A 144,179-nucleotide genomic window follows, 5' to 3' on the forward strand; every position below is an offset into this window, starting at 1 on the left:
TGTCACCGTATGGTGACGTGGTGCTGGCCAAGTCCCTCAATAACTGTGTGCACGGCCGTGCCCCATGCTCTGCTCACCTCCAGCTTTCCCTTCTGAGCGTCACCAGGCTTTTGGAGGGCGCTGCCAGCACAGGGCCGGGGCAGCGTGCCTGCACGCAGGGTAAGGAGTGCTTCGGAGCCAATATTTGTGTTAAGGGATGATCAATGCTCAGGCTTATTCCAATCAGATACTATTTTGTTGTCGTTGTTGTTGTTTGTATTTTTAAACAGGAGCTATAAAATCCAGGAAACGTGGATTTATGACCTATAAATGGTTTAGTTAAAGTTACATAAGCCAGTAGGTTGTAGCTCTATTTACTCAGATGGGGCTACCATCCCAGGCACTCGCAAAGCTCATTTTGTGGCATTTCTTTCTCTGAGCTCTGCTAAAAGCACAGCGATGGGGGGCTGACAAAGGTTTCAGAAATGGGGGCTTACAGACAGGTGGGCAGCTACTGCGAGCAGACAGTACCAGCGTTCAGCCTAGCTGCAGCACATGAAAAACAAACACGTCGACCTCTGGCCCTGGTGTTTGCTTTGGATGCAAAGTTTGCTTGCTGTGAGGAATGACAAGAGAGATTTCTTTCTATTTCTATCAAAATCTTTGAAGGAGTAAATTCCCCATAGGGTTGCTGCAGGAGGAGCTGGTCCCAGGGAGGAAGTAACCCAGGGCACTGCAGCTGCTCTGCTGTGGGACCAGGCTGCTGGATGCACCAGGCTTTGCAGCATCATGGAGTCTGGGGGTTTGTTTATTTGTTTTAAAGGAGAAGTGATGAGAGCTGCCCAAGATCAGCAGAGGTGGGGCATGAGATTTGCTTAAAAAGTGTCATTTGTACAAACATGAAGGGAAACTGCAGCAGCCGGGTTGATTAACAGTCTGCTGTGCCTGTTGCCCGAACACCAACCTTCCCTGGAGGAAGGCACGTAGCACTCTTGGGCCAGTATTTGGGGATGGAGCAGCTGGAGGACGAGAAGAGCAGCATGGAAAAGCCTCTAAACCACGCCTTGCTTGAGCTGCAGGTCCTGCGCATGACAGTCAGTTACGGAGATGATCAGAGACAGTGACTTGCCACTCATGGGCAGCACAAGCCCCGGTGGTGCCACTCACCTTCCTCCACGAGCTGCAGCCCCTCCTGGGGACCTGCACCTTTCTGGAAGAGGAGCTGGTTGCAGCCTGCAGCACATCCCCTTCTGTTCACAGCTCACTTGCAGCGATTCAGCCACAGCTTTGGCCCAAAGTTGACATTTGGGGCTTTAGCGCAGGTCCAGGTTGCTATGGTGAAATGACCTTCCCAGCACCCTGAAAAGTTCAGAGATTTGGCTGAGAAACAACTCTTAAAAATGCTTGCAAAAGCCAGACAACCACTTTGCTATTTCAAGCTGACGACAGGTCGTTTTGGCAGCATGTTGGTACCCAAACGGCAGCAAAGCTGTTTCCCTGCCCCTCTTTGCAAGCCCCAAATCTTTACTTTCTCAATAAGCAGTAGCACCAGTGGGGAGCATGTGGTGCAGGTTCACTGGCCAGGCACTGCCAGGGATGTTCCCGGTGCCACCTCTCCTCATTTAGACTTTCTCTTCCCACATACAGAAAACCACAGCCCTGCAGGAGGTCCAGGACAGGCACCTCAGGCCTGGTGCTCAGCACGGGCAGCTGCCCTGCGGCCAGAGGCAGGGCTGCAGCATCTTCCCTCCCCAGGAGGAACGCAGCACGGCCACAGCCCAAAACCCAGGAGAGCACTTTTGGTAGGGAGCACCCACACAGTGCTTATTTGCAAGCTGAGTCAACCCGGCTGTAATGGTTTTGTGGATGCCACCCAACTCACCTCTCTCTTATCCCGGGGATTTTCATTATCTTTTGGGCAATTTTGACAAGAATTCAATTTTCCCTGCCCACGCACGCATCCTGCTGTTCTCTCATTGAGCACATCAATTAGCAGCCAAAAATCTCCTCAGCGCCGTGTTTCTCTGGCATTCAGCTGTAAACACCCTTCCCCACACGATTACCCACCCAAAGCAGTGCCAGCCTTCCCTGGGCATGGCCCTGAGGCCTACAGCCTGGTGCACCCGGGGTCTCCAGGATTTAATGCAGCCCATGAAGAGGCAGAGCCAAATCCTCCCTGGTTCTAGGCTTTGAGGAGGCTGGCTGGGCCTTCTCACTTGACCCCGGTTCTTGTCATCCCCCAAGGTCTCTCTGCCATCTCAGGGAGATAAACCATGACCTAAAGCAAGCAGCAGCAGCACCACATGAAGCCCCCACCTCCACACAGCCCCCAGGGCTCGGCTCTGGGAGAGGACAGAAGTTAACAGGCCTCTCACTGGATATTTACTGCAGCCAGAGGAACACCCGGAGGCTTCCCAGCTGCCTTTGCACACCAGGGAGCTCTCCCAGTTCCTGCTTTTTATTCCTGCTGGGCTACAGGCAGCTATGCCATTTTCCACAGATCCAGCCCTTTCCAGAAGGCAGAGGCTGTTTTCAAGGCCTGAAGGCCAGCAAGTTATGCCAGGCCCAGCTTGCTCTTCTCCAGGCACTTGCCACCATGACACAGGACACCAGGGCTTTTGGACTGCCCCAATGCATCACCTTTTTTTTTTTTTTTTTTAATCTTAACTTCGAAGTAAAAGTAGGCTGATCCTTGCTTTGAAGGGAGTCACCCCCAGGAGCCATGTCTGCAAGCCAGGCCACGGGGTACCACAATGATTAGAAGTTGGTGCTCTCAAAACCCACACAAAAGGCCACCACACCAGCACCCAAAGAGAGCCACAGTTCACACACACCACACTCATCCCCATGGACCCTCTGCTCCCAGCTGGGTGAAGAGGCTGCTGGCCACCACAGCACTGGTCCAGACACAGGCACGCAGTGGTGGCAGCCCCGTCCCCACCAACACGAAGGGAGAGAGGGAGGTTAAAACCCCAATCCCAGCTCTAGTGGCCCCAGAGGGAGGTTTAAACCCCAGCTCTGTTGGGCCCATGGCCACTCAGACGCAGCACTCCCAGTGCCGGCCCCTCTGCACCAAGGTGGAAGTGAAAAGCAGATGTGGAATCCAGGACGGTTTCCAACTTTTTCATTTTTTTTCCTCCTCCTTATTTAAGCCCCAGCCCTGAGCCATTAACAAAGCAGAAGCCGCTGGGCACAAACATCTCGTGCAGAGAGGGCAGCAGCAGGGGAAGGCAGTAGTCCTTCCCTTGACCACAGAAGCCACCTGCAAGCCCAAAAGCCTTGGGGCTGTGGGGTGGAGGAGGGCTGTGGTGCTTCTGTTCTTGAAGAGAGGCAAGAGGAGCACCTCCTAATTAAGCCGGGCTCATGCTTCCATAGTCTTTAAAATAGGAGAAGCGTTTTTATTCCATGCCCCAGCTGCAAGGGGCTGAAGAGGTCCCAGCACAGGGGCTCCACCACACCACAGATCAGCCGCACCCAAGGCAGAGAAATCCCCACAATACAACTTAAACCACAACCAAGGGGAAGGCAAGGGCAAGCAATTTTCTGAACCCTTTGATGATCAAACACCCCAATTCTCCTTTTCTTTGTTCGACCGCTGACACAAGATCTCCACCTTCTTAGAGGAAACCCAAAACTTGCATGTTGGCAGGCAGGCAGGGAGAAGAGCCGTACCCCAGCACGATGACTTCTCCTCCAGGTCTGCATGGAGCCTTTGAATTCTTAGAGCACCACCTTGTGTTTAAACACAACACAGGCAGTCCTGAGGGTTCTCATCCCACCTACAGGCACAAGCAGCTAACAAACAGTCCACATCACACCACTCTACAACAGTGTTTCAAAAAGCAGGGAAACAATTCTTCTCAGAATTAGGTTTGTCACTTCAATGTCTTTCAAAGAAGTTAATTGTAACCAGGAAAGATTGCTACAAGTCCTGAATCTGGAGCATGGTCCAAGGCCAAAAAGCCCCCTTCATTCACCTGCAGAAGACTTGAAGGGGCACTCCTGCCTCAGAGATGATCATAAAGTTAAATAATGTTCACAGACTGTATTGCTCAAACAGCTTTCAAACACATTACAGGATGGTGAAAGGGAAGTGATGGCAAAAAGAATGCCTCATTTTGGTTTAACATCCCATTGCAGAAAAAAAGGAAATTCACTCTCTTTCACTAAGCCTGAGGTTTAATTTCCAGCAAACAAAGTACTTTCCAATAAATAAAAAACACATTCAGGCAAACATTTTCACTTCTTTTGATTATTAACATTTTACATACTATGATTTGAAGTTGGCCGCTTCTTCTTATAGGAGACAGACCACTGAGATTTTTAAAAACTTGCTACAGAAGCTGTGTTTTTCCTGTTACCATCATGTTCATTGGTGAATAGCTGGGGCATTTATCACGGCTTAAAACTTCAGTTTCCAAATATCATTTGATAGATTGTAAACTGTGGTGCTATAGGCACTTTTTAAATGAAAAATCTGAAGAATCAAACTACTTATCCACATGCACAGCTGGGCTAGGAGAAGAAAGCTTAAACATTTGCCCAGTAAAGATTTTTCTTGATGCTTCTTCATATTTAATACACACACTCTTATGAGCACAGTGCACTGACATGCATGTGAACAGACACATCCTGAGAATAAACACTGAGGGAAATGTCAGCACATCTGTTCTGGAAAGGCAACAAGGCAAAGATCTTGCAAGAAAATTCCGGTAAATGATCAAAAAGAATCTCTGCGTATGTTAACACGAGGTCTTTGCATCCTAGAGGTAATCAAAAGCAACTTTATATAGGCTTTTCAATATGGTTTGAGAGAAGCAAGAGTACATCAGCACACACAGGCAGGGGGAACAGGCTAGGCAGCAACATGCCACCAGCACACAAGAGGACAAAATATTGTTTCACAAGGAGGGCGCCACCAGAACCCGTTATAACAAAGGTTAACCAAATATTTTCAGTGGCATGGCCAGTTCTTACAGACTCAAGATAAAGTGCTGGGACAAACAGGGGTAGAATGTGCCAGATAACCCAGGAAACAACTGAAAACCTGGTTCTAGCCATGAGCTTTGCTTCTGCAGGAGAAATCAGTCACCCAGCCCTCACTCTTCTGCCTTGTAAATATATCATTTCCTGTGCTGTGCAGTAACTAACCAACATGCTTTTGGGCTTAAATGAATTAAGCCAGTTCTTTTGTAAGGTGCCAAGAGGTTTGGAAAATAAATTCCAGTGTCAGTGGCTACCTCACCTGAGCTGCAGTTCAGTGGTTATCCATCCTCTAGTCTTAATCTATGAATCAGCAGGTTTGTAGGCTATACAGGAGATGAAGACAGCATTTAGGATCCAGTCAGTGTATGCAGTTTTTCTTCAAGTTTTTTGCTTAGGTCCAGTATGAGATACCAAGATTAGAGCAGTTGTGGGACGACTCAAATAGATTACCCGTATTTATGATAGCAATATTTAGCTGCTAGTATGATGCCTTCTGGTAGCATCAAAAGCTTTTGAAGTTAACACAAGACCACAAAGAAAACACCAATCAGATGCATGTTTCATATACATATTTATATATATTTCATGTACAAAGTTACATTCTGAACCCCATGGATTCAATAATAGAAATAAATACTGAAATAACTACACTGCTATATGAGCTTTTCTGCTCACAGAAGCCTCAAGTTTTAACAGACAGCAAGTTTAACGCTGTAGTATCCATCTTGGATTACAGAGGCAAGTAAAATTCAGCGTAAAGTGTCCAACAGACAAAACTTTCAAAAATTACAGACCATAAAATGTTTAAAATATGTTTAAAAGATTGAGAAATGTGCATCAACAAAATTAATAAAGGAAACTTAATCTTGTTAGAGGGCGGGAGAGACATTTAGTGTATAGAAAAATGCTTTGAGGTGCAACATAGGTTGTTACAATATGGCATAACCCTGTTAGAAAAAAACATTTAATTTCCCTAAAGAACTGTATTTGAGTTTACCGTGTCTTGTTTTACAGATCAGGGCCTTCACAAGACCCTGTTGAGACAGGGTCACTTACAAGAGTGCTAAATCAGGTTTAATCCTTTGGTAACTTTTATAATACTCACATGGAAATAAATATTCAGTTACACAGCATTTTAAAAGACGCACGTTCTTTAGAACAGTTAGTATAATAAAACAGATTTAACATTTGTTTGTTACTAAGGCAGCCTATGATAAAGTGTCTACGCTCTGCCAGCTCTATCTGATCCAACGCAGGAAGACCTTTACAAGAAATGGACAATGCAGCAGCTTATACAATGCATTTCACCTTTACCATGCAAACACCCTTACCCAGGCAAGTAATGTGCTGCATATTTTGTGCTCGAAATGTTTCCAAACTATTAACAAGCTGTAGCTATCAAAAGATTAGCTCCTATTTATATGATGCTTTAATCATATATGAGTGTATGCATAAACATTCTGGAGACTGATTTTTAGGGGTGTATTCTCATCTCAATGCCTGGGGCTTTCCTTGTTTTACTCACCATTCAAAGTGACCTTAAGTCAGAAGCATATAAATCCCAGTGCACTGCAATGAGAATAAGGATCCATTTAATCTACTGTACCTTAGGACAGGGGATAGTTTTTAGATGAGAAATACAGAGAAGTGCACATGCCTTTTATCTACACCAACAGTGGTACATAGTTAATCTATTATTTTCTTTAAAAACCTGTCTACTTTTGGACAGAAACAGCCGTTGCTGAAAAATCTGCTGAAGTTGGTCCACTGAGGTGACTAAAATGGCACGGTGGACCAGATACATTTGGCAAAAAAACAGGTACACACTTGCCAGATTTTACTGCTCTATTTGACAGCAGTAAAGCCATTCAAAGAAAACTGATCATTTCATTAATAATTACAAATAAAATGCTATACAAGAACCAAGGAATGGAATTGTGCGTTTGGTTGTTTGTTTTTTTTTTGAGAACACAAGAATGCGACAATCAACCAGTGAGTAAAAGCTTTGGAGACTGTGCTTTCTGAAGAAAAATGAATTTAAGATGGCAGGAGAAGCAATGAAACTGCACCACTCACAGTGAAGATTCTGCACAACTGTAAAAGTTTAGACAGCATTTTTCTTAGACGTCTAATTTCATAAGTTAATTCAGATGTGCTTCAAGTTCAGCATACATTTCTACAGGAGTTTTAAATAGGCCTCTATAAGAGCATTAAGTCAGTTTACCTTCTGTATTTGTATAATTTTTAAGAGCTCCCAGACTTCATAATTACGCCAAAGTAGTTTGAGTGACATTAAAGATGAATTTGGAAAGCAAATTATGAACAACATGCTCTCATCACTTTTGGCATTCTGAAGAGAAAAATACTACCAAGATATTAGACTTCTTTAATAAGGATTTTTTTTTTTACTACATAGTTCATGTCCTAAATACATATTTACGAGAGGAACAGCTGTGTACAAAATATGTTGCTTAAAAAGTATTTATACATATAAATCTAACCAATAGACCTGAATGGAGTTTTTCTGGTTTATCAGCTATGATATGCATTTGAAAAAGCTGCCTAAATATATATTTACACAATAGACCTCAGCTAAATGTGTTCATTTAAAAAATTAAGAAAATATATAAACACATGTTTGCCTGATAGACCAGAACTGCTCCTATTGCATAAAAATGTTTAGGCAGTTTTAAAAAAGTGTGTCTACATTTACTCCTCTGAAACTGTTCAGTTCTCTCACATATCAATTTACTAATTCTTCTGCTAATCTGAACAGAACAGTCCCAGCTTTTGGGGGGTAAATGCTGGATGTTTATTAAAACCCCTCAAACTTGTATATTCTAGCAAATAAATGAAAGAGCAAATCTAGGTTTTAAAATAGTCTGAGGAACAGAAGTCATGAAGTGTTTAACTTAGGTTTGATACTAATGTAGGAAATTCAATGTAAAAGGAAGACAGTCTTCAACTCACACTTATGGTTAAAAAAATAGACGGTGAGTAGACAGAATGTCAGCCTGATATTAGAGTCTCCTGACTTTCAACAATTTACTCAATCCTGCTAACATGGTTAAACTTCTTTTGGGTGGGACTAAATGGGAGTATGCAGCTACAAAAAATACACTTTGTACCCTATTATCTGGCACTAAAATTCCTTTACAATCTCACTTGGGCAGAATGCATTTTTCCTGTACACTCTCAGTCTTTTCTCATGCTCTACTTGAGGTCTTTAACCTTCACACATGTAGTGCCTCATGAGTTTGACCAGCTAGGCAGAGAAGATCATTCTAGTGCTTAGGACATAAGGAGTTAAGACAAGAAAAGAAAAAGAAAATGTATCCCCTGGTTCAAGAATTCTGCAATTGTTTTCAAATTTAAATCATCCTAAGGATACCCTTTGGAAACAGTCATTCACATGTATCCATGTCAGGGAAATGGGAAAACACTATGCTCAAAATTGCTGATCGAGGGCAGCAGTTCTCAAACTTTATGGTTCAACAGTGAAAACATGTTGTTTTATTTAAATATTGTCATAATTTCTATACAACCCCTTTCCCCCCACAATTTTTGATGAAAGTAACAAATTAATCTGTATACACTAGGTAAGCAAGACTTTCCAAGTTTGAAAACAAAAGCTGAAACAGTTTGCTTTAGCCCTCACTGAATATTTGGATGAGCCTTGATAATCCATCTAATTTTTTCTTTTTTAATATTCTGGGAATAACTTTGCTGTTTTACTACTCAATGCATTATACAGTGAAATGAAGCTCAGTTGAAATAAAGCCAAACTCAAGTGAGACTACCAAAGAAGTGAACTATATTAGGTTGTTGTGGTACAGTAAAACTAATGTCTCGATTGCTTACTATGGTGTGCACACCAGTTTTGAGAAAGTTCTGATTTCATTATACTGTTCCATGTAACAACGGTGCAGTAAAACAGCACAAGCTAATTCCTGTATAGTTAAAGGTATGACAGATTTGCAATATAAAGTTAAACAGCAAAGAAATGCTTCAACATCATGTAGTGAAACATGTTTCACAAAATAAAAAAACATGCAGAAGCTTTTTTTTTTTTCCTTTTTAGTTTTTAAGGTCTCCAGCTGCATCCTACAGGCTCACTCACTGCCATACATTACTTGCCACACTATCAAGTGACTCCTCTCAGCTTTGGCTACAGAAGGTTCTAGTTGCAGAGCTTCTCCAAGGAGTTCAGATTCTCCACCTTCATCACCTGAAAAACAGCAGCTTTGATTCAGACAGATAAAACCATTTTTAACACCAAGAGGAGCAAAATAAATGACATCTAGATTTACAGCTCACTACAGATAGTAGTTGCCACTTGCTCCTTTAAAGGAATATTCACAATCTTCAATATGTAAGTTACAAACTGGAAGTTTGTTGCCTAATTATTTTGAGCCTAGTATTCTGACAGTTGCATTCTGCAGACCTAGCCCCACCACAAATTAACTGGAGTTTTGTGAGTATCTCAACTCTACGTATTTCTTTACCCCTAGCTCTTTGATGCAAGAAAGAAACGGCCTAACTTGCAAACCTGCAGCATCTTTCAGGAGGAAATGGAGATGGTTATGCTACAAAGTGCACTAGCATAAACACACAAACCACAAAATGCTCTAGAAATATGGGCAGTAATTGAGCACATATAAGACAATACAACATCCATGTGTTTGATAAACAACGGTCCTTTTCTTCTTTCCTCTTGTTCTAGTTAACCTAGCTTGTCACAACACCGCACACACTGGCACACGGCATCCTTAAACCTACTCTCCTTTATAACCCTTCAAAAGAGAAAAGAGCATTTTTACAACTGCATCTAAACTTTGTGACACGAGCCAACTTGGATCAAAGGTGATCAACTAACCACTAACAAAACCGCATGTAGACAGCAATAAACATCAGTACAGAGGCAGTCTTGTGGTACAGAAGATCAGTTTAATCAGATGAAATGGGAACTTACTGACAACTTCAGGAAGGTTTCAAGTCACAATTTGGCTGGGATTCTGGTTAGACTACTTTGGAGCTCTGAGGAATCTAAACATGCAATAGACTGAACTTGCTCTTGAGCCAGCTTGCTGCACTGGTGTGGTGAGGGCTGAGTTAATGCAGCTTATACTATGCTATGCTTAAGTTCAAGTCTTTGCATCATGCCACAAGGACAGCAAAATGCACGTTTGGTATGTGGCTATACCAGCTTGTTTAGAACAAGTGCCGAGTTTTCAATACCTCACTGCAACATGGCACAGAATTGCTACGTCCTGCCTCCTACATACACTCCACCAGGGTTACTGGCAGGAACTTATTTTGCATTGGGAATAACAGCACTTGAGCTAGCCCTTTGTTTTTTTGGTTTTGGGGTGATTGGTTGTTCGTATTTTTATTGTTGTTTTGGGTGGGGGTTTCCTCCCCCTCTTTTTCCTTTTTTTTTTTTTTTTTTTTTTTGATCACTAGAAACAGATTAAAGCAAAAAGGAGTTCTAAATCAGGAGTTGGACTTCCTTTGGGGCATTTTTTCCTCAAACTCTCCAGCTGCAGATTCTAAACATTGAATTATGACACTTATTTTGTTACATTTCCCCAAAAGTTTCAACTAAAAATAAAAAGGCTTGCACAAGAGATTATTTATTGGCTAGATCATGCAAAAGTGCTGTCCAAAAAAAATAAAAATCAGTGATCAAAATAAGCAGGGCATCTAAAGATAACAGTAAACTACTCTCTCCCTCTTCCTTCAAACCAAGATTTGCTCATGTTTAAGTGTTGTTCATGTAATACTTAAATATGCAAACTGACCACAAAAGGTCATTTAACTACAGACATATTTTTCAGCAGCTTGAGAAGGAAGAGCTTAACTTTTCAAAATAAGACTGAATACATAAAAGGTAAGGTGGTACATGACTCCAAAGCAGAGTTTCAAATAAACCTTTTCAAACAGTAGTCTCTCAGATGTCATGGTTTACTGGGAGAAGAGGAAATTGAAGGTGTGTGTATATGAGAATAAAGAGGCTTCTATACACTTAGTAAACACGCACATACTGAGCAACCACAGAAATGCACTCCACAATCACAATGGAAGTTTTTATATGGCTTATGACCTTATTTAAGGCTTTTGGTATGAAATTAGAATTAATTTTAAATTCAGTATTTCTTACCCATTCTGAAGTCAATATATCCCTCTCCACCACTTATCACCAACATGGATTTTAAGGAACTCTGGTTGAAGGACTCTGGGGCTGGTTTATCACCCGTTAGCTCTGTTCCACCACTACCCTGTGGGCAAACCACCTGACCTGTATAAAAATATACAGAACACATTTTTATGCCCCATCTCACAGAATTAGACCACCTGTTAATTCGGTTGTTGGCTGACATACCTAATGCCTAATAATACACTTAACTTTGGATTCTATTATCTCTCTAACAAGCAGCAAAAAAAAAAAAAAAGCTAGCTATACTCTGCTTTCACCGCTCTCTAAAGAGATGAAGTCAGATCAGCCCAATGCAAGTCAGAATTAAGTGCCTCTTGACAGAATTCACAGCACAGGCATGCAGATCTAGAGAATGATCTAGAGAATGACATTGAAACAGACTTAAGGACTTTTTTCAGACAACCAAAATGATTCAGCACGTCAGCCCATTAAGTAAACTTGTCATTTACTTCCAGCACACCATGTATATGCAGTTGCTGAGAGGGTAATTCTACCAGCACCACAGTTCCTAGAAAACTTAAGCTTTTTCAAACAAGATTCTTTCTTCTGGGCACTACTCCCTTAGTAGTTCTTCATTCCTGCAGGATGTCAGATTCTTAAATCAGACCTTGTGTCAGCTAGCAGTTGGTCACCTTCTCAGTAGGCAAGTACTCGGTTCCCACAGTACCTTTCCCCAGACAAAACAAAAAAGTCTTTTTTTTTTTTTGGCCAGCCCCTTTTTTGCCCCACTAAACAGTACTGCATTAATGAATCAGAAAAGTCTTGCAAAAAGTATTAAGTTTGTTTCCAAGGACACGATTTCATATACTTGCTATCTTCGCCTGAACTCTAGGCTTAAGAAGCAAAGGAGGAAAGAAAAACAACTTAATTTGAGGAATAACAATAAAAGCTCACCAGGTACTGCAACAAAGAATTTAACAGCATCACGGTGCCCATGGAAGCAAAGCTGTGCATGTGCCATTGAACAATATGGTATGAAGGTTCCTGGAGTCACTTTGTCACTATTCTCATCTCCATATACACGTATTACGCTCCCTGGACGGTTTCCGGAGCCTGCTGCTGCTTTATTAGCTGTAAAAGAAGAAAAGAACTGTTTTCTACTTGAAGGAACAAATTACAGAAATGGTTATTTGTTAAGAAACCTTATGGTACCATCTAAAAGCTAAAGCCAACTTAGATAAAAATGAAACAGGAGGGCAGCAATGCCAATTCAAGACAGAGCTGGAAAGAAAAAAGATTGCATGCTTCGTTATTTTAAGTACATCAGAAAATGGAGCAGGATTCTTATTAGTCTAGCATAATCACCAAATTTTAATATCCTACTTTTGGAAAATAAATAATTTGTGAAAGTTTTATATCTTTCATAGGAAATAAGTACCTCTGAATTTGCTCTTACTGAAATATATTAATGTATATAACATAACTAAAGACACGTTCATTCCAACTAATCATAGGGTATCCCCTTGCAAGTGAAAAAACTAAAAATAGCCACCTGTGGGCATGAAGAAGCTACCATATTATAATTCTATGTCTAATTTTTACTGAGAAGTTTTAAAATGCATTAAAACAGAAAAGTACTCATGCTAGACATACAAGCCATCTCCATTCCAAAGGCTATCAGAGAAGTGAAGGAAACAGTGATTTATAACAAGACAGTAAACAATGTGGATTAATGACAAAGTTATAAGATATGGTATCACATTGGCTGGAAGAAAAACAAAGTCTGTATGAAAGTTCAGCTGCAACACAGGATGATATACTAAACTGCTGAGCAGATTGGTGGCCATTTAGCAAACATAAAACTGCTGCAATGCAGTAACTGCAAGTGGAAAAACATTTAGGAACATACAAAGGGTAAATCTATAGGGAGTGGAAAACAGCCTCAAAGTGGCTATTAGAAGCCTGAAAATAGATTTTTGTTCAGGATCTGCACTTACCCCTCAGCCCCAGTAAACGTCCCTGGTGGAGGATTACAGCTAAAGTGAGAAAGGAGGAAAGGGGAAATGGATAGGTACGACAGTAGAGGAGAAGGATTAATGAGAACCCACCATTCTTGTATTTTGGTTTTGATAAGATAGAGCTTAAAATAGCTCCTAAAACAGTAAATATCTAATTACAGAAGATTCAATATTACGTCAAAGAACAGCATCTTGTTATTAAAGTTTCAGTACAAAATGGACAACAAAAGCATTGTCACCTTCATGTGCTTTATTGCTATAGAGTTTATCATTGATTAGCAATGTTTCCCCTTTCTCTCTTTCCTTGGCAGGAAACTACCAAAGTAATATATGACTACTCTTGTTTTCAAGTGCCCTTTTGAAACAGTATCTGCAGATCTGGAAGGTGCCCTGCTAATGAGACCTAGGGAGCCGAGATATGCAATTGATTATGCACGGATGTGACCGCTGTTGAAACCCTGAATATTTATAACAAGGATTCTCAAACCCACAATCAAGCTATCCACAAATGGTTGTTCCAATTCACGAGCTACTAACAACACTGAAATTAAACCAAATAACTTTAATAGGGATTTTTTTTCCATGTCACCGCTGTTTTAAAACACACTCCTCTGGAAACATTAAATTAAGCTTGATGCAAATTAAGAGCTATAATTTATTAAAGCATGACTTAAGCTATTTCAAATTCCTTGATAGGAAACCTGTCCTTTCCTAGCAGACTCATGCAATGCAAAAAAAGACATTTATTGAATGGACAGACAATGTAATGGAACAGTATGAAAAACGCATGTATGTGCTGTTCAACAAAGCAGATACAACATGAAGACCTTTCACTGTTAAGTTACCCTAAAATCTACTCAACAGATTGCACTAATTTTGATACAAAACACAGTACAATTAAGACTACCAGTGCTACTTTTTATTTTCTGAAACTTCTGTCCATATGTTTTATTAGTCTTAGACAAGAATCGTTGTTTTGTTGTTTGCTTCAAGCAACCAATTTACAAATAAATTCTTCTGAAGCTTAACCTGTAACATTCATTTTGCCCTTGAACTGGAACATCACTTTCTCTCAGGGTTCAACTGCCCACGGCAGAGTACTTCCCCCCCATCCCCAATTAGTTTCAGTCTACGACAAGTGTTTAGGGTCTGTCTTTAAGCAGATAGATGGATCTACAGTATTGGAATTTTACCTAGAAGTTGGTGTTCTATTTAGAGAAAGCATTTAGAACTCCCAGAGCTTTAAACACGTCCTTAGAAGCAGCTGATACTAGTGCTGTTCCAGTCCTTTATACAAACTTTGTGAAGAATTCTCAAAAGCTATAGCTAAATTGTACTGCAACAAAACCAACTTGCTCAAATCAAACAGAAAACCTACGCCAGTGATCATATGGCAATCATAACATTAAATACAACACCACAGCTCTCTCTTACAAGCAATCAACTCCTACAAACACTGCTAGTACTAAGGCTTCAAGGTGCCTCTTGCATTCAAGCCAGTCCACTTCAATTTAAAGCGCAATTTTGGAGATGGGATTTTTTGCTCAGAATTGTAACCATGGACACAGATTAGGTGCTAAAACCTGAAAAATTCAGACCTGGCAGTAAAATTTTCTATCTGTTATCAAGCATCTGAATGACCTTAAAATTATTTTTGCAACTACAGCATATTGCACAGTGCTATTCATTTATATTTTACTTACTTTCTGTTAATGGAATGGAGATGATGACACCATTTCCTGTTCCTACCCATAAACGATTACAAGACACCATAAGAGCTGTGATTCTCACAAATGAGAATCCCAGTTTACCAGTACCTAAAAACAAAAAATGCTTTTCATCAAAAATTATGAGCAAGAATAATTTTACTTCCATAATATAATCTTAACTTCAACTCCCAACTCATGTTGACAAGTAATTCCCTCCCATTTCAAACAAATAAGGCAGAGGAGCACATCCAAGTTGTAAAGGTAAAATAAAAAGTTACAACATTTCTGTGAATAAAGTCATGAACCTATACAGAAAGAGATTAATGTGAACTGCGAGAAAGCACAAAAGATAAAACAACTGTACAATGCTGCACAATAAGTTATTTTGGGGCTTACAGAGCCATGGAAGCTTTTTTTTGTTGTTTTTCAAACAAAAGATGATGAGTTCAGTGTGAAATAGTTTCTTGCTTGTTAAAATAAATGGTACTGTTTCTTCAGGAAGTGAAGAAGTTTCAAAGACTATCACTAATGCTATGAGGGGATCAGAAGACAGCTGCCAAGCTAAGAGGAATGTATGCTACACTAGCCCCCCTTACACTGATGGCATAATAGTTAATTGTGAAGGATTTCCAAAGGCCTGATTACCTATATTTGTTATGTAGGTAGTCAAATTGCTCTTATATAAACTTTAATGAAAAATCAGAAGCCTTATTAGCTTCCACAGCAGTAGGAATTTGATATTTTGCACTTGTATTGGAAAAGAAACAGCATTTTCTGCAGAGAAGTACTGGGTTCTTCCCATTCAGACTAAAAGAGGCATCATTCTAGTAATAAAGAGGAAGGATTTTACTATATCTATTCATTCCTGTCCAAATACCATTTTTGTCAATAGTTCTGAGTTTCCAGGGACACTGTAGACACCTGGTAGAATCAGACTATACCAGAGACCTATTGGACAGACTTAGACTTCTACTTCCAAAATTAAGTTTTCACATCAAACAGGATTTGACTAGACTTCCACCCACCCATCTGGTTTGTTTGCAATGGGAATTGACTGGCTCATGACAGAAAATGAAAGCTCCAAACATAAAGAGGTGTAAGAATACTACAGTTTCTTATCAACTTACCTAGCATTTTGCTTACATAAGGTTCAATGTCCACATCCTGCAGATGCTGATACGTGTGCGCATGATAGAGACGCAGAGTAGAGTCCAAGCGAATAGACACCCATACCCCATCACCCACCCACGCCAGCTGTCTCACTTGGCTTTCTCTTCTTGGGTGTGCATCAAATGACTTCTACAAAAGATTGGATTTTAAATTAGAAAATGAAATAAAGAAGAGTACAAAGGACTTTTCTACTACTCAAACACTGTCAATATCAGCAATTTTCTCAAGTCATCTACTGCTCCCTGATTTGTGAGATTACTAGCAAAAACATTGCTTAGCTTAGTGACAATTACCATATGATGCTGATAAAGTAATAATAATACAGGCCAATTCCCTGCCCTAAAGCATGATCTCAAAGACATAGTTTCCTACTACATTCTTATGTAAATAACATTCCCAGCCTACTCTGATTTCCATCTGTTTTATCCAGAGGCCATTTTGTGAGGTCCTCCAGACACTGCACAAGATACATATGCCCCAAAGGTGTTTTTCTTCCTAGTTTTGTCAAGCCTTGCTCTTGCATACAAGCTCATCCCTGCAGAATACACTTTATCCACCAGCAAAACAACTCAATTCTTTATTGTATGAATTCTTTCCTTTCAGGTTTCCCACATATGTAACTTGTCACAAAGAATTTATGAATTGGGTGTTTAATATTTTCCAAAGAGCTAAGCGGTCACCCTGAAAGTCTGGTCCATATCTTAGACCAAGTACCAGAAGCTGAAGTACTAATATTGCTAAGAGCTTTCAGAAAACATAGCAGCTTCCTGTAGTTGCATACATAAAGCACTGCAGAAAACAGCTTACACACCTTACATAAACAAAACATTCCTTAACTGGTGAGAGAGTACATTCAAGATTAACACTTACAAACCTCTAAAGTGTTCAGACTCTAGAGAAGGTTAGAGGGGGGTGGAAAACATAATGAATATGTAAGTATGCATGAATGCAAAGAATGAGCTGGGAGCTAGCCTTACAAGTTCTGCAAGGATCTACAAGACATTTTCTAGTTTCTGGCCAGGTTGAAATGGAGAACTAAACTCCAAAATAATCACTTTCTACAAATAAAAGCCATCTTGTCATATGTTAAACTCTTTGAGAACAATGAAAACAACTTAAGAAAACTTAAAAATTTGTTTTAAGGAAGTAGTTGTCTGCCTATTTCTGTGATCGTGAATAAATAACTGTTCTCCAGAGTTACTCAGGAGTTTAAGCTGGAGCATGAGAAAGCATTAAAACATTTATTTGAAACACCATTTTAAACTTGCCTCTATTTTCATGGCCTTCGGTTGAACAACATAGATTTTGTTCCTGTAGCCACACCAGACTTTGTCATGTACCACTGTCATGCATCTTATAGAATGATGTGGCCGGCCCAGGTCTAAGAGGTGATAGTTTGTCAAATCCCACTGACCATCTTTAAAAACAGAAGCAAAATTAAAAAAATAGGTTCATGTAAGTTTAAAAGTTAAAAGCACAAATATCTTAAGTTTCATTTCTTAAAAGCACTGTAATAATCCGGGTAAGTCAATACAAATTTATGTCTAAGCTCTGCATTAAAGAAAGCAGCTATTAGTTGTATGAACTACCAACATCCCAACTGCTACTTTGTTTTTATATAATAAGGTTGAACCATGACTCACATTTAAAACATGTCAAAACATTTTTAAAAACAGCAAGTTACCTACTGCTAAATGCTTTACTTGGATAGGCATCAGTATATATACACATAACAAGCAACTACCCACACAACGCTAGGCACTTGCTGCTTGACTATGCTGAGCATAGAAATGTTGGCCAGTGCTTTAAGACTTCTTTAAATATGCCATAAGAGTACTTAAGAGTTAAGTACTTTAACATGTGAAAGAGCATCTGTCAGCAGACAGCCAAGTAAATTATAAAGAAATGTAACTATGTGTTGTATAGGTACAGAGGCAGAGGATGCACAGAAGGTGGTATTAACAAAAGCAGTGGGCCAGAGGCTCTCACTTCATATTCTGCATTCAACACTTCATTCACTCTGTAGTCCTTTAAGCAATAGAAAGGAACTTTCGAGTCAGAATCTGTGGTGGCAATTTCAAATAGAAGAACCTGGGTGTCTCAGAGCAAGAGGAAGAGAATAGGAGATTCCTAATTGCTACATTTAAAATTTCCCTGAACTTACACCAAGTGTTATGCTTGGTTAAAGTATTGAATATCTACATCAGACTCGAGATTGCAACTGAAAAATAAGAGTGATTTCTCAATACAATCTGCAAAATAGACATTGGGAGACCCTTTTTCAAAACACTGTTTACAAAAGGCATATTTCTTTCAAAAAGTACTATTATAACTTCTCTGTTTCAAGACCTAACAGAATGCTTACCGACTCCTCTGTGAAATATTGCTAGTGTTCCATCAGCTAGTGCAACTAATACTATTCCTTTTACATGTCTGTTAAGAGAAAGGAGGTACAAGAATATAAAGTGTTAAACTGCATTTCTAAAAACGTTTAGAATTTACTTTAAACATACATTTTAGTATACTTTTTATAGTTGCATTAGCCTGAGTGTTTTGATTTCTACAATACCGCTCAACAGAGCAGACAGTAACAGTGACTCAAAATCTAGTTCAGATAGCTTCACATACCAAGCTACAATGCTTGAAGGAAACATCAAGGATAACAACCTCTAACTGCTTTGAGTACGCAGCTACAAAGAAACTCAATATTTGAGTTACAGCATTTTCAATATATACAAGATCTCTTATTTTTCCTCACACCCTAAGCATTTTCCACTGCCCCCCCTCAAAGAATGTGTTCACTTAAGGCAGCTGACATTCCCAACAGCTAGGGAGGAAATAAAAATCTACTTCATATGTACTCGAATAAAAGTTAATTGTAATTTACATTACATTCTTTCAGGACTTACACAATACTGAGAATAGAATCTTTAAGTTTAATGGCATGAATACATTTCCTCCACTGGGCCACTGACGAATGAACATACAGGCTGCAAAGACAAATCAGGAAGGATTAAAAGGCATTAAGAAAGGTCTACCAGGCAGGAGAAAAAAACAGGTAAAACACCTATAACTGAAATCCACAATTAAAAAGAAAACAGGTTTTCACATTCCACTGAACACTGTATTAAGACTGAAAGAAAGCTATATTAGCAGGCAGAACAGTTTTTCCAGATGCCTAAAACATTACAAAGTCCCTTGTAGGCACATCTACAGTAAAAAAGGCAATATTTTCTAGCATAATATAATATCGAAAGGTAAGAACTACTAAACCATTCCTTTCACTACAAAAAGACTTTTCTATAGTTAAGTGTTATCTGCCAAAAAGAGCCTGCTAATCACTTACAAAACTTTGAGAGTTCTAATGCCCAAATGTAGCCAAGCATACAACGTTTTGCCTCTAGACAGCTTTTGCAATTAATTTTGACTTGAGACAGTTACCAGGGCCAAGAAGTACCTTTAAAATAATTTTTAAATGAATCTAAAAGATTATCATTTTCTTACCATCCGTTTTGTGTTCCAAGCCACATTGTCGGTAAAAGGCTACTCATTTTCTGTGCTTCTTCTCTCACTAGATCTTGCTCATTTGGCAATATTGCAACATCTTTATATAACTCTGAGTCAGTGCTAAAAAACACAGTTAAAATACATTGAATAAAGTGCACAGATTATTCAGAGTATAACATGGGTATTTACTTCATTGCTGTTGGCATCTACAGTTATTTGTAAGTATGTGAATGTTTAAAAAATAGTAACAGTACATAGAAGTATGTCAATCATACAAACAAACCTAATAAGAATGAATTTCTTAAAGTGGACATTTACTTATAAAAGGAAAGTTTAGGTTTCGTTCAAGCCTATTGGTCTTACTGATCTCTCCAGGGCAACGGCAGAAGAGTTGCAACATCAGAGGCAAGAGAAATACTTATAGAAAGGCTGAAACACCCTGAACTCCCAGTAATACAGTTGTGCCTGCATGCACAGGGGAAGATTTCAAACTTGCTATCATTTGAAATACTGTTTATTTTCAAGCTTCTCCACTGCTGTAATTACTCAGATTGATTATTCTCAGAAAGGAAACGTATTTGAACAACCAATTGGCCAGGAGAAAATGACGGTTTCACATCAGAACAGGAAATTTCAATAGGCATTTCTAGATCAGTGCCATCAAGTCTGTAAGAGGACTTAGTGACAAACTGGCAGACACCCACTACTGCATTCTGTAGGTGTGTGTACTCATGTCCTATGTATTTCACAGATAAAAGACTATACCACCTCATGCACGCAGAACATTTTATAACAAGACTACTTACATAAAGGTCAATATCCTCTACAAGGAAAAAGGTAGTACTTTTGTCACCTGTGATCCTGAAAACATAATATTTTTATTTTTAAATACATTTTAAGAGGTGTAAGCTTTGACTATGTACCTAGGCTGATACACTGGAGATGCCTCTGTTGTATTCTGTACTCCCAGTGGATCTGTAAAGACATGCTCTGTGTAGACTCCGGTTTGTGCAATATCAGCTGGGTCTTCTCCTGTCCCTGCATTTACTTCTGTTGCTTCTGTTGCCTCCTCTGCAGTTGGAATGTTGTCATCTGCTGAATTACTTTCAGTTGCAGTATCTGTGGAACAAAGACTTAAAGAACTGCAAGAGAATTCTGAACTGTTCAAAATAGCCAGAGTGTGATACTTAGAACATAAGTGAAGAGCTGTAACAACCAGACAATCACAATCCAAATGTCTCATCTAAAAAACCCTCCGATCAGAAACAGAGTAACCTACTGAAGTTTCAGTATCAACAAGGTGTCAAATGCACTAAGTAAATGGTTTCACTTCAATCTCTATTAAGATTTCATAGGATAAAGCAAATATCCTTATCCTTTGGAGTCATCTGTCAAGACAAGATCAGTGTTTCAATACTGGACAACTTAATAATAAGTTCTTTAGACCATGCATGAGACAGACTTCACTCAAAGGGAATTGAAAGAAGCAACTGTCTACACCCACTTGATACCACTTCCACAAAGTTTTCCGCTCCAAATATGCAACGCAAGCCAGATTTGTAAGCCATTTTCCATACAGTGCTTGTTTTTATGTCACCACCGTTTAAAGACATGCTATTATACTAAATAAACATGCACCATTTGTTCCTCAGCTGCACCTAATGGTGTTTTCCACCCCTGGGATATGTGTACAGTTTTCATACCTGACTGTTTATCTGCCATTGGTGAGCCACCATTTGCATCATGAGCTATAGGTGCTCCTGCAATACCCTCTGCAGTGCAGCCAACCACTGTTATTCCTCCAAGCAAGCTATCAGTTTCCGCAGAGCTGTTGCTAGTCATACTTCCACATAGAGATGACTTGTCCACTTGGCTGGGATCTGCTTCTTGAGACCCTTCTTCTCCTGCAGGATAGTCTGTTTCCCTTGCCCCTGAACAAGATTAAACTTGCATGTTTCTTGTGGGCAAAAAGGAGAGCCACTTTTGTACCGAATAACAAACTAATTCCACAAAACAGTGGCACTACAGCACGATTTGTAATATAGCAGACAAAAAACTTGGTACTAGTTACTGACATCTCTCTACCTTTGAGTTAATTTAGGTCAAGAGCCAATTCAAGAGTGGAACAGTATAGCAGAAATCCAATAGCTTTCCCTTTAACTAAACATTTCTTATTGCTGTGTTACAGAACTATTTTTAACACACTGATCTTCAATTTTCCCTTGCATAAGAAAAACTGAACAAGATGCGCTTAAAAAAAAGTAGGAGCTAAAATATCATAAGTCTTTACCTGGTACACTAGCAATACAAAGCACATGAGAATTGCAAACAATGAAACTGTCCAGAATATTTCCGGGTTGATTAGCATCAATAATAATAACTTTTGTAGCAGAATGTGTGCTAGTACAGATCCAAACTAGACTGGATAATTCTTCCTGATGTTTCAGCTCCTTCTGCTGGTCCTGAAGCAAAATAAAGGCATAGTAGACATGAACAACAGAAGGTAAATAAATAAGAATAGAATTATTGCTGTTGATCTTACATTATCAACTACAGAAATATACTTATCGCATGCTTATATAGATTTAATTCCATTGTAAAGTTACAGTTACTGACTTGTCCTCTATGGAGTTTGAATATTAAAGAAAAACATTTTATTCTTGTATAAAAAGAACAAAATCGCTACAACTGCACAATTATACAGCTAAAAAGTATAATGCTACAAAACAATGCTATTTACATGCCAGCTACCATGTTTGCTATCACCAGCAATTGAGATGTCCCAATGTATTTCACACCAAAGTTTTAGTGTGATTTCCATTCATTGTGTTAAGTTCATAAACTCATGAAAACTAATGTATACTTCAGCATTCTAATTTTTTCCTTCCCCTCCAAAACAGACAGTACTGGCATAAGCAGTGCATCATTTTAATGTAAAATTGCCTTGCTCCTCATTTACCAACAAGCTGACACAGAAAAAAAGGCAAAATATTTTAGTCTTTCATTTCAATATCCTAAATATCTTGGGTTGATGATTTCCTGAGAAAAATCTATTACAAAAACTGATTACCAAATATATTATTAATCTACAGATATACAGTAAAGGCGTTTAACTATAAAAACTATTCAACATCCTTTATGGTGATCTTACCTTGAGCTCTTGGTCTAGTCTATCTAAGCTACTTTGAGATCCTGTGCGCTGCTTGTTACCATCTGCATCTGTACCAGTCACATCGTTGTAAAATACGCTAGCACCAACAACAGACCCACCATCTCGCGTTTTCCCTCCTGACAGGTTTACTCCCACAGCACACCACAGCTTGAAAGAAAAATAAATATTTCACTTAAATGTTAAACTAAAGAAAAATAAAGTATGCTAATATCAAAATTATCATCTTTCTGCAGTCCACTTTAAGGAATTCATTAACATTAAAGCTATGTATATTTCCACTGAAGCTTAAGTTCTGATTCATCTGTGATTTATTACAACTTATAAAACTTGTTAAATTTATAAGCTTTACTACAGAAAATAATTAAATCTAAAGCTGAAAAAACAATCAAGCTATAGGTCATCCAAAGTACAGTCTTGTATAATACCTCCAAACATCCTACCTTCATAGAGGTATCCTTTTCATCTAAAGGTCTCAGGTAAACAGGTACAGGTAAGTTTTTCATCTTATTGTCACCTTGGCCACCATTTGCTACCTACGCAAAAAAAAAAAAAAATAATAATAATCAGAAAAACTTTCCCCTTTAAAGACATGTACAATCTTCATAATCAGTTGATTAGATTTTGTTAAACATGCTTAGTTTTGGTTTTCTTTAAAACCACAAGACGACTGACTTTTAAATGTCAAATTTGAGAAGAGCAGAAATGCTGGAATCACTCAAACAGCTGTGAAATACCACTGTTCCCTAATCTCTTAGAATTTTACAGAACAAAGTTGTTACTGTTATATTTGAAAACATAAGCATAATACCTGTTTGTACTTCTGAGGTAAACTCCAGCCAAATGCTTGTACTCTACCATCCTCTTTCTGGACATGTGCTTTCACTTGGCGATACTGTTCTCTTTTCTGCTCTCTGCGTGAGGCTAAACTGGCTTCAGTTCTACAGAAGAATCATTATTAAAAAAACCTGTTACTTAGGCTCTTCAAAATTCTGTGTCTATTGAGTTTAATGGAAGTTCCAATGACAAGATCTCTGGAAGTATCAGATTATCAAACTTTTGCAACATCACCTGTATAACACCAGGCTTCCTGTAGGCTATTTTTAAGGGACCTGGGAAATACGCAGCAAAAATCAGGAAGTCTACCGTCAGTATCTCTATTGTTAGTATTCTTAAAAAAAAAAAAAAAAAGAGTAAGTGCATGGGTTATGCACTTCTACAGGAAGCTGTGAAGTTGTAAACCAGAATTGTGTATTGCCAAAAAGATGTACATGAGAGAAAACAATACAGATAGCAGTTAGCCTAACTCATGTTGTATTTTTCTACTGAATTTCAAGTGATAGTATTCACACAGCTATTGCTTAGCTACGATGCTTGGGAATAAAAGTGTACTGAATGCTGCCTCCTGTGCCTAAATGCACTTTATGGAAGGCAGTGATATTTGCCAAACAAAACACTACTGCCAGCTACCCAGAATAATCATCCACCACTGAGTATTTCAGTTAGCACTATGTTGATTTCTTAAGTATCAACATTCACTTCAGGAGAACATTATACTTCACTTTGCAGCAATGCTGTTTATCTCAGAAGACTAAAAGAGTAATTACTTGATAGATCATATCTAGTATTATAAAACCAAAGCATCTTACTCTTCACTGAGGAATTCAAAGGCTTTAGATTTGTCACTAGGTAATTGAGATAAGGTGCTGCTTCTTTTCTTGACTGATGGAGTAATATGCGACGTTGGAGCATTGTATTTAACATTGACAGGAGGTTCTGGTTTCTTAGCTGTATTGCTAGATGAACTGAAGAGCCTGCTAAAACTGGAGTAAGAAAAAAGGAAAAGAAGAAAGATAACAGTTAAGATTTTTAATATACATCCTGACTTTCCTGTGCAGGCAAAACACTACACATGCTAGCCTTCAAGCCAGTTAAGACTAAAACTGAAGCCCAACACAGCAGCTACTGCACACTCAGAAACACTCTGAAAGAACAGACACTGATGTCAGTATTAAAAATTCTTGAAGATTTACTATCCCGTTTGTTTATTAAATTTATTGGGATCTTCATCTTGAATGAAAGTCTATAAGAAACCAATAAAATTAGCATGTGAACATCACAGCTAGAAGACAGTCTTATGATGCATATTAGTTCATGCACAGTGCATTCTAAAAGCCCCACCGACTCCTAGGGTAGGAAACAGATTAGTTATCAGCAAACCACAACATTAAGAGGATTATTTGATAAATAACTTATTGTGAATAATACCATTTCAGATTTAAAGAGCTTCAGGTTAGAAAGGAAAACTTGACAGTCAACTAGACTTCACAGAGAAAAAGGAAGCTGAAATACAGACAATCCACACAAGCTATTCAAGTTTCTATTTTCATAATAAAAAAAGAATCCATTAAAATGTTCAGAACAAGTTCTGGTGCATAGTCAGCTAGGAAAATTACAGCACTTTGGCATTTAACTTCAAAGTGCACAGCCATTCATTAAGTGATGCAGCTTACGATATATTTTGTCTTCAAGAACAGTCTTACCGAGCTGGCATGCTAGGTAACAAGAGGAGAACAATTAAGATATCTCTATCTGCCAAAAGATAATTAGCTAACATATAAAAGTGTGCCAGCTAATTGGTTAGGGTCTTTTATTCATTTTGTCCGTGAGTTGTGTTTCAATACTTACAACTGCCAAATACTTGATCTCTTCTTTTCTTGCATGGCTGGATTTTCTCTTGATGCTCTACAAGAGACGAATTTTAAATTTACTGAGTAAGCATTAATAAAAAGGAAAGGAACACAGTGTTCAATTTATTTAAAAAAAATAGGGTAACAGATAGTGAAAGTATAAAAGCCTATTTCTTCACGTTAGCATTTCTAACCAGAGCACAACATACAAATTCTCACAGGATGAAGCAACACAAACATTTACATTTATTTGCATTGCAAACAACTGGCAAGTGCTCTGCAGACAGAAAAGATAAGTCTGTATAATACTTTACAATGAAAACAGCTGGAAAGCAGAAGACTTTAAAATGCTTTTTAAGGTATTTTAATCATTGCCTTTATATTTTAAAAATATTGTTTTTCAACACATTAGTAAATAAATGATAAAGTGATTGCTCCTGAAGACACAAACAAACAGAGGAAAGACAAGAAGATTTCTACAAGAGAGAACAGCTACAAAAAAGCAAGCCATGGCTGCCTGGGAACACATATTTCTCTCTCAGACTCAAAGAGAAAATGGCTCACAGATATTAAAGACAATGACAAAAACAAATGTCACCATTGTACCTGACCAGCAGGCGGCAGCAAATGACACTTACTACTGGATATGGAACTGACTCGGGATGTGGCAAGAATTAATTGGGGCTGAGTTTTCTTTTTACATCATCCCTTCCAGACAACTCAGTGTTCAGAATGCAAATTAGACCAAACTGCATCCTTACTGGTTAATATTTAATAAACCTTGCAGTTTTCAAATTGTTCCCTCCTGATCTAACGAAGTTCTTACACAAGTTACACTCCATCTTGAAGAACTGTATTAGTACTTTGATATCTCAGCTGATAACTTGGCACACTTAAAGATTTGTGCATGCATACAGTATTTTTTTCCTGTACACCCAATTAATAGTAAGATTTCAAAGGTTTGTAATTGTTCTGAAGAATATGCATTTCTTCAAGGCATGCTTATTTTACATCACACGAAATAATACATTTTCACAAAGGTTTCATCAAAAACCCATTCTAACAAGGTAAGTTATATGCATGTAACATTAGAACAAACTTATTCAAAGACAAGTGGGGAGACAAGCAGCAGGTTGATTAAGGCCTCAGCCTACTGATCAGATCGCTCTGCAGTTGTTTTTTTTCCTTTAAAAAAAACTTGTGAAATCTAAGGAGCTCCAAAGATTTCAAGAGTCTTACCTTATCATCTCAGTCCATCGGACAGCTTCCTGAAGTTCCATCAACCTCTCTTTATACTGATTTCTTTCCATCAGAACACGAGCCATTTCAACACGAGTAAAACGCTTCCGCTGAGCGGTAGGGACATCACTCTGAACACACACACACACACACACACACAAAAAAAAATGAACAAAGAAGCACAGTACAGCATTGCAGAGTCAGCCTCTGCCTTCAGACAAAAGTCAGTTTAGGGCACAATTCCAGATTCCAAGTCACTGGGGCTTTGTAAAACTTTATTTTACCCAGTAGATTCTACCTTCACCTTCCTCTCCTCCCATCCTTTGTAATGTAGTTTAATCTAAATAAAAAGCAGTTCAAGAAGAAAGTGACATAATAACAGGCAGAGAGGAAAGAAGGAAAGCTAGAGATGGTAAGTTTACTTGTGCTCTTTAGGTCTTCTGTTTCCTTAATGTAGCGGAAGTTTTCTGCTATTACTTATTAAGCAATAAAGCTTAACTGCGCTCACTAAATACACATGGACTTCTAACATCCAATTCTGAATTATTTATACAAAATACAGATGCACACATACACCTACATCATCATCCTCTTTAGCTTTCTGTCTTGCTTCCTCTGCTTCTGCACGAGCTCTAAATACAAAATAAAAAATAGCTGCATTAGATACCACAATAATTTTTTCCTTCTTTTTCATAACCGTGGTATTTAACTTACTTTTTGAGCTCTTCTTCCAGTTCCTTATTCTTCTCTTCAAGCTTTTGCTTTGCTTGTTTTACAGCCTCCAGTTCACCTTGTAATACATCCTTCTCACAGGTCAATTCATCCACCTTTGCTATCAAATCATTCTTCACAACATTCAGTGCATTTCTACACAAACATTTAAAACACATCATTACAAGGATCGACTATGGTCTCATAGTTAAGTTAGCTTTATTCTTGAACTTGAAGATCCTCAAAATTTAAGTTTCTTACATAAAGCTACTATAAAAAGTTAGCTTTCTTCAACAGATTAAACCCTCCCACAAATCTCAAACACTAACAAAATACATTTGTACCACTGTATTTGAAAGAAGTAGAGATAACTCAGAACAGTTTGTTTACAGGTTGCATTCCTCAACAGGCCTCCAATGGATTAGATTCTACAGTTACAAGTGTGTTTCTAACAAAAGGTAGGAAGTTGATCTCATTAGGGCATAGCAATGCGTATCCTTACAGGGAAAAGTCATCTTTTGCTCACGAGGTCTTTAGTTTCTTGAGTACCCATTTAAGTTATGTATTTAGCCAGATCTACCTATAAATTAAAAATATTTATATGCCACCAATACTCTTACAAAAGAGCATATTTCAGATTTTCATGCATGAAGATACAAATTACTATTGATTTTTTAAATGAGAAGGAGAAAGGAAGACTGCCAGCCACCCATTTCACACAACTTGGTGTCACGTCTTCTGTCCTGATCATGTTACATACTACTATGGTGTAACTGAGTGGTCTCTGCACTTCTCTTACATGGGGTTTCACATCTACCTCTGTTCCACGTTAAAGTCGGAAAACATTCAGAGACTAATATAGGTCTCTATAGGAAGCATGCCAACAAATTAAGGACAAATCAGGTATATGGTTACTTTCAGGTACATTTTACACACTGCATGTGTAAAATGTGCAGCTATGGAGAGCTCTGAGCAGGTATGCTTATTGTTTAACACTGAAGTGACAAGAGTCCAGCATTCTTTGATGACATTTATCTGAGGATTTATTTGGAAGCATAACAAAGTATCAGAGAAGGGCAGGAATTTTTTACATACACATTCACACTTACTTTGTCTCCAACAGTTGAGTGTTTTCCAAAATAAGGTTTTCTACCTCACGACCCATTCCTTTCCAAAGGAAACAAACACATAAGATTAGCAGATGAAATGGTTATTTTTACAAGCTATGTTTTACTTTTTGTCTAACAACAACTGAACATTAAGTATGTAGCTTGGCAGAGAACTGAGCTATCTGAAGTTTCAGGACCTACCTTCTACAATTAGCTTTCCCCTCCACCTTCTCAACCTGCCTTCAATTAAAGACTAATAGCACCCTTGGCTGACAGCAGGCTAGAGCTACCTCCACCTATTGTATACATTTTGAAGATGTTACAGTATTACTAATTAAAAAACAAAACAAAACAAACGCATCATCGGGGAAGTACTACTCCATGAAAAGTTAAGTTTAAAATGCTTGTCTGTCTTTTATACCATGTAAGATTCAAAAGCATATAGATGATATATAAAACATGCTGAACAAAGCTCAGATTGCAAAAGCCCTGCAGACCTCCCCAGAGCAAATGATACCTTACCAAAGAAATTATGGTCTTTAAAGCCCATGCATTCCATGTAGAGCAAAAACAAGAACAAGAAATATTTCATGTAAGGTGTAGTATGGGTGAAGAGCAATAAAATATTTAGATTTATGAAATAAGAGTGAATTAAAACAAAGCCACCACCAATAATTTGAAGTGAAATGTGATGTGATTAGAAGCAGGATTTACATGGAAGATGTTAAAAAAAAAAGTTAGGCTCGTCACAACCATTTCTATTGGTTGGACCTCTTAAAAAAAAAGAGTAATTTAATAGAAGTTCATCTTGGCTTCTGTGAAATAGTTTAGAAGCACAATACTTTGAAATGCTAAACCATTCAGTACAAGATTCAAAGAAATATGCTACTACAAAAAAAGTAAACTTAGCTCTACATAACTAATTTAATATTATTTAAAATTCTGGAAATTAGTTTCTAACCCCCTAATGCTTGCATGCATAAAGTAGTCAGTTATAGTTTTTTTAAAAGCAACTTTTAGAAGAATAATCACTTTACATCTTATCCTGCACAGCAAAATTATTTTCCAATTAAACCTCCCACTGTTATCATATTGATGAAAATAGAAATTATGCTAATTCGAGGTCAACACAAGAAAGAAGTCTCTTAATGGTGGAGGCCTTTTAAAATATTCTATAAACACAACCTTTCAAGCAACTTTGATAGACTTAAAAGATATTTTGATAACAAAAAATGGTACTTAAATAGACATGCAAGTCAATTTCCTCTCTTGAAATTCCTCACTCTGAGTTTAGGATTAAAAATAAATGACATTTAATACTGAAGGAACTTGGATCACCTGAGGTTACTTTATCAATAACTACAGAAATTCCTTACACTACAGTCCAAGGGTTTTAATAAAACAGCTATTGCTATTTATATGTTTCCAGTATGCATAGATAAAACTAGCTAGGATCACTTCCAACAGGTTTCAGGATCCTTTTTAATGCAAGAACAAAAACTAGAAAGCCAAGAGTGCAAAGGCAAAAAAAAAAGTTACCAAGCAGGGAAAAAATGCAGAGAATGTATTTTATGAGAGCAGCAGCCAAGAACGCCTAACTGTAGAAGCAACAGATTTCAAAGAATTTTTTTTTAAAAAAGAAGCATACACACCAGAATATTCCCCTGGGTATGCAGCCCAAGAGAAAACAGATTAGAGAATCCCAATTAACTATTTTTACAGATCTCAAAATTAAAAATAAATGGTCACAAAGTGGAGCCAAATGCTTGAAACACACCAACTATCCTGAATGTAGATGTGGCTTTTAAGCACCACAAAGTAGTTCAAATTATGGTTGTATTTAAGTTACATGGTGATTCTATAGTCAAACTATTAGATCACATTCTGCATAACATACATTTATAGCAGTATGTTCATTTTCCACATACTGGTATTTATAGCAGAGTGTATTACTGAAAATGCTAATGAAGACAGTAAAACCTTTGCTACATTATTCTAAAAAGTATATTATTTTTGCATATGGTAAAGTATGTATTATCAGAACACCCTGACAGAAATTGGATTTCTTTAAACAATTTGTCATTCAGATAAGAGACAGAAGTTGCTATATCTTAATATTTCTCCGGTACCTACATTTTTTTGCACGCAGAATGTGCCATTAGTTGTCCCTGTGACAGAGGGCAAGAGTTTTGGATGAAATATGTTCAGCAAGAATGGGATGGTCCTCACTGCTCAGGATTCAAAGCAGTACAGAGTAACATCCATGAAAACTCCTCTCTCAGACTAGGCCCATTACTCAAGTGGGAAATGCTTGGCAGAAATGCCCCCTACGTTATATTAAGTTTCTGGTAGAAAGCAACCACCAGAAATCCAGACCACATACACAGTAGTTCTAAATAATTAATAATCTTGATTTCTAGCTTCTGACAGGGCAATTAATGATTTTCTATATGCAACCTAACACATGCCCGAGATGCATCTGTATTTTATATGTTTTCCATAGTACCAACTTTCATTACTTCAAAATGAGGTGCGCACAGTGGTATGTCCAAAAATAACTTGTGATAATACTAGATAGTCATTTATGGAAAGATCCATTTTTCCCCCCACATGACCTTTTAGCTCCTGATCAACTCATGTCCCTAAAACCTCCACTTTGGTCAGTTAGCACACAAGCAGCAGCAAGCCATTTGGTGGGAAAGAGGGAAATGTGTTTCTTCCCCTTCCCCTGCTTTTAATTAATAGTTTGATTCTCCAATTACCACCACTGCATTATACTGCAATTTTCTTACAAACCACACAACTTCCACAGAGTTGTGATAAAGCCAGGCCATTACAGACTGGCATAACGTGAATTAAACTACCTAAAACTGAAGATTACTTTGGTTGAAGATGTTATCTGACACAAAGGTTTTATATTATACTATACTCTATTTCAGTTTTCCCTATAAGTACCTAAAAACATTATGGCTGATAGTATATGTCATTTTTTTGCATAATTCCAATAACCACCTTAGGATGACAGTCAGATATTTTCATGCAAATGGCTCTTAACAGTAAGTCTACTAAAGACAATTATACACTCCACTAACAAAGAAAACTCCTCTGAACAGGATCTTTGAAGAACCATTCTTACCCAGTAAATCTGCACCTTCATCCACATCTCCAATTAGGCCAGAACCAGCAGATGACAGCTCTTCAAAGAGTGACTCTGTATTACGGTCAAATGCTTTGTTCTCTATGCCTTTGGTAGGAGTGCTGTTAAAGAATTAGAACAAACATATCAAAAAGGCAGAAGTCCATTCCCACTCTGCAGAATGTTTTCTCCATATATTTTTTTTTGCCAGTAGTTCATTTGTTACCCTATAAAAACAGAATAAAAGTTTTAGAAGCTTTTGTCTTAAAGTCCTAAATTTTATTTTTATATGTTTGCCTAATGTTACCCTTCATAAGCAAATGCCTACAAGAAGCAGACTCAGGCAAAGGCACTCTACCAGCAATGGGATTCTCCCATCAGAATCTGAAGAATGCTGTAGCACTTGAGGAGTCAGTCCTAGATCCAGATTTTGAAGACTGGGTGAAATCACAAGAGGTCAGCTTAACAAACGCTAATATCTTGAAACCCAGATTCGAGTACAAAAGGCCTCTTGGTACAGACCCTCAAAATATGAAAAGAATATTTAGGTATTATTAAGCGTGCTGTAATATGAAGTACCCTGCACGTTCACTTGAAGTATAGTGACAGAATGAAGAACTGTTACACTTAAAACCTCCTGAGGAATCTGGTGAAAGAAACAGGGTCACAGAAGTAGGAGATTCATTATATAACACACGACCTCGGTCTTAAAATTTCAAAACAAGTAAAGAGATGAAAACTGAAGTCTGGTACTTTCTAAAACTGGTTTTCCTACTCAAATCACATCACACAACTTACCTAGAACCCTTATATCCACTGAGATCTTTATCCATATCCAGCTCTGGAGTTGACTCAATGATGGCCTGAACTTCAGACTTTTCTTCATTTTCATTTCCACCTAGGGAAAATCAAGTAGTATGTCTCCATAAATCAAAAATCACTTTAAATTGTGACACACAACATTACAGACATTAAATTAATGTTAAGTTGATGATCAATTCAATATATCTGTGTTCAGAGACTTATTTAAGCAACTAAACAAGATCTATGGATTTTGATACCCTAGCACAGACATTGGAATTTCTAAGCAAGTCTCTCTTATAGACCAAGTGAAATTTAATAAAGTTATTGTACAGCAGAAGTTTATTTCAATGTAGTTTATCAGCACTCTTAGAAGGCTTCGGTTTCTTTGGCATCCTCACTGAGAAAACACTATCCTTGCCTGTAACTGAATTGAAGTTCCAGTTGCAACTCTCAACAGTAATAGGCAAAAATCATTTTTTTAGAGAAGGCCTTTCTCTAATCACTAAATGGTCATTATTCCCCACTCCTTTATATTAGCAATCAAGGAACGTCTACCTCATTTCATGACTTTGTGTCTAGATGAGTGTTACTTCTGCTGCTCACAAGGGAATGTCATTTATGACTCTGATTCTAGAAAAATAAGGACTAATACCACCAATAAACAACAGACTTCTCTCACCAATATTTCGTTCTCCTAAAAATATTAAGTAAAAAATATTTATCATTTCTGGCAGAATTAAGGCATTTCATTAAGGGTTATGTATAGGTCCATAATAATTCATTTACTAAAAAGTATATGCGGCTCACCAGTGGACACATTTCTTGTCTCTTGAGCTACCTGTACTTCAATATTCTTGCTTACGTCTGGCTTTTCACTCTGCTTATCTGTGCCCTTCGCAAGTCCTTCAACATCTTCCTTCTGAGGAGTTTCAGCAGGCAATGCAGGTATATCAGAAGCAGCCGTGGATGCTGGAGTAGTAGATTTTGAGCCTGCTTGGCTAACATCAGAGAGCTCATCCTAAAACAGATGAATTAGCATTGAAAAGTCAGCATAAGTTAAAATATTAGAAGAGTCATAGTTGTTTCTAAAGAACAAGTGCCAAAAATCCTCCATTTTTCTGAAGAATATGCAGATCTAAAGAAATAGGAACGAAAAGAGTAACTTAAGCCCGTATTACCAGATTCATGGCTGTGAATAGCTAAGGCTGTGGTTTCGCTCCTGTTAAGGAGGCTGTAACTACAAAATACACATCCTTATTTTAATACCATTTTAAAATCTGAGATTATGAAGTATACCAACAGGTTTATGATGCTTTTCTGTTAAGTATTACACAGCAGTGTGTATTCCCGTATTAGTAATCCTTCTAGCTGCACAGTAAATTGCTGACGGTCTTCCCAAAGCTGCTCTAAAATGTGCTTTTCCAAAACTCGTATAACGTCTAAAAATAGCCTCTCAGAGGATACTCAAGTACTGATGCAGAACACGCATTAAACTGGTGTAGTACTACAGCATGTAGAACTGTACCAGCATCTTAACCGTGACTTAAACAGCAGCATACCAGTGAACAAGATCTCTCTGTAGATACAAACACCAACTGGTTATTTAGGCCACTGTTTTCCAAAGTGTTAGAGAAATATCTTTGGGAAACAGATGAAATACTGAGACTGCTACATGCAAAACGAAGGCAGGAAAGCAAGTCTTGACAAAAAGCTCTTTTATGGTCTTGTTTGTGAATCAGAGGTGAAAGCAAGGCTCCTAGGCATCCCGTGACATCTAACAGCACTCATCTGTTAGCTCAGGAAACCAAAACATGACAAGAAAGAAGGAAGTTTATATTTTGTGAAGCTTTAATTCATTGTACTGCTCGCATCCTTTTTCAAGAAGGAAGTGAAGCTTAAGTTTAAGGTTGCTTAAAAAACAAAAAACCTTGCAAGCAGACACACGTTCTTAGATTTACATTAAGTGCAATATTCATTCCAAGTGCAAGATTACTAGGAGTTGTAATTTTTTTATTTTTATTTTTATTTATTTATTTATTTTACACTTTTGCTACTTCCTTGCAAGGTAAGACTTCATTTTCTGAGGGCAGGAAGACACACATCTGCGTATATCTGCATAAATGAAAAGTTTGCATCACATAGTAACATCTCCACTTGGAATTTGCAAGCATAGAAATAAACTCTTTCCTTCAATACCTTCTTATCAGTTAGGAAATTGATAGTAATTGACTTATTGATTTTGAAATTACCCCCAAAAGAAAATGAAACCAAGAAAATGAAGAAAACCAAGAAAATGATTTTCTTACTCAAGAAAATGAAACCAAGATTCTAAGGTGTTATGAGATATTTGGTGTCCATTTCCAAAAAAAACTACACTATCTACCCAATTGCTTATTGAATTTGTTAAGTTCAGCCAATGATTCATACTTTACCAAGTAGTGACAGAAAGGAGGAAATGATACCTCTTACCAAGAGAATCCAGAGATCACACAAACACAGAATAAAGTCTTAACAGAGCCAACGGTTCTCTTCAAACATTTCTACATCTTTGTGTTCCAAAAGCATCCACTAACTGATGCAGCAGACTGACCACTGACTTTCACACACAAAACTCCAGAAACATGTCTTGATAGACAAAGAAAATAGTGAAGAGAACAGCCCTTTGCTTAAAGGGATTTCAAGTAACCCCATACTTTACATTTCTGACTTAGCTAGCTGAAGAAAAAAATGCAGTAGATAACTCTCAGAAACAATGCTCATTAAACTATTGTGAATGTTTGGTCCAAAAATTATTGAAAACGAAATGCAACTCCATGAAGTGCAGGAAAATCCGAATATCTCAAAGACCAAGCATTTGGAAGTCAGTGCTACCTTAGCAAATCTGACCTTTTTGGCAATGTTGCCAGTTTTCCTGAATACTGCAAAATTAGTTTAAAAATTAGATCATTAAAACTGGAGTAGTTGTGGCTCACCTGCAATACCTTGCAGAAATAAGTAGAAGAGAATGAATGGAACATACACAACTGTACTGAGTAATATTGGAAGACAAGGTAATGTTCCTTCTGTATTCCTACAGATTACTTTGCCTTTTTAGTCTGGGTTTCTCCCTGACACTTACTGTTGTGATACTTTACAAGGAATTACTGTCCATCAATGAATTGCAAACATGCCTGAAAGCAGCAGACCCTTACTTTGTACTTGTTGTTAAATTATTTAGAGAGAAAAATAAGAAAAGAAAAAATTTCAAATTCTGGTTATGACCTCAATATATCATGTCATCCCACAGGTTCACTTCAGAAGTATTTTATGTTCACAAGTATAAATCTGCTTTGGACTAAAGAAACTTACTCTGACTGAACAGGCTTTAAAAGTTAGTTCGCATTATTTTCCACATTCTTCTAGCGGAGTTGAGTGGAACTATACCAAGAAACCTTTTTTTGATGACATATAGTAGCCATTATAATCTTTCTAAGGGCACAGGATGGGATCAGAAACCCCTTTTTATTCCACCTCCACCTATTCTTAGTCATAACTAATCTGTATTTCAGTCAGCTCTCCTAAAAAGAGCTCTGTCAATTCGTTGAAATCAATTGGCATGGGACAAAGGGAACAGGAAAACTAAAATCTAAGATGGCACAATGGGAATAGTGTGGTAAGTGACAATTTTTTAGATTCTCCTGTTGTCACTGATATCTTTTTATAGTTCATCACTTCCCATTAACTCCATGTGACCTCTAGATTAAAAAAAAAAAAAATCAAGTTCCAGTTACTTCTGGATTGCTATTTATTATCAGTTTAGTATTCTTCTGCTGTATATTAAGTTCACTTTCCCCTCAGCTGCACACATCTTCAGAAATAACAGCACATCCATATCTCCTAGTACACCTTGGCAGCATCAGGAGGCAGAGGCTTTACACAGTTTGGAGTTCTTTGACCTGCAGCCCCCTGCTCCTGCTGTGTTCCTGCACCCTAGTCCCAACCACTAAGCTTACCACACACCAACACCACTCCTCTATTTTTCCCCTTTCTGCAGCTTGCTCTATGCCACCTCCCACTGCTGGGACACAGAACAATTGGAGAAATTATAGCCAAGCTACACATAAGGGAAATCACATCACAAGCTAATTTAGGAAAGTTAGGTCACTCAACTCTACGGTAGTCTGAGAGAAGGCAGCGGCTGCATTAGAGTACTGCCTATAGCCAAAGCTTTCCTTCCAAAAGGATATTGAGTTGGCAGACCTGCTTATCTAGTTACATACCTAGGCTGTAAAGAAATAGTGACTGGCCTTTCAAAATGGTCATTGATCAGGAATAAACACTCTTGGGAATAAGAGAACTGCATTACCACTTGTTTGCAAAATACACAGCTGTGTAAACGAACGTGATTCAGGGTTCTGTCTCTTCTTTCATTTCCATTTTTCTCTCTACCGGCAGCAAAGTGTAACATTTTTATAGGGGTTTCTCCTAATGCACAGGACAGCCACACTAACAACTTACCTTCAGGCTTGTGTGGGATCGTGGCTGGCTTAGCTCGTGGAATTTCCAGTGCTCTGACCCAGGTGTTTCTCCTGCTTCTCTCTGAGCTTCAGGCGTAAGCAGTGCATCCCCTGGAGGTAATGGGAAGATGCCCAGTGATATTGGACGCTCCTTTCTGTTTGAAAAAGGACAGATTTTGTCAACTATTTCAGATGTCACATAGCTTTTCCTGTTCACCTCTAAAATCAGCAGGGAAGTCGTAAAGTTACAGGTTCAAATGTTCATAACCTGTTCTCTACTGAACATACAATGCAGCATATGCAATTTGTATTACAGCACATACTAATTCCACATTTCACATGATTTGATTAATTGCAGATTGGGCTATTCCATGGCTTTAGGCAGCAACATTGATCGCACTGAATCTAATCTATAGCAAACTAACAGAAACATAACACAAACAGCAGTTTAAAACAGAAATGTCTACTTCAGAAAAATTAGTTTTCAGCAGCCACTCGAAACACTTTTTTTTTTTTTTTTGCAAGATACTCTCTAACAACTTCAACAACTATATCAGTAATATAAGCATTTGGGAAAGTCATAAGACATCAACCAAAAGTTCAAATTTAAGGTCACATGAATTATATTCATTTGTGTAACTGGGTAAAATAAACAGATCAAGGAATTACAAGTGTTAAAACCAGCCCAGCTAAAAAGTTTATAGTTTTAACAAAGACCAGTTCAGTACTCTGCTTTACTGTAGGGCCACAGGAAAATTTGAAAACAGCAAGGAAAGAGCAACCAATGCCATAACGTGACTGCTGCCATAAGTAGCAGTACTGACTATGTTACATCAACTACAGCTTAAGATTTACTTCAACAACATGAAAGGTAGATAACTTCATCCTAACTCCTCACTACCTTTGCTAACTTTATCCCTTCTCTACAACAACATTTGGAAGTTCCAAAGCTTTGTATGTTGATCCCTTCCACAAAAGATTCCCAAATCCAGTCTTGCTATCAATAGTGTTATCAGTAAACAGAAAAAGATTAATACTTCCTGATAGCAAGAGACAAAAACATTGTGTAGAATGCAATTAATGGGATGCTAGAGCCAGCCCTGAAAAGGAAAAATATCAGCCAGGCATAGAATTGAGACAAAACAACGTATTTGTTGAGTTAGAACAATGAAATACAGAAGCAAAAAATGGGACCGTAATCAACCAGTGCAGCTCAAGCAAAGTTTTCAGTATACTGTAGACCAAAAGATCAAAGTGCACACAAGTGATGGCAGAAGACTGAGCTCCATGAGAAAATATTGCTGTTAACTATTCCTATGGAGATAATCCAGACAATATTGCGACCGGAGAGATTTTGTATACTTCAGCATTATAATGAGTCAAATCACCACCTCATCTTTTTAACAACCAGGCTTTTCACAAATTAAACTTAACTGTGACACAGTTCTATGCAGAATTAGTACCTACTTATAAGCTATATGCAAAACCACAAAAAGGAATGTTAAAAAGCATAGGAAAATTTTTTTAAATTTTAAACCAAGAAGGAAAGTTAGTCAAGAAGGGATTGTATTTAGAATTTAATCAATGAAAAAGTCAGCAAAAATAGCAATATTTTAATGGTAAACGGTTTGGCATGAACCTTCGCAGTACAGAGATACAAAAGATTCCCTGTCATAGGAGTCTCAAACTCTCACATTGCTCGTGTCTTGGTCTTTCATAAATATCGTTCCACCTTCAGTTGTTAATTCAGGAGTAGTTTAGCACAGCAAATCAGGCAGCAAAGCAAGTAAAGCAAAATTAATCAGGGTTACAAAATAAAAAGCATCATATGGCTTGCATTTTTCAAAGTTACTGCTCTGATAAGTTTTCATGAAAAAAAAAAATAGCCAAAGAGCTAAAGAGAATTGGATTCCAGCAGTTACCGCTATTGTGATAGGTGCTGCTTTTCTTTAGATTTCCCACAACTCTAATGCATGCAGGGAACAAAGGACACCACATAAGCTTAAGTTATGATAAAAGACTGAAAACATTTCATTGGTTAAGAAATCCAGCAGGGAAAAAAAGGAAAAAAGAATCCCTTCAGTCCAAAAGAAAGCTTATAAAGCATGCATTGTGAAGGGCCCCTTGCTTTGGAAAACGCCTCCTGGAGCAATGGTTCGAAGGAGACAGATTTGTTTGCTTTGTAGTCTTCAGAATAGAGAATTGAAACAAAACAGGTACTGGAAAAAGAGTTCTCAGCTGAGAAGTGCTTTTTTGGTGGAATAGGTTCATTATAAAATTTATTTGAAACTATTTTGATGTGCTTAAAATACTGTTCAGGTGAATTGCAAGACTGCACTGTAAATGAAGTTTGAAAAGAGGCCTTATTTTGGACATTAAGGCTTCCTATGTGATGCTGGATGCCTGTATTAAAAGAAATTATCTAATTAGACTAAAGCAATCTCAACTTATTCACAGGTTGTTGACTATTCTGAAATAAAGCATTGAAGCATTCACAGGAACCTTTACGATAAACAACCAGATGCTCTGTTTTAACAGCTGGCTAATGTGAAAAACAAGACAATTCTTTTACAACTGGACTCCTTCACCCTATGTTTTTACCTTTTTGATATGAATAATAGACTAAGGAACTAAGCTCCAATTCCCGTAACTCCTAAAATATATTACTAGGAAGAGTTGACTGGGGGGGAGGGGGGGAACGGCTTCCAAAAACACTCAAATCCATGAAATATTTACCAGGGAAGGAAAAGCGCATTACAAAAACATCTTAAACTATCTGACTCCTTAAATATAGGAACTGTAATGAAGTTTTCTGAACCTGAAGCTCAATATTTTGCTGTGCTGCTTTTGTTTCGTTTTTAAGAGTTGGGGGTTATTGAATATGGGTTCAGGTTTTTTGCTCGTCTTAAACAAAAACAGCCCAACTAAACCAGTCTAGATAGTTACACTATTTCTCTGTATTTAATATGCATATTTATTCTCAATAATAACACATGGTTTTTAAGCTACTGATGGACTTGAAAGCTTTGGAAAAACCTGTCTGTGCTCAGAGACCTACATTAAAAAGCATACTACCATACAGCATCTACATGTGCCATGTATCAAGGAGAACATCACATGGCTCTTTCAGAGAACATTTCCAGCATTTTTCACTCTCAAAGTTTGTTTTTGCCCTTTTTTTTTTTTTGAAATTAAGTTCACCAACAGTGGGAAGCATGTCAAGTTTTCAGGTCAGAAAGCTACATTAAAATTTTCCAGTTGCTCTCTTTTTGTAATTATGGTACAAAAGCATATCAGGATTACTTTTGGTAACCATATTCTAATGTATGTCTGGTACTGCTCCAGGCAACTAGGACACAGAACGTAACTTGAGGGAGGACAGAGAGCTGGCAGGTTGCCATACAAGTACAGAAAAGAGGAGAGGATAACATTTGGCTGAACAATAGTGAATAGGCTTTAAGAGCTCTAATGCTTAAATAATGAAAGATTTTTTTCCCCCCACAAACCAATAAACATTTTTTTTTCAATAGCGTAATCAACTAATTAGTATGTATTTGAACAATTATCAATTTGCTATTCTTATGCAATTCTTTAGATTAAAAATTAATGGAATGTATTAGTACAAGGTCTCAGTCTGCATATATTTATGGCTACACATGATCAGCCAAGTACCTGACAATACAATAAATGTGAGCTTGATTCATGAGATTGTCACCACAGCTTTTTTTTTTGCAGGTTACCATCAACCAAAACAATAGCTTTCTTAAAAGAACAAAAATACATTAACAGACCTTATAACTTGCTTAAGCAAAGGGCACCTACATTTGAATGCTTAAAAATATTACCACATTCCCAGTCCATAAACATTAAGTTTACAGAAGAATTTGAAATTTATGCACGATTTGCATCTTTAATTTGTCCTTGCTCTTTTTGTTTGACAAGAAAAGAGAAAGCAGAGAAAAAGAAAGAGCAGGAGAAGCTAAGGTTCAGTGGGTCAGAGTACCTGAGTATCCTTGGTAGGTTCTGCGTCAGAGCTGGCACACCAGTAGAAATAGAAAAGTGCACAAGCAGCAAAACAGAGAGAGATACCAAGATAGCCGAATTAATGACCACCGCCCCGCCAACGAAGCCAAACACAAATAGCAGCATGCATCCAGGATTCATGGCGCTGTGCTGGCATGGTGAAACGCCGGAACCAAGAAGGCTACACAGAGGCCGAGGGTGTATCTTTGTAGGCAAAGTCTGTCATTCAGCCGCTGCCACAAAAACAATGCCATCAGCAGCAGCTTTCCACTCTTCTGCAGCAGCTCCAAAGCAATGACATCACCTCTCCTCCCCCTCGCAACGAGCTGCCGGGCTCCTCGCAGCATCTATGCAGCGACGCAGAGACACAGCCAGCCCAGGAGTTCTTCTCCCCTCCTTCCACGCAGAGTTCATAGGCTAGAAAGCTCAAAATCTGCATAATATATTCACACCGAGCCCTTAGAACAAGTGGGTATCAAGATACACACCACCAACCTGAACACAAAGCAACAGCACGGTATCAATTATTTTGTCACAGCTGCTGACATTTTTTTCCTACCTACCTGAATGTAAACACCAAAAAAAAGCTGAAATTGAGATATACTTTGTACGTTAGCCTTAATGTTTAGCAGTACAACAGCAAAAGCTTTTCTCTACTAGTTTCTACGCTATTCTCTTACTGCATTCCAATCATACAACAAATCTTTCTGATTCAGCCAAATCGTTGTTGTAGGATTAAAGAACAAAGTCTTGCAAACACAAACGAATGGATTTTTCTTTCATTTCAGGGTGAGAGCATAATAAATAGCTTACCTAATTCTACTGTGTGTAGTGGATTCTAACTGTTCACCCCCTGTTAGCTGATGAAGTTTGGTTCTTTCCAAGTGCTCCATATAATTGTGAATCATCTGTTTAAAATGACAGAAACAGTAAAATTAATACTACTTGCTTTTAGTACAGTTGCGTAATTCTTAGCTAATACAATATAGTTTTTTCTTGTAATGCTAAAAATAGTAAAAGCATTCAGAAACATTAAATAGATAAAGAAAGAAGTAAAATTATAGTGTGTAAGGCCACAAACCAGCAGAGAATCCCATAATTTTAAAAAAAAAAAGAGAACTTGTGCATTCATGCACAGGAAATATCCTAGCATCCAAAGTGCATGTAGTAAATTCAAAACTCTTGTTTATAATAAGTGCCATATTCAAATCCATTTTAGGTGCTAAAACCTCTAATTATAGTAAATTAGAATATCTGCTTGACATGACATTTTATTGCCTAACTGCAAAAAATCTGCAAAAGATCTGCATTCTCTTTCTCCCAACATTTAAATAAATTTAACTTCTCTTATAGAGAACACAGAAAGCTTTGGTTTCGAATCACCTAGATGGACTCCTCATAAAAAGGAGGGAGTGCCTGTGATTAGTCCTTGAGAAGAGCTCCAATCACTTCCTCTCCTTCTGTGAAGAGACAGCCACGGGCCAACATGCTGACTCCTGCAGTCATGACTTATTTAACGAACCCTGATTCCAATCAGCCTAAGGACAATGCTGCTCAGCAGACAAGTGATCTGGGTCGTGCATGGAGAGAAGTAGCAGGTATTGCCACATCATTCTAAAAGGCTAATTTGGACATGCATCTTCAGAATGAAAGATAGAAAAGTCTGAAGAGCATTGAAAGCCTGGAGAGAACCCTACATGACTATTTTTAGCATTTCTGTGCTCACATTCAACATTAATAGGGCACTCAGAAAAGGAAAAAAAATCATAGGTATATTGCACAAGAATTCAGTGCAATTTTTTTCCAAACCATATTCAAGCCATGTCAAAGGCTTCTTTCTGGAAATTATACCTATTCTGTAAAACTAGAATTTCTCAGAATCACAGAATATTCCGAGTTGGAAAGGCTCCAACAAGGACCACCATGTCCAACTTTTGTGGACGCATTTTCAGAACACCTTTATTAACAAGTACCTATACAACTAATACTATATAACCTTTTGTTTGTGAGGATATGTTCAAACATTAGGACTAAATTCAGCAAGACCTGGAAACCTCCACCTACATGTTTCTGTCAAGTCAGGCTTGATGTGTCCAAGGCTACTAAGACAGGAGTTCAATGCAAACACCAGTTGACAGCATCAGCTACATATGGATAAATATTCTTAGGCTAAAATTCTCATATTACGAACAGATTTAAGATATCCTGATTGATAGGCATCATATAAATCAACATTACATGACACACAGATCTTTTCCCTGCATTCAATCGAAATACTTTTTTCTGCTCTGAATTATATTATCTTGCTATTTTTAGAGAAACATTATATAATGTACTTTAACTGCTGTCAAAAGCTTACAAAATTTATCCTCACAAATGATACAAATGCAGCGTTTTACTACAACCACCTCATTTGTTTTCTGAATTATTTTTAAATGCTTGCTTATATGCAGAAGCAATCAAAAAACTGAAAACTCCACTTTCAACTACCCAATGTTTCTTGTTTTTTCTGTTTCCATCAAGGAATCAAAATCAGGTGTTCCAATATTTCCTGAGCAGGGTTGTACATAATAACAAGTCTATAATTCAGAAATCCCAGAGAAAAAAAACAATCATGAATTAGTTTGAGATGTATATAAGACCATTCAGTATTGTTTGTATACCCCCCCCCACCATAGAATGGAATTATTGCACAAAACTCAACCTACCTGGAAAAATGTCAATTTGTAGGGCAGCATTTTTTAAAAAAATAAAGTTTTACACAGAACATCTTGTTTTTCTTTCTTTTTTTTTTTTTTTTTTTTTTTAAGCCACTGAACAGAAGCTAAGGAACTAGTACCTTTCCAAGGAACAGTTACAACATGGGAAAAAAGAGTAGGGTCAGTAAAATCTGTCTAACTTCCGCGTTTTACAAAATATGTTGTTTAACCTACTTTCTTCCCTCCCCTCAGCCTGTTATTCTTTTGTTTACTGGAATGTCTCATCATATTTATTACCCGCATACAGCGGCTAGAGGGCAGGTCAATTTAAAGGACTAAGCAGTTTAGTATTGCTCTGCAGATGAAAATAATGCTGATGGTGAAAGCAGCATATCCATAGATCTCATGCTTCAGCACAAAGCGCATAAGCTATAAGAACACAAAAGTAAGATGAGAAAGGCAAACGTATGCATCTCATGCACGCGCAGTGCAGCACAGCAATTTCCCCACAGATTCAGGGTACAGATGCCTGCAGTGTCCCCACAGTCAGAAAAAACCATGTAAAGCTTACACACTGCCTTGATCCAGGGTCACATGTATGAAACTTGGCAATATTGGAATATCTTCTGCAAGGAGTTGAATTCCTCACCCTCCTTCCCTACACACGGGATGAGGGGCTACACAGCCGGTGCCAGAAATCACGTAACGTGAGACACAGCCCATGGATTCTCAACTTGTAGAAATCGGTATAATCAAAGCCTTGAAATGATAAATGCTGTAATTCCTTGAGAAGTTATCTCAAAGTGCTCCATTGCAACAAAATTTTGAAGACTCCCTCCAAAACCACTGGGATTTGAACTAGACAACATGCAGTGGCCCTTTCAACCGAAATTACTGAGCCTCAGCATATCCTTGAAGTGCACCATCTTCACCCAAATAAATGTCTCATGAAATAACGTGCTAGAAGTCAGAGCACTCAAAATTCAATCAAGAATGTTAAGAATACTCCATTATCTCAAGTTTTAATGTTATTGATAACTTAAGAAATGGAGTATCTACTGTTCTTACAAAGTTATAGAAAAGGACAGATAATAAATAAAAGACCACAGCTACTGTCTTCTTTCACAGAAGTTGCAGTCAATATTCAATCATTTGTAACCTTCTCCTACTGACAGCTCACTTTGCTGCCTCCAAAGGTCACAAGTATTTTGAATATGACCAATTGCTCCAAAGACAACATAATAAATACCAACCACTCTTCATCATTTTTGTGATTAAATACATTGCTCAGTTACCAATAGATGAAGGGATTAAAGAAAGCTCAAAACTTGGAAAAGTTAACTTCCATAGTTAACAGTATTTCAAAACTCCTATTCGCTCATTTCAGGGCACATGAAATAGACAACTATAATGAGTGCTTGAACACATTACTGCATCAATACTCAAGTCATTCCCCTTGAACAGCAGCAACAGTCATCCAATGTCTTTCCATCTCAAAAAACGCTCAGTTTCGTTAACACATACGGCATGTGACAAGTTCTAGAAGTATGAAATATTACAGGTTTTTCTCCCTCAAACTTCTGTGCTCAGTGAAAGACGAACATCCTGGCACTAGTTTGTATTCCTACCCTTACAAATAATCCCTCAATATACACAAGCCTTTTACTTCTTTTGCCACAAAGGTGTATAAATCCATAACCACAGTCTGAGCATTTTTCTTTAACCGAGTTGAAAGCATCTCCTTCATGCCTTCCTTTCTCTTCTTGTTCCTTTTCGTGTCAAGGCTTCAGCCCCCTGAGGACAGCAGTTGGCAATTCTCTCACTGTCAGACGAGGCTCTGCACGACAGTGCTCACTGTTCAGTCTGCAGATCCAGCCAGGTTTGGCACAAGCAGCTCTTCCCTTTGGGAACAGGTGACCAACTGTGTATATATAGACATTTCTGTGTCCCACATAATCTAGACCTATTAAGGTAATGGACGTTTTTAGAATCTCCTTGATTTAGTACATGAGTCCTAAATGAACTTCCATGTAACTCTTTTACCTTTAAGGGTTTGTGATGAGCTTGTCACCTCGGTAACATTCCCACTGATGAACCAGATGCTTCTTTATCCACATAAAAGACGATGTTGCTGGCAGTTACAATAACATGTAAAGATGCTAAATCCAGGTTTTTACATCAAGGTGCCAATGTTTAGCATAAGGCTTGAGAAAAACAATATGTTGTAACAAATATCCGAAGTATAACCTCAAAGACACCAAGTGTGGTCCCCAGGCTCAGACAAAGCTGGAAGCATCCCTCTCCATTTAGCCTTCTCTTCCTGCTTCCCCACACCGTGACCTGCCCAGGACACTTGTTTATCCAACTGAACCTGACAAAGTGCACACCCAATGCCAGGGATAGGCTCACTGTTCTGTCACATTGTATCAGTGCAAAACAGTGAGAAATTTGCATGGCCCAATTATGCTTCATTAAACTAAGCCCATATTCTCTGTGTCAGGAAGAGCGATATCGAACCATCTTACCCTTGTGTTTCCCAAAAGATAAAAAAGTGCTTGCTTAAGCAGAAGTTTTATTCTGGAAATCTGCGCAGAGAGGTGCTACAGGTGTTAGTCAACTCTCAAGTAAATAGTAAGAAGTGCTTTGCCCTGGTTTCCTGAGCAATGAACATGTAACAATTTTTTAAAGGTTTGTCTGAAGACTAAGAGTGCCCTATCAAAAGAAAATATGCCCCTTTACATGCTACTTTAGGGGTTTGCTCTGAGTCCCAAGAAGCAAGCGCATCACCTCTTTGCAGCACAGGTAAGCAATCTCCAGCAGGTACATGCAGATAACAGGTCTGCTCTTATACAGGCAATGTAAGGAGTCAATTTTATATTTACCAAAATTGTATTTGAGATAAGTTATAACTGCGTACCAGAATTTTTTTCTTTATTCTATAAAAAGAGATTTTTGGATTAGACCATGTCCAACCCTTTAGCTTTTTAGCATACTGTCATCATGGCTGCGTGATCATTTCCTACACCTGGCCCTTTACAGCTCTAGGAAGAGGAAAACAACATACATCTCCAGAAGTTCCAGAAGTTAGAATCCAGGAACTCCAGCATGCTGCTTTATTGCTCATCCATTCTGAGTGTTAAACCGTAGCAATATTGGTGGAAAACCAAAAACCAGCTGTAAGCAACAAAAAGACAAAGGAGCAGAGCACGTTAGCTAAGCAGGGAATCACCACAAGGATGTGAGGACATGTCCAGGATGCATTCATGCATTCTGTTCTGACGCAACAAGCCAACATCTCAAGTATCTGCTACAAATGCCTAGCTGTGCTCCACCTTCAAATGTGCCAACTAAACGCTGAGGTTATCACACCCTAATCCACTTAAAATCAAGCCAGTTAGCTCAAGCACAGGCTTAGAAGGGAAGGAAGCTTACGGAATATATGGCACTCACACCCATTAGCTCATCTCCCAGTGTATGTAGAACTGGGAAGACAGACATAGGCTAATTTGACAGAAGGATGAAGAGGGCTAAAGCCTCTTCTGTGAGCTTTAACAAGTCAGGGCAGTCCTGCTGCCTCTGCAGCTGCACAGATGCCTCACTGCCAGGGCAGGCTGGTGCCCTTGGCTGCAATGCAGAGCACCGTCCCTAGCAGGCTGCACTGCTGAGCACTCCTAGCACTTGACAGCATGGCCACGGAGCCTCAGGGAAGTTCAGAGTTAGAAGAGGAAGCCATCCAAGTCTGAAATATTAAATCGTGATTAAAGAAGCTGGGCAGAGGAGGATGAAAGGAAGCAAATAGCAAAGGCAGGGAGAATAGAGAAAAATTGGTAGAAATTAAGACGGCAGAAAATACAGGCAAGCTGCATCTTTTATGTGACATCTGTCAGAGCAATCACTGCCAACATCTTCACTAAAAAAATCTAATACTCCATTCGTTATCTGGTCAACTGAAAGGGAAACAATTGTCATTTCAGTAAGTACCAAAAGCAGATTACTTGCAAAAGACAATAGTGAAGCTGATTCAGAAGGAAAAAAGTATTCCTTCCTACAAAAAATAACATACAAAAGGTTTTACAAATATGTATTGTGATCGAAGTATTTAAATCTGTGCACTTGATAACACTGCTTAAAGTAGATTGAGCATTTGCTAAAATACCTTGCATTAGGACCTGCACAGACCTAAAACATGAAGATCTGTCTGTTGGGAGAAGGGGAAGCAGGAAATCACAAAGGGGAAGAGGGAAGAAGGGGACTATTATCAGTCTCTTCCAGTCCTTAAGTCTCAAACACACACCAGAAACCTGCAATAAAATGCTGATCTTCTTGACATACCTCAGACTGTCTCACAAATTCACAGATTACAAAATTGGCAATGGTCTAATTGTAATAAAAAATATAGTTAAGAGCACAGATAAAGAATATCTAGTTACTTCCTGAGGACTGTCACAGCTGTTAAAAAGACCCCTAACCTTCTAAAAACAATCGTACTGCTGGGAGCTTTGTCCTTAGTCCCCACTCCAGAGCTGAGCTTTCTCAGCCTACAAGTTCATTACCCCGTCAATTCTCCATGCTTTATCTTTAATATACTGTTGTATTTCAGTAGATGTCAGCTGATGGCCTGAGAGTTTTGTGCGCCTTTGTAACATATATACATGTCACCTAAAGACAGAGATCAAAGTCTACATACACAAAAGCAGAAATATCCTATGGCAAGGGTGTTTGTTTTTAGAAACGATGTAAAACGTTTTTTCTGCATCACCCTGATTTCCTTAGTATTTTGAATTGTAAGAAGTTGGCTAAACAAAGAAAGAGGTGAAACATGTCAAAATACTAAAACAAGGGAACAAATGAAGAACAAAGGAAGCAAGCATACTGAAGGGAAGCACAGAAAACATGAGACCTGTTTTTAGGAGCACAGAGATATGGATATGCCATATCACATTACAACTCATTTCTTTATGAAGGAAGGACATAATCACCTCAGTGACAATAAAACCCAAGACAACCTTCTCCCTACACCAAAGAAAGTGAATGTAAGATGTAAGAGCATTTAATAAATTGGAATCAAACCAGCAAAGGTTGTTGTCCATTTTGGAGCAAAACCTACGTAAAAAGATATTCAGAATGTTTCATTAGCATTTCAGTGAATTACTGGTACCCCACACATTTAGTTAACTCAAACTCTGCAAAAGAAGATTTGATAAAAAAATTGTGCCATTTCTATTGTGGTAGTAACTCGTAGGGTCTAACTGAACTAAACCAAACCTGTGAAGGCACACAGTACTCTGAAGCACTTTCAACTCAAAAGGAAGCAAGCCTACAACTGAGCAGCATTAACCTTTGTCACTTCGTGTTTTACTTAAGTTTCCAGTTTTCAACAGCTGCAGCTTCTAAAGTAACTATTTAGTAACAAATGTGATCTTAAATACATTAAAATTACAGCAAATGCAACATTATAAAAATACGAAAAGCAGAGGTCTTGTCATGCAATACTTGAATGCTATATGCTGGCTGCCATTCCAAATGACTTCCAGCTGTTGTCAGTATTAAAGCAATTTTAAGATGAGTATGCTACGTATTAAAAGGTAACCAAACCCAACACTAATGCTTGCTTCTCCTTCCCCCACATCCTTCAAACTACAAATAGTCAATATCACATTCCCCTCTGTTACTAATGTTCCCAAACCAGCTATCTGATCTTTCAAATAAGAAAGGCAAAGCAATCAGAGTAAGGGGAAAGAACGAGAATTGTGCTATTGAGTACTTCAGACTGATCAGAATTATTCAAAGAACATAGGGATTTCCTTACGAAAATAAATACGCTAACTAGGCAGTAAGCATCCCTGCATGGGAAAAACAACCTGCAGTTAAAAATCAAAGCATTGCAAATCCCTTTATGCTACAGAACGTTCTTTTAGCAGTGTGGCTATTTGTTTTTATTTAACTTAATAGACAAAGTCAAACTTGTCCTGTGTTTATCAGCAATAACTTTTTTTTTTTTAAACAGCTATCAATAAGTATGGCAAGGTTTTCTGATCATGATGCTCAGGAGAAGGACAACTTTTTTTTGTTTCTATTTCTTTGAAATCTGCTAGCGTGCTTTCAAAAACTGTCTTTAAAATACAAAAAAGCAAATTCCTTTTTTTTTTTTGGATTCTGAAAGTGTAAGAAAGCTACAGAAGGTATAATCAAACTAACATGGAAAAAAACATATGCGTGGATATGAATGAGATGAAAACTAAGTCTCAAGTGACACCTGGTTACAACCAACATTAAGAAAACAAATATCCAAGTATCAGAGTATCAGTGAATAGATTAAATACGCAATAATTTTCAGTTGCTCGGGATAGGACATCTTCCTTAGACATACATTTTTACAGTATCTTGTTATAATGACCTACCTCTGTGTGTCTTGAATGAAGAGCATTGTATTCTTTCTTGAGTTCTGCTTCCCTCTCTTCCAGTCTGCTAACTAGAAGACAAAAATTGAGAAAGGAATTAAATTCATAAACCTAAAAAACTTCTGATCTAGTTGCTTAATCCTGGACAAATCAGAGACAAGAATATTGTTGGCAATGAATAGCAAAGAGCAGAATAGAAAGTACATCGGTTCCTCCTTACACTCTCATCACTTGAGGTTCCTGAACACACCAACAGGAGTACAATGTTACAAACTGCAGTCCCCATAAGAAAGACAGAGCACTATTTTCCCTGGCTGATGCTAGTTCAATGACAGGACTTCTATGTTCAAGAACAGCTTGTATCAATCCAGATCTTTTCCACACATGAACATAAAAAACCCAAGAGGCAGAAACCACATCATATAGGATGAGAGTTGCAAGCTCCAGCAGAAGTTCTACCCTGCTTTCCTAAAATATGACTAGACATCTCCAGAGGCGTTTAACTGGTACAAATCTAAACAAGGTATTTTGAAATAGCTTCAAGTCACGCATTGTGGTACAGAAATTAAGGCTTTTATGCTAGCATTCACTCATATTCCACTGAGGTAATAATAATGCAGTAATACAATAAATTCAGTGAAAGAAAATATTCGAATACTTGTGTAGGCATTCCAAATTAAAGATATGTCTAGCAGATTAAAGTAACATTTCAGAAACTACATAATATTAAAGAGCAGACGATCTGGAACAAACCGACTTTTTTTTCCCCCCTTCAGGAAAAAAGTGAAAGAACAACTTTTTTTCCCCCATTAAAACAGAAAACACTTCTTGCTGCCAGTCTTAAATGGGAAAGACATCTTTTTCTTTGGGTATTTTGTGACATGGTATTTATGGGATATAAGGATGAGTCTCAAATTCTGTAACTGCAGTTCCCTTATTCCATTTGCCATGAAGTAGCTTCCCATACTCCATTTGTTTAAATACTCCTGGGAAACTTAGAATTTATAGTTACTCACCTCCAGAGACTCATTGCCAAACACATTATCTGAAGATGAATGCTAGCATTTTCTTTGGTATTTGCACATTTTGCCATTGCTGACTGGGTATTCTGAAAGTCAATTCTCATCTCTTTTTAGCTCCATACATCTGTATTTTGGCACAGTGCTTTATTGCAAGTAGGTTCCAATCAAAAAACCTTTGCCAGAGTTAAACACTGGAACCAAAATACGCAATTGTCTGTTCACCCAAATCTGTATAAACACTCTTAGCTCCTAATCTAATCTCGCTCTTATAAGAACATTAAGTTTCTTGACACAACCTTTTGCACTCTACCTATAAATACCTCACCAAAAGTATCAAATCAAACTTTATTTACACTAATGCAAGATTGAATGCTTCCAATTCTGCACCATTATCAGACTGAACAAAAGCTCTTCGGGTCAAATAACAGGAAGCGATGTAAAAGTATTTCCATCCTACCATATATTTTACAGCACAATACACATGGCAATACACAGCTTTGAGAGGCAATGCAGGACACAAAAATGATATCTAATGAATGGAAGAATTTAGTTTATTATTTTTAGATAGACATTTTAAACCTCCTCATACAGTTAAAGGGAAGCCCATGTAAGTGCCTACAGAAACAAGTGTCAAAATGTGTAATTACAAAGCTTGACATAAAAATTTTACCCAGTATCTTAAAATGGCAGGCATAATAGTCAGAAAAAAAACCTACATTTTGCATGAAATGCCCATGGGAGGCATCCCAGCCCTACCCAGGGAGAAGATGCAGGCCGGGCTGCAGCAGCTCTACCTCCCCACGGCCCCAGCAGCGCCTGCAGCTCCTCCTGGCAATGTCCATCTCCGGGCTCCACATTCAAGTCCCCGCTGCCTCTCTGCCCCCCCACAGACCTGGAAGCCTTTCAGCTGCACAAGACCTTGCTTTAGGACAGGCAAACGGCCTGGAAGTGATGGAAATGCAAACTGCATTGCTAATTAGCTTCATGTTTTGTGAAACCTGCTCCCTTCCCTAGAAACGGTTTCCAAGTGCCCCGGCACAGGCCCAGGGGCCCTCCACAGCCCCACACCAACTAACACAAGCTCCACGTGGATCCCTGCTGCTTCCTGACAGCAACCAAGGCTGTGATTCAAGGCAACCACAGCAGGGTTTGGTGGAGACAACGGTGGGGCACCCCCAAACCGCTCGATACACTGGCATCTGGGCACCACAACCAACACTGAGTCCTGGAGATGAACTTGAGCTGGAAGATTCTGGGAGAATTACTTTATGCAACGTATTTAGTGGAAATTAATTAAAGTGGTGCTCTAGGTGCTACAAACACGCTTCTTTCTTCACAGCTGTCTGTAACCTTCCTTCATGAAGCCCACAAAGGCACCTCCCATAATTAGCTACACAGCAAACACTTTCACAAGGGTTGCGGTTCCATAATGAAGCACGCTATTTTCTCCTATCATCCAATTTTAATTAGTTCCTGAAATCAAGTAATAGAAAACAGTAGTACATAAATACAGTTACTGAATATTCAAAGAGGAGATCTTCATAAAAATGGTTACTCAAGATCAGGTTTACTTATGCACGGAAGTTTAAAAATAATATGAACGCCCTAGAAAGTTGCATTTCTCATTCCCAGTTTTCTTCTGGGAGTTGTCTCCAGTTTCTTAATGCTCACATCACACTTCTACAGCTGGCAGTTTCAGCCACAAGCAGATGTATGCTAAGTTTATGTACCTCAGATACCATATTAACAGTCCTCAAAACAAGCTTTTCCAATACCAACAGGACAATAAACACTGGAAACCTATTTGACACAGAACATGTTTCCCCAAAGAGATGATCTAAACCAAACATCAGCCAACAGAGCACACTTCCCTTTTCCAGTTAAACACCATGGAAGAGATCAGATATTCCCTTGGGATCAGAGATCACCACACTCCTAAACACAGAGGGTACCTGCACCTGGTGAAGAACAGCCAGAAGACTTGAGGAAGACCATAAGGTTCTGGCCCCCAAACCTTAGAGGAACTAATAAAGTCACTATTAAATAAACACTCCTGTCAGCAGCAAGAGGAAGTTCACAGCAATGAAATAGGAGACAGAAGAAATGCCTTCCAATGGCACACAGAAGCACATTTAAACTGCATTGTTGTCAGCTCTGTTTTACTCCACCACACAAAAGAGTGGAAGTCTGGAACTGCCCTGATAACATCCACCCGAAGCAGGAACCGTGCCGGCACTGCCTAACACCGCTGGGTCCGCAAAGAGCCTGCCAGCCAGGGATCCAAGCAAAGGTCACATTTTTGTTTAAAGTAACAACATTAAAAACACCTCTGACGTTTCCTAAGATGTTGAATTCCTAATGGGTAGCTGATGAAATCAGTTTGATGCTGCACATTGTCCGAATGCTTCAGGGAACAAAGTTAAAAACCCTTTAGCTGCCATCACTGCCATACGTATGAAGTTTCCCATGTGTTTTGCCATGCAAGAGCACAACCTGAAAGCAAAGTATCCACCGCCTCTGTCATAATGGCTTTATAAAGCCATTATATCCTTGTTACATCATGTGAGATACAGTGCAAGTTTATGATAGATACTACAGGGGCAAAACGTAATAAACACCGAAAGAGTGCCACCGCTCATGGCTGCAAGTCCACCTTTCAAAAATGGAAAGGTCTTCATATTACGTCACTGTGGGCTTTGTTGACATTCTACAACAAAAAAGACTCAGCTTTAAAAGGAAGAGCACAAAACGCAGGTTCCCTACTATTTTTAGGCCAATGTGAAAGCATCCTACTGGCACACCATCACAAATTCACGCTCAAGGTCTGTCTGCAACCTTCTCCAGCACTATCAATATCCTAACACATTCAATGACCTGAAGCACTGGTCTTAACTGAAGTCCTCTCAAATCAAATCAATTGAACCTAAAAAAAGGAGGTTACACATTAAACTAGACAAGCCTCTGGAGTTTCTACCACTTGACAGCATTACAAAGAATTAGGCAGCACAGCTGCCTACCCTGCCTGTTCAAAAATCAGAGCTTACCTCCCAAGTCTGATGGCTTTTACCAAGTTTGGAACACCCTCCATCTGTATGTTGTCCTCTGCCTCAAACTGCTGATAAGCCTGAGGGGGAGAAAGAGAAACAGACCTGCTAGAACACCAAATCCAACCTGTGTGGCACCTTCAAGAGGAATGGCAAGTTCCTGCTACACAAACCAGGACACAGATCCAGCTCACCGACAAGCCCTTCCTGGCACTGAAGCCATCTGAAAGCTCTCCTTGAACAGTTCTCATCCAGATCTGTTCTTAAATGCAAGTCCCATAGCAAAGTTAACTTACAGACCAAGCACAACCGATTCTATGAGCCAGTAGGACCTCATGATCTAGTAAGTTGCTAAAGGACAGACATCAGACATTGCCTGAAACCAGCACTGAAGCTGTCAAGCAATTATTTAACCCAAAAGTGATAAGACCAGGAAATAATCAGCACAGAAAACAATTTTTTAATACAAGTGGCAAATTCAATTCCTTGTCAACCAGCATCTTCGAGTAGCTCTTACTGCTGTGAACTGCAGATCTACTTTGCAGTTCAAAAATAGGGCACTAAATCAGGTAACTTCATTGTCAAGATAATGCTCTACTGATTGCAAATAACACACAAAGCTCCAAGGTCTTGTTGCTGCCATCTCTGGACTGTTCAAGTACCCACTGTATCAAACAAACCTCCAAATCATAGAAATTTATCATCAAAAGCTTGACATAACTTCAAAAATGCTCCTTCAACTTTCTGCTACCACCATTTCATTATATTAATGCAGACAGCTGCACTGCCAGGCTCCCTCACAGAGACTGAAATTCAAATGAACAAGGATATGTACAAGCCAACTTCTATAAAAATCAAATCAAAAATTGGATCTATTACTAACTTCTCCCTTGTTCTCTGGCCAAAATAGTGTTTCACTGAGGAAAGTTTTGAGTGTTTGTTTTGAAAAGTAATATATTTGCTTATACATTTGGCTACTAAAGCAAGTCACTTTTTCCAAAAAAATCCAGTCAACATAAATGCAGAAGACAGCAGACTGGGCTCGTGTTTAAAGCCAGATAACCCAGACAACTTGCGAACGCAGGAGTCTTAGGGAAAAAAAAAAAAAAAAAAAAAAAAAAGCTTTTAAAGCTTTTCTCCATTGTTAGAGAAAAACAACAATAGAGTTATAACAAAATTCAGCACCTAAACCACTGGCATGCCACTCAATTTAAAAAATAGATTTCCACAAGCAGTTAATTACATGTCAGCAGATTTCAACCTACTCTGACCACTTTTGCTCAGGTATATTAATAGATTAGTTCACAGCAGACCAATCACTGCTCTCATTTTCTACTCCATTTTGGTTTAGCCTCCAGCCTTGTAGCGTGACTTAGTGCAACCTCCCGAGCTAACTGTAGCCTCTGCTCCATCTAGTGGACGACTGATTCCCACAACGCAGAAACACCAGGTACCACTATAGTCTCTCAACATAAGGCAGCCCACAGATGCCCATAAAAATTAAGCATTGGAAAACTATTTTAAGAAGGTAAAAAGGAACCATAACTGAAGCTGTAATAGCACTGTTGTTGGTCTTCACCTTTTTCACAGCATAAAGAACTAACAGAGGGGGTATAGATGATAATTCCACACTCGCATTCAAGCGGAAAGGTACCAGACACCTTCAGGTCCGAACTCCCCACGGCAGGAGCTGGTTTGTTTCCTAACAGCAGTGCCTTGTCACAGATGCTCTGGCTGGAGTGCAGAGCTGGGAAATAAACATCCCCTTGGTGCAAGAGCAGCTGGAGGTACCCAGGGAGCTCCTGAAACGCCGCCAGGCTCGTCACCTCTCCAAGCAACTGAGAAAGGCTTTAGTCAAAAACAAGTGTTTGTTTCTGGCACACTTTGATGCTCACACTCCTCCTCACAGAACGGTTCTTCAAGTTTAGTAAACGATACCCACAGCACAGTGTAGAAGGAGGGGGAGTATCTGTGCCTTGTCAACAAGCCAATGTAGATGAGCAACGCTGAGGAGAACCCAGCAAACTAAGGTCCAAATTCATTAATCAAGAAATACAAGAACTTGATATGCTCTATTCCTTTTCTGCTGGAAAAGAGCCTGCTTTCAGTCTTCAAGAAATACATGGGAATAAAGACCTCCCCTGAACAAGCCTTAGCTTCTCAGCTTGAGGATCTACCAAAAAGGTCTCTTGAACTCCTTAGAAAAACCACTCCAGTTGAGCCGTACCTATAAATAGCATTACCAACAGCTGTATTTCACACCAGTTGCTGACATTATCACGTGTGCAGATACTCAAGTCACGAGTCACACCTCAAACCAATGTTAGGTTTCACAGGTGAAAGTTCATATTAAAGTTTCATTGTTAACTACACACGTCTACATCCAATTGCTTCTGCAGTAAGGTGTCAGCAGATCTCTGGCACTGGGTGCCTTCAGATTGTAGATCAAGATGTCCATCTTGGTGTACGCTGTAATAATGCTGGTATCTGGCAAGTTCAGATGAAAATGAATAGCAAACATCTGCAGAAGATTCACAACAGTAACCAGTCCTGCGATCTCTTGAAGTCAGTAAAAGCAACAGCTCTGTTTAGCATAGGAGGAAAACAAATCTGCATGTTTACATCAGCTGCCAAAACATTTGCCTCATATCCCAAATAAAACCTACAGCCAGCAGTATCAATTGCTGAGTTATGTCACCTGATGTGGGAAATAGTCAACCCAACAGTTGTGGCACAATGTCCCCAGCTCTGAAGACAGAGGTTTAATTTTATATTTAGTTTTTTCCAAATAAAATCTAACAAGCATACTTAGGAAGTTTATGTTTGATAAACTTATGAGGTATGGAAACATATCTGTGCTTCAGTTGTCCTGTCAAATGTGGCACGATACCTTGGTTATATTTAAGCACTAGGCAGATCCAGAAAAGAAACCAAATCTCTCAACTCCCAGAGCCTACCACCACTATCAGAAAGCACTTGATTCATCCAGATGACTTTTTTTTCCCCCCAATTTCTCTTGGGATTAAACCCGACTATCCTTGTGAATAAGTTAACCCGAAAAACCATTCCTCCAGAAAGCACATCCCAAAGCTGTTCACTTACGCAATAAGCCACAAGATATACTATAGTTGCCTTTCACAAAACAAACAAACCAAGCCACCTGATATTCCCAAAGAGTGATGCAAGGAGGGAAAAGAATAAACTTCTCTAGCTCCCACAGAATTCACTGGGGCACCAGGGGAGCACCGCAAGACTCACACCCCATTTAGTAACCAGACCAAGCAACACCCACAGCAACACAGCATGTGCAATTGTGGAGCTCAGCTGGACAAGCAAGGTATGCATTTGTACTACAAGTTTTTAAACAGCTCTGTGAGCCTGATTTTCCAGATTCAAGATTGAAATTTGAAACTTCTTAAGGCTGCAAGCTAGTTACAAGCAGAGCTAGTGGCATCGCTACAATCAAGACTTAAAATAATGTGAAACTGTTAGGCAGTTATCTAAAGCTCTTGATAAAGATGTTCAGGGTTATCAAAGACTGGTGTCAGCCTCAGACACTTGTCTGAAGTGTGAGGGATGGGAAGGGGAAGAGAAGAATTGAAGTGTTAAAGCTTCTAATTTGAAACAAGAAACACCAGCACATCCATGCCTGGCACACCCCTGCAATGTTCACAGGTGCCCTCTGCTGTCAAGAAAAAAATCCAGAAGTCTACTCGAGCAATAAAGCCAAAGAGACATCTGCTCTCCGAGTAAAAATTTTTCTTAAGACTGACAGCAAGAGCTTCTGAAACTGCTTGTACTGACATTATCCCAAGACAAGTATCATGAAGATAGATCCTGGAGACTTAATTTGCTTTTACTTCCACTAGCCACAGGGCCAGACTTCCCTGTGCTCCCTGCACAGGTAACAATGACAGCCAAGGCTGCCAATGCAGGGCTGGAGAGGGGCAGACAATGCAAAGTCACAGAGAAAAGTAGCAGTGCAAAATGAGACGAGTAAATGGATGACAGGCCAAAGAGCCATGCCACAGCAGCACATTCCTGCACTCAAATAGAAGTCACAAATCCTTACACCTTTGCTCTACTTCAAGCAGTTGTAAAGTTTACCAAAATATCCCAGGATGCAACTTGCCACTTCTATTTTCTGGCAGCAAACTTGACTTCGACAACCACCACAACCCACCAAAACCAAGGATCAGGTGCTTTATATTGTGCAAGTGATAGCCAGACGTGCATCTGCCCCTGCCACACAGGCTTTCACCATCTACAGCAGCTCCGTGCACTCTCAGCGGTGCCACCAGGCCAAGCTGTCCCCCTCTGCCCCTTCCCCATTCCTCCGGGAAATGTTTTGTCATGGTAGGTCACTGGTCTAGGCTGCAGCTGACAGCAAACGTTTAAATCAGTAACGTGGTGGGTGGGAAGTGAACCACAATAATGTAGAAACTAGTTGACAAAAATTAAGCTTCCTTTTCCACTTCTTTAATTTCAAATGGCAGACTTATTCCAGCCCAGCTGGTTACATATGTGGCTATGAACGTAATCCCACGTGATACTTCAGTTGAAAGAAATATTTTCTTTTAGTGGGAAGATCACTGTGATTAAGTGTTTTCAAAGCAGTTCATTTTATTTGTAAAGCATTTCAATCTCTGTGAGGAGCAACATGTGAACTCTTTAGCAGAAGGGAGTACTATTTATCCTGCTCAAGGTTTGGATACCATCTAGCAGATGAAACTACCTTCAGAGATGTAGCCCCATGTCTTAATTGGGTTTTATTCTAAAAATCAGTCAATTATGAAAATGCCAATAAGCTCTATTGTGAGATTTTACCAACTTGAACTTCAGTGTTATCTGTAACTTACATGTAAGTAAAAGCCTAGATTTTGAGTCAAAATCTTATTGACTTATGTTACTGACAAAAAAAAAATACTTATTTTGAGTCAAAACAAACCCATGACTCATTCTTGCTGTCATTCTTCACCAAGAGGTACAAAGTAAGTCACCAAACATCTGAACTCTTGTATCTGTATTGTATTTTGACAGCAAGAATTAAAATATACAAGGCATAAACCCCTGGGTCTCCATTTAGTTCACAAGACTGGCATTTCCATCTTTGACCAAACCCACACCACTGTTCTCAGATGAAAAACAAAACAGACCTCCCACATACTTTGAGGCAGTTCAACAGCAGCCAAACACCAGCACGGCCACTTGGTGAATTTCTGCAATCTAATATGCACGAAAGTGCTTAACCATAAACCCTAGGTTTGTGCCTGTGGCAAAACTGTAGTGTCTCACAAAGATGTTTGCCAGGCTCAAGAGTGCTTTGATTCTGAGATTGGAAAGTGGATCCCTAAGAAAACGGGATGTAAAAATGGTTAGTCTAGTATCTATCACATTCCACTGATACTAAGTAATCTAGTATATCACATTCCACTGATACTAAGTACGAAGTAATACATGAAGCATTTTCCGATAAACTGATGTCGCTATCTCAGCCTCTGTACTCTGACCCAGAAGGGCCAAGCCAGGTTTCACTAGCTTACTCACCCTGTGCCAGGAACTGGCACGTCCCATTACAGGTGATAACAGCACCACTATTCAGAATGTCGGTGTGGTAACAGCTGGCAATACCACAGACTGATTTAAGTGCACAGACAGTACCAGACGTAGAGAAAAAGAAATATAACTAGATGGTTCATAACTGCATCCAGTGAATTCAAGTGACATACTTGTATTTTTGGTGTCATAGGACGCACAAATTGCCTTGCCTATGGAATAGAAGAGATAATACTGCAAAGTTAGACTTCTTGAAGAATCTGTATACCTGCATCGTTTTCATACCCTAGAAATTTAGATCACTGAAAAATCAGTTCAGTTGCATAATATTCATTAGGTGTTCACAACTGTGTTTACGGCTCCTTTGATCTTACTCTGCATCAGCAGCATTTCAAGTATTTGTAACACTTTCATGTTGTCCTAGACAAGCTACCAAGCCACATCATAAGCCAAACCCAGTGTTCCATACAGCTCTGTTGTTTCTCAAAAGTTACGTTTCTACCCTTACTCATAACACTGAAAACCAAACTTCACAGAAGATTATTATATCTTAGGATGAAAAAAGAAAGCTCTAACTTCTTGCATTACAGACATGCAAGGTGGCTGACAAGAAACAGAGGAGGAAAGAACAGTGGAGAAGAGAGCTACTCGACAAGTGGCAGCTCGCTTTTAGAAGCTGATCTTATCCCAGCCTGATCAGGCTTGATAACACTCCGTCACTGCATTTGTGCATGGGCCAGCAATAAAAGCTGTATATTAACAGCCAGGCATACTCGTCTTAGGTGAACAGAAATGAGCTCAGAAGCACCTCTCATCAGTTTGACAAAAACATCAATTGACATTAATCAACATTTCTATACTGTGCCCAAAAATGTTAAATGAAAACACAAAGATCAGAACCTTCACTGAACACTTAACAGACTCGAAGCAAAAAAAAATAAAACAAAAAATGAATCCATGATTAGCAACAGAGCTTTCATTTTCACTTTCAGACTGGGGGTGGAAGAGATGGAATGAGAGAATATTTTTGTGGTTTAGAGGTTTTTTGTTATTTTTTCTTTACCCTTTCCTCAACTAGAGGTAGAAAAACCCACAATGAAGTTTTGATCAACCACTGAATCCACCTGGATAAGAACCAGTCCAACAAAGAGCTACATTACATTCATTTTGTAACTTTCCATATTTCAAACAAACTAAACATTGCTGTGTTTCTCCAAAACTTACACAAATTTTGGTGAATTACACAGAACATCTCAAAGTAGTACACTTCCTCAACTCATTTTCTGTAAATACTAAATGACTTAAAAATAATTCAGCAAAGTTTTATAAATGCTCACTAGAATCAGAAGCAGAGGTATTCTTATCCAGTAACACTTCTAAACCCAAAGACTACATTTATTTTTAGCACAGGCAACAGTTTAATAAGATGCAAATTTATTTGTGGGGAAGAAAGTTAGCTTATTCTCTTGTTACTGATTGCAAAACAAGTTCTAAAAGCTCTTGAAAAAGTTGCTAAAGAAGAAGATAGCATGATTTAAAAGGAAAACAAATACGATAGAAGAAGAATCACATTATAAACCATATGCATGTATCTAATTTTTTTTTTTTTTTGCCTTAATTGTAAGGAAAACAAACTTGCACAGGAATTAAAAGTTATTTGTCAAAATGCACAAATCAGTATAGATATTCAGCATGTATGTTACCATTCTACAGAACAAAATTCTAATACACTATTATCACATTAAACACGGTGCAATATATATTTTACTTACTTTGATCAGCATAGTTTTTTGCTTTTAGTTCAAGCTGTCGAGTTTGTGATTCTAATGCTTCCACTCTGGTCTGCAAGTCCTTTTTCTCTTGTTCTTGAGAATCTTCAAACTCAATGAATTTCTAGACAGGAAAATATAGTCAAATTAGACTTGAGTTCAAAAAACTTTAAAATGAGCAAATTTCATTTCTATTTCATCAAATTGAAGCAACAGATGTACGATCATTCCTAGATTTAAGTAGAAAGACTTTCACTTCAAGAAGCATGTAGGAAACAATACAGAGCTCTTCACAGCAAAGAAGGATACAACTGGGTTCCCAGAATAACACCTCTACAGCCCACATTCACTCTTGTGTCCACTGGTCAAGTATCCCATCCATCCAGCATGCTTCGCATAATCACCATCATCTAAGTACCGGCTTCTTCAGAGAATCCCGCTCAGTACTAATACAAACATGAATTATTTTATTCTATCCCAGCTTCACACACCGTCTGCCAACCCCACATGGGAATACAGAAGGCCTCAGTATCCTTTGATTTGACTGAACATCTATGACACACACCTTCACCAAGAAGCCATGAAATGAAAACACAGCCACTACAGTACACACCTCCCAATTGCCAGCCAAAAATATCACACATTTTCCATCCCCACCCAATTGCTTCTACTGTCCAACAGGTTATAAAACATTGAGTCTTTATCAAAAGCTTAATAACCATCTCCTCCAATCTGTCAACTGCTTAGCCAACCACTTACAGACACTGCGATAGTGCTGGTCACACCACCTTCTGCTACTGTGGTTTACCAAGGAGCATCACTCAACATTTTGGAGCTCACCAACAAGTATCAGCATTTACATTCTGTAACATACAAGTTAACAATTCATCACTATGGAAGTTTTAAAAGCTTTTTTTCCTCCCAATTTATCTTAACCAAAACCTGAAGAAATTGAGCGTGTCCTGGCAGCACAAAGACTACCTTGAACAGCCAAAGATGGATTAGGTCACACAGAGCTCCATTCAGCACTGCGAAAAGGCCAAAGCATGAGGAAAAGCTACTAAGACAGCTAATGACACGAGGAAAAGTGTATCAGAGGCCTTCACCAAGAAGAGCCCAGACAGCAACGGGGTTCAGCAAGAAAGCTGCAGCTGGATACCACATGGAAGCAAAGAAAAGGAGCCCAGATACTAGAGAAGAGCCAGCAAGTTAAAAAAAAAAAAAAAAATTATTGATTTCACTTTATCATCAGGATTAATGGAAAAAGGACAGTGCCCACTTCCCTCCTTTCCTTCAGTCCTCCCACTGAAGTGGGAAAATCGCCCACTTGATGGGACTGAGCGGAAGGAGGTGTCTAATGGGAAGGATTCCCTTGGAGCAGTCACAAGGTTACGAGCTATCTTCACACTGGGGATCAGTTTAACTGGTAACCTTTAACAACACCCAGAAGAAAAAGCAAAGTGCACAAGCAGAAGGAAAGGCACGTGAGCCTGTTACAAACCAGCTTTTCAAATAGTAATATTACAGGTGATTTGAATATAACCACGTCCTGTGTGTTTCTAGAAAAATTTAGTGGAAAAAATAATTCAGACGCTCACACACCAACTTTTAATAAGCTGGTAAGTTTTAACAAACATATGGACTACAGCTTCTTACCCTATGGAAGGGCTTCAGCTTAGCACAGTCATCAGAAAAGATTTTTATTAAAAATGACTTCAAATGTACAAATGCATCAAAATCTATGCAGAAGAACAAGAGTTCCTTTCAGGCAAGCTCTACATGGCTATCACAGGACTCCGAACGGCATTCATATGACTGTGCCTGCAGCAAAAGTCATGAAACAATCGAGGAGCAGCTGACACTAACCCAGGTGGGACTGCTTCAGGTTCTGCAATTTAAAAGTTAGTTCTTCCCCCACTTCCAAAAGACAGACGTGAAAGTCTTTGCACATCACGCCCTCCAAAAACAGTTTAGGAATATTAATTTGACAGCGTATGACCAAAAACCTCAAACTTAAAACTTGTTCAATCTCCCCTTTGCAGCAGATGATATAATAGTTTTGCCCCTTTTATATTGAAAATTCAAGTCAAGTCTAGCTTATTCATTCTTCGCAGACTTCCTTTTTAAGGAGGGCTTCAAAGTTGGACGCAAATTTGGCACCAGGGCTAAATACCACCATGGTCTGGTACATAAAACATGGGAAAACATGAAAGAAGAATTATGAAACAGAACTATAACATCTTTGTTTGGGAAATCATCAGAGAACCAACTAAAGTCAGATGTGTTTCAGAATTTGCAAAAGGCCAGTGACAATTATACTTTTGACTAAGCAGCCGTTCAAAGCCATCAATGCCACTGTTGGTCACAAAACTGTGGACAGAGTCCTTCATTATTTCCTATTTCCTCTCATGTTCTTCAACTGCACGCAAGAGAAGTGGTTTTGCATTAAAGTTAAATAAATGATCTGTTAGTTTTTCACTCATTTACCTTCACTTTGTTAGAGTAAGGGTTCAAGTTACATCTCTTCAGAAAACTTTCTGATTCAAGACGGATCTTTTTTTCTCTCCCTCTGCTGAGAACTGTACCAGATCAAGCCACAGACCAAGTCCTTGAGGCTGAGTGTGTCTGTGCTGTTTCATCTCCCCTTCCTGTGTCGGGGCAGGCCCAGGCAGAGCCCCGGGAGCTGGTCACCCTGCCTTGACTAAGCCTGTATGACTAGGATGGAAAGACCAGTCAGATAAGCAGTCACTGCAGCCAAGCACATTGACAGCACACTTAAATCCGGCACGCTCTCTGCACTGCTTAAAGTAAATGCAGCAGCACACATAGGAACACACTGGCCACTCGATATATGGATTTCTCATTTCAACCTGAGCTGCTAATTACACAAAATACTCAGGCAGACAGAAAAGCTAGCGTTCCTCGTCTCATGCAACTTCCTCCACAGGCCACAAAGCCGTATCTTAGCAATCTAATGAGAAGTGAGTTTGGGGGCTTTTTTCCAAATAAAAAAAAAAAAAAAAGAAAGAAAGAAAAAAAGAGAAGAACAAGTTGAAGGACACCAGTGCATCTTTAAAAGAATGAGTCTGATTACAGAAGACTCTAATCTAAAGGTTCAAACTGTCCTTAGGAGGTCATCCTGTTTCCAGGCTCTTAATCTGCAATGATCAATGCCGGTGTCTGCATCCTAACTTTGATATATAACGATGTGTAAGGACAGGATATGATGCACACTTCCTTCTGCATGTGCCTACCGCTGAAATTCAAGCCTGAGATACCTTCACAAGCTATGTTTGGTAACTCCCATTTAATCCTTCCCATTTTCTCTAGGCGGTATCAACTACGTCACTTCAGACAGGCATTTGTCTGACCTGTTCTTAAAGACTTCCAGTATAAAGTATAAGAGTGCTTTGCAAATAAGTTCCAGAAGTCTTCACACAGATTTAAAATTGATTATATAAAATTTAGAGCAATAATCATTGCAATAAACATGAACTCGGATCACAAACTAAAACAACAAAGCATATACTATACATTCTGAACAGTCTCTCAAGCACATGTCCATTTAGTGACTTGGTAATATAGCTCTAGCAAAATTAAACATTTCTTCCTGTGTGTGTCTTCATCTTCTGTTTCCTTCTATATTAACTTGTTTTCTTGTCACATGATCCAGGTTCAGTACTGAGCACATCTGATTTGAGGGTACCACCTACTTGGCAGCCTTTATTACCCTATGACACAGACTTGAGTAACTTTTATTGCAGTGATGCTAGCTTTTCAGCCAAAGGCATGCTCTTCCTTGAGTATCCTATAGATAGGAACTGTTGAAAACCAGCTCAGCTAGACTTGGTGTAGATAATGTGGAGCTGAAAACAACCAAGTATAGAGCTGATGCTATTTTAGTAAGCTCTGAGACCTATAACAGAAGTTAGCTATCAAGTTCATGCTATTACTTAAACTAATCTTCATGGTGGTGAGTCCTTTTTCATGACTGTAGAAGTAGCAGCTACATATTGAATATCAGACCTGGAAAGCAGCTTAATCCCACCAACAGCAGAAAAACTGAAAGGGAAGTTAGGCTGCTTGACACTGCTAGACAGTGACGGATTTTGTCTGTTTCCAAGTCCACCTGAAACTCCTGCTAGCAATGCACACCAAAGTACAAAGTGGCATAGTGATTTTGGCTTCCCGCAGAAGTAACGGGTAAGAGAGCAGAACTCCAAACCCTTCCTCCTCTCCCACTTCTGTCGCAGGGCACGCTGCCTCTCGTTTACGAGGTGGGAAGATAAGTTATGCACTACCATAAGCAGAACAGCAGACTAGCGAGTTCCTCTATTTCTCCAGTTCTGCACAAAGCACAACCATGTTAAAAGTCAGGCAAATGACTTTATAGCAATTAACAAGATCTCGACTACTATCTGAAGGACTGAGAAGCAGGTCTGGTATTTCTGAAATCTTCCTTTATTTTAAAGTCACCGCAACAGAAGCGAAAACAGCTTCCAGAACATTTCCTAGCTCTTTTTAAGTTCAAGAATTAAAGGAGGCAAATTAGGACAGCGGTGTAAAGAGATTGCTATTCAAACAGTAAACCATTTATCTTCCCGGAGATATTACCACAAATAAATACTCCTACAGTGGCAAACAGAAAGTAAAAAGAAGGGACGTTACTTCTCCAGGGTAGTCAGAACAGACAGTATGGAACATTGAACTTTGTAGCTCACAGGTCTCCATTTTGCTATCAGAGCACACAAACAACTTCCAAAATGAAAGAAAAGAGAAACACGAAGCCAATAACTTGTTGTCCAAGAAAAACAGCGCTACATTCACGTTCCCTCCCTCTCGTTTCACTGATAGAGCACCCATCGGGTTACCTCAGCATTCAAAAATAAGTCACAATGATCAATCAAGTCTGAATAAAACACACCCCTCATGAACGTACCAAGCTTTATGGGACAATTTCACAAACGTATGGCAGAACTGACCCCAGCACATACCAAAAAGATGACCCTGGTGCTCACAATGGAACATACCGTCTTTGATCTAATTGCTCTTTAAAAAGCATCAGTGAGCTGTCTTGCAGCACAAGTAGTAGTTTTTAAGACAGTGTTAACTCTTGTCCCCTTAATTTACCATGACACAAAGAAACGTTGATCACAGTGAGGTACAAATATGTACATACAGCTTCTGAAGAGCCTGAATAACACAATTTATGACATATTCTATTTCATCATATTGTTATGGTTTCTGTTCAGCTGTCCAAGGCCTGCTTTTTTTAATCTGGAAAGTGCTTCCTGGGTTTCAAGCTTGATTGACTTGCTCATCAACTAGTTCAGAGAAACATCTGTATCTGTCCCTTCTACTGACACTCTTAATAAAAATATGTATTTAAATAAAAGCCTTTTACATGCAGCTTGTGTCAGAATTAGTGATTTATGGCAACAGTCTCTCTAGACTGAAGTCCAGAAAGCACTGTAAAACAACTAAATGCCTGACAAGGACAACAAATGGTTCATGGGTACAAGAGTCTGGGGATGCTGTTGACAGCACCTTAGTTTGCAGCAAACTACTGAAGCCCTGGAGCAACTTGAAAGACAACATTTCTCGCTCACTTATAGGCGTAATGAATGCAAACATCTGCACAGGGCAAACAATGTTTTCCAAATTAACTTTTCCTCATCATGATTGCCTTCATCTTCAGCGCTGTTATTTTTCTAATCTGGAAAAAGGTAAGCACAACCACAGAGACAAGCATGGGGCGTGAGGTCTGGAAATAGACTTATAAGATGACTTGTTCTATTACAGATAATGCTGTCAATCCAATTTCCTACAAGAGTTTGGCAGGACAATGGGCTGAAAGCAGCTATCCTGAGCAGCTGCCTTCTATTGTATTTCCTTATAACCTAGCAGACAAAAAAAAAAAAATCCAGTTAACAAGTTTACGAGGAGGAAATTCTCTGGCATTTTCACTTCATTTTTTGTAGTTGCATCCAAACTCTGAGCTTGCCATTGAGCAACCCACACCACCTGTTGCCAGCTGCAGCTTTTAGATACAGACTCTGCACAGCACCGGTGCAGACAGTGCCTCTTTCCATACATTTTGCAGCGCATCCTTTTCGTCAAACCTTGAGCCCAGAGAGCCCAGCCAGCGCTGGCCAGCTCCCACCAGGCATTAAGCACAGCGGGGAAGAGGCTGTGCTCTCGGTCCCAGGCCTGTGCGAGCTGTGCAGGGCTGAGGCCTCACAGGCTCCTCCTTCAGCACTGGGTTCAGTTTTGGGCCCCTCACTACAAGAAGAGCATCAAGGCCCTGGAGTGTGTCCAGAGAACAGCCTGGAACACAACTCCTGTGAGGTGAGGCTGAGGGAACTGGGGGTGTTTGGCCTGGAGAAGAGAAGTCTCAGACCTTATCGCTCCCTACAACTACCTGAAAGGAAGGCGTGGGGAGCTGGGGGTTGGCCTCTTCTCGCAGGTAACTAGTGACAGGGCTCAAGGTGGTAAGGGGAGGTTCAGGTTGGAAATCAGGAGACATTTGTTTTCAGAAGGGGTGGTCAGGCGTTGGGACGGGCTGCCCAGGGAGGTGGCGGAGTCAACATCGCTGGGGGTGCTCAAGGAAGGGCTGGACGTGGTGCTCAGGGACACGGCTTGGTGGGTGGTGGTGCAGTAGGAGATGGTCGGACCAGATCATCTTGGAGGCTTTTTCCAACCTTAACAATTCCAGGATTCTCCTCTAGACTGCTGAGTAAGGCTGGGGGCTCACAGCAGGCACCCACAGCAGCGCAGCCCCAGCCCATCAGGGGCAGGGATCCCCTCGGTTCCCTGCCAAACCCCGGTCCCCCCCCAGCCCCCTCAGTCCCCCCCCAGCCCCGGCCGCCCCTCACCTCCTCGGCCTGCTTGCGCAGCGCCTTCTCCCTCTCGTACTGCGTGAGGAGCTGCTCGTTGTCGTCCCGCAGCAGCTCCAGCTCCACGCTGGTCTCCTGGCTGTGGGCGCACACCGAGTCCAGGTTCTCCAGCACGGCCACCACCAGCGGCATCAGCTCGGCCACCACCTCCTCGTCGTAGCGCCCGATCAGCCGCTCGAACTCGCGGTAGATGGAGCCGGCCAGCCCCGACACCCGCTCCGACATCATGGCGGGGCCGGGGCCGCCGGGGTCCTCCTGGTACACCACGCCGTCCGCCAGCTCCATGGCTCGGAGGGGAGCGCCGGGACCGGAGACGGGGCCGGGGAAGGGGCTGGGGGGGGGGAGTGGAGGCGGCTCCGCGGCGGTGCCTCAGCGGCGGCCGGGAGAGGAGGAGGAGGAGGGGGGGGAGCGGGGCGGGGGGGGCGGAGAGCAACGGCGGCGGCGCGCGGCACTGACCTCAGCCGCCGCGCCGGGGCGGGGCCGCGCGTCACGCGGGTGGGGGGGTCACGTGGGTGGGGAATGGGCGGGAAGGAGGTGTGGGGGGGGTGAAGGGGGGGGAGGGGGCCGCGCCCCGCCTGAGGGGAATGGTTGAGGGGGAGGAGGCGGGGGGTGTGTCAGGAAGTAGGGCGCACAACGGGAGGGTTTGGGGGGATTTAAGCTGCTTTTGGTGGTGTTTTATGCAGTGCCGTTGTCAATAGGGTTCTGTGCTTTTTCTCTCTCTAAGTCCCGACCCTAACCATTGCCCTAGTTGTCATCCTGAGCCCGCAGAAGTCTCCCAGGGAGCAGTGCTCGCAACGGAAGCCTTTTGGGAGAACTGAGCGCCCTTTGGGAGCCTTTACGCAGCCCCACACACAACAGTACCCTGCGCTTTCTCTTCAAACCCTAACCCTGTTACCCTAATTATGACCCTAAGCTCACCTCAGTCTCCCTTGGCTGCTCCCAACAGAAGCCTTCTGGTAGACCTGAACTTACTTCGGCAGCCTTTATGCAGCCCCACTCACAACAGCACTCAGAATCACGTAATTATCTAGGTTGTAAGAGACCTCCAAGATCAGCTAGTCCAACCTCTGCGCTTTCCTTCTCTTCAAACCCCAAACCCGAACTCTAACCCTAAACCTAACCTTACCCGTTACCTAATCATGATCCTAACTCCACACTAAGCCCACCCAAGTCTCCCAGGAAACTGTCCTCGCAACGGAAGCCTTTTGGGAGACCTCAGCTTCCTTTGTCAGGATTTACACAGCTCCCCACACACCAGGACTCTGAGCTTCCTCTCTCTCAAACCCAAATCCAAACCCTGATCATGTGGCTCTGGGTGCTGGCGGCCCCTGTGGGCAGGCGGGTGACGGCACGGGGATTCCTTCTCTTTTAATAGACTTGCAGAAATGCCCTCCAACAGTTCCCGTGAAAGCATTATTATTTACTACATGTACAGAGGCATAAATAGATCAAGTGAATGGGTTAGGGATGACTGGCAGAGTTAAAACTATTTTTTTAGGACTTAGCAGCTCTGCAGCAATGCTGAGTTCTCTGTGTTTCTTCATTTCCGACAACAAAAAGACCTCTTGTTTTCAATGCCTGATCACTTCGTGTCGGAAAACCTGCTCTGTTACTGGGAACATGGTTCGGAAACATGTTGTGCTTGGCAGGAGAGGTTGGTTTTCCTGGGGTTTGGAATGATGATGGTGTGTTTTGTCAGGGGAACAAAGTCGGCTATTTCAGGCACTTACTGTAAATTTGAGAACATCTACATAGATTCAATAAAAAATTAGAGAAGCTTCACATTCTTCATTTTTATCATACAATTCACGTTTGGGGAAATCACCTTTTTTCATTACGTGAATGTAGTTCATGTGCAGTGGAGCTAAGGAACCAGGTGGCCTAGCAGCAGTACAGCAACAGAAATAAAAAAATGCAAAAGCTTGAGAAGTGATGAAACTTCAACTGCAGTGACTGCAGTAATTTCCACTGGAGTGCAGTAGAGGTTTGCACTGTATTTTCCCTCATTTGGGCTGGTTCTAAGGCAGTAAATATGCTTAAATTCATATACTGCATTGTGTTTACATACTAAGCTAATGGCTCTGCATAGGAAGAACAAAGATAAAGATTTCAGTCCCCTGTGTTGGGTTTACATGTGAGTTCTGTTCAGACATAACTAATAGTTCATATTTAAACTAAGATGATATTTAATATAACGCAGCCAGGACAGCTAAACTACACATTTGTTTGTAAACATGGCAAAAGGAAAGAAAAGTTGTTTGCCTTTGAATTATGACCAAAAAATTAAGTCATTTTAGCTTAAAATAAAATAAAATAAAAGTATATTGTCATACAGAAATCATCTCAAGTGAAATTTTCATTTGAATTATTGGAAATGACCCCTATGAAAATATTATTTTGTATTTCTCTTTAGCAGTTGTCCACTCAGAGAAAAACTGCAACTTCCCCATGTTTACCAGCTGTCTGCCATGGATTACTGTCTTTACTTGATGCTGGGGTGTTGAGGGACAATGTCTTTCAGAATTTCTCTCTCCCTTTGTACCACAGTTTCACATTTGCTTCAGTTGTTTGTATTGAGGAAGACACTGAAAGCCTTTGGGTTGGGGGTTGCTGGCTTGTGTTTGTTATTTTTCTTTAAGTGAGCCTGAATAAATCTTGTAGGAAGAGTGCAGATATCCAAAGTAATTCCATTCTGCTCTCAGGACAATGTTGGTAGGCCATATCCAATTGCAGTGGACTCTTAACCTAGACCTTACTGCATTATTCATGTGTAATACTGCATGACGTGAGGACATCTGTAAACAACTGCAGATGATTATAAGGCTAACAATACTGATCATCTTGACTTGTTGCAAATGCTCTTTTGTCTATATGGTTTTATAGTTATTGTCATCATGCTTGGCAAATTGCACAAATACATTAGCTCAAAAGACTTTCGTTTTGGCAGACAGCAAAAATGGGTCAAGGTGTCCGCTGACAGCCTTTAAGGGAAGGGGTCTCTAAGGATATACTATTTTTATCCTCTTTCTATTAGCAAAATTGATAGATGTGGTTTTCTTTCAAATAGCTGGAGCAAGTCCATCAGTGAATGGGCAGGCTGCTGCTGCTAGGATTGCAGTCAGAGTACAGGGGGAAGAGAGTTTGTGCTCCATTTGCTCTGTTTGTGCTCCATTGTGCTCCTGTTTTATGTCTAGTAACCTCAAAGTTTTATACCATGGATAAATGAAATATTTAAAAATATGAACATTAGAAAAACTACCCAGGACAAGTTTCAGCTGGTGTAAAGATGTATCCTGTGGGCAGTCTTACTATTCTGATCATGTTTTATTATGTGTACCTCACAGTCAGTGTGAGATCAGAAACTCAAGGTTGGATTAAAAATACAAGATAAGAAAGTATATCCTAGCTGCTTGCAGAAAGATTAAGAAACCTCAATGGTCTGTCAATTTAGTAAACTGATCATGCATAAGAAATGGCACAAGAGACACAATAGTGTTGTCTGTGTTGCTTGAGAACAGTGACTGTCTGTGGTGACAACTAGAGTAAAATACAATTCATAGACATGGGGAAAGAACTACCTGAGAAACAAAGCAGTTTTCTGGATAATAAAAGTTATATTCTGCATTCCTACAAGTATCAATTTATTTGAAATTAAATTGATTTGTAATTTACCATTAGCCATTGAATCAGTTGGGGATGAGAAGAACTTAACTTGGGCTTTACCCAGAAGAAGAAATTAGTTCTGTAGTCCTTTATGTCTTAAAGCACAACAGAAATCAAGCCAGAAGATAAAGGATCATGGTTACAATAATCAAATGGTAGCAATACGTAGCTAAATGAGGAGTTGCATAGCCAAGAGCAACAAAGCAAGTCAGACTTCCCAGTCTGGTTATGAGCAGCAAGAGGTGCATAGCACAGAACACAAGTCCAGACGAGAACTCACCAGGTGTTTGTTTGGAGCAGTACAGGTACAGGCTTTTATCGGAGATCTTCCTAAAGCTTGGGCCAAAATGTAAAAGCCAAGAGCTATGTTTAAAGTCTCCTGAAGTTTGGAGACATTCACAGTCAGCCTGTTGCCTCAGGCCCATTTAAAAAAATCTTTGCTAGTTTTAAGTAAAGGGTTAAAGGCTTGAGCTCAGTAATGGCGTTTCTCATTCATTCACACTCTACATTGAAGAATTAAGATTTTTTTTTCTCTTCCCATGATCTCTCCATTTTTAGAAGATTATTTATCTAGACTGTCTCAGACTTCACGTTTTAGGTGAACATGTAATTTCAATCTACTCAGTAATTTTGGTAGAATTTCTAACTATAGCAAAAAGATGCTATATTAAACATAACAAATAAGTATACTTCTGTGGTGATTTATGTACTATATAATGTACAACATGTTCTGCTAATCATGGATTAATCTCAAACGTGACAAAGATGACCCTTATTTAATGAGGTTAAAAGACTTGGCAAAGATCACACGGCAGGCCTACGGTAAAGCTGCAGACAGTTCTTGCCCACCTTACGGCAAGTCCTAAGCTTTAATCATTAAATAGCACAGTTTTAGCAAGGCTATAAATAGATGTCCTATTGCTGCTTTTGACTAAATATTTTTCTAAACATTCTGTTTCTGGGGACATTTTTCTATTTATAAATACTGCTTTGCCTTTGTGAGGATCATACATTAGTGTTTGTATTAGTAATGTGAAATATCTGAAATAAAGGTGTATTGGAACAATGGAGTATACCTGGTAGAATTTCTGAGTATTCTCCTGATAAAGCTGAACTTACTCCTGGTAAGTGGCAGCTAAGTCTTGCCCAGAAGGAAGGGGAGCCCACACTGATTTGCTTTCAGGAAGATCCAAGGAGTAAAGCCCAGGAAATTCATTCCAGTTTCAGAACCAAGAACAGGACAAGAATGGGTTTCCTCTCGGCAGCACATGCACCGTGAAGACTAGGGCATTGCAGATGTTTTATCCTCACATCTTTCAAAGGGCGTAAAACCCTTAAGAAACAGGTAAGTGTTGAAGGGGGGTTTGCCTCTGAGAGCTGATATGTAAAATGTGATGCCTTCTTTAAAGGAGAAACATAAAGAAAAAGAGACACTGCGATAACGAGGCTTATAGAAATAATTCCGTGCATGGTTTGTAATGCAAAAAAACGGAATTGAGCTGCAAAGAATCAATGCTCAACAAAGCATTTCCTTTGCACCCCACTTTAAATAACCCGAAAAGCAGCAAGCAGGCAGATGACGGCACCACCCCCTCCCCAAAAACACTCCGGGCTTCGGAGGAACCGCGTGGGGATGTCCGCGGGTGAAGGGTCACGGCGGGCCAGGCCACCGGCGGGGGATGACACGGGAAGGCGGCACCAAATCCCCTGAGCGGATCAGGGCCCGGGGGCAGGCCTAAGGAGGCCCCGGGAAGGGTTAAGGGGCAGCCCGGCAGCGGCGCGGCCCCCGGGGGCGGCTCGGGGCTAAGCCGGGCTCGGCCGGGAGCGGCCGCCGAGGGAGCGCCGGGGCCGGAGCAGGTGGGACGGGGCGGGGGGGACAGGGGTCGAGGGGGATAACGGGGGGCGAAAAGGGGATGAGGGGGGTATGGCCCGGCCGGGAACCCCTCTGCTCACACGGGGACGGGGCGGTGCGAGGGGGCAGCCCGCAGCAGGCTGACCGCCGGCTGGTGTGAGTGTGCACGGGGGGTGAGTGTGCAAGGGGGTGTGCTTGAGCACTTTGGGGGTGTGCACAAGTGTGCAAGTGCACTTGCGTGTGAGTGCACTTGTGTGTGCATGCGTTGTGAGTGTGCACAGGTGTGTGGCTGCACTTGTGTGTGCACATGCCGTACTTGCAGCAAACCGTGTGCCAAACAAAATAGAGATGTCTATAGATTAAAATGATGTTTATGGATTTATTCAACCTACTTTGTCCTAAATTGCCGGCGGCAGCCCCTCGCTGCACCTGCAGTAGAGCTCTTCGCTTTGGTTCCATTTAGAGCTTTTCTGAATTTAATATTTGCTAATTGCTTGGTTCTGTATCTGGCAAACCATTATTGTTTTAAGGTTACATTTGTTGCGCTTGTAAAAACCCTGGTGGGGGGTGATTGATTTATCAAATCAGCGCAGATCACAGGGTGACAGCCTGCAGACACAGCCAATGCAGTCATTACAATAGCATAGCTGATGGCACACACGACTCGGGGCTGGGATCACACTTGCCTGCTGATCCTGGAATAACAACTCTTGTTCTTCCTCGCTAGGATGATGGCTGCTGTTGCAGAGCGCACCTTCATCGCCATCAAGCCTGACGGGGTACAGCGGGGACTGGTGGGAGAGATCATCAAGCGGTTTGAGCAGAAAGGATTCAAACTGGTGGCCATGAAACTGATACACGTAAGCTGTCCTTAACTTGCACATCTCCTTTTCATAGAAACGGCAACCTAAAAATAAAGTAGGAGACAATAATGAGAAATTGACCGTTCAGAAAATTTAAACCTGGACCTTTGGTAAGTCTTTGGCTATTTTGGAAAAGTTCCAATTCGCAGCTCTGGCTAAATGCTTTAGACATGCTAAGTATGCTAATTTTAGTAACTTGATGTCCTTAGCCCGAAGAGAATATTCTTTTAGGTGCATCCTATACCTAATAAATATCTCTGGATATCTTCAACAAATACCAGTTCACATACCCGTGTTAGCAACAGATCTTTTTTGAGTTCAGGTGTGGTTAAAACAAACAGCTCAAATTCATGTTTACTATAATTACTTACAGGAAGTTGCTAGAAATGATGAATTTTGAGGTGTAGGCATGTTTTAGGATTGATAGTGCTCTGCAGTTAATCTATCTGATTTCAGTACGCTCTTAAGTTCGTAGAAGAAGCTTTTTGTTTGGTTGTTTTTTAATGCAGGCCTCTGAAGACCTTCTGAGAGAACACTACATTGATCTAAAAGACCGTCCATTCTATGATGGTCTGGTGCAGTACATGCACTCTGGACCTGTTGTAGCTATGGTGAGTTCTTAAAAACAAAGCTTAACTAAGAAAAATACACTGTTTAGTTGTCTTACCTGTAAATAAGCTCGTGGTACCTAATGAATACTAGTTTACCTTTGAAAGGATTCAAATAATCAAATAATATAGTTTGGAAGATGTACTTCTGACCTGGTTTTTCTATGTATCTTTTTATCACAATCTTTCTCTCCTTTGATCCTTTGAGTCAGTATGTTGAGGAATAGGGCAGGGGAAAAGGGAGAGCTTAAGCTGAAACTTTGATAAACAGTAAACCTGCACCCAAAAAAACCACTGTGGAATGCCATGTATTAATCAAGCTGAGAAGTGATGATGAAATATTTTTACAATATTCTCACGTTCAAGTAACTTTGAAAATCTTGTTTAGTCTAATTTAATTAGAAGGAATTTTCCTTTTATTTTTTTTTTCCCTTTAACAGTGTGTTTGTTGAATAGTTGAGCTGGAGGTTTAGATCTTCAATGAGCAGAGAGCTTTGGAAGGCTGTTTACAGTACTGAGATTTAAAATAGTTCTCTTCCCATCCTTGGGGAGGAAAGGTACGTTGCAGATGGGCGGGGAAGGGCAGAACTGCACTAAAGGCTTCAAGAATTTGACAGAGAAATTGGAAATAAAATATGACTCCCTATTAGGAATATAGGGATGGTGACTTGTGTTATGATGAACAGCACTGCATAATTCTGGAAGGTGTTATTAATTCTTGCTACTTTGTCTAGTGCAATATAATCTCAATGGATTTTTTTTTTTTTTTTTTTTTACTAAGGTGTGGGAAGGTCTTAATGTGGTTAAAACTGGAAGGGTGATGCTGGGGGAAACTAATCCAGTGGATTCAAAGCCTGGCACTATTCGTGGTGACCTCTGTGTTCAAGTTGGAAGGTATATTTTGAAAGTACTGATTTAAACTGAAGCCCCTAAAGCTCCAGTGGTATGTCGTGATACACATAGGAAAAGTGCTCCAGCCTTCTTCATTTTATGCGTGGAGCTGCTTTCCCCATGATAATGTGACTGGATCTAAAGGTGGAAGTGGAATTGCAGTCTTCCCTTTGACAAAAATGATGAGCAAAGCTGTCATGGCCCACTCCATGCCTATAACTACTTTACAGTTCCTCACGACTTCTCTCTGTAATGGTGACCACTTAAAAATGAAGTTGACTTTGCTTTGCACTTGACGATTGTATTAATTTTATATCCACCTCTTCTTTTTGTAGGAACATCATTCATGGAAGTGATTCTGTAGAAAGTGCTGAGACAGAGATCAATCTGTGGTTCACTCCTGAAGAACTGGTTGATTACAGAAGCTGTGCTCATGAATGGATCTATGAGTAGAACTGAGCCCATACCTTTTGATATCCTTACTATCTGTAATCAGTTGTTACCAGTTATTTTAAAGTCCTTCATATCAACTAGTAGAAACCCGTTTCAGAAACCTGTGGTATTCACTGTTGTGAATATTAAATATAATCAGTGTTTGTTGCTGTTTTGGTTAAAAAGCTATCAATTTATGGATAGGATTGTATTTTTAAAAACTTTTTAGCTAGGTATGGGAGTGAGAGAGGTGAGATTCAAACACAGAGAAGCAAAACATTCCTTGTTAATAATACAGAACATGTATTTTCCTGAAGCACTCCCCAAAGTCAAAGAGGAGGTTTTAGTAAATAGAAGCTAATGCAAATCTCTCAGTGTTAAAGGTGCATCATTTTGTTAAAGTGTTAGTGGTCAACCAATGGTATGTAAATACATTGTGTGCTCAGATGTTGAGGGTTGAGCTTGATATCAAATCAAGTGAATCCTCATGCCTAAAGGGGGTGCAGAAAAACTCTTATTTCTCTTTCCAAAAGGTGCTGTGCCTGTACACAGAGCATGATAAAATAACTTCTCTACATTGACATGGTTTCATTTTTTTTCTGCATGATTTATTTAGCATTTTAAGGAAGGATTAATAGGCCAGGCTTTTTGAAATGCTCTTTTATGTGAAAAGAAGATTAATGTGAGAATGGATGAGCGTGATCCATTTTCAGTCACTGTACTGTAGCAGTCCTCTAACATTGCATAGAGGAACAATGGAGTGATGTTTGCTGTACTGACCACAGAGCTGATAATTTAGCTTCATTTGTACTTCTACATCCATACTTCCTTAATAGCTGGAACTCCAAAGCAAGGAGCAAGGTGATTTTGGATAAGATACTTCATAAGTGGCTCCAGCATTATTTATTTATTTATTTAATCATGTCAACAAATACATTCGTAGTAATGCTAAACCTATTTCAGTAGAGGCGTCTGCTTCCATCACAGAAAACAGCCTTTTGCTGAAATATTTTGCAACAAACACTCAACAGAGGTTTGGGATGTAGGAACAGAAAGTGCACTGGAGTCAATGTAATGTGTTTATTTCCTTGTAACACTGTATTCATTAAAAGCAGGAGTTTTGTGAAACTACTTGTTCAAACTCCCATATTTTTGCCTACAGTGAGTTGTTGTTTCAAAGAGTAAACTGCAATGAATATTGAATTTGATGCTTATGATATGTTATGAAGGCAACCAACTCCTAATGAGATGCTCCAAAATAAAATATTTGCTGTTTCTTAAGTTAAACAAAAGGTTTGTTCATTATATTGCCTTAGGGCTAATTAATGAGTCTAAGGAGAGGGAACAAATTCCCTACCTACCAAACTGTAGATGATGTTTGTAGCCTCTTTCCTAAAAATAGTCAGTGCTACAGAAGGCAAATAATTAAGTTAAAGGTTGTTAGAACAAAGCGAACACATAACAAACCTGTGCACTGGATGAGTAGTAGTCCTGAGTTCCACTTTTGCCTGAAGGATTAGGTTTCTTTCTCTTGATTGCTTACTACAAAACAGAAATTTGGGAAGAAATGTGGTTTACGTGGAGGTGAGGGGGGTTGCCAGAAAGATGCTGATTAGTGTCTAATGCATTTAGACTGAGAGGAGGTGGAAGTTGGCCACCTCTTGGAAGAAATGCAGTATTCCTCTTGCACATCTGAGCTGCCTGACTCAGCGTTTCCAGTTTCACTAATTTAAGTTGCCTGTCAATAGGAGACTGCGTACGTACTGCAGAGGGTATTGCTTTCATGTTACAGCCGCAGTGCTGGTGTTGAATTATAACTAGTTCAGGAAGAAAAAACGTAGCTTGTAAATTATATCAGCTAGTAAGCACTATAAAAACTAATAACATTTTTCTTAATTCTCATTAAGGTGCAGGTTAGGGAACTGTTAAGTTTTACATGTATGTTTTGACACTTCTCAGCTTCACCTTCTGATATCATAGCCAAAGAAATATCCCAGGCAACTTCCCTGGCTTCCAGCTGCCACATCTCTCTTCTGGGGGACACAACGCCCAGCCGGCCTGAGGCGTGCTGCTTCTGCTGAGCTAATTCAGCCACCACCTAATAGGAGAGAGTGGGGCTATCTGTGAAAACAGCAAAGCAAGGCCTCCTAGTAAAGAAAAGATTTAGCACGGCTCCACATCCTTAACCGTCTCACTTTTCACTGTGAAAAACGCGTTTTGATGCCTGGCGTTGGCCGCTGTTTACCAAGCGTTCAATTTACAGCCCCGTGCTCGGGTCTGCTCGGTTCTGCACCCCTGTGGGGGGAGAACGAGGGCAGGAGGAGCAGGGAACGGGAGCCTTGAGGGGCTTCTAGGGCAGCTGTGGAGGATGCCGGGTGCCTCCGAGCTGCCACAGCGAGGCCCCAACAGCTGCCTCCCTCCCGGGCGGGCCGCCAGGCGCTGAGGCAGCGCAGCCACCGCGAGGCCCGGCGGCTGCCCGGCTTCTCCTCAGCGGCCCGGCCCGGCTTCACCTCAGCGAGCAGGGGCTGGCGGCAGCTGGCGGGAGGCGCAGACGAGCCCCCAGCCCCGCCGGGCCCGCCCCTAAGCGCCGCGGGGCGGCCGTGAGGAGAGGAGGAGCCGCCCGCCCGCCTCCTCCTCCTCTTCCTGCGGCGGCTGCGGAGCGGGAGGCTGCGGCGAGGTAGGCGGCGGCCGGGCCCTCCGGCAGGGGAGGCCGGAGGGGGAGCGGGATGCGCCACGCCGACACCCGGAGCCTCACGGGGGGATCGGGGGGAGTCGTCTCGCTTCAGCCCCGGTGGCTGCGGAGGGGAAGGGGCTGAGGGACGGGAGCGGGCCCGGCGCCACGTGGGCCCGGGCGGGGCGGGCAGGGCGCCGCCATGGACGTGGGGCTGCCGGCTGCCGGCCGACCTTGAGCCGCCCCTCGGCACGGGGAGATGTGTGAATAGGCGTGTGTGGGGGTGTAAATGGGGGTGTAAGTGGGGTGCATTCGTGTCCCGCAGCGCCATGGCTGCCAACTGCGAGCGCACCTTCATCGCCATCAAGCCCGATGGCGTCCAGCGGGGGCTGGTGGGGGAGATCATCAAGCGCTTCGAGCAGAAGGGGTTCCGCCTGGTCGCCATGAAGTTCGTGCACGTAAGTCCCCGCGCTGCTGGCTCCCTTCTAAACGCCTTCGTTCAGCTGCCACGATAGGTAAAGGTACCATTTTCCCATGCTATCGTTTTCCTATGCTGCCGTTCTTGTATTACAACGGGAATCTGGACAACAGCTGCACGCCCGTCAGGCCGAGCCTTCTACCAGCCACGAGCACCTGAGCTCTTCCTTCCCTTTCCTAAGGAAAGGGCTCTGCTAGCTTAATGGAGCCCCTGAGACCAAGTGACCTTGACTGAAAGGTTGTAGCCACCAACATGCATCAGACACCTTGTCCATAGCTTGTTGCCCAGGATTACTGTAACACAAAAAAGTAATCTTGCCCACTTGAAACACTGAAGGGTGAAAACACCCTAACCCCCGCCCCCCATCCTGCACTCCTTTAATTTTATAGCAGGAACTCATCTCCTAACACTAGTAACATCTTTTGTGTCATGGTATTTTGACAGCAATATATTTAATGTTACATCTGCTCTTTTAAAGGCTTCTGAAGACCTTCTCAAACAACATTACATTGACCTGAAAGATCGACCATTCTACCCTGGTTTGGTTAAATACATGAACTCTGGACCTATTGTGGCAATGGTATGTGGCTTTTTTTTTTTTTTTTTTTTTTTTTTTTAGAAACTGCTTTCTTGAGTATATTTGTCCCGTGCTGCAAGTTGTTTTAAAATAGTAAGATGCACTGGTTGTTACAGGAACGCTACAAAACTGTTTAGTTCTGATACTAATACAATTAAGACAGTTTAGTGTGAGTTCTTTATTAAAAAGAAGGAAGATGTGCATGTTTAAAATGCCAATTAAAATACTTGAAGAGTCTTGACAGCTTAATTTCTGCCCCAAAGAACCTTCTACTGGGGGGGGGAGGGAGAAGAGAGAGAAGTTTAGTTTACTGCTTTCTTCCATGGATGTTCATCTTCTGTGTCATTCTTTATGCTTTCCTCAGAACAATAAAACCCCTCTAGAAGCATCTCATCTTGTGACTAGAAAACATACATGTAACTACACATTCCTGCAAGTCTTTGGGTTGTTCATTTTCTAACAAAAGAGAAGTGTTTTAAGGTTGGCTTTACATATTAAGTAATTTTAAGGCTTGTTAAGGTATCTCACATAACTGGAATGACAGTGCTGATAAACTGGAATTTCTTATTTAAAAAACAAATTTTCCCTAGATGTTTTTTCCCCCTCTTTAAACAAGCTAAGGAGAGAATCTAGACTTTTTTTTTTGAGATAAAACCCTTATTTCTTTACAAAATGTGAATTATTACTAAAGAGTAATCTTTGAAATGTTGTAGAAGCAAGAATTAATAGGTTTGGTTTGTCTTGTCTTTTTCCTGTTTTTTGTCCCTGAAGGTATGGGAAGGCCTCAACGTGGTTAAAACTGGTAGAGTAATGCTAGGGGAAACCAACCCAGCAGACTCAAAGCCTGGTACCATCCGTGGTGACTTCTGCATTCAAGTAGGAAGGTTTGTGTGCTCAGTATCAGTGTTATTGAGAAACTTAATGGTGGTAGACTTTTCTTCAAGAAAGTCAAATTATTGATAGATAGCTAGCCTGATTCTTTTTTATTTGCAGGTTGCATTTTGTAACAGATACTTAGGAAAATGGCTTGGTACAAAACACTTTTTTTGAAATACTCATCAGCTACTCATCAGAGCTTCATGTAAGATCAGTCAGTGGCATTGGCTGTTGTAGTCAAATAGCCCTAGTCCCCCCTGCTAGGCTTAATTAGCTCTTACAGTGGGGCTGTTTAAGTACTGTAGTTGACATAGTAGCCCTGTAGCTCTAGGTGCTTCATCCACATTTTCCATTTACTACTAGGTTACTAATTTTTTTTTCTCCTTTGAAATGATGTTTGTCTTCTTCCACAGAAACATCATTCATGGCAGTGACTCCGTAGAAAGTGCTCAGAAGGAGATCAATCTGTGGTTTAAACCTACGGAGCTCGTTGACTTCAAGTCTTGTGCACACGACTGGATCTATGAGTGAAATGAGCTTCCACAAGGAATTGTGCCTCTTAACATGTCATCTCATTCCAGCCATTGATCTGGGAGCAATTATCACCACGGTTAGCTTAGTCATTTTTCAGCATTATCAAATAAAAGGATGATACAAACTAACTCCTTGTGGTGCATTTACTATGACAGACTCGTCCTATTGAACTACTCAGTAAAGTGGGATGAATATTTCAGTATTTTCCCTGTGCACAAGGTATAGTGGTGTTAGAATACAGATTTCCCTATACAGGTATTGAAGCATAAAACTTTGCAGTGAATGGTCACTGAAGTTGCTTTGCAGACTACTGAAACACCTTCAGCTGCAGTCCAAAGCCAACTTGCGGAGGGAAGGGGTGGGGGTGCTACTTCAAGCATGGAACTGCACTGAAAAGAGTGACATTATCCCGTGACAAGATTTCTATCCCGATGCACAACTATTTATATCAGCTGTAAAATACAAGGCCAAGTCCAAGTATTAAGCTTGCACTGTATTAAATGCTTACCTAGTGCCCCAATCCCCTTTAAGAAAACAACATACAGGAAGAGATTTTTTAACATTTTTATTTTGTGTAAAAAAAGGCAAATTTAGTGAATTATTTTCATCTTGTACACAAAGTTATAATTTTAATGCTTTTCACATCCATGCTGAAAATCTGCGGTCTCATAAAAATGAAAGGAACATTAATTTCTCCAAAAGCATTTTTTCACTTAGTTATGTACATTGCATGAGAAAGTTTTAAATACTCTCTCATTGACCACACAAATTACCAAGAAAATAAAAGATTAAATTTGTACAGATATTGATTTATATATCAAATACATACAGAAATGATGTAAAAACCCTATCTGTTTAATCTTGATTCCCGCCCCAATGTTTTCCCAGGGGCCAGAGCTGACGCCTTTTGTATAAATGGCTGTGGCTTTTTGTTTTAAATATGAAAATTAAAAGGAAGAAAAATTCAGTTTAAATCACAGTTTTTTTAAAATCCCTTCCCAATAAAGGATTGTTACCAAATATATTAGCACCATCGTACAAATATTGACGGGAGAGGGTATTCACATCACATAAAACAACAATCATAAAAAACAAACAAACACTGAAACCCGTGTTAGTATCCGTAGAACAAAGAATTGATAACTGCTTTAGCTTTCCTCAGATGCAGCAAGGAAAAGGTTAAAGAGTTGTATTTAAAATAACAGATCAGCAGAAAGATTCTGAGCAACAGAAGGGCAGCTGCAAAGGTGCGTAACTTGTGCTACCTTATGGTTAAAAAAAAAAAAAATTGCTATGCCAAATAGTGAAGTTTGACCCCATTGAAGATTTCAGATGTCTAACACTGCTCTTCCTTTAGCCAAGTAACATGGCTTAAAGTGAAAATAAAAAATACCTAGAGCCATGTTACTAATGAATGCTTTACAAATACAGTGAAGCCTGTACTATGGATACCACAGGCAATCTGTAACCCACTTTTTGGGGAATCCATTCTCAATACCTAGTAGAATTTTGCTCAGCCTTTCCTTAAACCTATCCTGAGCAAATGACTTCAATTAATTCCTCTCATGGTCTACTTAGGACAGATTTCACTATACTTGACAAACAATGTGGGTATATTTTGAATTCAGAAACAGAGGAGAGATTTCATCCGTAAGTCTCAACAAGCAACTCCTAGCGTAGTCACCTGTGTATCTGAGAATGCAAGTCAACTCCTGTACTTTAGTGTTTTAATTAAAAAGTATACCTGTTTTTAAAGAACATTATAAAGACTGACAGACTTCAAATCTGATTCTGTTATCCTTCCAACACAGGAAGTGTGTTCATCTTAAGTGCTATTTTTGCCTCTTCACATTTGAAGACTATAGCTCAAAAGTCAGACATGACTGGGAAACCAAGTTCTGAGTCTGGGCAATATGCAGAAGTCCAAGGTTCCAGGTTTCCTGGCTTTGCAATATACCTTGCTCATTATAGCCCAAGTTTTCACATTATGAAACACAAATTAATGCAAATTTTTCTACTGTACTCAGAAGCTATCGATGAAAGAAGAATGCAAGACTGTGCCAACCTCATTCCAGCTGTGACAATTTGCAAGTTGTCACATTAAAAAATAAAACAATAAAAATAATAATCATAATAAAATGAATATTGATGTACTTACCAAACCAAAACAATGCTTGCAGAACTGGATTTTACAGCAGAATAAATGGAGAGCACAGGAAAATAAAAATCAGGGCTCACCAAAGTGTCATTAACAATGGTCTCTAATCCTACTTCTCCAATCCAGGCTGTTTAAAAGAAATGTCACGTGTGTCAGAATCTGAGAAAACGTATTTGAAGTCTACCAACCGTGATAAAGTCCTTTCACTGTGGCTATTTTAGAGAGCGAAAGTGTCTTTACCACCTGAAGTTACAGAAACGTAATAGTCTGATAACCAGATTCTGTTCATGTAAGAAGCTGTTGTTAAAAAGGGGTCAGTATTAAAGAAATTTCACTAGTAAGGGAGGAGAAAATTCCAGACATTCCTACGCTATACAGGACATTTTTTAATTCCAGTAGTAAATACAAAACTTTACATAATTAACCCCTCTTGCATAGAATGAGGTAAACCTGTGCATATTACCAATACTATGTACCCAAAGTTAGAGCAATATTTTAGAAAATAATCAAATTGCTGGTTTTCAACTTTCTATGCACTTTTTTTTTTTTTTTAATTCAAACAACAATATACAAAAAAAATGGTCTCCTGGGGCTCTGTGGGTTGATATCCTTAAAGCATTTCTTAGGCTGTAGGAACAAAAAAATTACTTTTTTTTTTTTTTTTTAAGCCCTAACTTATAGTCAAGAGTCAGATGATCATTGTACTGCTCTGAAGGGGACCTACTAAGACCCAGAAGCACTTATAGAACATATGCAATTAATTCCTGAGAGTTTAGTTAATGAACCTTACTGGTAAAAGCTAAAGCTCTTGATGCACGTTTTTCCAGTCACAGCTCTGCAGGGCTGATAAATAACTTTACTAATCAACTCCATAAATGAAGCCATCTAAATAAACACACAAAGTTTAAAAATATGGAAAGAAAATCCAAATAATTCAGAGTTCATGCAAAAGTACTTCGTATTTTACTATTAGCCATTTTCACCCTTCTGCGTGACTTTTGCCTTTAAAACCGCTGGACAGTTCAACAGGTGGGGTTAAAGGGATACTCGACACAAAGATTCCAGGCAATAAGCAAATCCAGTTTGTGAATTATATGCTAGATTGTATATGATTTATATACTTTCCAAATCTCAACTTCCATATCACGCTACTGCAGCAAGAAAGGAACTCTGCAGGCTGTGCAGGCTGTGAACTTTTTTTTTTTTTTTTTAATTTGTAATGCTTGGCTCATTTTAGCTCAACTGAAATCACATGGAACATCAGTTTTGAATGTTCAGAAATAAATATTTAAGATGGCAAGGAAACATCTAGGTCTTTCTGAATGGAAAAAAAAATAATCAGAAGAATACTTCGAAGTTCCTTCCCACTCCCAAGGGAAGGCCTGAGTTACTAAGTTTCTTTAGCCTAAATTCAGAGCTAAACTTAATCTTCCAAATGTGGGAATTTTCTGAAGTTCCAGTTTGGCATAGGGCTCTGTAAACAGTTGCTGGAGCATTCCAAGACTACACACATCCACGTACAGACAAGAGCTTTATAGTCCCAATCCAATGCCCACAGCAGTCACTGAAGACAAGGCTACTGATATTAATGGGCACTGATTCAGACCCTAAGGAACTTTTTAAAATTACAAAACGTCTTATATAAAAAAAAAGCATTTAAAACTAAATAAAAACATCTTGAAAAGTTAAAAACCTCCCTCATGTGATGGCTCCAATGCAACTGGGGCTACTCACTGAGTAGAGCTTTACAGGACTATCTTCCACATACAATTTATGCCTCTAAATCAGAGCTTAAATGCCTTATTTTCACCGTAAGAAAACAGAGGCGTGACCAGTGCAGTTCGCAAGAGTCTGTAAGTCTCCCAACTTGTACCAAAAAGGTTCATTTGTCATGACAGTTCATCTGTACTTGCAACTATATCTTCCTCCAACCGCTTCCCACAATCGTGCTAATTAAACTTTAATCTTACCAAAAAAATTAGATTTTCAGTTCTTGTTAACAATGCACAATAAATCTGAACTTGAAAATATTACAAAATTCTTTCAAAAGCTTCAAATACAACACAAAAGTGTCCATTCTTGTTTTTAATAAATTGAAAAATCTTCTTTCACTAAAATAGTTTCCCCGCCCTTCCAAAAAATTCTGAACTGAGTCTAACTCTTCTACAGTTAGCAAAGTGCCCCAGGTACAGTCATCCAAACTGCACCATCAAAGTGGGAACGAGATCAGTCAGTCTTGGAGAAAGGCTCTTTTCCTATCACCAATAATCTGCCCCTCACTTTTCTGAGCTGCTTTATGGTTCTTGTTTAATGTAGTAACTGGCAGATCCGTTGCTTTCCTGATCAGATGCTCCTTGAAGGAAGCTATATTCTTCTCCATCTAGCAACTCCTCCTTCAGCTGCAATGAAGACACTAAAAACAAAAGACGAACATTAAAGATCTGTAACATTCAAAAGAAGTACAACTTTCTCTTAAATTTACTTTATATAATTTAAATTGGCAACAGCTCCAAGATTTCCCATTTTCTTACATTCTGCGTTTTAGTGGTTATTCTTTTAACATGCAATATCCCACAGAACACAGATCCTTTCTGACCTTACACTGAACTTTAAGTTATGCTCTAGTATTAATACATATGAGTGAGCAATTCACAATCATATATGCTCTATATAATTTTTCTTCCAAGATTTTACTATTTTAAAACTCTGGTTTAAGAGGGCAACAAAATGTTGCTAAGAAAAATTCTTTTTTTTTTTTTTTTTTACTGCTCACTTTTTTGTTTACTGTCTACTTCCAATTTAGTCTTTAGCCTAGTTACAATGAACTAGTTGCCATTTACAATCTCTGAATCACATTACTTGCCTGATTACTGTAAACAGTCTACACAAGACAAGAAAAAAACATTGATAACGATTTCTTAATATATCATTAAATTTTTAGGATCCCAGAGGTTTCATTCAAGACATTTTTAGTAGTTGTAATCTTCTCCCCTTTCTTTTGTATAAAGAAGATAGAAATGAGACCTGAGACATAGAAAGAACGATGTTATGAATAGCAATAATGTCACAATTACTTCTCCAATTTCACTAATGGACAGTGGTAATTATTGAAACATGAGCACAATGAAAAGGACACTGAAAACAAAGTATGCCAGTACTTTCATTAAAGGTGCAGTACCCACATTAAAGGGTTGATTATACAATAATAAATGATTTGCTGTGACCAAATGAATGAGAAAACTACTAAAGTTTATGATTACTTAATATAAAGTTTATATGCACATCAATGTACCTTGAAATGCAGAAATATTATGCAGTGAAACTAAAAATAAATTCCATAACCTATTACTAGTTGTAGCCCTGCTATAACTTACAAGCCATTTGATAATTCTTTTATTATTTTTCTGTCATCTTCCATGTTGGAAACACTCGTGCTAAATAAAAATAAAATTTGAAAATAAAGATATTAAAAAAAAGTCCAGAAGTTGCAACATAACGCAAGCTCTCCCCATTTATTTAACAGAAGCCATCTCACTGGCTACATAGCCCACACTCTCTTGCCTTAAAAACAAACAAAAAACCACTTCTCCCTGCATTATGTCCAGCTCTGATCAAGAGCTCTAGTCTGTGGAGACAACAAAAGTGCTGTCTAAATCGCAAAACACACAATTGTTTACTTGGGTATGCTGCTAGTACCTTAAGCAAAGGCTACACCCAAAATATCAATACAGCACGGAGCGATGGTTTGTATGTAGACAAGAAGTAGGGTGAGTCTCTCAGAGCAGCCTCCTTCTCCAAGACACTGGCTGTTGTCTCTTTTTAAAGTGATGCTGTTCTACAATTGCATTTCAGTGCTTAAGGATCATTTCATACGACTCAAAGATACAAATCTACATCGAAGAAGCAGCACAACTTTGCTAGAGAACAAAAGCACTTTGTATTCCAAATGCTATGAGGCACTACTGAAACCTTCTCCAACATGTGGCAGTAGGAAAGGGGAAAAAGACATTTAGTGAATCTTACCAAGTTCTCTGATAGACAAGAAGTTTTATAGTAGGTATCTGTCTTGTCAGTAATCTTCCACTATTTTCATTCAAAGCCATACAGGTATTTCCTGAAAAGCGCCTACATCCTAGCTATGACTACTAAAACATAAGGCAGTGTTAAATGTTACAGAATAGATACGCAATTTATTAATTATGGCTGACCTCAAATGTGTTGAGCTTACATGTTGTTGGGGTATACTTCCCTCTTCCCTAGACTTAAAAGGTGTGTTTTTTCTGGTTTCTATTTAAACACCTTTGGTCAAGGACAAGGCTACACCACAAAACTAATTTTGTCCCAAAAATTCAAAATTCAGAATTTTGGCATCTGAAAAGTTCCTGAAGATGGTAATGGAAAGCATCAGGTCCCAAAACCCAAAGAACACCAGGGTTTTGTAGGAATTCAGAGATCTAATGACACACAAAACTCAGCCTGTGCACGTCTGTGCACTAAATAAACACCTGAGCTGTAGATTTGCAGTCAGAGAAGACAAGTTGTGCAAAAACACAATCCAGAAATCCTCTCTCACCAGGCTTACAGCTTCCTTGGTACAAAAGAGAAAAGAGACATTTCTTTTTACTTCAGTTTGCTACTCGTGTACATCAGTTACTGAGAAACATTGGGGGGTACACAGAAGAGAGTCAGGACAAAGGAACTGTTCTGGATGTCCTCTGCAGTCAATGAAAAGTGGCAACACCGCAGCATAATCAGACTAAAGGAAGTTTTAAAAAACATAAATCAAGGAAATTTGAAGCTGTATGTATTAACCTGGCAACTGTCCTGCAGGTAGAGCACAATCTGGTTTGTCTGATGGATTGTACCTCTCCACTTTATCAGTTAGCGATATTTAGTGTATCTGCTATACTTCCATACATAATAGGAAAAGATGAGAGGAAAAACTACCAGATCTTGTATAGTAATCTATACTGAGAAAAAGACTGAATACATTACACAAGCTATCCTTAAATAAGCTCAAAATTATAATATTTTTATGTATTTTAATATCATAAAAATTTAATAAAATTTTAACATCACTGATGATTTTAGTGTTTTTCTCTGCTCACTCGTATAGTTGCATGATTATACCATTGATACTTAAACAGAACAGATTTTATAGCAAAGAGGGAAAAAGACTCATCTTAAAGGACAAACTAATTTCAAATATAATTTCTACATTAGTAACTCACAAAATGTCAACTAACATCTCCATTCTCCAAGGATGTTTATCTTTTCCCAGATAACTGTCTTTTTTCTGACATAAAGGCAAATATCACTCCTTATCTATTATGTACTGCTATTTTCTCTACAAAAGATGTTACACACTAACTTCCTGCTGTCAAATATTCCCAAAACACACTGCCATTCAGTTAGGCTTAACAGAATGCACTTCTGTATTTTAAAACTTCGCAGAGCAACTCTGTCCCCCAATAACCTTCAGCTGTCCTGCTATTAAGTTTTCAAACAATTAGAGTCCTTTTCTACTGTAATTAATTCAGTGATGTGGTGCATCGGTGAGAATGAAAAGCTCTCTAAGGGTGGGGTGGGGGAAGTAAAAATAAAAAAAAAAAATAAAAAAAGAAAGAGAAAGGAAAAAAAACAGTTGATGAGTCAGCATGTTCCTTGCTAGCCCATGCTCGGTTCCCCACCCTGTCCATCACTTCCCTCTGCAGTAAGCAAGGCTGATGTGTCTAGTTACCTGTTTTGAGGCTGGGACTGAAATCTTGGCTAGTCCTGGGAGGCTGGAAGGCCTCCGGGGCTGTCTGTGCTGGAAGGGTTCGATATGGAGGAGGAGTCAACTCGTCATCACCAGAGAAGCTCCTCCGCACCCCACCTGCCATGGGTAGGCTGGACAAACTGACAGGTTTCTTCCCAACTGGTATCTTCCTCTCTAAACATCAAGTCAAACTACAATAAACGCTTGGGTTAAAGTGCATTAGGTAACTCAGACTGTTCAACTGAGAAATGGCTCTGCTTCGTGTTCACAGATTCTGGAAAACGAGGGCCTTCATATACAATGGTACCATTTCCTTATTAGTGGGAATATTCTTCCATTTCTCAACCACCACATTTTTACTTACTGAATTCTAGAGACTGGATGGTAGGACTCTATGCACATCATGCTATCAATGAAATATAACTGCTGTAAATTCCTACTGCTGCAGCTACACCACACAGTCACTATACAATCCTCTGGTCATACAGATTGAAACTGTAGTTGTTTCTGTGTGTGTACCTAGCAGAGACAGGAAATGTGGTTCTTGGAAAATAAATCCAGTCGAGACAAGATTTATCCTCTCCTAAAGCCTAAAAATATATACTCATGGTTACTTTAGAATGATGCTTACCATTTTTATAGTGCCTTATGAGCATTGATGAGCCTTTTGGTGTTTAGCAATTTTATTTATTTAATTCAATTTAAATTCCTTTAAATTAGTAAGCATTGCTTTCATGAAAAAACGCTATGAAACCATTTTCCATGCCAGTTGTGAATCTGTTCCTCCTATGTTACCTAGGAGACGCTCTGATTCCGTGACTGAGGAAACCTCTCATTACAATAGCAGGGATGCAAGCACTTTAATACGTCATCTCCACTACTTTGAGCTATATCAAAACCAAAGATTGTAATGCTTAAGTATTCTCAGCACAGTCAGATAAAGACCGTATCATTAACAAAAGCCTAGCCCTTAAAGTAAAAAGGTAATGAGACTATGCATGCGCTCAAGGTATCACACATACATTTTTCTTACTAGAAGGCTTCAGTGTGGGGACCCCAATTAAGCTTTTTAGATAGTAGGAAGTTGGAACAGGCATAACTCAGTTTAGCTTCAGGTCCTACTCAGGTATCTTTTTTTTCTTCCTGTCCCAGTCTAAGGGCCTCTTCCCTTATAGCTAGATCTGTGATAGAACAAAAATCAGTGGATGCAGCTTATTTCAATACAACACCTACTGGTCAAAGATTTAAAGCTTTGAAATAAGGGAGATTGGTGACAGGTGAGTTTTTATTTTAGCTCAGACAAACTTGTCTATTTTTTTTTCCAGTAACCTCAAGATTAATTGATTCCCTGAAAAAAATATTTAATAACTATTCTGATTGAAACCAAATTACTTTAAGATACATAGGCAGCTGTCTATAGACCCACTGTTCCATGTTTTCAATGCTCAGAGGCATTTAGTTCACCTTGTACTTTACAACTGAGTGTTTGAACTGTATGTGAGTATTTTCCCCCTCACTGCGTTTAAAGCTGTATTTTTACAAAATTTTACCTTACCTTATTTTCCTCTCACACCTATTCTTTACCTAGGACCTGTGGCCGAAGGCACTTGATAACCCTTAGAAATCCACCTTTGGAACTCTGATGACAGCAATGGCAGTAACATTGAAATCATCAAAATTCATACTTCGTTAGATAAGACTGGCCAGAAGTTAGAAAGACCTCAAAAGAAAGCAGCTGTACTTCACATATATAGAATAGCATAGTTCAGATTTCAACAGCCTCTGTATTATAAGGTCAGTTTTAAAGGGATGGGGGAAAACTGTTCTGTCTTTCAGACTTCAAATTTTAGTTCTATTCTTGAATGAACTCAAGTCTCATAGCAAAAAAATTCTCTGGAAATAAGCCTAAAGAAGTCAAGATTGGATTCTAATAGTATGAAAAGCCTAACTTTCTTGCTTAGAACAGGATTTTGTATAATGAAACCTCTCCAGATGCTACCTTATGGACTATTAAAGATTTTTAGTTTGGTTTGCTAACTTGCAGGGGAATAAAAAAAAAAACTTGAAACATTACCAAAACTGTTGATTTTATTATTTTCTAGGCTGTCACACTAGAAAATAGCTTGACCAAGAAGCAAGGCCAAATGAAGACAACAGATTATAGACCTTTTCTGTAGCTGATCTGTCCATGTGTTAGCAACATAAAATACTGCACTTTCTTTTCAACACTCCACTCTTTCTAAGAAAACACCAAAAGAATCTGCATAAAGAGCTGATGCTCCAAATACAATAAACATAGTTAGACTGTCCTGAACTAAGCCCCTGACTTCTATCAAACCATTCTGATGTGGTAGAGCTGGTTCTTCTTTCAGGACAGAAAGCAGAGCTGATTTTCAGTCGATGATGGGAGGTCCTCTTGTGACTGGCTATCTCTGCTCCATCTATTTTACTCATACAAAAAAGACTTCCTGCTTAAACAGTTAGTGTCATGGAAATAAATACGGAGGAATGCAAAACATGCATTTGTGCAAAAGAAACTTCAAATTGGTTGTGATTTTAAAGAAAAATTGATCCTGAGGGAAACAATAACTATGGGAAGAACCTGAATAGTTCTGTTAAAAAGCTCAGATTCTTAAAAATTGTCATTACAATGTTTTACTGTGACAAGAACAGTCACAAATTGCAATGCTATTTATTGTCTCTGAAAGTAGTCACACAAAAGTAGTTTTATTTACATACTGCTTCCCACAGATGTCTCATCAAAAAAGTTGCTTTTTCTTTTCAAAAGGAACCAGCTAGACAGTAATTTCAAATTTCTACATGTAGTTCTTTCAGATTCAAGTAACCTGAATCTTATTTTTACATCTGTTTTACAAAAGCAGAGTCAAAACCATATTAACGGATACCTGAGGATTTTGTATAAGGCACTCTTGCAACTTACTTAACGTATTCTTTACAATAACGTCTGGATTCTGAAAATACTATAACATTTATCCATCTACAATTCACAGATGATTAACAGTATCAATCCTGTTGCAAGTTAAATATAGATATCTATGTTCTTAGTTATTTTAAGAGTTCCTTTTATGGCATACTGCACCTTTAAGCTTAACATCTGTTTTACACACAAACAGCACTTCCAAATAGAAAAGGGACTTAAGGAGAGACCACAAGCTTTTTAAACAATGAGAAAAATGCAAATGCTATTTTGTCACCCACTTTTCTTATGTCCTTTGTACTGTTGCGATTTTGATTTTTTCTTCTGTTTTGATGAACTTGACTGGTTATCTCTTGATGCTGCAAAAAAAATAATTAGGAGTACAAAATTAAAGTTTACTACTTTGAAAAAAATACTTCAAAATGTGTCACAGCTGCTATAGATTTCTCCATAGTGACTGAATGAAGGCAGAACACCTTTATTGAGGAAAAAAAACTCATTAAACTACTAACAGTAACTAATATTACCTTCCCAATAAACCATTAACAGTTCTTGAAACACAATTATCGTTTAACTTGACCTGACAGGCCACATGTTGATGCAGGTAAACGAACTGTAGTCTTCTCACATAAATACTTATGTAAGCGAATAACTATGAACACACTGAGTTCCATTAAATTCAGTATGTAAAGCACATATACTTGCAAACTTCATGTAATATAAATTCTGTCTCCAGACCTTGTAAGTAAATAACATTTTTTTTTCCTAGATTAAATAAGCACTTGGCAGTAAAAATAGAAAAACTTAGCCACAGAAATGCTGAGAAGTACTTTGAAAGTCAATGTGGAAGAGATTAGAACTGTGCACTCCTGTGCATTAACAAGAGTTTGTTCCGTTTTTGTAATGCCTGGTGACCTAACTTGGAAAGGATGCAGTTAGGAAAATCATAACATGTCGATAAGGACCAGTTAACTGTTTTTATTTACACGACAGAACTTACACTGTGGTGCTGGAGGCTGTAGTTGATATCCAGTTAGCTGACACCATCCCACTGGATAGAGGTCTGGGGACTCGCAATCCACCCACTGATCATATTCATCTTCCCACCCATCAAAGTGTATCCTCAACAGACGATGGATAATGCGAGTTACTGTGGCCACACATACCAGGCGAGGTTCCATCAGATCAACAGCCTCCAGTTTCATTCCAACATGAAACCCATGGTTTGGAACTTCCTGGAAAAGTAAGCACGTTGGCAAGTCAAACATCAACAAACACACACGTTACATCACGTTATATCACGTTTACACATGAGTAAAGCACACTCACAAAGCAAATAACATTTATGAAGTTTCATGTTGCCCTGTATTTAACATTTCAGAAATATTCAATCTGAATATACTCAAACGGTTCCTATTTTTAAAGAGTCCCTGTTGCCCTAGTTTTCCCCAATTCTGCTCGAAGAACTGGGTCAATCCCATGGAGTACGCAGACAAATCTAAAGAAAATACTAACTGCACTTCAAATACACATGCATAATATTTATTACCTTATTGAAGAGCTTTACAGGTGCTGCTATTGAGTCAGTTTCCCTGAGGTAGTCAAACCATTTGAAAGGGAGTTTTGCATACCCTGTGAATTTTAAACAACATTTTCATACATCAACTGCAAACTTCACGCATTGAAACATCAACAAGAACAGTATATTGGCACTGTGTTATGGCTAAAAAGACAACAAAGAAGCAAAATATTAACATCAGAAACTTCCACTCTCTGAGCTTTCGTCTAAGGGACAAGACAATCAACCGGACACTGCCCATTTGCAACAAAGATGAATGAACTTCTAGATAATACAGAAAGTGTCATTTGATGTTAAGATTAATCATTCACACTTGAAGCTTTCTGTCCACGTAGATCCTTGATCTCTACAAGCCCCACACAAATGACCCAGAACAGATCATGTAATTAAGCACATCCAGTGTCTTTCCTGTGGGGAAAGAGCTCCACTATTGAAAAATTTGATGCGTTAGGAACAGACTTGTACGAACATGTAGAGATATTTTAAAACTTAAATAATGAGGTTAAAGATAGCAAGAATAGGATAAATTACAGTTTTTTTTTTTTTTTCCAATCTTAAAAGCTATTGTAAAGGTAAGAAAATTTCTTTTATATTCATTAGATGAACAAAAGCTGAATATGCCTAAAAGATGTAGGACTTCTTTGTTTGTTTGGTTTTACTTTGGTTTGTTTGGTTTTCTGTTTGTTTGCAACTCCTACAGCTGCTTAGATTCTCAAATTCTAACTCCTGTAGCAACAACAGCTTGAAAGATTTCTTTGTGGTAGCATGCAATGTTGGACATTCTGAACAACCATGGTGCATTGGGTATAGCATGGGGAGAGAGCTATGGGAAATGCTTTCATCTCATTTGAGTGTGGGTAGAGAGCTCCCACTGAGTCACAGCTCAGTACTGAAGAGCCAGACTCAACAGGTAGCTGCCACTCACGACTCAAAATACAATCTCAGCCTTAGAAGTGTCTAAGCATCTTCAGCTTCTGCTGATTTCAGCAAGGGATCAAGATGTTTGGAAGGAATGAGCTTACAAACAAGAAGTCCAGTAACTTCATAGCAACTCATTTAAGTTATCCACATAGCTAACTGTAATTTGAAAAAGGGTGTTCACATCAGGCATGTGGTATCTGCGTGAATAGATGTAGCTGGATAGCTAGCAATTGGTAATGGTAGTAATATACCACTTTTTGCGTGCTAATACTTTTCTCATTTATGTACAGTTCCTCTGGCTAGACCAACATATCTGTATACGAGCCCTTTAATTTACTTCTCACCACACAGAGACACACGCATGTGGTCCGTGTTAAAGTAGTCAGATTTAAGAAACTCCCTTTTCTAGCTCATAATGTCAAGAGTGGAATATACATCATAAGAACTAAAACTCTGGTCATTTCGATCCTATTAAATCAGTAACAAAATGTTTAAGTATATTAATGCATTTTATGGTCTGTATTTTACTCCTAACTCCTCTTTCAAATGACATTTAGATTAATGCATGTGTGATTTTAAATCGTCTCTCAGCAGACGATACAGGACTGTTGTGGAAAACTGCAATAAAAGGGAAAAAATACATGTAGGTAAAAAAGTTGCCACAATACAAAAAAACAGTAGTATGGTAAGGTGTAAATAATACAATTTGCACACTGTGTAAATAATGTTTGAAGTGTAAAAAGGAGGTCATCATAAAAGGGAATGTTTTCTATTCTGTATCATTTAATGCATTTATTTCTAAACTAACTGATATTGATACACACACTTTTTCCCCATGCAACAATGATTATTATTGTAAGAGACTCCTGCAGCACATTTTTTGAGGAGTGATCATGCCCATGAATTCCTACGCAATAAATTCACTAAATGAGCTGACTGAAAAACAGTAAATCTGTCTAACTGCAATTTACAAATACTTAAGGAACCCTTTAGTGTGCAGTAATGAAAATGATATGAAATTATTTTCTTCGTGTGTAGTTACCTAGAAAATCATTCAGTAAATATAAATAGAAGCCTGCAAGAAGGAAAATGAAGGAAAAAATCCATAAAAATCATTTGCTGTGACACACCTAATTGCAATCCTCTTTATAAATTGCTAGAGCAAGACAATAAAATGGAAAGATGAAGGCAGTAAGATATTTCTATAGGCACATATGCTAGTGGACAGACAGCTTTTTCCTTACAGTAGGGATTATGAAGCATACAGCTCTAATGGCTACTTCCCTGAAGATCAAATTTGTGCATATTCCTAGAAATCTCCTGTCATTGTCATCAATTAACCTAAACTTGAGATAATTTAACAATGTTCGTTAATCCTCTGGCAGTCAGGACAACCCAACAATGACATATTATGAACTGCTCAGTGACTAGCATATTTACACTTCCCATTCACTTAATGGTTATACTATTCAAGTGGCTATCCTCAATTTATGACAGCAAAAGGAGATTTTAGTCAGTGATTTATACAGATGTTCAATTTCACTTTTTCTAAACTAAAGTTTATCTTTGTTTTAAGATTACTTTGAAGTTACGCTGTTGTATTTGTTTCTGACTTGAGTCCTAAAAAGTGACATGAATTTTGTAGACTGAATTAAGAAACAAAGCATATGGCACATACAATATCACTGAAAAAATATTCAAAGTAAAATGTGGTCAGAATGCTATATGTACCTCTGGGTGGAGTTAGTTCAATCATGTTAATTTCACAGAAACCAACAGGGAAAATAGAAGGGGAAGTGGCATGGTAACAAAACCAATCAGACCCATCTGCTGCTTCTGAGCCATCAATCCCAATCATAAGATAGCCATCTGCTAAAACCTTTGTAAAGAAAAACAAAATTTTACATTAAATACCTTTAACTGTGTGATAAGGCTAGAAAGAAAGCATGCCATGTTTCAAGAGTGAAAAAATAACTGAGTAATAATGAAAATACTTAGAAGAACATTCAATTATAATAAAACAAACAAAAAAATCATACCTGTCTCCACGATGGTGTATGCTATTGTCAAATGTACCTTTGTTAACTGCAAAGTTATGAGATGAATATTTCCTTTCACTGAGCTCTATTTTATTTCTCTGTGAACACCACTTCTACTTTTAAAGCTTTACAATTCAGTTTACTCTAACCTGTAAGGATATTCTGTACACTATTAATAAAAAAAAAAGATTCAAAATAATTACCACAGTCATTGGTAAGGTTATGCTATGCTGCTCAGCTACTTTTTAATTTTTTTTTCCCCTTTTAGTAAGTATATCGCATGTATGGGGTCCTTTTCAACTATGCTAGGAAGAAAAGATCATCCTTGAAGTGTCTTCGTAGCCTTCAGCAAGTAAGCAAGACGAGGCTTTTTTTCATTTTGGAACAGAATTGCAAAATTTTTAAGATAGTTAGCAGAAGACTGTCCTGAAAGTAATCTCACAAGCTATTACATCCAAATTAAAGATAAGGCTGAATTTCCAGAGATCAAAAATGAAAAAGTTACATGAATATATTCCTTTTCATAGTACTTGCATATAAACAATTAACGGATGCATTCAATAAACAATTTATTTTTTCTTTGTTTCAAACCTGAATAAAGGTAAATGAAAAACAGACTCCTGTCCATCTTCCCCATACACACGTTTGTTTTCTTACCTTTCTAATAGTTGCCACACATATTGCTGAAAGGTTTAAGGGGTCTATAGCTTCCAATTTCATTCCTTCTTTAAACCATTCTCCAGCTGTGTCAACCTCTTTTACCTAAAAAAAAAAAAAAATAAAAAAATAAAAAAATAAAAAATCAGATAACAGCATCAGAAGGAAAAATCTAATAAGCAAAAATCTAATAATCTAATCTTTGAACAATATAAAACCACACACAGTCAAAAGAACAGATTAAAATACTTGTACTGTCACCTCTGTTTATGTTAAGAAGGTCAAATTAGTTAACTGTGTGAATAAAAAACACCAGTGATTTTGCTCGGCATATTTCCAGGACTTAAACAGAGTAGTTTCAGGTCTATTTTTATAAATACCAGGAACTAAAGGTCCTCAATTGACTCAGAGAAAAGACTGCTCTTGCTAGCAGACTCACCTTCATAAATAAGTGTGCGGGTGCATCAAAATGTGCATCCTGTTTCTTTGTAATATCTACAAGGAATAAGAGTACATGTTAATTGGAGGTTTTGTTAGTAGAGCAAAAAGTATGTTTTTCTCTGAATATGTGAACTACTAGAAAGCAATCACCTTATTAGTGTGGGAGGCCCACAGTTTATGGTAAGATCACCATAAAAACCTGGGGGACATTCTCTACTTTCCTCATTGACTTCTACCTGAAAAAACCTCTAACACAACCTCATTTATGGAAAAAGGAAATAAAATCCAATGTTCACAAGACAGCTCAATTACATCACCAAATTGCTACTAATACATAGACGCTTTTGGAAAAAAAAAAAAAAAAAAAAAAAAAAAAGGCAAGTTAACCTCTCTGAGCTATGTTATGACAGAAAATTACATTTATGTAATTACATATAATTTTGTATACAATTATGTCTAATCATTCTATATACATAACTGATTTTTGCCAGCTGCTGAATCCCTGAAACCTCACTAGAGACATTATATTTAGGAAATAGCACTGTTCTTGATTTCTCTAACTACTCTTATTTATAATGAGTTTCAGTAAAAGTTTAAGTGCTAAAACTGTCCTGAAGGGATGCCTTGTGAACTGTTTTACAGAAATTCTCTTTCAGACAAGGGACACAGTCACAGTGCAACAGGGAAAGATTCAAAAACAGACTTTTTTTTTTTTAAATTTAGAAGCCTTAAATATTTCAAACTACAACCACTTTTGTGTTTTAGATAATAAGGGTCTTAACCATGTATCACCTATTATACTGTTTTATCTTCCCTTCCCAAAAATTTCTAAAACACAAAATCTTTCAAAAAAAAAAAAAAAATATAGTCCTTAAACTTGAGTGGGGAAAAAATCATATCCCATAGGATACTTGTTCACGTTGTAGTGTATAACAGACAAACACAGAGAAACTAGTGGAGCAGGACAGTGCAATTCCAGATATCAGCATGAAAAGTGATACTGTGCTTGAATACTGCAGCTCAAGGTTTTCCTGCAGAGACAACTTGTTAACCACTACATAAGACTGAAGCCCTCTAGATATTGATATACTAAACTCTAGATATTGATATACTATACTCAACTAAAACTTATTATGGCTTTTTCAACACTGTAGAAAATGCTAGTTGTACTTTTAGCTGAAAGTCTTGAATGACAGTATAATTGTTAAAAGTCCCTATACCCCATTATATGTACTTTTAAAGATAATTGCTAAAGCTAGTTTTATTAGCTTTATGAAGTGGCAGTGTTGCTTAAGTCAGGTTTCTCCAAGTCAATACTGCCCCCAAAGACACCTCTGAAATCCAAAAGGCTTACCAGATCTTTTGAATCTATGTCCTATACTTCGAGACCAACCAATGTGATGAATGAGTGGACTGTACATATGGCACCAGAAGTCATCAGTTTTGTCTTCACTTTCTTCATATACCAATCTTAACCGTCCCCCAATGACACTCTCTACAACCGCTACCCTTGTTCGACAAAGGTGTGTTTTGTCAACAACTTCTACTCTCATGGAAGTTTTGAACGGATACTGCATACTTTCTGACACCTTAAAATAAGGGGAAAAAAGAAATTATGTAAAAATGTTTCAGCTTAGTCATCTGTCTTCTACTGTTAAAGCACAACATCAAAGCATTTTCCCTTTAATTCAAGTAACTTCTTAATCCACCTGGAGAAGTGACACGAATGATTTCTCTTGTATTTCGTTGCCAAAATGTAACATTTTCACAAGACTAATTAGAATATATCCTACAATGGTGTAACTTTTATCAAGTACAGCCTTAACACAGCTCTCATAAAGGTTAAATTAATTCTTTTGACTTAATGAAAGTTTGTTCAGTTAATAACAATGAATAAAATTACCTTGAGTAACAATTTTAACAACATAAAACCCTTTTGCTTTGGCATCTTTAAACACAGATTTAAAATTATTATGAGGCATGAAAAAGAATGTTCAAACATAATAAAAACTGACCACTCACAAACATTTCATCATATACCAAAAAGAAAGGAACAGAATGGAAATAGATGTTATCCTGCCTCAAGACTTTGCCAACTTAATTTGGCTTCCAACAGAGCCTATTTTTAAATACAAATGAACATCTTCAGAAAAAAACGAGGTGGGTGAGGTTATTAGATGCAATGTTAAGACAACAAAACAATACTTCATATATTCCTACTAAAATCTATGTACCATCTCATAATGATTAAGTTAACTTAGAGCATACCATATAGGCAGCTGCCATACAACTTAAAAACAGGAAATCTAATCTAGAGCAGATGAAAAATATTAAAAGCGTCTTTTTTTTGCATCTAGAAATGTGTTATATTAACTAATTTTGCTTAGTTCCTTGTAACAGTGCACAATAAAAACCATTGCTGAATTAGATCAGATTTATTTTTTCTTATATCACAGGGTAGCTTATTAGCGCTTTTTTTTTTTTTTTAAATTGGTATATTTTAAAATTAAGTAGACTAACTAATTTCTAAAAGAAAATTACTTCTGTTAGAGGAAACAGTTTTCCCAACAGCATCACATTGACAAGTGTGGGGGTAAACGAAGAATAGAGATTCCCAGGAAAACTGTTTCAAGTGAAGAAACTACTTTATCATCTTCACTACAAAAGGAGATACTGTGCCATTGTAAAATATTTCAGCTCTTCACTCTGTGCTGCAATTTTGTTCACAGTACATCATTGATATTGCATCAGCCTTACCTTCTGAGAAAAGTCAGGAGGAAGTGTTTTGGCACCAGTAAGTCGTTTCACTAGAAAAGCTTTCCAGTTTGTGTATTTGTGTTGGATGGCTGTTGCAAATGAAGGGGACAAAATAAGCCACTGATTTTTAATTGTGTCCGTTAGAGACAATGTTATAGTCTGGAATATGTAAAGAAGAAATCCTAGATGACTGTTAAAAAGCCTGAATGAAAGTAATGACGAAAACCTCTTTAGAGAATAAATGCTACCCAAGATTAAATGTATGGGTATGTCAGGGCAAAGTATTTAGTAACAAAATATAGATATAAATCAGTGCATGTTCACATCACTGATTAGCTAACTGCTTTCACCTTGAACTTAAAAACTACGTTGTACCAGAGGGGCTACCACAAGAAACATTTTCACTGCAAGCCAAATCCTTATTTTTCCAATAGATCTAATGATTTATTTCTAACTGTTGAAATCATTATAACGGTTAAAAAAAAAAAAAAAAAAAAAAAAAAAAGAAACACTTGGATATCAGAACCATAAGCAAATTTATTAAGAAAAGACTTTTCAATTATAGCAATCAGTGAGGCAACTATTTACATACTTCGAGGAGGGACTAGAGGCTTTCCACTGGTAGCACACCAACCAACCGGGTGGATATCAGACCCACAAACGTTGCACCAGAAGTCAAGGCTTGAATCATTTTCAAAGCCTTCATATCTTAGCAGAGCATTGTAGCCTGAAATAAAACAATCATATAAAAAAAAAAAACATTAGTATTTCTTTACTCAGTATAAATTACATTGGATTTTCTAGACTGGAACTTTTTCTAGAACATTATTCTTAAGGCACATTGCTGTATGTTATCATATTTTAAATAAAATTAAAATTATTGTACTATAAACTTTCAGAAATTATATATAGAGAAATAATTGTTTCTTTACCCACAGTCTGTGCTTTTTATATTTTAGCTACACAACCCTCATTTTTTAATTTTACTTTTAAACAAGTTTTTTTTTTTTTTTTTTTTTTTTTTTAAAGAAGGCTTGCTATCATACAACTGCTTATCCTCTCATCTGGCACTGCTTTTAGTGAATTCCAGCAATATAAAAAACAGATGCTTTCAACTCTCTTTGAAGCTACTGTGAAAGTGTGACAGTGATAGTGCTATAACATGTAACCTAGCAATACAGCACTGACACCCTAACTAGTGCTGATATTCTACTAACCAGGTGACTACTGACTATAGTTTCAGCTCCCTTCACAGAATTATTTTGAGTATTTCAATTAAAGTATATTCACCTGCTAATTTTACAATTCCAGCTATCCAGAAGACTTTGGTAGGTAGGCTGCAGTCCGTGTTTGGTACCTCCACTCGTACTCCTTCTGAGATATCACCCCAGCATGTCCCCATAGGTGCCTAACATTTAAGGTAGGGGGGAAAAGTGAACAGTTCACCACTTTATTTATAGCACATGAAAATTATTATTTTTTTTAAGTCATATTAGTATTTTGTGAGTAACTTTCAAATAAAATATGATAATCGATATACATAAGACAAAGATGGTTAGAAAATAATCTATGAAAACCTAATTTGGATATTTATCTAAAGCTTAAGTATAGTTCTACTATACTACAATCACTGTGTATTTCCTACCAGCTTTAGGATTCCAAATTTAAACACCTGTAAAGCACAAGCACACACTGTATATGCTCAGAGGTCAGCTTTGTTCCATTATGTTTCAACTAGGTGCTACCTACTGATTTTAGTGAGAACGATGTAACTCCTCTTCAACTCTATTAGCAGAAAATTATGGCACTTCAAATTCATACTTGTGCCACAGACAGAAAAATCTTTATATTCTGTAAATCCGTAATGTGCATGAAAAATGCTTACAAGTTATTCCTTGAGTCTATTCTGAAGTTTTATTATGGTGGGTTTTATCACCTATTGGTTCAGATCCTCTCACAAGAACAGGCTTTCATATCATCTGCAAGTAATTATTCTAATAATAAATTAAAATAACAGAAGGCTGAGGTTAACTTTTTAATGAATAATGAAGGGAAACATATACACTGTTCTGAAAGCTTAGGCTAATGTGTTAATAACAAAAAGAAATAGAAACTTGACGAATTCCTAAGGAACCTGGGAAACTGGAAACAAAAACCAACATTTAGTTTGCTCTGCCAGGAAGAATGTTTTGTTGAACAGAGCATCATGAAAGATAGCCAAAGATGGTATAGCAGAGATACAAGAAATGCATAGTGCTAAAGAATTTAATACCTTAAAAGTTACTCAGCTAAAGTTAACAGTAACAAAATGTAAGTTGAGCCAGTCTAAGCTAGAGACCACTAAGAATGGGAAGATTCAGATTTTGGCTATTTTAAAGCAACAGGTATATCAAATGTAATCTATTCTGACAAAAGTAAATTCTGATCAGTTCAGACAATGTCCATATACAGCGACAGTTAAAGGAACCCCTGGTTATGTATTGTATTCTAAGGCTGTGTTTCATTTACAAGGTCAAGGTTCTTTGCAAACGTAGAGAATTTCACAGCTCACTGGGAATAGCCTCTAACTTCACTGATTTTTGGCTGTGAGCCACAGGAGATGAAAACTGGATTAATCCTGCCTAAATTATTGGAAATTCCAATACTGGAATTTTGCTGGCAATCAGCAATGGCCACCTAGTAGCTCTAAAGACTAAAGTTATCTTAAAAGGGGATACCATTCACTTGTAGAAATATTTGAGGCTAGGCATGCAAAACTTAAAACAAGTTTTAACCTATTAAAGTTAGTCCGAGAAAGTATGCAAATTTCTTATTCTTGAAGCCTGGTCTCTTCATGTTCTGCTATGTCCCATCTACACCAGTCTAGACTGGAGAGCTCATTTCTGCCATCTGGCAGACAGAAAGAAAACTTGCAAGCTGATGCTTTATTTTCATGTACAAAGCATGCAGATGCAGCTTCTTAATCAAGTCCTATTGCATATTCACTATCATCTCTAAATTGAGATTTGTAGCTTTTTGAATTGAAATGGGGAAATAAACTTTCAAATTGCATATTTTAGTAAATCTTGTTGCCTTGTATAGAGATACAGATGAGTCCAAACAATCAAAAATAGCAGTGCTGAATAATTTCCTAATCCAGCTGCACTACATTAAAAAATATTTTACTGCCTGCTCATCTATTCAGTTGATTCAGAGGAAAAGTATAGAAAAACACTTCTCCTCCCATCAACCGATAATAGAAATGTCACAAATATTTTTATTTCTAGAACGTGGATTGGTATAGAGGGAAATAGCAGAAAGTTAAATTTGTCCTTGTCTGTGAAAATATTGGTTCTGCTAGTTCTCCTACACCAATCCATGTGGCTCACCCTTTAGAAGGAAGCCATCCTGTGTAGCATCATTACTGAAAAGCCAGATAACATTACTGCCCTGAAGTGACAGTTTACAGTATACCTGGTATACTGCACATCTTTTCCTTTTTCACTCATAATATTCTTACAGGAGGATGACTGGATAAACCAGGGCTATAGCAGCCATCTTCCTTATTGTCTTCTCTGTCTTTGTCCAATTAATTAACATTCGCACAATGCTTTGAAAAATAAAAATCAAAGCACTATGTAAGTGTCAAGTTTGATTTATCTGCTGGCTGGAATGGTAACTCTGAAGTCTGGATTGGCATAATAAGAACTAGCAGAACCATAATTTACAGGTAAGAACAAATTTACCTTTCAGACTCATGACGAAGAGATCCGCTTCACGTTACTCCCAAACAAGGAAGATCTGCTTCATCGCTTCCTGCTCCGGGAGATGACCTGGGAGGGTTTATCTGTGAGCGGCAGCTGCCTTTTCTGCAAGGTAAGTTGCAATCAGGAAGGTCCTGTTTGACAGGGTTTGAAAGCAATGCCTGAGCGCTCAGTATCCCCACATGCTTAGCTGAACAAAGAGCTCATAGGTTAAATTATTTGCTTCTAAAGGTTTTGGATGGCATCGATACTGCCACGATTTCAGATTTGAAGCTGGAATCAGGATTTTCATGTCAAAGAAATGCTACCAGTTCCTGAAGCATAAGGACACAATGCTGCTACCATGTGTAAACTCTAACCCCACAAAAGGTAATGCAGAGAAGACAACGTGTACAATGGTTTAAAAGCTAGAAGCAAAGCACTGCCACCTAGTGCAAAATCCTGGAAATGTTCCCAAATAATATATTTTTTTTTTTTTGGATCAAAAGAAACAAAGAGTAAAAATACTTCATAAAGACCGATAAAACACTTAACTTCAGAAAGTATGTGTCTCACCAGCAGAGTAGGAAAAGAATAATTACTGTTAATGTACAACTTAATGCACCATTAAGTAGTACTGATGCATGATTCAAATCACTATTTGCTTTCAGCTAATAAAAGCAAAAGTATAAAAAAAAGTAGAAACTTTAAGATCATGAAACCAGAATGCAAGTTACCAATGGAGATAGCAAATAGAGCACACTGTATGTTGCTAAATTATAACAAAATAGAGTAAAAATTCAGCAAATAAAAAAGAGGCAAGGTGCACGAACTGTAATTCTGGCTCTGCCACAGTCTTCCTGCACAAAAAACTAACAAACAAAACAGCTTCTCTATTTCAGTTTACTGACCTAGAAAGCAGATACGGCAGTAATATTGCTAGTGAATTTCGTTAGTGTTAGTCAAGGCTGAAATGTCAGGATGTCTGGAATGAAGGTAACAAGGAAGTGCAAAAGCCACATAAAGGGCATCAAAAAAGCCTCTGAAATTAATTCCTCTCATACAGAAAAAGCAATGAAGAGAATTTCAATTATTTTGTGTCTAAAATGTGATAAATGGAAGAATAAATAACTCCCCACATTATACAAGAAAATGGCAAATCTGGGAAAATTACACCAGACCTGAAATACTGAAGTACACTGGGTTATGAAACGAATAAACAAATGAATAAGGGAGTAAGACATGGGATTTTGCTTAAGTTTTCTTTAACATTGATCCCAATGTTCCCTATTAAATATCCAAGCAGATAAATAATCAGGTACACAATTCATCTAATAATAAACTTAGGGGCAGATGCGTCATTATTTTACTGTAGTGTCAATTCTACACCTTTATCTTGGACAGGATAAACTTGATATACTCAGTCTTGTGGACACACACAAAACGTGCATGCCATCTATAATATAAATTGTAAACAAACGTCAATTAATACAAAGTTTTACAAATCAAAGAATCTATCACGTTGAAAAAAATAGCAACAAGCTTTCCAGACGGACAAAGGGAATATTTTTTATTTTAATTATCAACAGAGAGAACGGGAGAGAGAGAGAGAGAGAAGGATCTAACAAGAAAAGATGTGTTTTTGGATTTTGACTGGTATAATAAATATGCTTTTCATAGAAATAACTACAGTAAGGGTAAATGTAAATCACACTATTCCAAAGCTAAATAACATCCACCAAAAAAGTAGAAGTTTCAAATGAGACTGCAGCAGTTGCATTTTACTTCTACAAAAAAGGAAAAAGTAGGGAGTAAAGAAACACCATTCTGAACATTAGTATTGTACCTGTTCACATTACTGGCGTACTATTCAGGTCAATGAATGAAGCAGTAAGAAAGGAAGTTCTGACTCCTTTTAATATGGAATGTTACAGCTTAATTTACCAATGTATCACTATTGTAGATGTATCCTAATTAAGCATGAAGCATTTGCTGTTATAATTGCACAGGTCACATCATCAAACAACATCTTTTGATATGTACTTATGAAATTACTTGTTACAACACATACATAATTGTGAAAGGAAAGGGCAAACATGCTTGCTTAAGCACATGGAATTTGATACAAATTCATGAATCTATACTAATACAAGGCTCTGTTCTGGGCAGAAGTTAAGGCCTCTAAGCATAAAGGGTACTATTCAGAAAGTGCCAACTGCCAAGAGCCCTCAACTCCTACTGATTTATGAATTGACAGGGCTCAGCATGAATTCCAGAACTGGCCAGAAAATGTGTCTCTCTTCTCCCTTATGAAGGGCTTCTGTGAAGCAAAATGTTTATTTTGACTGAAATTTTCAGCAGATAATCTCGGGCAAAATAAAACTTGTGTAAGAAGCTGAAACACTAGCTTCTGAAATAAAATAAAAAAAACCACAACAGCACGCTGAGAAAAGAGACTGTGAAAGTTTTTACTTAGAGATACTTTTACACTAGAAACTACTAGCAGTATTTTAAACATATAATCAATGGATTTCAACAAACACATTAAAGACAGATGCTGATAAATATTTTCCTAATTCCCCAAGCTACATTCTGTCATGACAAGAATGAATGAGGACCTTTTGTTTGAAATCTTCATAACTGTAACACAAAGAAAAGTATGATTTTCATTTCACATTTATGAAGAGGCTCAATTTTCCTTTATTTCTACAGTACCTAGCAGCACAACTGACAGGAAGAATGACTAAAAACCAAGATTAAAAAAATATCAAACCCAAATATGTAATGGAAAGATCAGTTCCTATAGATTGGGGCTTGCTCCAGTATAAGAAGTATTTTATAACATTATCTAGCATTGCATGAAACCTAGTTGGTTTGATACTCTATAGCGTGATTTTGTGCCCAGAATGTTTGAAAAATAATTTCACAAGTGTTTAAGACCCCTTTTATTTTTTTCTTTGTGAAAGCATGCACGATGGGTGTGACAGAGCATTCAGAATGATTCAAAGAACAAACAGAAACATACATATGTATCTTAAAAAGTGGTCATACTCATACAGTTTACAGGTTGCACACTCCAAGGCTTGGAAACAAGTTTGGATATGCATGTTTTGCAAAAACAAATGCAAGAATTAACGGGGATTCTCTCTCTCATGCATGCACACACATACAAACACACACAAAAGACTAACGCATTGAAAAATACTTACATGTTTAAAACAGGTCACAGGAGCTGCCGTAAAGCTATTGCTATTGATGTAGTTACCCCAGCTGAAGCCTTCCACAGGGACAGCTGTTAAGAGAAAGTTATTTCATTTAGGAAGCTGCTAATGAAACAAAGCTAAAACAAATTCTGAGTGATATAAGATGTTTATGTGCCATTACCTGCTTTAGTCTTTGCCTGGTTTTGTAAAGTTGCTTGGTACTGAGCATATGCTGCTAATTTAGCCACCAATGGTTGTTTTTGTAGAACTTTAGCCTTTTTTGTTGGAGGTTTACCCTAAAACAACAACAAAAAGCTAAGTAAATAAAGCCTTTCCAAACTCCAACCCAAAAGTTTCCATAGATCTGTAGCATATTTTGAAAAATGTCACTGTGGGGGAAAAAAAAAACAAAACAAACTTAAGTTTTAAAAATAATTTATCACATATTTTTCACAACATGGTATGGAAGTTGACCAAGTACACAAAACTACATATAATGTTAATGACATTCAAACACCAACAGCAAAACAACTCCTAAAAGATTACGTTTGTACTAGTATTCCAATTTGAAGAACATATATACTCATTGTTTTACCTGGGAAAAAAAAAAAAAAAAAAAAAAGATATCTTTGGAAAGCAGGTTAGAAGGAAGAATTTTTAAATCTAATTTTATCAATGCACAGTTTCTTGGCCTTTGTTGCATATGCAATGAGCATGAGATAGGATATAATATTTCTCGACATGTCCAGTTCTTTTATTCAATGTTACAGAAATGTTTTCCTGATTATTTGATTAATATTTTAAGTGAACAGTTTAAACCCCATTTTGTAAGACTGTGAAGTTAAGAAAATCCTCAAAAGCAAACACAACAGTGCTAAATAAACCTTTATTCTCTCTAAAGCCTGAAAGTATCTTAGGGATGAGACTCATGGATTTTCAAATCACCATATATATAGACTAATTGTTGATTACATTATATTTTTCTTGCAAATAAAAGTGGGCCACTACAGCAGAAATGCAATAAGGAGTCAATATTCTGTGTAATTTGCTCTGCTGAGCAAAGCAATTTGCTCATTATTGATATGGTTTTGAATTTCGCCTTAGAAATCATTTATGTGACAATTTTACTGTGTTTAGAAACTTGACTTGGTTGTTTTAAAAACATCATGCAAGTTTTACAAGCGTACACATTTTACAAAGACAGATTATAATAAGTATATAAAGAAAATGGTGTCTGTACCGCTACCTGAAGTCTGGCCAGAATGCTGGCCTTCTTGGAGTTTGATGAATAGCTTCTGGAACACGATACACTGCAGAAGCGTTTCGTTTTAGAGTAAAAAGCGTCACGGACACCAACCATTCCACACATCTCGCATGTAGCTAATCAGAGGGCAGAAAGAACAAAATGTTAGGGGTGTAAAAAAAAGCCACAGTAAAAATTCAGAACAAAGACAGCATGAAAAAGGTCCTGTAGGTGGCACCAAACTGATCCATTTCTACCAAATCCAAAATTCTACCCGGAGAAATCTCTGCTAATCACTAATAATCTTGTCCAAAATATTTTTCCCCATTGGCAAAAGTAATCTTTCCCCTCCTCCCTGTCCTTTTATTTTTCTTGTAAACTGCAGTTCATAGCTAGGTAATAGTGAACAGGGACACACTGGCAGGCTTTATCCAGCAGTGGTAATGAAGTTTTCCTAGTATTGGAAGAAATATTTTTATATATTGTATATATGAACAAGATAAAGGGTAGATATACTTCCAAGTGTAAGAGAACAGAATGACACTTACAGAAGAGCTCAAAGCACGAAAACAATGTGCATGAGAACACATACTTGTGAATATTATACACAACACATATTAAAAGGGGGGAAATGTTCATAAACTATTTCTTTCCTGACAGCAAGATTCAAATTCTATCTTATTACAGTTTTGTAAAACCCAAACAATCCACTCCCCTTCAGCTATTTCGGTCAAATTTCAAGGGCAACAAACACTTGGGACTGGACCGACCCTCAGAAATCACAGCATAGGTTGAAAAACAAAGTCTTGGTACTCACGCTCCACTTACTTACCCATGCCAGATTTACCATCTGGATAAGTATAGACCTGTCCATTGTTCTTTATGATTGGGAGACTGGATGGCAAAGGAGCAACCTCTTCTTCACTCTCATCTGAACTGGAGCTGCTGCTGGTGTCCTCACTACAACTATCATAACCGTCAAACATCCCGAATGAATCACGTCTTTTCCTTTCTGTTCGTGAAGTATGTTCTGTCTAAAAATAAATTAAAAAAGAAATAAAACAAATAAAAGCAAACAAAACAAAAAATACCAGAGCATTCTGAATACAAAAAAATTAAAAGGCAAACTTAAGAAGTTTCAACGGTCAAAGTCAACCTTTAAATGTAGAACTACTACAAACTGCTCAATCAGCACAGAAATATGAGCCACATATTGCTAATTGAATTAGTATTAGTAGAGCCAAAACTAGCCAATTTCTGGTATTAGGATAAACAGGAAGAAAAATCTCTCTCGGTCCACTGAGAATACACAGTAGCAGCCCATACATTCCTTTTTCTTGGTATCTTCAGAGTTCATTAATCCTGATGTGCTGATTAATGACAGCCACAGAGATCTTATATGCAAATAAGCACCTTCCAGATGGCTGCAGCCAATTTCACCAGAATTCATTCATTTCAGAAAGCTGGGCAGAGAAAAGACAGTTCAATGAGGAGGGCACTATTCCACCGAGCAAGAACGAGGCTCTCTCTGCTACTACTGGCTTGCAGGGTTACAGATAAATCACTCAGCTTCCCTAGGATTCAGTTTCTCATGGGTGAACCAGGAATACTTCTCTACCTCACGGGGATGTTCTGAGGATTAATACATTAACAATTATGAAGAGCTCAGTTACTATGGCAATAGGGTCTGAATAAATACTAAAAGATAGAAAGGTGACTAATTTGCCACTGTCATCTACAAAACCCTGTTACATAATAGTTTTGCTATAACCTATAAATCTGAGGTCAAGTGAAAACATACAGATTTGAAGAATGCAAAACAGTTGAGCAATTTCTGAAAACATTAAAGCATAAACAACAGATTAACTGATCTTTTTCTGATGCACATCCACTACATGCATTGTAATAGTCACATCTTTCACTCGATCACTATTTTAAACAGCTCTACTGAAACAAGGTTACTGCTATGTAAGTGAGCTGCCCTCATCAAGCTATAAAAAAGACAAATTTAAAAGTATTTCCATTACTCTTAACAAGATCTACTAAGATTGAGAGGTATTAATAAATAAAAAAAAGAAAAAAATCTACAACGGAAGCACAGGTTAGGGGAATGAAGTACAGCAAGAAAACAAAAATAAATAAGAAAGTCTTTGCTTCCACTTCCTTCCCACTCCCATCCAAGAGCTAGTTTTACTTAAAAATCACTGTAGACAAAAAGAAACGTGACTTCACTTTCCCTTCTTCAATTGCATTTGGATTCATAGCTTTAAGATTTCATCACAGTAATTCCCCAAATCCCTTTCCTAGAGAGTATATGCCTGAACATCTTTATTGTTGGATTTTATCCAAGCCTTTTTCTGCCCTGCTATTCTTTTATTATAATATTCTCTCTTCTCCTTTTCGATCTAAGTCCTATTATAGAAGGATTTCTTCATATTTAAAAAGGGAAAACTGATTCCCACACCGACTCAATCCTAGTATCCCACTAACAAAAACCCAAAACCCACATCCTGTAAGCATAGAAGATTATACAATAAGATACACAAATCACTTAAAACAGCTCTGAAACTTAAACAAATTCAATGTAATGTTAACAGTACACACATCCCGCAGCCAACCACTCAAAGTTATATTCAAACCAACCAAAACTTAGGACAGGGCATAACTCCGCATCTCCTTGAAGAAGCTGAGAGCTGCTTGAAGCAGCTAGGACAACAGCTGCAATCAGAGGAAATGCAGGGAGAGGGCAGAACGAACCCTTGTCCTAAGCTGCGCTGGTAGCAAGCCTTACCTGAACACTATCACTGATACTATTACCAGCAAGATGCAAGATCAGTTATTCGTTTGTGTGCACGTGTGCGTAGATTAAGACAGAAGTTGAACACGTTGCCATGGATACAGTGTTCTGCAAAAAGTGTCAGTAATTTACAGATCAGAACATGAAGACTCATTCCCTTCCCCAGAATCTCAAACTCTGTCGTGCCCCAGCTTGGCTTTCCTTGACCATTGCCTGCAGCAGGAAATAAGACACACCACCATCCTGACCATTCACAGCAGTAACACTGCGTTGCATCCTCATTTTTTGGACAGATCTTGGTGGTGTACCAGAGCCCACGGACAGAATATCCAGCCTCAGCCATGCATCCTCTGTCAATCAGCTGACCTGATTTCATTAAGGGACCAGGGCCCTGTCCCACACAAAGGAGGGCTTCGACCCTTTACTGGAAGCTGCAGCACGGGGTGGTCTCAGCACATCCCTTTTTCTTTTCAAACCTGAGACCTCTGGACGCACGTGGCCGTTCTGTTCACCCAGAGCTTTGCTGCCAGGGCTGTGAAATGCTAGAGCAGCTCAGGAGGAGAAGCACAACTCTGTTCCCAGCCCCGCAGAGCCAGCACAGCTCCCACTGTGAGAGCAGGAGCAGGAATGGAAAGCTGGAGGCAAGCTGAAGCTTCAGTGGCACAGGAGGAAAGGAAGAAAGGCTGCGGCAGGCAAGCTGAAGCATGGTGCAAGATTGCAATCGCAGATACCACAACAGAACGGTTGGCTCTTTTTAATTTATTTTTTATTTTTGCTATCACATACATTTGGAACCTCAGCATCACTGCCAAGCCCTCTCTGCCAAAACATTCACAGATGAGAAAGAAAACATTTCCAATTTCTCTAGAGAAATTGGGACCTCTAAAAAAAATCGTTCTTCAGCATTACAGAGGTTTCTAAGGAGCAATCATCAAGGGTTAGTTAAGCTTAACTAAAATGTCAAAAGAAGTCTCATATTCCACCTTTCCATTTACTTTGTATTCGGTCAAATTGTCTCAGCTCAAGTTATGAGCAACTCTAAACAGTAACTTTACTAGTTGTTTTAAAATAACACTATAGTTTTTATATAACATTTTCATCCAAGCTTTTGCCAGAAAATAAGCATGCTTGCCAGATAATTTGCATAGGACATTCCTAATGTCAATTTATAGTTATTATCTGGATTGTAATTCTTGGGAAATTACTCAAAATACATTTTGTGTAACTTGGAAAGCATACAGTTTTTCAATAGAAAAAATACCAACTACTTTGTTTATAGAAGTAGGTGGAAGCTAGGGAAGAAAATATGCAAATACCTATTCTGGAATTTTGCTAGAGTACATCAAAACACTTCTATTTTGATACTAAACACCTCTAAGGTTCTTTTCAACCCATGTTGAGACAGTATTTGTAGAAACAAATGAATAATGTGTGGATCTCTGATTGCCCTTCTTGCTGAAATGAAAGGTCCTATTCTTTTCCAAGCTTTAATATCCGAAGCAGAAAATAGTTAGGGTACAACTCTGAACTCAAAGGTCAACAATTGCATCCTTACATAAAGGGCAACAGATGTCTCCAACAGAACCATAACTGAGGAAAAAGCATCTGCTTCAGTAACAGCAGCAGCTTGCAACTCCTGCTGTCTTCTTCCAAGTGCTGAGCAGCAGCGTGCCTTACCAGCTGACTAGCCACACCATCTGACAGGGGAGCACTTAGCTGCTACCTGCAGCACCTCTGTGAATGGAAGCCTCAGAGGGAACAGCTTTCACTGTACCAGGTGCTCCCACTGGATTTTGAGACACACTGTCCATGAGAATGCAGTCCTCCACCCAAAAAAGTAGCACAATAGTTACAGTGCTGAAATGGCCTGTCATAGCCACAAAACTGGGGGTCATCACTGTCAATGGGGGGGAGTGAGCTTACATTATACGTATGTTTACAGGCTTTAATAATCAACATTTAGTAATATTTCTCCTAAAATTCATTTTCCAGCTACTAGAGACAGTAGCAGAAATTGATCCAACCATAACAAGATCAATCCCCATGTTTCACAATACAGGCATCCAAAGAAAAGAACGTTTCCTACTCTCAGGAGCTGGATTTAGCATGAAAAATTACATTGAGGGGGAAAATTACCTTTCCCTCAAGATTGAAACAGATTAGTGCTCTTCACCTCTAAACGTGAGGGAATGCATCTGCAAAGCTTGCTCTGAGCAGGAGGCCTGGCTTACCATAAAGCTCAGAGCTGTGCAACCGGTCATTAGGCAAAGAGCAGTAGCTGTTGCACTACAGGATAACCCAGTAGGTCAGCGAGCAGAAGCAATGCACATACAGGCCAAACATTTAGGTATACTGGCTAAGCTTATTTTCCTAGTGAGATTACCAGTTCCTCAACAGGAATGGTTTTTAGACACAGCGATACAAGATCTAGGCGAAGCGGGACTGGCAAATCCAAGTCTGCACGAATATTTGCTTGGGGGGGTTTCTTGCATAGTTCTTACTGAAGGGGTGGGTGGAGAAAGGAGCCCTAAAAAGCTGCTTTCGTATTCTGCCCAACTTCTCATTTTCCTGTTCTTCCTCTCCCCTCTGTGAGTACTTGGCAACGATGTATTTTTAAGAAATACTCTTAATTAACCATTACACAAGGCAAATGGCATGATAAAAGAATATAGTTAAGAAAACCGGTTTCCCTAAAAGCAGGAAGGCAAACTATAAACAAATATGATTAATAACTAGTTTAACTCCTTTAGCATATAGTTACACAGTTGATTTTAGTCAGCACATTATAGCACACGCTTTCGGAGAATAGTAACTACTTTTTCAGCACAAAACGATGGTCACAAAGGGCTTAAACACAGAATTAAACCAGAAAATAAAACCACATAATGTTAATTAGACATCAAATACTTACTCTGGAAATTGCTTTAGTGTTCTAATGAAAACTATACTCAAGTTTTGGCACAATTTATGAGAGTGTTTTTGAAGGTGAGAAGTTGCTATAGAAATTTTACCCTGTTATTAAGTGACCAAACCCCTTGCCTCCAAGCAAGCACACCCTGGCAAAAGGAGGTTGATACAAAAATCACAGAAAGGTCTCAACCTGCTCAAAAGGATTGTCATTACTTCTGAATCAATTTAGTGCTTGAATTCAGAAAGGCAGCAGTTTAGAAGTGAGTAGGAGAGCTGTAGCTTAACAGAAGCCTGCCAGCACCTACACAGATAGGCATCTCTTTCAGTGCTCAGATCTGACTCCCAGAAACGTGACAGAAGTTGGAGCAGATGGTATTTGAGGCCAAGGTCAACAATGAGGTCACCATAACCTTCAGGCCATGGGTCTGTGATAAGTCACATTTACTTTAATCACATATCCTTAACAGATCATACGTTTCCCATAATGTACTTCGAAGTCAGTATTAAATTTGATGCACGGCTTTTAAATTCATTCATTAATGTTTTATGCCACAAGCTCAGTTTTAGCTCCAGATGTCAGCATTAAGGCACCGACACGACAGAACTTATTTGTTACAACTCTTCTGAACTTAAGCTGGCCAGAGCAATTTAGTGCAGTAATACTAGCTCACCCCTGACAGAACCGAAGATCTACTTATGCCTCAGAGCGTGACAAAAACGGAAAATTCAAACAGGACCAATTTAAAGAAAACACACTTTCAGCTTTCATTAAAAATAAACAAGCAAAACACTCCAAAGCTAAACATCTTGGGATTCCTGGAAATCAGAACCAACCAAACTTACTTTTTTTATATAAGCAACTCACCTCTATCTGGAAATGTGCCTTCCACTCTTATAATAAGTAAAATCTCAGCTGGAAAATTACAGAAATGTTTTTCCTGTCTCTTCATTTGCTATGTATGACAGCATTTTGTCTGAAGCCAGTTTCTGCTGTTTGCCAATGGTTTTGTCCATAGCCTCTTCCCCAGGGGGTTTCACACAAGAAGAGGGGAGACTCTTTTACAAAAAAATATATCAAATTAGCAGGCAATTTGGAAGGGGAGGGGTGATGTAAATATGTGAAATATCTGAGTTTTGAAAAAAAATGAAAATCTGTTACAAAATCCATTATGTGTTTACAAAGCTCTTATACACAGGAGTACCCGGAAGAGGCAAAGTCTAGAAGGCAAATACTTTGTTTTAACCATCCTGTTAACATTAAAAAACAAAAACAAACCAAAAACCCAACACCAACCCAAAAACATAGTGTGCTACACCTGAATTCCTTCTATGTGCTCAGAGCTGGATTCAGCAAAACATCACATGGGTCTAATGCGTGCCGACTTACCTGAGAAGTGAAGGTGTGTTGGAGTATGCAGAAGGTATCAAGAACCTTGCAAAATTAAATCACATTTTTGGAAAGTAAGAGAAATGAAAGCTAATGAGGAGGAACTTCTTTTGTAAAGATTATTAACACCGCTAGTGTCATCCAGCTCTTTAGGGAGCAAAAATGAAGATAGTTCTTATTTTCAGGGTACAAGCCTGTTGTATGTGCGCAGATCTCCACGCTCTCAGGAACACCTGAACCGTTCTTGTGGCAAAAGCAGCGACATCCCCCTAGGGGAGTTTTTACCTCAGCTACGTTCCCCTATAGCGTAGGTTACACGGTTCCTCAAACTGATCCCTCGGCAGAACTAACAAGCAAAAGCAACTGCACACACCGATCAGCTTTGTCGGCTTTTTTAAAGAACACGCTTTTAGTTCCCATTTAACGCTCCAGATCAGTCTCTCCCATGCCCTTTTTGCTCTGCTCCCTGCAAGTCAGGACCGGACTGCAGCGCTGCAACCAGATGTAACGAGCAAACAAACAAACGCGGCTCCTCAAACATGCAAAACACCTGAAACACGGAGAATTGCCCTGCAGCTTCCACAGAGCTGACTGGGACTGCAAGTTAAGGATCCCAGCGGCTGCCACAGGGGCTTTGAACTTTTTTATTTTTTTTCCCTTTTGTTGAAGGAGTCGCGTTCCCACACGCGGCCGCTTCTCCCGGGAGCTGACAGAACCCGGGGGAGCCCCTCAGGAACCGGGCTGGAGGCTGACCTGGCCGCACGGGAACAAAGCCGCGACAACAACAACACGGCCGCGACTCGCGGGGGATCGCGACAGAGAGCGGGGCGCGACAGAAGAGTGAATCACGAAGTGGTGGGTGCACGGCAAAGGAGGAAATCGCGACAAAGGGGGGTGAATCACGACAGGAGGATGGATCACGATAAAGGGGGGGTCTCCCCCTCCTCAGCCGCTGCTCCCCGCTCTCACAGCCCCCCGCAGCCCCCCTCTCCCTCCCAGCCCCGCTCCGCACCCCGCGGGCTCCTCTCCCCCCGCCAGCCCCCGGCGCTCACCAGCTCCTTTGTGTCTTCCATCAGGCCCTGGCGGGCAGCAGGCAGCGGCCGCCGCGGCCCCTTCAGCTGGGCTCGGCCCCCTCAGGGCGCCCCCGCCCGCCCCCCAGCCCAGCCCCTGCCGGGGCCCCGGGGCGGCCCCGCGGAGTTCAGCGCCGCGCCGGGGGAGCGGGGCCCCGCGCCCTGCGCCGGGACGGCAACAACATGAGCGGGCGCGCACTGCGCAGGCGCCGAGCCCCGCCCCCCGCGCGCCCTCATTGGGCGCCCCGCGGGATGGGGCTGCCTCGCTCGCCGTACCCCCCCTCCCCCCTCCGACCTATGGGAGAAACCATTTGGAAGCTGGGGGGGGAGAGAGTGAGAAAGAGGGGAAAAAGAGGAGTATCCCAGCCTGGAACTGCTTTGATTTTAGGACAGATAGCGAGGAATGCTGTATGTCTGTTAATCTGGGGAGGAAAGTGGCTCGTTTTTACGCCCCGGGGTGCAGCACCCCCCGACGCACGCAGTGGTGTGGCCCGACCGCCCCCGCGTCACGTGGGACGCGGGGCAGGCGGGGCGAAAGGGAGGCAAAGAAAGGAGACCACGTGACCGCGCCTCGCAGCCGGACTCACGTGGGCCGAGCGAGGGGAAGGGGGGGCGGTGCGGCGGGGGCCTATCGGGGGAGGGAGGCGGAGCGGTCGCGTGAGCAGCCAGCGGGGTTTCCGGTTCCGGTCGGTGCGCGAGGCGGCCCCGTGAGGAGCGATGCGGCCGGGTCCGGGGGCGGCCCGCGGGGGGGAGGCCGGGCCGGGGCCGCTGCAGCCCTCGGCGAGGAAAACGCAAATGGGCGGCAGCAGGAAGAAGAAGAAGACGGCGAGGCAGCTCCAGCGGCTCGCGGAGGAGGAGGAGGCGGCGGCGCTGGAGGCGGAGGAAGCGGAGCAGCGCGGCCGGCACCTGCAGGCCCTGTCCGGAGCCACGGGCGCGGAGCGGGAGCTGGAGGAGCTGCTCTTCGGGGACTGCCTCGCCGCCGAGGAGGGCGAGCTGCTGCAGCGCCTGGCCGGCCCGCCGCGGGTAGGGCCCGGGGGCGGGTGGGAGCTGCGGTGGCGGCAGCTTGCTGCGTGCGGGTACCCCCCGAGGGGCGGTGGTCGCCCCGCGGCTGGGCTGAAAGGGGCCGCTCGGTTGTTTTCAGCACGTTGCCGAGGATGGAGGGAGTCTTCTCAGAGACTCCAGCGATTCAGAGGTGGAGAATGAAGCGAAAAGTGCCTTCGTGTCTAAAGCGCCGGCCTGGGTGGATGAGGATGATGAAGCTGAGGAAAAGTAAGTCCAAGTTCGGGGGTAGGAGTGGTTATAAAGGGCTTCAGCGGGAATGATTTTCATGTTCTGTGTGTTTTTGTTCTCTAGGATTGATATGACACATAGGTACAGGAGAGACCTGATGAAAAGCGATGCTGAGAAAATTCTTACCAAGAAAAAGCTGAAAATAAGACTTGAAGAACAGTAAGTACTGTTAATACTTATTTGGCAAGCTTTATTATATTAAGAGTGTGTGGTTTTCCAAGTCCCATTGTGGGCTGATCTCCACGGAAATGTTACCATATTAATGTGAATTGTTTAGAGCTGGTGCTTCTTATGGTGCTTCTGGTATTTTTATATCCAAAAGTAATATTTAAAGTAGTAGTAAATAAAATATGAATTTGGTCTCTTTTCATTAAATTGTTTTTGTAGAGGTTACTTAATTCTTCTAAGAAATTATACCAAAAACTATTTGTAGTGATCTGTTGTGGTTTAATTAGGGTGATGAAATATCTTAATTTAGTATAAAATATAAGAAAGAATAGCAATAGCATAACAATGTAGAAATTCAGATGGGCTTTGGTTATCTTGGTGTAAGCGTGCATCATTCTGAAGAGCAGTGCCTTAATGTTTGGTATCAATTTTGCTTTAGATTCACATTCTACAAGTTAACAAAATACACTAATAAAGGAAGTTGAATGAAATTTGAGGAGAACTTCACATACCATTTTAAGTGAAAATAATCTTGCAAATTTTCATCTGTGTGTTGCAAGACATAAACGTATCTGATGTGTAGAAAGAAATAATTGGATTAAAAGCTTTTCATCCTTCTCACTCCTCACCATTATCTTGCTAGGTTTCAACGAGCTATGGGAGGAGTTCCTGCCTGGGCTGACAGAGAATACAGGAAGAAATCCAAGCGGACTAGAAGTGATAGTAAAGAAACCTATTACAATTCTAATATGCCTTTCTGTGCTTTCCTATTCAGCTGCATAGAAAATGACTGCTTGATATTTGGTTGATTCCTGTGGTGTGATAATTTGCTGGGTTAATCAGTTTTCTTTAGCATGCTTTTATTTGATTTATTGTTTCTGTATGGAATTTATAGGTTGTGATCAGTGAGTGGGGAATTAACCTTTTCAATATGCTTTGTTTTAATTAGGTGGCAGCGATGATGATGATGATGATCTGCTGTGCAGAACTGGTAACTTCATAACAACCTCGGAATCCCTGCCAAGAGGTATTTTGGAGGTAAAGGCAAGCCTGGTTTTGCACCTTAGTCTGAGCTATATATACATGCTTTGCTCTTTGGGCAGAGAGATCAGTGACTGCATGAGTTTCTTGTATGTGTCTGTAATGGTAATGTTTCAATATTTACACTTCACACAACTTGATAGGTCACCTTATAAAAGCATGAAACAAATTGAGGTGTATTGTTTGCTGTAGGGATTACTTCATGTATCCTTAAATAACATCTGCTACTGGGATTTCAATCTGTATGGGAAGGATGGAAATCTCCCATACGTTTGAGGTTATTGAAGTGGTCTTTGAAAAGTGAGCCTTAAGATTTTCTTATGCCATCTCATTTACAATTATTTTCTTTCTTATATCATCTCATTTGCAATTATTTCAGGTGAGTGAGAATGTAGATAGTTTTATGTAGGCTTTCTGCTACAACCAGTAGTCTAAGTAGCTTTTTATTATGTCTGCCATGTGGAAACAACTTAAGCTTACTGTGTGTGTGAGTTCTGCTTGTATCGGTTGCCTAAATGTCAGCATATAGTTTGAGATGTCTTATAGAACAAAGAATGATTAAGCTGACTGTTCGTCAGCATAAATAAATGCATAAATTTTGTTGTTTTCTCAAACTGCTTGATCTGTTTTCTAGATGAAGAGCTGCTTGCCAGCTAACCAGGAACGTCTTGCTGAAGGAAAACTGTCAACTGTGCAGTTCCATCCATCTGCTCAAGTTGTTATGACTGCTGGACGTGATCGATCCGTGTCACTCTTTCAGGTGAAGAATTTCAATTTACATGATGTAGATGGCCATTAATACCGAATACTCTTTTGTTGAATGTACCTGAAACAGGCTGGGATGATAGACTTGCTTTTTCATTCTTCCTTTGGTGGCATGCGCAGAGTGGTTGTAATGTCTGTGATTAGAAAGTGATTTCAAATGTCTGTGAATTGAAATTTTTTGGAAGATTTCTATGGGAGACTTCAGTCAGTGATTTCATACCAGCTATTTGCAGAGTATAAGTAAATTAGTTTCATCAGGCTTTTTAGTTTATGAGTAACAAGGGCTGGTGAGGTTGTGGTGTTTTTTTTTTTTTAAGTTGTTTGTAAAACCTGTATTGTGAAGAGCAATCCACTTACATTTAGAATTTGTAATACTGCTGAGAAATTAGTTTGGGCATGGAGATGCTGTACTGGAGAAGGAAGTCCTGGGGCACTCCTGTCTTGCTCCTCTGAACACTAAAAACCATAACTGTTAGGAACTTTCTGCGTGGCCCAGCATCAGTGAAATGGTCAAAGACAAAAGTTGAATTTGACCTCCACAAGTCTGCAGGAAAGGAGAATGCAAAGCAAATGTTTCCATTTGGAAAAGTGTGTTAGAAATGACATTTTGAAAAAAGCATGGGCTAGACAGGAAGGGTAAGAGGTAATCCAGGAAGGTTGGGAGTTCCTAGCGTATAGGGTGAGGGGTGAGACATGGGCTATTTGTAAACTTGGAAGAAAGGGAGAGACTTGTTTCCATCTGGTGTAGTTTTACTTTCTCTTATACTGGTGAGTCAATAAGAATTTACTGTAGAACTATGTGGTATGTTCCTTAATATGATGATGTTTCTATTGAAGGTTGATGGTATAAGGAATCCAAAAATACAGAGCATCTATTTAGAGAGTTTTCCGATCTATAAAGCTTGTTTCAGTGCTGATGGAGAACAAGTTATAGCCACTGGTACTCACCATAAAATGTTTTACGTGTACGACATGATGGGTGGAAGCATTATTCCTGTACATCAAGTAAGAGGTATGTTAGACCTTTAAGTGTTTTCAGTATTGTTAAATAGATATAACTGCCATTTAGAAGGCATATGAATTTATTTAAAAGGAAGTGGAGTGAATTGTTGGAAGTAGTGATACTTATTAGAGTATGTTTAGCTTTAGTTTGTCAAGGATACAACACTAAGTTTGTGTGGCATCTAACTAATGACGTGGTTTATGGGGGCAGTATGTTACAGAAACAAAAAGCTGAATTACAATCAGGTCTTGCTTCTATTCATTGTAGGTGTGAATGTTAAGGAAAAGAATAAATTGTGCCAGCATGACGTTCTAATTCTCTCTTTTTAAAGGCATGGAGGACAAATTTGTCAAAAACTTTGAAGTCTCTCCAGATGGATCATTTATGCTTCTAACTGGAACTTCGGGTTATCTTCATTTGCTGTCAATGAAGGTAGTTTTAGTTTCATTATTCATTTAACTTCCATTTCTTGGTACCCTTTTCCTTTTAAGCCTGCTTGCCATCTAGCTTTTTAGTTAAAACAGGTATAACATACTGTGACAGCCTTTGAGAGTGAGCTATTAACTGCCTATAGTATTAGAAAATGATTTGGGGATGTTTAGAATTTTACGGTGAAGTTGTGTTTGGGACTGATAATGGAATTAAATCCACAGTATCGTGGATTTTTTGTTGTGTTTTTTTTTTTTTTTTTTTTTTAAAAAAGTCTTATGTCAGTGACGTGTTTCATTTTATTGCATAAACCCTGCTAACAGAAATGAATGGCCTCAATATGGAGGGTGGATGATACAGGACTTTTTTTTTTTTTTTTGGAATAGTGCTAGCGTGTGTTGGTGTACCTTTGTCATGAATTGCCCTACCTACTGTGATTCATAATGAATCTAGAACTTTATTTCAATTACATTTTAAAATGCCATATGATAGCACTTGGGAAGGGCTATATGATAGCAACTTAGAAATAACTAGGAAAAACACCTTTTAAAAATAAAGTTCAGTTCCCTTATGTAATAAGATCCCTCTGAGAGAGCAGAAAAAAAGTGTTGAAATGCCAGATTCATTGTCACCATTGTTAATTTCATCCTACAGACAAAGGAACTGATCAGCACTATGAAGGTAAATGGAAGATCAACTGCATCTGCTTTCACTTCAGACAGCAGTAAAGTATATAGCTATTCAAGTAAGTGTTTTCTCTAATAGTACTAATTGTAATTCCATTTATATTGTTTTTTGTAAATCAACTGTTTTGCTGAGCTAATTGGCAAATTAAGTGATCAGATAAATAAACTGCTTTAGTATATTCTTAGATTAAAAAAAAATCCTATATTTGATACTTGTAAATGAGTTAACAGCTGTCTTCTTCTGAAACTTACTTTATCAAGACAGACAAATCAATGTGTTTTCTGTATATGTGGTTTCTGTAATCTTCTATTTCATTCTGCAGAGGAAGGTGAAGTTTTCATTTGGGATGTAAGAAGCAGAAAGTGTCTACACAAATTTGAAGACGAAGGCTCTTTGGAAGGAAAGTGTATTGCTGTTTCAAAAAATAACCAATATGTGGCATGCGGGTGAGGAACGTGGATGTTTCAGTTTCTTTATCATTTTGAAGTTCTTCAGTAAATTTGTTTGGGGCTAGTAGGAGAGTAGGAATGTAGGAATACAGAAAAAGTTCACTTTTAATGAAGCTGTAGTAGAGGTGAATGGATGAACCATTGCCTTTTCTATGATAATCATTTATTTTGTTCCATGTATATGTAAAATACCATACACACTGAATACTGGTATCACTCCTAGTGTATTACTATTGCCTTGCAATAGGTCTAGCAGTGTTGTGGTTTAACCTGGCCGGCAGCCAAACACCACACAGCCGTTCTCTCACCCTCCCCCCTCCCTCTCTGGGATGGGGGAGAGAAATGGGAAAGTGAAGCCTGTGAGTTGAGATAAAGACAGTTTATTAAGACAGAAAAATAATAACAATAATGATGATAATAGTACTACTACTGCTGTGTTCAAAACAAGTGATATGCAATGCAATTGCTCACCACCCACTGACCGATGCTCAGCCTAACCCTGAGCAATCCAGCCTCCCCCCGACCCCGGCCAGCCACCCCTATATATTGTTTAGCATGAGGTCAGGTGGTATGGAATACCTGTTTGGGTCAGCTGTCCTGGGTCTGTCCCCTCCCAGCTCTTGCTGCATCCCCAGCCTGCCTGCTAGCAGGACAGAGCGAGAAGCTGAAACATCCTTGGCTTGACGTAAGCGCTGCTCTGCAACAATTATAACATCAGCATGTTATCAGCACTCTTCTCATCCTAATTCAAAACATAGCGCCCTACCAGCTACTATGAGGAGAACTAACTCTGTCCTAACTGAAACCAGGACAAGCAGTTAATTTTAAAATCACATGGAGTGAAATTGCATAATCTGTAATATAAATACCAGTCTGGTGCCCCATTTCTTTGACATTTTCTTCTAGTTTACTCTTACACTTCTGATTTGATTGCTGTAAGAGAATGTTATCACTTCAAAAGATGTCTTAACTCAGTTGCAGCAACAGAACTGTAATATTGCTTAAAAGTATTTCTGAAATAAGCTTGCTGAGATGCAACTTCAGCTAGTGGTATCAATTCATTACAATGAGACTGCAAAATATTTACAATATGCATTTTCTCAGCCCACTGCAGAAGAGGATTTTAAAGCAGACTTGTTCTGTGTGGAGCGTGTTTTTAGGCATATTTTGCATAAAAGCAAACACACAAGAGCTCAATGATTTCTGAATCTTTGATAGTAAGCTCTCACTGCTTTAAATTCATCGTATATAAGAGACCAGTTAACAAAGTATCTCTGGGTAGGTGTCATTGTCACCCCACTCACTCCTTGCAACCCTCCACTAAATACTGTTGCAAACTTTAAAGCAAAATGCAAGCTTCAAACAGAATATTACAAACTGTGCTAAATAGTTAACAGTGATCTCTTTAAGTTGAATGTTGGCTATGGATAACAAATTAATATGTACTGGAAGTGCTATTTATTGGTATAGTCTTTGTTAATTTCTCTTTTTAGTTCAGTTTCTGGAGTTGTAAACTTATATACTACTGATGTCTGCCTCAAAGAAAATAATCCTAAACCGGTTAAAGCCATAATGAATCTAGTTACATCTGCTACATCTGTGACCTTCAATCCTACCACGGAAATCTTGGCTGTGGCCTCTAATGAAGCTGATGAGGCTGTCAAATTGGTATGTTCAGCTTCTTGCGTGGTATCTTGGTGGAAAAAATTTCCTGTTGATAAAATAAAACTGATGCTGAGTAGATAAGTATACTGCAGAATTTGCTAGACAGAGCAGATCAGGATGTGTACAAGGGACCGTATATCTAAGAAAATTATTTTTTTTTCTTTGAAGCATGTTCTGAATGTAGCTTAATTCACCTGTTACTTCTTTCTTTAAAATGCTTTTTTTTTTTTTTTTTTTTAAACAGTGCTGTAAATAAAACAACTTAGCAACAAATCTGATTTTCCAGTATCTGTTAACTGTTACAGTCTTACTGTGTGGTAATAGCTCATTCAGAATTCTGGTCAACAGTAGATCTAATCAATTAATCTGAGGATTTGGAAGCCTCTTTTTACTCCTTAGATGTAATTACTCAAAAATAAATTAGGTGCAATAAATGATTTCTTAGTGTGTTTCCTGCACCTTGTTTCTTCAGTAGAAAACCTAGAGTGGAGTAGGATAGGAATAGAACTGATCATTTGAAATCAGTGTTGAACTTAAACGTTAAATTTTTACTTTGATGTGATTTTTTTTTTGCTCCTAACTGATGAGTTACCTATTTCTTAATAGATACACATTCCGTCGTATACTGTATTCTCAAACTTCCCAGTGTTCAGAAGAAAACAAATTTATCTTACTCAGTCTATGGACTTTTCTCCTAGAAGTGGATTTTTCTCTATAGCAAACAACAAAGGCAAAGCTTTATTATATAGGTATGTACTAACTTAGGCTGATAAATGCTAGGTAGCACACTTACCTTTTCAAGGTGGGGCAGATGACTGGTAAATGATAAAAAAAAAAAAAAAATATAATAAAAAAAAAATGGTCTACTTGATCTAAATTTTAATGAAGAGAGTATGATGCTGACTTCCTATCCTGGGGAATGAATCTAGTTGTTTGCAGCAAAATATAGTTTATAATCAGAAATCTATGTCAAAAATTTTGTTGAAATAACTTGCTGAAATAACTAGGAAAGAAAAAGCCAGATACTGGATGTTCTTCCTTTTTTTTTTTTTTTTTTTTTTTAATTTTTAAAAGAATTGGAAGACTAAAACAAGATATGAGTTTCTATACTAGCATCCACATCTGTCATGGTTTGTTCTAGCTGTGAAGGCAGGATGAAGAGCATCCATGGGGGGGGTGCACTGGCACAGGTTGTCCAGAGAGGTTGTTCAATCTCTATCCTTTGAGATACTCGAAAGCAATTGGAATGTCTGACTAGCTTAAGATAAACTTGATTTTAATGTGAGGTCTGATTTATGAGGTCTGACAGGGAGAACTTATGGGGAAAAAACAACAACAACAACAAAAAGCAAGAATGTAAAAATGAGAATAAATCTGTTAATGTAATTGTCCTTTATTTAAATCTGAACTGCATGTTGTAATGGCACTTCGGGTAAATCTATTAACCTGATGATTGCTGTCTTTTACTACATACATATTTCAACTATTGAATAGTTGTCATTTCTTATGGTGTTTGCTCAACAAGTTACTGAAGTTTTAAACCTGTCTCAACTTTTTTTTTTTTCAGGCTGAAACATTATTCAGATTTTTAAAAGATAGAGGAGAAAATGGGCTAGTAACTCAGGTAAGAGTAGCACTAGAGCTATTGATAAGATTGTCTTGAGGAATCTTTGTTTTGTTTTGCTGTTTCCACTACTTCATAGGTGGCAACAAGAAGTTCTTAGTGTGTAATCTGAAATGGTCTTGTTTGTATTTCGTACACACAGTGGGCTACTTTAGTGGGCAAGATTTATACTTGTTTTATTAATCTCAGCTTTTCTAATAATACTCTTAAAGTCAGTAGGTAGTTTAACGGAACTTGCCCAGTCCTGTTGACAGCAATTTAAAGAAAATCTGACCATATTTAAATCACACTCCTGGGCAGTGGTGGTAAAAGCAACTGTGGGCTGGCTTAGCTTGATCCTGTTGTGAAGTCATGTTAAGCCTGCATATTTGAAAATTTAGGTTACATAAATAAGCTTGAAGTACAGTTTGTGTGCAGGTATCTTATTGTAGACTTTAATATTGTCCTGGGAAAGGACATGTCCTGTAGTGTTGTCAGTAACGTAGTAGTGCTATTTGAACCAAAATGTGATAATGATGGAAAGCTCAGCCCATTCAAATGGGAGGCAGATTAATCTTCTGCATGTTAAGCTTGCGTAAAACTTTGGGATGGCTAAATATTCTGAAAATACTAACAAATGTCTCTGTACTGATCTTTCCACAGGTGTTGTAACCTGGAATTACAAGAATGGAACTACACGATCAAGCAAATTTTTTATATGGAAGTTGAAAAATAATATAACTTGTGGCTTTTGAATGTTTTTACGTAATAAATGTACCTGATAAGTTTTCAGGCATGTTATTCCAACTTTTTTCAATGTTTTGTTTAAGCAAATGACTAAAGACTTTAATGGTTGCTACTCAAGTTAATGTCTTCAAGAAATGCTTGATGTCCTCAGTTATTATGAGAATATAAAGTATTCCACTGTTAACATAAGTATTGGCTTTACATAAAGTGTGAGCTCTGCTTTGTGCATTTGGCTTGAGCTTTGCCACCAGTCAGATCCATTTGTGGCTGGAAACATGGTTTTGCTGACCGGGGGAGCAAAGAAGTAACCTGAAGAACCCTGTTGGTGCAGTGGGCCAGCTATAGCTTAGGAGGAACACCAGCCACCATCCTTTGTGCTTAATGTCTCATCACCAGATCAACTGTTGTACTGTGGTTTTAATTCTTCAGGAAGACTCCATTCTTACCTTTCTGTGAAAGTAAAGCACCCTGAATAATCCCAAATGTCACTTCATTTGATTTTTCAATCAGTTGTAAAATCCTGATCTCATTACAGCTGCTGTTGCTGGTTCTTTCTGATGTGTCTCAAATCATTGTTTTTCCTGAATTAGCCACATATTTTCAAATACATACAGGAAAAAGTTGGCTAGGAGTCTGCTACAACATTAGTGAAGTCTCTATTTTGAGAATAAATTGTGACTAATAACATCTGTCCACTTCACAGGAGGGAGCTTTTGGAGCAGTAACATCAAGAGCAAGGTGTTCCAGTAAGCGTTAGTGAAGGTCGATATTAAGCAGTCAGTGAAAGTGTTATTACAAGGAAGGTACTCTGAGCATGAGGAAAGCTAATTCTAGAAACCTGTCAAAGGTATGAGTTTACTGCTAAATACTTGTCATAACTGTTTTCAAAAACAGGATAGTGTTCTCTGAAGTACTGGGTTTTTTAACACAGCTTTACTAATGGTGCATTTTACAAATCATGGAAAAGCAGAATATGCTATGAAGGTGTTAAACGGATTAGAGTATTTAAACTTATTGAAGTGTTAAACCTAAATATCTTTGGAAGAGGAAAAAAAAAATAAGCACACTTTACTAAGATGCTTGATACAGGATTTTTCTGTTACAACCAAATTTAGTTAAAATCTAGATGGGACTGAAAATCTGTTGAATTTCAGAAAACTAGAAGCTGAAACTGGTTGATACTTCACTAGAGGGCAGCACTTAATCACTTATTTTGGACATTCAATGGCTTTATGCAATGTATCAGTTCCTCCTGTGACAGCCCTGCTCCTGAGTAGGGTTGTGGTTCTCAACATGACTCAGCTTTTTTTTTTTTTTTTTTTTTTATAATTTCTGTACTTCAGGCTTAGGTTTAAATAGCATGACCTAATCCACAAAACTATTGCATCTTTTTTCAGATAGGTGCCATGACTTCTAAAAAGGTAGGTTTTTAATAAGTTAGATTGACCAATCACATGAAAGTAGCTGTGAAGTATTTTAGTACACTTAATCCACTGCCCCTCTTCTTCCAGTGTGTCTCCATTCTTTCCATGAAGAAATAATTCTGAACCTAGTGTTTCAAAACCATATAGCAAGCCGTTAACAGATCTCAAACTAGGAATTAAGGGATTCCTGGCCTTGTTAATTTAACAAGTCCAACAGCTTCTAATGCTCTTCCGTGTACATCCTGCAGATTTGTGGTTTAGGTTGAATGGGACAGGAAAGCGAATAGAAAAGGTGTTACATAGTGTGGTGTGGTGCTGTATGCTGTTGTGTCACTGCAAATGCTTCCAAATAATGCCAGAAAGAAAGGAGAGATTAAACATTTTAAACAAATTCTGTGATGTGGTTAGCAAATATGAAGCTTGACAATGAGGAGCACTGGAGAACAAGCAAGTTTAACCTTTGCACTAAATATCTTAGTTCTTGCTGTTGTATTTTGTCTTCTGCAAAACATAGCTTACAGCTCCATTCAACATAGAATAGTGAAGACTTCTGCGTTTTGAGAAATGAAAAAAACCTCAGTGTGTCTGTGGCATTTTGTAATGTGTTTTCAGTAATGACTTTCAGGTAATTACCAGATTTAAAAAGTGGGATGTTGATAAGTATTGCAAGAAGTTGATGTTACTAATGTGTCTAGGATATTTATTTGCAATTAATTTGTAGTTCATTTGTGGATGAATTACCACATTTTAGATAAACATATCACAGTACTCATCTCAAATGAAAAATTCAGCTTTGTCAATTTGCTATGTGTTAATAGTACTTATACTTCTGACCTATTTAAAACCTTTGTGTTTAATTCCTTTTTTCCTAGCGTGGCTTTTTTTTTTTTTACTGGCATTGCTCAGCTGAAGTTCTTTTAATGAATTATTTCTCTGCTTTTTCCTCTTCCATTCTCCTTGGCAAAATAAATTTTATTGATGTAGCCCATTAAATATTTATCACCACAGCCTTTCCCCTTCAGGCTGTGATCTTGTCCAATTCTGCAAGCTAAAGACAATTAGTCTGGTGCTTAGAAAGGAAATCTGAAAGGAAAAAAAGACTGACTAGATGCTGGAGTAACACTGGTTACTTAGATTATTAGGTTTACTACTAAGTCTGTCTTGAAACAGTTTGCTCCGGATTCTGGAACTAGATTTGTGGTGAAATTGAATAGCAAAAGTTTAAAGGATCAAAATGATTTTCACCGTGTCTAATTCAAGGTCCAAGAGTGCTTCTCTCAAAATTATTTGGAAAGTTAGTTCCATAAATCCCTGTGGAACTGCTTCAACCACTACCTGATTTTCCTAGTTAACATTCCAGCCAGACCCAGTACACCTAGCTATTTGCTGATTAGGGAGAGCAAGTAAGAATCTCCTCTCTGGATGCAGTGCTGTAGATATGGCAGTTATAGAACACCTTAAAAAGAAGCTGGTTTCTCACCTAACAGTGCTTCTCAAAGTATTTAAAGGTCTCAAGTAACACCCTAACGTGCACACACACACACCCTCTTCGCCCCTTTTTTTTGTTGGTTTTGGCAGGGGGGCTGTGGTTTGTGAGTCCTGGTGGAGGATATGGAGCTCTTCTGAAGGGTGTCAGCAGTAAAAGAATGTACTGGACAAAATGCTCAGGTTACTGCTATCTGATACGTCTAGGCATCCAGCTGGCATTCAGTAGACCACACTGTCACTAAATTCTTGTGTATTTACACTGCATTTTTGAGCAGCAATCCGCTAGGCACTTAATGACTTCCTACTGTTGTTTGGCTTTCTGTTGATGAAACTATGGAACAAAGATTACGTTTTCTGGAACAGAACATCTCTTGGGTGCTCAGACATGATATTTGTCCTGTGTTTGTATGGCAGGGAATACAGTCTAACCCATTCTGGGGCACTCATTGAGGCAGTCTGCACCTGTGTATTTTCTTCTGGTGACTAAAACTATTAAGTTACAGATCTTGTCAAATTACTTTGAGCCCCCTTAACCTGAACAAAATCTTATAAGCTGATTATACACTTTGAACTGACTGCAGCCTGATTTGATTTTCATAATATATATTACAATATGTGCCTGAAAACTCAAGATCACTGTACTGAGATGAAGTCTGGAACTGAGTGGAAAAGTCCTTGTTAATAGGAAATTCAAGGTTACATTTAATTGAGAAGACACAAGAAATGTGTGGGTAAATATAGCAGTCACATGGGATTCAAGAATAACAGGCAAATTTGTGTAAGTTAATTTTCTATTTAACAAAGCCCTTTATTGCTTATAAAAATGTTTATATCTATATTAACATAATCCAGCTGTCAGTTCTCAAACCACTTAGTGCTGGTGTATTTCAGCTGTGTATTATACCACATACTGAGCCGAGGCTATAAAGTGATGTATACCAATTAAGATTAATTATTGTAAGATTTAGTATGGACAGATAGCTGGTCAAAATTGAGCAAATCTTCAATTAAAGTGTTTCTCCTTTTTTCTTTCTCAAAGAATGCTGTTTGGCAGAACAATGCTGATTTTCTGTGTCTAAATTTATCTCGACCTATTTTGATTGGATATAACGACTTTAATGTAGTTGTGGAACAGAGAACAGAGGCTGTCCTTGGGATCCCTCGAGGGTACGGGTTTCAGTTGCAGAAAAAGCAAAGTTTAAATGCTGTTTCCAGTTGAATGGAAGACTCTTGAGATTTGTGACTCTTATTCGCGGTTTAAGTGATGTGTTGCATCAGGCCTGATAGCAAGTGGCTTTTCTCTAAAGATACTGAGGAATTCAGAAATACACAGACTATACTAAAGTCAAGGAAAAGTTTTAAAACTGTGTACTTAAGCTTTCCAATCAGAACTGTGTAATTTTGGAGTAAGCATGAGTTGCTGAGGGCTTATGAAAACTTTTTATTCAAATTCAGGACTATAAACAATACGCTTTCCCTTTGTAGGATGGAGATTATAGATCTTATTTTAGATCTAGATCTATAGATCTTATTTTCTTGTAGATTTTTGAAAAAGATGCTGTAGCTTCATTGTGGCAAAGTTGAATTGTGTTTCTAATTTCCCTCAAGGTATTTGAGTAAAAGGCGTGACAGGCATAGAGCAGCAAGGTGCAGATTATTATGGTCAGAAGAGAAACTAGTGTTTTGCTTAAAATTCATCCTATTGTGATTAACATAATAGCAATTTGTACTTGCAGGTACAATGTCCACTTAGTAATCTTAAAGTGGAGGTGCTATATAATTCAAAACAGTGTCTTGAAGCCCAGCAGGGCTAAATTAGGGAAAAATGTTAGTGTCTTCCTTGATTGTAATCATCTGTACTTGCAGCCCATTCAGTTTGAAGATCTAAAAGAGCTTTATTAAGGGATGTAATCATGTATAGTAAGTAATATTAGGTTTCTCTTTGGGGGGGGGAGGGAGGGGAGAGGTACAGAGGTGAAATAAATGATATGCTGAGTTGGAACTGGGATCTCAAGTTTAGTTGCTTGATTTCCTGTCATTTTTTTCTAAAACATTGGATTAGCTTCTCTCATTGGATTGTTATGCCTTGGCCTGTTTTTGTATATGCACCTGCTATTCCCTTTTTTTACTGACTTGTAGTTCTGGAATGATACTGAAGGTGGTCCTTTCATTCTCCAGTCTGTTTTCCTTCTGCAGATACTTTAAAGTGACTCTGCTGATGAATATGGTGTTTAGATTTTGTGAGGAGTACTAGTTCTCTGGGAACTGATGTTCAGGTCAGAGTATTTCTAACCTGTCAGCTTTGGCAGGTTTCTGCAAAGACAGTCAGTAAAGTTGAAATTGTTGCAGAAAATTAAAACTTGCACTGAAATTCATAGGTTCCCGCGTCTCTTCTGAATATAGATGAAAATACAATCCAGGAAAATGGGAGGGGGGTATGTCATAAAGTTGGCTATAGTCAGGGCCATCTAAAAATAATTACCTTTATTATAAACTTACATAAATATCTTGCTATCTTGTGTGTCTAATAATGCCAGAGCTGCTTTTCCACAGTGAAATTTTACTTGTCTAATTTTCTAAACACTTTGTGACCATCTGTCTTCACTCTGGATATGAGACATTAATTAAAGCCTTTAAGAGATGTGCAGTAAACTTACCCTCAAATCTCTGAGAAGTCAGTTTTTTACACACAGCTTAAAGGAGACCATTAGCTGTCTGGATTCCTGTCAATAAAACAAACTCTGGTGATGCTAGGGGTAAGTCCAATAATTAGGGGTAGTGACATATTGAACAGCAGAAAAATCCCCAGCAGTTAGCAAAATGTCTGGAAGAATCCAGATGTTGGAGATTCAGTATGATGATTTCTATAGGTTACATCGGTGCACTGCAGAAAATGCAAATGACAAACTAAAAGAAGTGCTCAGTAACACAGTCAGTTGTATTTATTGCTAAAATAATTGCTTGATACTGTTGTGCTGATATAAACTCAGGGTGTCTCTGTAAACAACTGTCTTGTAACAATACATACAGAATTCTGCCCTACATGCAGTGTACTGATGCTTCTACCCAGAAAGAAGCTAACCAAGAAATACCTTTGGAAATTACATTTTTGGGGGCGTACCTTTAAAAAAAAAATAATGCAGCTGTAATAACTCCCTGAGTTTGTTTGAATATATCCTCCAGCAAATCATGTCTTCACCTCTGAGCAATTAAAACAGTAGAACAGAATTTCACTTGAATGCATTTAATGCTTTTTTCTTGGTTTTGCCATATGCTGATTTCTCCTGGAGGGAGAAAATCTGAGAGTATCATGTAACATTTTTCCAAATAGAATAATAAATGAGTGGGTGTTTGAGATGTGAAAGGATATGAATCTCTGAAGCTGGCTTAGATAATTTGTTTTTTTAGTTGCGCGGAGTAAGTCCAATGTTTTCAGGAGCATTTTCAGCTCAGAAGATTGTGTGCTTATGCAAAACATGGCCAAGAACAGATGAAGGTGAAATATGGTAAATTAATGAATGGGTCAGGTCTCTAGTTTTTCCTGAGTCTGGAAGACTTGACTAACTTCCAACAGCAGTAAAATAGCCAGATCTGCTGAAGGGCTCTGCAAGAACAGGACCCCCCTGCCCCAGCTCTGCACGTCCGAGTGCCTGGCGCTGGGCACAGCTCTGTGGCACAAGCTGCTCTTTTTCTTCTGAGCTTTGTTGTCTTCCTGATCTATCCTCTGGGAACCTCTTCCTTGTTTTTTCAGACAGACTTAGATAAGTCCCCTGGAAAAAAAGTCTTCAGCTCAGCTGGCACTCTTAATCTAAAAATATGAGGCACGTAATTGCTGTTAACACTCATAACAGTTTTAAGTTCATGGAAAGTTAGCCAATATTTTTAATGGAGCTACTTCACAGTTAGATTATGTTCCTGATGAGCGTGTCATTGCTTCATTAGGTTTCTCCCCTCATAGTTTTCCTGCATTTTGATAGCAAATGATCCTTTGCTCTCAAGGACATAGCCAGGGCTGATGTTTCTGTGAAACACATGGTGATGCCACCTACAGATGCATTTCATCTTCTAGGTGTCTGTGCCACTTTCAGAGATCAGCCTAGGAAGAAGGGTTAGGGAAGAAAACTTGCAAAAAATGAGTTTATTAAATTTTTATGGTAATGATCTTAAGTGCTTATGTATAGTGGTAGTGAAAATGATGAGACTGATATACTCCAGCTACTAACTTATACTTCATTAACTTTATTAGGCAAAATTACTTAAGACTTCATAAATATCAAATGCTAGTCCCTGCACACAGAGCAGTATCATAACATTTATAAGCATCATTAAGTGCTGGAGTGCACATTCGCACACATGTGTTGTAGCAGAAGTGAGATCACTAAACAACGGAGATGCATTTATTTTCTGGGGAACAATTTCCTGAATTCATGGGAGTTTTAAAACTATTTCAAGGAGTTCTGCATTTCCATAATCAGGTATACAAATGCCTTATTCTGAAGTTTTTACCCAGCAAAATATCAGCTGGGTATGTCAGGTGTTTCTGGGTTGGATGATGATTTATGGGGTCATGGTTCAGATCGTAGCAATCCCTCATTTCTGAGAGGCCGGACACCTGTGCTCTGGCTGAAGCTGGGGAGATGCAGCAGGAGGCACTTGCACTGTGCTGTTATGGGGGCCTGGCATTTGCTCTTCTCTGTGCTCACTGGATGGAGCAGTCATGGGGTTAAACATTGAAGGTCTACTTAGTGTCAGTCATTCATCTCTAAGCCTTCTAAGTGAAGCACAAAGTCCTTTCAAAAAGTAAAAAAGCTTTCATAATGATGAGGCTGTGTCTTGTTCCCACAGAATTCAGAAGGAACAAGTACATATTCTTCCATTTCAGACTTTTTCTTTAATTATAGCCTCAGATTTTTCATCACAGTGGTCAAAAAGCATCTCTTAGTAGTACAAAGAACTATGCCCATCCAAGGTATTTTAGAAACAGCTACGTAAATGGATTTGTCTGAAGATAAGGACAGGTTGAGCTTGTTAAAACCAAGTTGACAAGTTAAGTGGAGAAGCCTGTCTTGAAGTGGCATGTGATGGGACACCTGTGCAGGCAGGCAGCTATAGCTGAGTGGAAGCAGAGCAGAGGTTCTTTTTTACGGATGAATTCAGCTTGGGTCAAGGTATGCCTGAGTGTGGGAAGAAAGGTAAGAGTTCCCTTATGGTATAATGCTTTTCTGAATCTTTTTCCTGGGGGGTGAAGCTTTGCTCATCAGTATATTTGTGTGATGGTGGTGAATTTCTCTGCAGCGACCTGGAGCTGGAAGTCCAGACGGTCCTTCTGAGCTGCTGTTTCTCTTCAAGTTTTAGTTTCAGTAGTTTGACAATAGCTGAATTCTGGGAAAGGTATCCCTAAGGGAATCTGAAGTGTGTTTTCTGAAAGCTGTAGGGATAGCTCCGTTAATCTAGATTTAGCGAGTTGTTTGGGATGTAGTACTCTTATTATCACTGTAGAAACTGCCTGTGCAGAGATGGATTGAAACAGGACCACTTTCCTGAGAGATGTTTGCCTTCTCAGACTTATAATAGGAAAGCCATGGGGATGCAGGCTGAAGGGAATTCCTGCCAGGATGAGCAATTGTGTCTCTTGTGTACCTGGTTCTTGGTATTTTTCCTAATTCCTGGTTTCTTGCTGGTGGTTTTGGCTTCGTGGCCATCCCCATTGAACTGCAGGCTGCTGGTTTACAGAAGAGGGAGCAGTCATGCTCCTTTCTCACCTGGCTGCTCCTCTTGGCTTTCCTCAGTGTAATGTGGTGAAACAGCTCTTTTTTTTTTGTGAGTGCGGATTAATGAACAGTTAAAGAACAAAGAAATGAATGTTAACATACTGATGGGACTATCACACTGTATATATGTGACTGAGTAAGCCCTGCCATGCCTGCAGTGTGCTTAACTGCGGGGCTTCTAAAATCAGGAAGGGCTCAGGAGAGACAGGCAGCCGTTGAGGGAGGCAGAAGTGCTGCAGCAGCGCGTGCAGGAGCAGAGATGCATTCCTTATGCCCTCCTCTAAAAGGCTATTGTATAGTTTGCCTTATTAGTATGGAGCCATTTCACTGCTCTTGATGTGTGTAAATGCTACCAGAAGCTCTTGCTGTGTAGTAATTCTTAACCGTGCTAGGTGTGTTTCCCTGAATTATGGTGACGAGGTTGTCTAATGTTGCTTTACAGCGCCTATTGCCTATTTAAGGATACAGCAGGCTGTTTGGGGTATAGCTCTTACAAAGGCAATGATGAGCTGCTGTACAGACTTGTCACTAATACCTGAGTGCATTCTAGGTAATCTGTTCTGCAGTATTTTTTACTGACATGGTCCCTCTAAAGCTAAGAGAGTAACGGGTGATTTGTAAGCCTGAAAAAAAAACCTCCATTTGTCAGGTGGGGGGAAAAATTTGTACTAGGTCTGCAAAGAGGCTTCATAATTTTTACATGTGAGCATCTTGGAAAATTTCAGGGGGGAAAAAAATCAAGCTTTTATTTTAAAAAACAACAAAACCTTCTGGTATGCTTACTCAGAAGAGCCATATGTACCGCAGTCAGTGTGGATAAACCTCCTCAGCTGAACCCTGCTACCCGGGGGAACAGGGTGTTCTTTAAAGTTCAAATCAGAATTTAAATTTTTCATATGCTCTTCTTGTCTAATAGTACGTACAAACACACAGCTCTCATGTAGGGTATTTTTTTTCGACTTTCCATCTCTGCTCAGGCAGAAGGATTCTCATTCTGGTAAATATTCAACTGGATGAAAACCTCGATTAAGGGGGGGGGAAAAAAAGTTTTAGGGACTGCTCAGCTGGGTTAGGCCTGTACAGGCTGATAGGGAACGAGAGATGCTTGTCTGCTGGGACAGCACTGTGAATCCAGGATCATCTGAGGATCAGGAAATAAGATTTTTGCCACCTAATACTCTGGAGGAGCTCTAGGTCAGGTGGCAGAAATTATTTCCCAATATAGTTTTTGGATTCCTGTGAATGTGGGCGAAACAGCCTGTGGGACTGCGCTGGGCTCCCCTTTCAGACACTGTCCCTGTGGCCGTGGCCGTGATCCCATGTGCTGTTCTGGTCGTGGGTTCCATGTCTGGCTGTGGGGCTTCCCTTCCAAGGGGTTCGGGCTCTCCTGCTTCTGATAAAACTCATTTGCAGGCTAAATCCTTCTCACTGTGATAAGTTATTTTTTCTTTTCTGCATCTTTGCCTTCCAACCTCCCTTCTTTCTTTTTAATATAACTAGCACAGGTGGGATAAAGGCAAAGAGCAAGTTGCTGCACCCTAGGTGAAATTTATAGCTTTTGAAAAGCTCCTGTGGCTCGGGATGTTAATCCTAACCTGGGACTGTTGCTTAAAGAAGCAAATGTTTAATAACCTGCCCTAATGCTCTGCTGCTGGCAAGGGGAAAAAGACTGAGCAGTCTTTCCCCAGACATGCCACTGTAATATCTCATTGCAGCAGTTTTAGTAATGGCACAGAGCTTCAATTTTTTTTAAATCTTAAAAGTGGTCCCAAGCACATATATATGTACCAAGCCTGTCTCTGATTTTTCCAGAGTTCATGCAAAATTTAGTTTAATAATAATGAGACAGGTTTGTGCCTCCCCACCTACCCCAAGAGTGCTGTCTGTTGAGGAAGGGGTGCGAGGCCTTAGTGAGATTGCTTGACAAAGGCTGGAAAAGGAGGGCTAAAGGGGTTGCTGTGTGGAAGGTGGCTTCATCCTTTTTGGTTGTTTGACCTCCTGTCTCTCCCCCTCCCCATCCACTTTCTCCGCAAAACCTATTTCTCCTTTGCCATGTGTTCCCTTCTCTGCACAGGAGTCTTCTTGGCTTTGCCCCAAGCTTGTTTTGTTTGTATTTTTTGTACTGCACTTTAAGATGGAATCTCTAAGTCCAGCCAGAGACCAGAGTCCCCTTGCTCTAGGCACGCACAAAATGCTGTCTTCTGCCCCTGAAAGGTTTTGAAGGTTGTATTTTTGCAAAAGTCCAGTTCTGCGGCTTTATTTTTCATTCTGGGGGTGGTAAGTTGATCTAGTCTGCTGTTTAGCCCAGTGTAAAGCTCTGAAGTCACTTGAAGAATGTGGATGAGGGTTTAAGAAAATGTAACCATCTTCTAAAAATTTAAAATGAGCAGGTTCCATGACCCAGCAGATTAATTCAGAGGGAATCAAGTGATACACGGCAGAGGTAAGACATCTGATGAACAGCTCCAGTACAGGAGGGCAAATGATGTCAGCTTCATTTAAAAGTAATTGTTTTTGTACATGGCTGGCATATAAACTATGATAACCTGACATTACAATAACCTGACACTACAACGTGCTCCTCAGTACAAATGGGTGGTGAAAGCAGATGTTTTATTTTAGTATTCAACCAGCAGCACTTCAGTGGCACCTAATTAGCGTATATATAGATACAGCTATTTGAGACAAAACCATTGTAGAGCAGAAATGTCTCTACAAGTACTGGGCTGCAACTTTTCTGGACTTCCAGTGTGTGAGCTTATTGCTGGACTAGCTTTGCTGAGAAGCAGTAAATAGTTCAAAACCAGCACAAGAGAGAGGTTCTCCAAGACAATTTCTTGTTGGTAAATGCAAAATAATTACCACTTGATGGCTGCTCATTCCAGTCTTCAAAATAAGCTCTTGATCTCATTTTGTTCTTTAGTAGACAGGTATACTCATACAAAAAAGTGATCACCAGAGTTAGTGCTAATTAGCTGCCTTGCTGGCAGTCTTTGCCCAGAGACGTGAGATGTGAGAGGACAGCAGATGTTAAAATATCCTTTTATTCTCAGTTTGCTCCTTTTGTCTTGTACTTTGTTGTCACTTACATCTGTGCGTTGTGAAGGTTAAAGAATGTGATCCATCATTTTTACGTTTCTGTGGAAATTGCTGTGAATGGCACAAGGTGTAAGGCAATGCAGGACTGGGCACAGTATTTCTAGAAGGGACGTGGGGAGTTGGCAGCATGTAGAGTTCACATGGCTGCCACTTGTAATATTTTCCTTTTTCTTTCAGTAATGTGACTTTTGCAAACACTAAGTAATGTGTTTTTATGAAGCCTTGTGATCTGCTGGTGCCCAGTGGGCAAAAGTGTTACCAGGCTGATGGCTTGCAGGTGGGACATTTTAGTGAGGTAAACTCATGGGTGTGGATGATTTTTTGCAAGCTCTGTTGAAGTCTGGTATGCAGAAGAACTTTGTGAAAAGAGGCAAATTTGAGGCATCCCTCCAAGATGTTTGTATTTTTCCTATTGTGTATAAACACATTCCACTGGAGGAACTTGGTGTTAGCAAATATGTGGGGAGTGCTGTGAGCATTGGAATGTATCTTCAGCATTCATACAGACCTAAACACAGGTAAATCCCTTGTTCTTTTCAGTCCTTAAAAATGTTTAAGTATTGCAGTCTTGTTTTGGAAGTTTCCCTTTTTCCAAGTTGTTCCAAGTGCTCCTTGCAGATAAGGGTTCTCCAGACAAGTGTATCAGGGAAACACGGGGCCCTGTGTGCTTCTGTTCAATATCACAGGTTTTGATATCACCTGGATTTAGGTGGTGATGTATTGGTAGCTTAATGCAATCATGTATGCAGGGTGTTGGCTTAGAACACTTTTGAAAGCAAGATATTTTTGTGAATTTTAAAACTCCGCTGACTATTTGAGTGGCTTAATGAAAACCTTGACAGTTCTAACTCGTCTCTTTGTTTTCTGACTGCTAAATGACTTTTATTGTATTTTACTTTATGCCATAGCGTTATCACAGACTGAAATGAATTTATCCCTTTTCTCCTTCCTCAGACAGAAACTGATGAGGTCTCAATTTTCCAAATAGGCTTCGTTTACAGGCACAGAAACCTCTGAAAATTCAGGCTGCTTTCATTTCCCCATTTCAAGTTCCAGACAGTAAATAGCGTGCAGCAGTATGGGGAACACAACACAGAGCTTTTCATTTACAAAGCCCTATTTGCAGAGCTGGGGAGAAGTCCTTTGTCTGGCAATGGAACGAGTGCAGTGAGAAGCAATGGCTTTTCATTTTCTTTGATCCAATAATTTACTGACGGTACAGTCCCAAGAATGCCCTTGCAGTGCTTGCATTGTGGTGCGGCATTGCATCAGCTGCTTCTAACCTACAGAGGGAGCAAATGTAAAATGGGGGTGGGAAGGGGTGGGGAAGCACGTTTCCTGTTACGATGGGGCATGTATCCGACTTTATGTGGCACTTTAAATATTAAAAAGGAGCTCATTAAGCAATTTCTGCAAATTAGGCTTCTCGTGGCATAGCATGGACTTGCTCTGTTTTCTGTACTGACTGCTACGGCTGTGATTGTGTATCCATGTGTTTCTCTGCTGCTGTTTGGAAGGAGTCATATTTTTACAGCAACATAACCCATTTTCCCTTTATTGTAATTGTTTTGGAATAAGAAGTAATCATCCAGGACTGACCAACTTGCTCTACCAAACGTTCTGTTCTCAATTCTAGTAAATTGCTTTGAGAATTGAACAAAGCGCTGTTCAATCATGCAAGATATCCATTCTGAACAACACCAGGAAAGTAAACCTACTTTAGCCCATTGCAATCATGTCTTTTTCTACATCTTGAAGATAAAAACTGTAAGAGCATGATACCAAATGTGCAGAACTTATGAATCTCCATTCATTCAATAAGGAACTTAGTTTGATAAAGTAACTCCATGTACCTTGTTCAAATCCCCAGACTTGGCAAGTGTTTAAATTATTACTAATACAGTAAGACTTCTTTGATAGGAACTTTTATCAGTGGGTATCAGTGTTCTGCAGTTAAGACTGAAGCTATCGGGCTCTTTGAAGGGGCCTGCACAGGGCTGGCAGGTATCAGCAAGGCATACCCCCACCTCCTTTAGGATCTCTTTGTGTCTCTGGGTTCCTGCTTTCCTTTCTTTGTCCATACAGGTGTAAACAAGGGTTATCTGCTGGGTGGCTGCTCTTGTGTCCCAGTAATCCTCTGTTTGAGCTTGTGCTTTCAGGATGGCCAGAACCTGAAAACTTTGTATTTCAGTGTGTAATATTAAACTAACATAGATCAAACAAAAGCTTTCAATTATACGTTAGCCAGACTTAGTGATAAATAGTTCTTCGTCTACCTGTTGCAGAACGGTTGATGACTGAACGATCAGTTTGGATTGCCTGTTGGGCTAGAGTCTAAGATCTTTCCAACTTGTTAATCTCTCAGCAGCTGCAGCACGGTGTGCTGTAGGGGTGGTACATATCAGAGTAGTACAGGGCAGAAGGAATTGGCCTGGAGGTTTTATTGCAGTTTTGTCTGCAGATGCTGTCTGTATCCCCTGTGCTCCATGCTAAACCTCCCAGGGAAAATGCTGTCTGGGGAAAGCCTTGTTTGCTATTCTTGCTGTTAGCGTTAAGCAGATACTTGTACAGATAGGGAAAGATCCCCTGTGATCTTCAGTCTTTCAAACATGGTAGCATGTTACATGAGACTGGGATCAATATCTTTCAACATTTTTCATTTCATTTGTTGATTTTAGTTGTTTTATGTCATAGTTGGTTAAGTCTGAAATTAAGTGTACAGGCTTCAGTGTCATGTCATATTCTTGCACTGATGCACAGTATGGCCACTGGCACGTGCTCTCCCATATTCTTTGGGTGAGGGGAAAAAATGTAATGGAAGTCTTTATAGGTATAAGAAAAGTGATATTGAAGATGGTTATTGTTCACAGAAACACTACCTTTTCCAGAAACACTGTATGAGGTTTTCCTATACTTCTATTTATATGGAAGATAGGTAGTGACTGCTTGAAAGAAACCAACTGCCTCTTGAGTAAATAATACTTTATAGGCTTTTATAGACTTTCTTTCCTTTTTCTTTAAAAGATTATAAAATGGTAAATATGACAGGAACAGAAAGTTAGGGCTTTGAAATTGCTCGACTGTAACAAGCTAATAGTGATAGAGCCTTTGAAAAGGGCAGCTCACATGGGAAAATGCTGGCATTATCAGGGCAATTGTAAATTCGGGTTAGTAAAACAACTAAATAATGTCATTAATTTTATCACTACAAGTGTCTTCAAATACTGGACAGAGCACTGCTATGTCTTTTAGTTACTTTCTCAAAACAAGTCTTAAGGAGAAATAGCAGCATCTTTCATTTGTAGAAGTAGGCTCTTTCCGTCTTTACCAAAGCAACACTTGTACTGAAAGTCTTTGCACTAGCCCCTTAGTTTTGAATAAAATTATGAAAAATAGATCAGATTTGTTTATGTTAGCCCTTTAAAGATAGGCAGAAATGCATTTATTAAAATTGAATATTTTTAAGGGTTGTCCCTTTCAGATGAGCCTGTAAATAGGAGGTAGGTAGTTAGTGCCTGAGATAACAAGTGCAGTTTGACTTTCAAATTCTAGAAATATTTTCACACATGGGAATGGGACTATATATTCTCTTTATATACTGTTTACATATACAGTACACTTGAATATTGCAAGTAACTATATTGCAAAAAAAAAACACAAAAACAAACACAAACAAACAATAGTAGTTAGTATCATCCTCTTGCCCTCTTCTCTTGTAACTCAGCGGAAGAAATATCCTTCTAGGAGAGAATCCCGGAGTTGGTCTATGCATTCTTGTAACACTTGCCAGTGCTTTTTCAGGCTTATGCACCCATGGCATCAACACACCTGCACAGGTGATTAGCAGTCCTGCCTCATACTGACTACTGGAAGGAGTGTGTTCAGATACAGGTGGCAGCTGCTGCTGCTGGAGCAAGTGCTGTAACCTGCTTCTAGGGGCTCTGTGGGACTGGGAGAAACAGTGCTCCAGAGCAGGCGGGTTGTCCATGCAAGTTGCAGACAGCTTGCAGCCTGTTGGACACTGGAGCGTGGACCGTGCATGATCTAGGAGCATTGCCTGTAATTGATGTCCTTTTTTCTAAAGCTTTTAAATTTGTATCATGGAGACTCATCTTGCTAGGTTTTAAGTAGTGGCTAGAAGTAGGAGCTGAGGGCAGTCCCATTTTGTGGCCTGGGATCTGGAGTTTACTTGTCAGTTTGGGAGTCAGCATGGCAGAACGAGTCAAACTTCAAGATCATAGAAAGGCTTTGGCTGGAAGGGACTGTAAAGATCTTAGGTAATCTCTGTGTATTAATGATGTCAGCACATATAAATTAGAAGCTGTAAATGAAGTGTAATAATTTCCCTTTGAATAATGGAAAAATAGATCAGAAACAGGTGAACAAGCTTCTCATGCTTTTAACTAATATTTTTCTCGAATCTTGCAATTAAAATTAATTGCTCCAATTTTTCATTTGTGTAGAAAATAGATGGATGAATCATTATATATTTGTTATTGTTGCAGACTTCTGCTACATATTTTATGCTTGCTTGTATACAATACCTTACTGCCTTGAAAGCGTCTTTCAATATTGCATCTTTATGGGATGGTAATTCAGCAGAACTGCACTGATAAAAGAGGGTCTCTAATCTTTAACTGTTATTGAACAGTTTTTCTTTTAGGGAGAGGTGGAATAGTGCCATTCCAAGCTAGCCTTGTTGGGGAATTCCATTAAGGGATTCCATGGATGTAACTGGACTGCTTCATAACCACTGCCTTCAGTATTGCTGTAGTAGAATATAGTAAAGTGAGGGTATTTAAACCTAGTGAAAAGAATAAACCATTAGGCTACGCTGTCAGTAATAGGACAGTGCTTAATCTGGTTAGGCTCTGGCTCAGGTCAGGGAAAAGGGATTACTCAGTGCTATCTATGTATTGACATCTGGAATTTGGGGAAGGGAATGAAATGGTAGTGGTTAATCTACACGAAGTGTTGCAGGGACCTTTGGTGTCATGAGATCTAGGTGGACTGTTGCTGTGTTGGGCATCCTTTCACAAAATTGAATCAACAGAACAAATAAAGGAAATACATGTATGGTATTCAAACAGGATGACGATGGTACAGGGACAGAAGTCAGAAGTGTTTCTGCATGGCATTGTTCATAGGTAAATTTATGGTTTTTCAACATTTGGTTACAACAGGAATCCAAAGCTTGACCTGCTGCAGCATATTCAGGATTTCTTTTCCTGTTCC

General features: G+C 39.1%; 5 protein-coding genes across 6 annotated transcripts; 3 read left to right on the forward strand and 2 right to left on the reverse strand.

The window, feature by feature from the left end:
- Positions 1-5,517: 5,517 nt before the first annotated feature.
- On the reverse strand, positions 5,518-68,695 carry SPAG9 (sperm associated antigen 9). The gene is made up of 29 exons (XM_084298558.1): positions 68,270-68,695; positions 61,398-61,518; positions 50,004-50,074; positions 41,717-41,811; positions 36,882-37,035; positions 33,192-33,402; positions 32,379-32,478; positions 31,581-31,702; positions 28,445-28,502; positions 27,339-27,491; positions 27,205-27,256; positions 26,625-26,755; positions 25,384-25,440; positions 24,345-24,518; positions 23,507-23,636; positions 23,139-23,231; positions 22,678-22,845; positions 21,817-21,988; positions 21,230-21,457; positions 20,450-20,645; positions 19,524-19,646; positions 18,929-19,009; positions 18,385-18,452; positions 17,288-17,436; positions 15,977-16,148; positions 14,844-14,957; positions 12,077-12,253; positions 11,126-11,263; positions 5,518-9,193 (listed from the first exon to the last, which is right to left on the reverse strand). The coding sequence occupies exons 1-29, from the start codon at positions 68,573-68,575 to the stop codon at positions 9,078-9,080; spliced, it is 3,930 nt and encodes a 1,309-aa protein (XP_084154684.1). The 5' UTR covers positions 68,576-68,695; the 3' UTR covers positions 5,518-9,077.
- Positions 68,696-74,536: 5,841 nt separating this feature from the next.
- LOC311216981 (nucleoside diphosphate kinase-like) lies at positions 74,537-76,620 on the forward strand (the record flags this gene model as incomplete). Its single annotated transcript, XM_084298687.1, has 4 exons — positions 74,537-74,665; positions 75,178-75,279; positions 76,058-76,170; positions 76,503-76,620. 4 exons carry the CDS (start codon positions 74,537-74,539, stop codon positions 76,618-76,620), a joined length of 462 nt encoding a protein of 153 aa, XP_084154813.1.
- Positions 76,621-79,042: 2,422 nt separating this feature from the next.
- LOC311216982 (nucleoside diphosphate kinase) lies at positions 79,043-81,863 on the forward strand. Its single transcript, XM_084298688.1, has 5 exons — positions 79,043-79,276; positions 79,596-79,728; positions 80,227-80,328; positions 81,097-81,209; positions 81,615-81,863. Exons 2-5 carry the CDS (start codon positions 79,600-79,602, stop codon positions 81,730-81,732), a joined length of 462 nt encoding a protein of 153 aa, XP_084154814.1. The 5' UTR covers positions 79,043-79,276; positions 79,596-79,599; the 3' UTR covers positions 81,733-81,863.
- Positions 81,864-82,377: 514 nt separating this feature from the next.
- Positions 82,378-117,393, reverse strand: MBTD1 (mbt domain containing 1). 2 transcript variants are annotated; one of them, XM_084298679.1, is made up of 16 exons: positions 117,298-117,393; positions 109,984-110,185; positions 109,155-109,288; positions 108,090-108,204; positions 107,915-107,997; positions 102,274-102,391; positions 101,576-101,710; positions 100,984-101,072; positions 99,581-99,815; positions 98,225-98,280; positions 97,786-97,890; positions 96,821-96,968; positions 94,139-94,221; positions 93,590-93,824; positions 92,871-92,948; positions 82,378-86,306 (listed from the first exon to the last, which is right to left on the reverse strand). In XM_084298679.1, the coding sequence occupies exons 1-16, from the start codon at positions 117,316-117,318 to the stop codon at positions 86,188-86,190; spliced, it is 1,956 nt and encodes a 651-aa protein (XP_084154805.1). In that variant the 5' UTR covers positions 117,319-117,393; the 3' UTR covers positions 82,378-86,187. The 2 variants fall into 2 exon arrangements, with proteins under 2 accessions (XP_084154805.1, XP_084154806.1); XM_084298680.1 differs by lacking the exon at positions 117,298-117,393 and adding an exon at positions 115,724-115,909.
- Positions 117,394-118,004: 611 nt separating this feature from the next.
- Positions 118,005-127,677, forward strand: UTP18 (UTP18 small subunit processome component). The gene is made up of 14 exons (XM_084298630.1): positions 118,005-118,338; positions 118,457-118,584; positions 118,669-118,764; positions 119,417-119,496; positions 119,723-119,811; positions 120,449-120,574; positions 121,417-121,591; positions 121,914-122,014; positions 122,666-122,756; positions 123,021-123,144; positions 124,641-124,815; positions 125,419-125,561; positions 126,380-126,436; positions 127,079-127,677. Exons 1-13 carry the CDS (start codon positions 118,033-118,035, stop codon positions 126,402-126,404), a joined length of 1,659 nt encoding a protein of 552 aa, XP_084154756.1. The 5' UTR covers positions 118,005-118,032; the 3' UTR covers positions 126,405-126,436; positions 127,079-127,677.
- The last annotated feature ends 16,502 nt before the right edge of the window (positions 127,678-144,179 follow it).

The sequence above is a fragment of the Netta rufina genome (genome assembly GCF_964035555.1).
Source record: "Netta rufina genome assembly, chromosome: 19".
NCBI classification, from domain to species: domain Eukaryota; kingdom Metazoa; phylum Chordata; class Aves; order Anseriformes; family Anatidae; genus Netta; species Netta rufina.

What these genes read in the sequence shown, in the direction of transcription:
- MBTD1 (XM_084298679.1), bottom strand. Translation starts at nt 117,318, where the DNA reads ATGGAAGACACAAAGGAGCTG. An exon ending in GCATTCTGGCCAGACTTCAG is followed by an intron (nt 108,205 to 109,154) that starts GTAGCGGTACAG and finishes TTGTTGTTTTAG; the next exon opens with GGTAAACCTCCAACAAAAAA. An exon ending in CCAGGCAAAGACTAAAGCAG is followed by an intron (nt 107,998 to 108,089) that starts GTAATGGCACAT and finishes TTCTCTTAACAG; the next exon opens with CTGTCCCTGTGGAAGGCTTC.
- SPAG9 (XM_084298558.1), bottom strand. Translation starts at nt 68,575, where the DNA reads ATGGAGCTGGCGGACGGCGTGGTGTACCAGGAGGACCCCGGCGGCCCC. An exon ending in TGCGCAAGCAGGCCGAGGAG is followed by an intron (nt 61,519 to 68,269) that starts GTGAGGGGCGGC and finishes TTTCCTGTCTAG; the next exon opens with AAATTCATTGAGTTTGAAGA. An exon ending in CTTGGAACACAAAACGGATG is followed by an intron (nt 19,010 to 19,523) that starts GTAAGAAAATGA and finishes TTGTCTTTGCAG; the next exon opens with CCTGTATGTTCATTCGTCAG.
- UTP18 (XM_084298630.1), top strand. Translation starts at nt 118,033, where the DNA reads ATGCGGCCGGGTCCGGGGGCGGCCCGCGGGGGGGAGGCCGGGCCGGGG. An exon ending in TGCCAAGAGGTATTTTGGAG is followed by an intron (nt 119,812 to 120,448) that starts GTAAAGGCAAGC and finishes TCTGTTTTCTAG; the next exon opens with ATGAAGAGCTGCTTGCCAGC. An exon ending in CTGATGAGGCTGTCAAATTG is followed by an intron (nt 124,816 to 125,418) that starts GTATGTTCAGCT and finishes ATTTCTTAATAG; the next exon opens with ATACACATTCCGTCGTATAC.
- LOC311216982 (XM_084298688.1), top strand. Translation starts at nt 79,600, where the DNA reads ATGGCTGCCAACTGCGAGCGCACCTTCATCGCCATCAAGCCCGATGGC. An exon ending in TCGCCATGAAGTTCGTGCAC is followed by an intron (nt 79,729 to 80,226) that starts GTAAGTCCCCGC and finishes GCTCTTTTAAAG; the next exon opens with GCTTCTGAAGACCTTCTCAA. An exon ending in CTGGACCTATTGTGGCAATG is followed by an intron (nt 80,329 to 81,096) that starts GTATGTGGCTTT and finishes TTGTCCCTGAAG; the next exon opens with GTATGGGAAGGCCTCAACGT.